Genomic DNA, 136,488 nt, shown 5'->3' on the forward strand with positions numbered 1-136,488 from the left:
GTCCTGCCCCAGATGTAACCCACCCCATGAGCCTGCCCCTCTCTCAGGGACCCTGGAGGTGCGCGTGGTGGGCTGCAGAGACCTTCCAGAGACCATCCCTTGGAACCCTTCACCTTCGGTGGGGGCGCCTGGGACCCCTGACAGCCGCACCCCCTTCCTGAGCCGCCCAGCCCGAGGTCTTTACAGCCGAACTGGAAGTCTCAGTGGCAGGAGCAGCCTCAAAGCTGAAGCCGAGAACACCAGTGAGTGGCACTGATGCCCGGGAGGGATGAGGTGGGGTAGGCTCGGGGTGGTTCCTGATTTCCCACATTGGTAACATTCTGAAAAAGTTGTTCATCACACTCATTAGGATGGATACTGTAAAATAGAACAAGATAAAATAACAGGTGTTAGGGAGGATGTGGAGAAGCTGGAAGGCTTCTACATTGTTGGTGGAAATGTAAAATTGTGTGGCCACCATGGAAAGCAGCATGGCAGGTCCTCACATAATGAAACATAGAACTACCATAGATCTAATATTCCTACTCAAAAGAGTTGGAAGCTGGATCTCAAAGAGATTTTGGTATACACCCATGTTCATAGCAGCATTATTCACAGTGGTCAAAAGGCAGAAGCAACCCAGTGTCTGTTGATGGATGAATGGATAAACAAATTGTGGTCCATCCACACAGTGGATTCCAGAGAAGTCTATTCTATAGAAATGGATTCTATTCTATACAAATGTATATATAACTATGGTAAATTTTATGTTACAAGTTTTACTACAATGTGAAAAGAAGTGAATACACACGTTTAAAAGTATGAGTAAAAGAAGAATAACATTAAAGTAACTGCCTATGTTATCACTACCCAGGTCAAGAAATAGAATTCTCTGGATTTTTCAGCCTTAAAAAAGGACATTCTGAAACATGCCGCAGCATGGATGAACTTGAGTACATCAGTGAAATAAACCAACTGTAAAATGACAAGTGGGCTTCCCTGGTGGCTCAGTGGTAAAGAATCCGCCTGCCAGTGCAGGAGACATGAGTTTGATCCCGGAGTTGGGAAGATTCCCCCGAGAAGAAAATGACAACCCACTCCAGTATCCTTGCCTGGGAAATCCCAATGGACAGAGAAGCCTGGTGGGCTGCAGTCCATGGGGTCACAAAAGAGTTGGATATGACTTAGCAGCTGAGCATGAGGGATACTTCTTGTCTTTTTGTTGTTGTTTAGTCCCTAAGTTGTGTCCGACTCTTTTGTGACCCCATGAACTGTAACCCACCAGACTCCTCTGTCCGTGGGATTTCCCAGGCAAGAAAGCTGGAGCAAGTTGCCATTTCCTTCTCCGAGGGATCTTCCCAACCCAGGGATTGAATCCCTGTGTTCAACCCATGTGCCTGAGCCTCCTGCATTGGCAGGCAGATTCTTTACCGCTGAGCCACCTGGGAAGCCAACACGTAGTGTAGGATTCTTCTTATATGAAGTATCTATGTTGGTTACATTCATAGAGATGGAAAGAATAGTGGTTGCTAGTGGTTGAGGGGGAGGCGAAATGGAGAGTCATTGTTTACCGGGGACAGAGTTTCAGTTGGGAAAGATAAAGAGTTCTGGAGATGACGGTGGTGAGGATTGAACAACAGTATAAACGTACTTGGTACCACTGAGCTGTATACTTGATAATGATGGTAAATTTTATGTGAGTTTTACCACAATGTGAAAAAAAACGAATGCACACATGTAAAAGTATGAATAAAAGAAGAATGACAGTAGAGTAACCGCCTATGTTACCACCACCCAGGTCAAGAAATAGAATTCTCTGGAAGCCCTCTCATGCCCCCTCCTCAATTCCAGCCCCTTCCTCTGTCCTAGAGGTAGCTACTCTCCTCACTCTTACTGCTATCATTTCCTCGCTTTTCTTTGTAGTTTTAGCGCCCATGTACCATCTCAAAGCAATGCAGTTTAATTTGCCTGTGTTTGAACTGCACATATGTGGAATCATACAGAATGTATTCCATGGTAATGGCTTCTTTTATTCAACATTGTGTGGGAGATTTATTCATACTGTTGCATGAAATTATACTTCATTCATTTTTAGCCTGGTTTAATTGTGTTAGACTGAGCCATATCAGTTACTTTTTAGGTAAAAAATAGTTGAATATAAGAGATTTCATGGTTTAGCTAATTACCATGTATATGTTAGTTCATAGGCAGATGTTTCTAGTTTAGAGCTGTTACGTAAGCATTATATTTATGCATCTCCCAATGTATACTTGCTGGCATTTTTTTAGATTGAATACTTAGGAATACATTGCTGGAATTTATATATAGAATAAAAGTGAATTTGGATCCCTGCCTCACACCACACACCAAAATCAACTGGAGATGGATTGAAGGGCTTAATGTGAAAGGCAGGACTGTAGAGCTTGGTCAGATAGCATAGCAGAATATTATAGGGGAAGAGAGGATTTCTTTATTAATAAGATATAAGAGATTACCCTCCTCCCCAGAATCTCCTGACACCCTCCCCCCACCCCTGTTCCAGATGAGGTGAGCACTGTGCTCAAGCTGGATAACACAGTGGTGGGACAGACATCCTGGAAGCCATGTGGCCCCAACGCCTGGGACCAGAGCTTTACCCTGGAGCTGGAGAGGGTGAGTTAGGTGGGCGAGTGAGAGGGCTGGGAGGAGGAGGGGCCTGGGGCCTCAGGCACCCCAAGTGACAGCCCTCTTCTTCTCTGAGGCACGGGAATTGGAGTTGGCTGTGTTCTGGCGGGACCAGCGGGGCCTGTGTGCCCTCAAATTCCTGAAGTTGGAGGATTTCCTGGACAATGAGAGGCATGAGGTGCAGCTGGACATGGAACCTCAGGGCTGCCTGCTGGCTGAGGTACAGCCTGACCCCTGCCCTGAGAAAATGCTTTTTTTTTTTTTTTTGGCTGTGCTGGGTCTTCGTTGCTGCTCAGGCTAGTCTTGAGTTGCGGCGCATGTGGATTTCTAAATGCCTTGGCTTTTCTTGTGGAACACGGGTTCTAGGGTGCATGGCCTTCAGTAATTGCAGCATACGGGTTCAATAGTTGCAGCTCCTGGGCTCCAGAGCGCAGGCTTAACAGTGGTACACGGGCGCAGTTGCTCTGCAGCATGTGGGATCTTCCCGGACCAGGGATTGAACACGTGTCTCCTGCCTTGGCAGGCGGATTCTTTATCGCCAAGCCACCAGAAAAGCCCAGAAAAATGCTTTTTGTGTCTCTTTCTCCTGGTTTTCTAGAAGGGGAAGATGTGTTTTCCCCTTAGTCTCTGAACCTTGATAGGAAAGTACATTTAATTAGTCCCATGATGCATGACTAAAGTTGGGATTGGTTTCATTCTGAAACAAGATATTAAAAAAAGAATAGCAAAATGTTGTCAAGCCAGAAAAGAAAAGCAAAACCAAGCAACGTATGATGGGGATTGCTATGAGAGCCACAGTTGAGCAGAGAGATTCCTTCCCCAGTGCTGTTGGGTTAGGGTCCTCATCAGGGGAGCCTGCCCCTGCCCCTTGGCACTGTGGACATTTGGGCTGGATAAGTCTTGGTTGCAGGACTGCTCTATGTACTGTAGGGTGCTGAGTGCAGAGTCATATCCCCGGTCCCCACCCACGGGATGCCAGTAGCAACCCCGCACAAGTTGTGACAACTAAAAATGCCTCCAGACATGGCCAGCGGCCCCTCATTGAGAGCCCATAGTCTAAATGACATTCCTAGCTGACCCCTTGTCATATGGCCAAGCCCTGTCTTAAGTGCTCTGCTGGCACTAACTTATAAATCCTCACAAGAACCCGTGCAGGAGGGACCATTACTAGTTACGTTTGACAGAGGAGGAAAGTGAGACACAGAGAAATAAAGTCACCGGCCCCCTCATTTAACCAGAATTATTCTAGGAATTCTTTAAATTTGCCCTTAAAATAATAACGTACCCTGTTTTATGCATTGGGCTGAACAGGAAGTTCGTTTGGGTTTTCTCATAAGATCTTATAGAAACTCGAAAAAACTTTTTGGCCAACCCAACACACACACGCACGCATGGACGCATGCACGCACGCGCACACACACACACACACACACACAACACACACACGCACGCATGGACGCATGCACACACAACACACACGCACGCATGCACGCAGGCACGCACGCGCACACACACACGCGCACACACACACACAACACACACGCACGCATGGACGCATGGATACACACACACACACACACAGCTTCCCTGGTAGCTCTGATGACAAAGAATCCGCCTGCAATGCAGGAAAACACACACACACACATTTCACGTGTGTGTGTGTGTATACATATATGTATGTATTTATGTATAGATATATCTCCCCATGTCTTTAACCCAAGGGGAGAATTTTTTTTTTTCTATTTTGCTGCTTGCTTAGATTTTTTTTTTTATTTATTATTTATTTTGGCTTTGCTGGGTCTTCATTGCAGCTCTCGGACTTCTCTAGTTCTGGCGCCTGGGCTCTAGAGTGCTTGGGTTCAGTCTTTGTAACTTGTAGACTTGATTGCCGTCTGTGGGATCTTTGTTTCCTGACCAGGGATCGAACCTGGGCCCCCTGCATTGAGAGTGTGGAGTCTTATCCATTGGACCACCAGGAAAGTCCCCACCACTTGCTTAGTTTTTTAAATACCAGTTTTCTTTGCAAAAAGATCAGATCATGTGAAAAAGATCAGAAATGTGAAAAAGAAACAGAATTCCCAGTGTATGCATGCTAAGTCGCTTCAGTCTTATCCTACTCTTTGTGATGCTATGGACTCAAGCCCACCAGGCTCCTCTGTCCATGGGATTCTCCGGCCGAGAATACTGGAGTGTGTTGCCATGCCTTCCTCCAGAGACTCTTCCTGACCCAGGGATGAAACCTGCATCTCTTATGCCTCTGGCATTGGCAGACGGGTTCTTTACCACTAGCTCAACCTGGGAAACCCTAGTATAAAAAATTCCCAGTGCACAGTATTAAAACAACGGCCGTATAATTAACTCTGTTTTCAGGAATGGGATAAATATCAAGAGAGTCATTGGGTTCAAGTGAGTTTAAAGATTAACCTGAAAGAAGCTTTTCCTTGGCTGTGAAAGTCATTCACTTGTGTCTGACTCTCTGCGACCCCATGGACTATATCGTCCATGGAATTTTCCAGGCCAGAATACTGGAGTGGGTAGCCTATCCCTTCTCCAGTGAATCTTCCCGACCCAGGAGTCAAACCAAGGTCTCCTGCATTGCAGGTGGATTTTTTACCAGCTGAGCTACCAGGGAAGCCTATAGATACCAAAAGTCTACATTACTCTTAAGTTTTCACTAGAAAATGCTTTCAAAATTTTAAAAATTAGTCACTTTTCAGTAATTTCTAACTAATTCACTAATTCCTAAAAATATCCAGAAAAATTCTTGAAATAGTCAAGGGCTATCTTAGTATCTGGGTGAAAATTCTTACATGATCTTGTAATCCAGGACCACAGAAGGAAAGGCGCAGAGAAGAGCTGACTTCACACGGCAGGGCCATGAAATTATTCTTCTGTTAGGAAGACTGTCCAAAACCCAAGTGGATAATAGTGGTGGGTGGCCAGGGGTAAGAGTTCTGAGGCAGTCCTGCTTGTCTTCAAGATTACTTACTATTTTTTTTTTAAGAAAGATTGTTGTTTCTTTTTAAAAAAATGTTACTTATTTTTATTTTTGTCTTGGCTGAGTCTTTGTTGCTGCTCGGGCTCTTCTCTAGTTGTGGCAGGCGGGCTTCTCATCGCCGTGGCTTCTCTAGTGATGGAGCATGGGCTCTGGAGCATGGGCTGTGGAGCACCGGCTCAGTAGTTGTGGCTCACGGGCTTAGCTGCTCGGCGGCAAGTGGGATCTGCCTGGATCAGCAATTGAATCTGTCTCCTGCATTGGCAGGCGGATTCTTTACCACGGGAGAAGCCCCCAAGGTTTACTTATAACATTCTCTTTTGTTCTCCCCAAAGCACCATCCTGTAGAACCTTCTGCAGTTCTGTTGTCTCTGAGCCTACAATAGTTGAGTTCTGTCGTAAATGGAATTGTTCCGTGTCTGTGTCCTCCTATATAGTAGCCGCTAGCCTCTTGAAGTCTGGCTAGTGTGACTGGGCGACTGACGTTTTCAGTCAGCTTACATTTTACTTCATTTCAGTAGCCACACGTGGCTAGAGGTGACCAGATCAGGGACACCCATGAAGTCACACGGTTCTATGACTTCAACATCTTCCAGAAGATGTGATGCAGTTGGGAGAATTCCACGAGACCAGTGGTTTCCCCACATGAGTGGACACCAGCATCATCACCTGGAGGGCTTGCTAGAACACACACTGCTGGGCCTCACCCCCAGGGTTTCTGATTCAGTGGGTCCGGGGTGGGTGGAGGTGCTGAGAGTCTCCCTTTCCAGCAGGTTCCCGGGTGATGCTGGTGGTGCTGGTCTGTGAGCACAGGTGGGGAGGCGGGACGCTAAAGGAAGGGTAGCTCCCATTTGCCAGAGTCGTCCGTAGGTCTTGTTGGATCAGAGCTGCTCCCCACCCCTAGAAGAGGGCCTGCTTGCCTGCCTGCTTCTTGCCTTTCCAGGGTGGCTTTCAAGAGGTGGTCCTGTCAAAGGATGGATTGGCTTTGTGACCCCTTAATATGCTGCATGGTACTCTGTGGTTGGATGCGATGCCACAGTGACTGGAACCCCGGAAACGTACGGGTGTGCACACCTATGACCCTGAGGCTTCCCCCAGCGAGATGCTAGAGGAGGGCCAGGGTCCTCACACCAGCCTCTCCCCTTAGGTCACCTTCCGCAACCCTGTCATTGAGAGGATACCCCGGCTCCGACGACAGAAGAAGATCTTCTCCAAGCAGCAAGGTGAGGGGATGAACCGGGGCAGGGCAGAGACTAGGGGTGCCGTGCGTGTCATGGAGGCTAACATCCACCCCCACGCCGCCCCTCCCCAGGGAAGGCATTTCAGCGTGCTAGGCAGATGAACATCGACGTTGCCACCTGGGTACGGCTGCTCCGCAGGCTCATCCCCAACGCCACGGCCACTGGTACCTTCAGCCCGGGGGCTTCACCAGGACCTGAGGCTCGGTCCACAGGGTAAGCGGGGGGCGGGGCCCTGGGAGGCCCGCTGCCCTGGCTGCTTTCCTGGGTGCCAGGTCTTAGATGCGCCCTCCTTCCTTGTGCCGCAGTGACATATCTGTGGAGAAGCTGAACCTTGGGGTTGAGACAGACAGCCCACCCCAGAAGAGCCCTCTGGGTCCTCCTTCCAGCCCATCCAGTCTGGTGAGCACCCCACCTTGGCCCAGCTCGAGTTCCAGGCTCTCGCCAGGAACTTCCTTGGTCACACAGCTAATCTCTGCCAGAGCTAGGGTCTCATTTTCTATCCCAGACAAACACATGAGCTTGGGAGCCAGGCCACCTGGGCCCCAGTCTTGCTCTGTTGCCTCCTGTCTGTTTGACCCATGTCAAGCCACTTCACCTCTTCGTGCTTAGCGCACCCCTCTGTAAAACGATCAAGTTTAAAACTCATGTCGATGACAGGAGTCAAGTTAGTGGTTTCCTCCAGGCAGTTTATTGACAGGAGAGCGGACTCAGGAGAGCCTGCTAGCATGATGAAAATGTTCTGAAGCTTGATCTAGGTCAGAGGGCAAGTACACTTTTTCTGGGAAGGACCATATCATCAGTATCTTCAGCTTTGTGGGTCAGACGGGTCACAGTGATGACTCGTCAATACTGCTCTCATAGAAAGCAGCAACGTGTGATACAGACACGAAGGGGTGTGGCTGTGCACTGGGAAAACCTTGTGTCACATCCCTTTCAGGAATCATGAGCTATTTTTCTTCTTTTGAGTTTTCTCAACCCTTTAAAAACATAAAAATGATTCTTAGCTTACAGACTGTACAAAACATGGAGTTTACCAACCCCTGGTGTAGCTTACAGGCATCTGGTTAGACACATGTGTAACAGCTGGTCCCATTACCCACCCCAGTGAATGCATTTTATACCTCATTTTCTAAAAAATGGCAGCAATAATAATATATGCTTCATGGCATTAAATGAGATCATTAAATAGATGAATTTGGCAAAAAAAAAAAAAATCCAAAAGTTGAATAACACTGAATGCTGGAGAGGATGCGGGAGAACAGGCAGGCAGGCAGTGGGAGGCATGTGAATCACTACATCTTCTTGGGAGGGCAAGCTGGTTGAGTTAAAAATGGGTATTATCTTGACCTAGATGTTCCACTCCTGGACATCTGTGATGGCCATTCACATACATGCACAAAGAAATGCTTGAATGAGTATGAAATACATCTAGAAAGGTACCCATGGTATCATTAACAGCAGCTGGCTCTGGGGAGAGCAGCTGGGGCAGGAAAAACTGTATTTCCTACTGTATACCTGTTTGCACTGGTTGAACTTTTAAAACTATCTCTATAATGGGGAATGATGGACCAGTAGGCAAATTTTCTCCAATTTCAATTTTTAATTTTGATTCTTCATTATATATTCATATGATGTAAAGAATTAGGTTGTTCCATAAGGCTGTTACCAATAAAGGCAATAAGTTAGAAGTATTGGAGCTTCAGCAACAGTCCTCCCAATGACTGTTCAGGGTTGATTTCCTTTAGGATTGACTGGTTTGATCTCCTTGCTGTCCAGGGGACTCTCAAGAGTCTTTTCTAGCACCACAATTCAAAGGCATTGGTTATTCAGCCCTCAGCCTTCCTTATGGTCCAGCTCTCACATCTGTACATGACTCTTGGAAAACCCATAGCTTTGACTATACAGACGCGAGAGGTCAGATTGGAGACGGGTCATATCCATTGTGGTTATGGGTTACTGTACTCTGACCTCCTCTCCCTGTCACAGAGTTCTCCGATACAGGCAACTGCTGCCCCTCCCGAGCTGCCTTCGGAGAGCCAGGAGACGCCAGGCCCCAGGCCGTGCAGGTGACCCCCTCCCCTGGCCACCACCCACCACCCCTGCCCACTGTCCCTTCCCCACCAGTCCCGTCTTTCCGCAGCCCTCTGAGGAAGTCACCCCTGACCCTCGAGGATTTCCAGTTCCTGGCAGTGCTGGGCCGGGGTCACTTTGGGAAGGTGAGGTATGGGGGGTAGGGAGCTGGGGGGCTGGAGGCCCACCCCCCCCGGGTCCTTAGACTGGCACTAAGGGCACCCTGTGACCACTGTGGTTTCAGGTGCTGCTCTCTGAATTCCGGCCCAGTGGGGAGCTGTTCGCCATCAAGGCTTTGAAGAAAGGGGACATTGTGGCCCGAGACGAGGTGGAGAGGTGGGGAGCCTGCTCATGCCCTCTGAGAACATCAGTCTTCTCTTCCAGGAAGTGGGAGACCAAGCACTCCCTTCCTGGGAGCTGCTGTGAGAATGATTCATAACAGTCATTCCTGCTTACTAAGCTAGTTGTCGCTGAGTTTCTAAGTCGTGTCTGACTCTTTTGTGACCCCGTGTAGCCCACCAGGATCCTCTGTCCATGGGATTTCCCAGGCAGGAATACTGGAGAGGGTTGCCACTTCCTTCTCCAGGGGATCTTCCCGACCCCGGGATCGAACCCGGGTCTCCTGCATTGCAGGTAGTCTCTTGCATTCAGGCATATTCTTTTACTGACTGAGCCACCAGTATTTCATGACTTAGTAAGCACCCATCATGTCCTTCAGATTCCTCTAAGAAGTCGACACTGTTATGGTCCCAGTTCCAATGGCACAGAGAAATTGGGCAGATTGCCCAAGGTCACATAGCCAGTAAGCAGCAGGTCTGGGATTTGAGCTTAGGGACTTGGGTTCTGAAGCCTGTGCTGTTAATGGTGCCATGTACTGACTCTGCTTTGGGGTCAGGACCCTGAGTTCAAATCCTGCCTCTGCTACAGATGTGCATAGAAACCTTAGAGTGTTCACTTTACCCTCTGAACCTCAGCCTCCCCATCTATAAAAGGGGAGTAAGCCTTTCTTTCAGGGTTGCTGGGTGGATTGAATGGGAGGATGCCTCTAAATCATTCTGCAGAGTGCCTTGCGCCCTGTAAATGCCCAGTAGAGGCACTGAGATAGCCCCAGTCCTCTTGACATCCTTTTATTAACCAGGAATCCGACTTAGACAGGCTTAAGCAAATAGAGGAATTTATTGCTCTGGATCAGAAAAGTCCAGGGGTGGACTACCTTCAGGCATGGCTGTATCCAGGTGCTGAGTTGACGTCTCTCACTTCTGCTTTTATCTGTGTGGGCTTTGCTTGTACTCCCCTCATAGGGTCAGAGATACCTCCTACTTTAGCACTTTAAGGCTCATCTGCCAGCTTTGGCCCTTCTCCCTTATTCATTCCAACAGAAATCTTGAGTTTGAATCCATTGGCTTGGCTTGCCCATTCATGAACCAATTCCTGGCCTGGGAGATGGGGTGCTCTGAAGGGAAGTAACAGTTCCCCTGGTGGTTTCCCATAAGGAAGTCAGGGACTGTTACTAGGACAATGGATGGATTCTGGATGCCTCTTGAGCAGGTTCAGACACATTAAGCAACTTGCCCAAGTGTGCACAGCCATTCCAGGCCCTTGAGCAAACATCTGGTGATTGAAGACTAGGGAATGACGGGAGTCAGGGGTAGTGAGCTGTTGCGTTCTCTGACCCCCCTCCCCCTGCCCTGCCCAGCCTGATGTGTGAGAAGCGGATCTTGGCAGCTGTGACCAGCGCGGGACACCCCTTTCTGGTGAACCTGTTTGGCTGTTTCCAGACACCAGAGCACGTATGCTTCGTGATGGAGTACTCGGCTGGCGGGGACCTGATGCTGCACATCCACAGCGATGTGTTCTCGGAGCCCCGTGCTGTGTGAGCCCGGCACCCTGCCTCCCCACACCTCCTGGAGCTACGGGGAACTGCGGGGGGGGGGTCTGAGGATGTGGGAGTCTTCTGTGACCCTCCTACCTTGCCTGGAGACCTGGCTCCCTCATACCAGCCTCTCTCTGCAGCTTTTATTCGGCCTGTGTGGTGCTGGGGCTGCAGTTTCTCCACGAACACAAGATTGTCTACAGGTGTGTGTGCGTGTGTGTGTGTGCGCGTTCACGCCTGTGGGCTCGTGCATACATGCACATACCCGCTCTGCCCACTGGTGGGCCCTCAGGCTTCAGGCAGACCCCACATCCCCACTCATCCCTCCTTACGTTCTTCCACCCCCTCTCACAGGGACCTGAAGCTGGACAATTTGCTCCTGGACACCGAGGGCTATGTCAAGATTGCAGACTTTGGTCTCTGCAAGGAGGGTGAGGAGGGGTTCGGATCTGCGGGCCTGACTTCTGGGGTTCAGACAGAGAGGGGAGGTAATGGAGCCCCCCAGCCCCACCTGGCTTACCCTTGCTGGGTTCTTAGGGCTGGCTGTCTAGACCACCCCATGCTGGGCTGGGCTAGAGCTGTGACCTCCCCCATAACCTTATGTGGCCTTGCTGCTCCCCCAGGGATGGGCTATGGGGACCGGACCAGCACTTTCTGCGGGACCCCAGAGTTCCTGGCGCCTGAGGTGCTGACAGACACATCGTACACTCGGGCTGTGGACTGGTGGGGACTGGGCGTGTTGCTCTATGAGATGCTGGTTGGTGAGGTGAGATCCCAGGCGGCTCCACCCTGCCTGTCCCTGGTAACCTGTGTATGTGCTGGTGAGGTGGGAGGGTTGTTTAATCACTAAGTCATGCCCAACTCTTTGTGACACTGTGGACTGTAGCCTGCCAAGCTCCTCTGCTCATGGGATTTTCCAGGCAAGGACACAGGAGTGGGTTGCCATTTCCTTCTCCAGGGAATCTTCTGACCCAGAGATCAAACCCGAGTCTCCTGCACTGGCAGGCGGGTTCTTTGCCGCTGATCCAGTAGGGGAGCCAGTAGGGGGAGGGTGTCAGATTCACCCTCCACTATGGGCTGTCTGATTGAGGACAGGTAGCTCTGCCTCCTTGGCCTCAGTTTCTGCATCTGTAAATTGGGGTCCTTCCCCTCCCAAGTGAGCCGTGTCAAAGTACAGCTGGAGCCCTGGGTGAATGGAACGAGGTGCGGTATGGTCAGAGGGGCCTAATTCATCCAAACTCTCCTTGTCCCAGTCCCCATTCCCAGGGGACGACGAGGAGGAGGTATTTGACAGCATTGTCAACGATGAGGTTCGCTACCCCCGCTTCCTGTCAGCTGAAGCCATTGGCATCATGCGCAGGGTAAGGACCCCTGCCCAACTCGGGATGAGCCAGGGGAAGTGACCCTGGGGCTGGGAAGGGGAACACTGACACGGAACTCCCTCCACCCAGCTGCTGCGGAGGAATCCAGAGCGGAGGTTGGGATCCAGTGAGAGGGACGCCGAGGATGTGAAAAAACAGCCTTTCTTCAGGGTGAAGTCTCCCACCCCCAGGACCCATTCCCCCATGCCCAAGACCTAGTGGCTTCACTTCCAACGTTGTTAGCTCCCCTCAACACCCACCTGCCTTTGCTTCCTCACATTTACCCCCACTGACCTTCCTACACCCACCCAAGTTAACTGCAGGCTGGCCTGTTGGGGAGTGCTGCTCTGTGTATGAGCCCAGCCGCCCCCCCCTCCCCATACACTCATACTGTAACCCTTCCTGAGCCCCCAGCATGCCCCCCCCCCACCTCTGTTGTGTGACTCTATGTTGATTCTCAAAGAACCAGACTCAGGTCGCAAGGAGCAGACCCTCCTGTGGTCTGCCCCATGCCTCTGGTGACCTCTCCCTCTCCTCGCCCTGCAGACCCTGGGCTGGGATGCCCTGCTGGCCCGGCGCCTGCCACCACCTTTCGTACCCACGCTGGCCGGCCGCACTGATGTCAGCAACTTCGACGAGGAATTCACAGGGGAGGCCCCCACGCTGAGCCCACCCCGTGATGCACGGCCCCTCACGGCCACGGAACAGGCGGCCTTCCGGGACTTCGACTTTGTGGCCGGGAGCTGCTAGTCCCCTCCCCTGCCCCTGCCCTCACCGAGCTGTTAGTTTTTAAAAAGGCCTTTGGGGTTTGCCCCATCCATGCATCCTGTTTCTTTTTGCGCACAGTGATGATGGGGCGGGGAGGAGTGCTTGGAGGTGGGAAGAGTTGGGAAGGGAAGCAATGGGTGACTGGGGTGTAGGGAGATGCCTGGTCAGGGGTCATATGAAGAGGCGCCAAGGGATGGTGGAGACTCAGGCCTGCGACTGGTGGAGAGCCTAGGTGAGCTGCAATGGGAGAGGGTTCAGACTTGTGTAGAGAGGCCCGTGATGGGGTGTGGCTTGTGGGTAGGGACTTGGGGTTGTGTTGGGGGAGCTCAGGGCCACGATGAGCGAATGGTTGTGCGAGTCATTCCTGATGGCGGCAGGGGCGACTAGCGTCCCCAGACCCTCTTGCTCTGCTCCCAGCGGAGCTCCCCAGGACTGCGACCATGGCGTTTTGCGCATGCTCCCGCGACTCCCGCTCTGCGTCTCTGTGCCCCCGCGTGGCAAGTTCAAGAACTGCACACCCCGGAGGCGTACACAGCGCCTCTGCCGCCTCCGTGCGGCCACCAGGGTGCTGCAGCCCGGACAGGACCCACCGCCCTGGGCTTGTCCGCAAAGATTTCATTCCCCGAAGTCTCTGCGCTGCGGACCTGAGGCCGGTCCCGGGTGGTCTGGCTTAGACGCTGGATGTGCCTAAAAGGAACTGAGGCCACTGTGCCGAGAACTGCGCAGCGAGCTGGCCTCCCAAGTGCTCCTGGTTAGGCCCAGCCCTCCATGGCTGCCCTTGGCGCCTGCCCTTGAAGGCAGCAGGCGAAGCAGTTGGCGAAGCACTGCTTGGCGCAGCAAGATGTACACCCAGGGGTCCAGAATCTGGTTCCACGAGGCGAGGCGCACGGCCAAAAACAGCGGCCGCTGCAGGGAGCTGGAACCCCAGCCTGCGACAGCCAGCACCACCACCACCTGCAGGAAAAGGTGGTGTGAGCGGTGGGGCGGTGTAAGAAAAGGGGTCTGGGGAAGGGTAGGGTTGGGATGGGTGGGAGCGTGCCTGGGAAGTAAGGGGGCTGTGAGGAGGGACGCAATGTAAAAGTAAGTGGGAGTCTAATTGGGAAGGAGCTGGGGCGGGGGGCGGGAAGCGGGACATTAGGGGCATGGCAGGAGAGGCATTCATTCATTGGGTGTGCGCTCAGGCGAGAGAGGAGCCCCAGATACCCCAAAGGACAGAGGATGGAAGAAAAGGCTTCCCTGCTGCCTCAGTGGTAAATAATCTGCTTGCCAGTGCAGGAAACGCAGGTTCGATCCTTGGTCTGGAAAGATTTCCCACATGCCAGCTGGGAGGCTGAGCCAGAGCACCACAGCTGCTGTGCCTGTGCTCTCGAGCCTGGAAGCTGCAACTGTTGAGCCCACATGCCCTCTACTACTGAAGACCATGCATCCTAGAGCCTGCACCGGGCAAAAAGACACTGGGCAAAAGAGAAGCCCGCGACCACGACGAGAGAAAAAGCCCGAGAAGCAACTAACACCCAGCACGGCCAAAAATAAAATTATAGGGAAAAAAAAAAAGGAAAGAGGTGGTGATGCTAGAAGGGAGCTAGGGAATGAAGGCACTTAGGAGGGTGGGCTTGGAAGGGGAGGCTTGCCTGGATCCGGTGACCTATACAGACCCCAGGAAGGAGTAAGACAAGGGGCCCGGAAAGAGTGGGATGTCAGAGGGAGAGAGCAAAGGGTGGACTCTGGCAGGTGGGGGCAAGAGGGCAGAGCCCTAGTTGGGTCAGGGAGAAAGGACTTGGGATGGAAAAGGGTAGGAGGGGTCACGGAGGGCGTGGGAAGGAGCAGGGTCGGAGTGGACCTGTGCGCCCCTCACCAGCAAGGGACTCCAGCAGATACACGACACCACCATGATGCCTACGAGCTGGCCCACCATCTCCACGTCGTGTGCGCGGGCTCTGCGCGACGAGCCGCGGCCCGGAGAGCCGCCCGGGGCGGCGGAGGCCGAAGCAACGGATGAGGCGGACGAAGCGGAGGCCGAGCGGGGTCCGCGCCCTCCCCAGTGACGGCGGCTGTCGGGGCCTCCTCCGGCTGGGAACTGCCGTCGAGAGCGGCGGCGCCGCCAACGGGCGCGCAGCAGGGCCAGGCCGCTGAGCGTGTTGCACAGGAGCGCGGCGAGCAACGAAGCCAAGCCAAGGCCGGCGAAGAGGCCGGCGAGCAAGGCCTGGCGCCAGCCTCCTGCCGGGCCCAGCCCGATGAAGCACCACGTGCCGGGGTACTGCAGCTCATAGCGGCCTACGCGCGCCAGCGGCAGCAGAGCCACGGCCAAGGCCACGGCGGCCAGCGCTGCCAGAGCCAGCCTCGCACGGGCCACCGAGACGCGGGCTGCGTGCAACAGCGGCCGCGTGACGCCCACGCAGCGCTCCACGGCCATGCCGCAGCCTAGCAGCAGCGGGCACAGGCCGAAGAAGACCATGCAGCCGCCCAGGAAGTGGCAGGCGCCGCCGGCAGGTGCGCGCCCCGCCGCGTACAGGCGCAGCACCAGCGCTCCGGGGATCACGTGGCCCGCCAGGTCGGTGGCCAGTAGGCTGGCGACAAACAGCAGGAAAGTGGCTGCCGAGCGGCGGCGCCGCAGGCGGCCCGCGGCCTGCGCCAAAAGCCCCAGTGCCAGCACGTTGGACACAGCGCCCAGCGTCATGGAGAAGATGGGCAGCGCGGGCGATGCGCCCGCCAGGCCCAACGGTGGTCCGGCGGACGCGTTGGGGGCCCCGGGTGCCGTGCACGTGGTTGCCTCGCCCGCCAGGCTCAGGTTGAGGGGCCCGCAGGGGCTCATGTCAGGTGCTGGGGGTGGGGCTGGGAAGAGGAGAGGAGGGGAAGGTGAAGTCCCGCAGTTGGCCTGGACTAGCTGGTTTTCCCCTCCCAGATCATCCCGACCCATTTGACTTCCTAAGAGTTCTCTTAGGGACCCTGTACCCTTGGCAACTCTAAATGACTCTGGCTGCCCCAGGCCTCATCCAATTCTCCTCCCCTGCCCCCAGTCGGCCAATCTCTCACTCCCGGCCCCAGTCGGCCCACACTGCACCCCTTCTCTGATCATCAGGGCTCACCTGGCTTCAATTCACCTGTCTCCAACCCCACTTCTGAGCCTTCCCCACCCACCTGACACCAACTTTCCATTTTGACACCACCACAAATTCCTGGGCCCTCAGCCCTCTCTGATAACCATTAACCCATTTCTGATCCCAGGGGCCCACTTGACCTCATTGCCCCATCTCTAACCATCACCCTTTACTCTGGCCCCACCCTACAGCCCACCTCTCCCACCATGGGCACATCGCTTCCCCCCACACTTTCCCCGGGGCCATATCCCTGTCCCTTCAGCCCCCATCTTTGTCCCCATCACTCCATTTCTGTCCTCAAGGCCCCATCTCTGTGCCGACAGACCTGCCCCTTCGGCACCTCTCACCTGTCCTCAGAACCCCAGCCCTGCGCCCCACACTCCCATCTCCAAGCTCCCCTGCTGTCTCCCGCCCAGGCCCTACCTCTGACCACTGCTGCCACCCTCTGGATGCCCAGCTTCCTCCTGCTGGCTCCCCGCCCCCTGCCCCAGAGGCCTCAAGGCTGACCCATCACCATCCATTCCTTGATATCCCCTGGTGAGGGCTGAGAGGGCAAAACTGCTAGGTCTTCTGGAGAAGCTGGACAGAGGATAAGATCAACTGGGACAGACAGACAGGCTGAGAGTCAACACAGGAAGAACAGGCTTGGGGAGCCGCATCTTTCCATGCCTGCCTCCCCCACTGACGGTCTTCGGGCCCAAGCCTTCTTACCCGGTGCTGCCTCGGACGCAGGGTCCCCATGGCCTGCCGTTTGGCCCCTGCTGCCCCGCTGCTCCGCTGCCCAGCTGCACCCCAGCCTGCTGCGCCTGAGCTCTCCGGCAGGCCGCTCCCTCCCCCCTCCCTCCCTCACGGGGCGTCTCCTCCGCTCCCTGCCTCCTCCCGCTGCCCACTCCAGCCTCCAGGGGCCGTTCCACTTGGTGTATGCCTTCGGGGGACCTGGGTTGGCAGGGACCACCCCCCCCCCACACACTCCTGGCAATGGTCAGGGACCACTCCCAGACCTTAGCTCCCCTCCTGAGGAAGTGGGGGCCTCCAGGAAGTTGGCCTGTCCTCCCTGCCCCGTGACCCTCTTCCCCTGGTGGGACGGGAGCAGCCCCCTTCCCCGCCCCACAGGCGTGGGCCTCTTGCCTGCCTCATTAATAAAGCGGATAAAATCTAAACACTGGAAAATGTGAGTGTCGCCCAGGGCAGGCGGGGGCGGCTTAGGGGGGCTGCCGCTACCCCCAGCAGGGCTGTGAGGTGGGAAAGCGAGCCCTGAGTGGGGCCAGCAGCAGCCCCTTGCCCTGCCAGAGCCTTCCTGGATGCTGGGTGGGTGGTGGTGGGCAGAGCCTTGGGTGGACCAGCTTGGATCATGTCCAGCCAGCCTAGGAGATCCGCCCATTATTTACACAGGGGCTTAAAGCCCAGGCGTGCAGCCAGTCATCCCCCAGGAAGGGAGAGGGAGGAGGAGGTTGAAGCGGGGCAGGGGGACCAGGAGGTGTGGTGACTGGTAGGCCGTCTCCTAGATCCTGCTTTAGGACATGGTCCCAAGTCACATACAGCCACACCTGTGGGCACACAGCTTCATCCTCACTTCCTGCCCCAAGAAGTAGAATCATATCCCTCAGGGGCGCATGTGCGCGTGCACGCGCACACAGACGCACACACACACACACACATGGTCTCACACCCAAACATACACAATTGTATCCCTTAACATTCCAAGACCCCGCCACCATCATGGCCTGTTTCCAGCCCAGCAGCAGCCACAGTCCTCAGACCCTTGGCATCACCCCCAACACCAGACACACCCATAGTTACAGACTCCAACAGCCTGAAATACAGGCCCCTGAGAAAGGGACCATCACACCCCCTTGTTCCTGAGTCACTAAGTTGTGTCTGACTCTTTTGCAACCCCATGGACTGTAGCCCGCCAGGCTCCTCTGTCCATGGGATTTCCCAGGCAAGAATACTGGAGTGGGTTGCCATTTCTTTCTCCATGGCATCTTCCGGACTCAGGGATCGAACCCCCCTCTCCTATACTGGGGGTGGATTCTTTACTGAGCCACCTGGGAAGTCCCTCACCCTTTAGTGCCATCAAATAGTCTGACCCAGCACCTTGAGCAGTGAACACAACCGCTAACATTGACAGAGCCCCCCAGCCACACCCCAAATCACCCAGAGATGCCCCCTAACAGTCCAAGACAGGCCCCACCGGTACACACTGCATATGCCTGAGACATAAGGAGTGGTAACCCCCTAGAAAACTCCAAGGTCTAGCCGGTCACAGCCCTAGTAACAGCAACACCCAGAGAAACCTGCTTACGGCACTGGACACCCCAAGACACAGTCACACAGCCACACTCCACACAGAAGCCCCGCCAGTTACAAGCACCCTGGAAGACAGGCAGCTGTCACACCCTATTCCCTCAACACAGTCACAAACCACCACCGAGAGAGACAGTCCTACCCCTCTCAACACCCAGACTCATGGCCTCACCCCTTCACAACCTGAGTGATTAACACAGACACACAAAGTGCACACAGGTGCCCAGGGAATCCTGGAGTAACCCGTCCCTGCGCCCCTCTCCCGGGACCCACTGCCTGCATGTTGGAAATGGGGGGCAGGCATGCTCACACCTTGCCTCTCAGCTTGCCCCCAGACATTCCTGTGGGGACTTCTGGCTGGGTTCCCCTTGCTTCAATCCTTGCTCTTCCCTCCAGGTCTGGGAAGGGTCCCACCCACTCCTGCCCTCGCTCCCTCGCTCCCCTTAATCCTCAAGGATGAAGTGGGTTGTCAAAACAAGCACTCCAGGTTTATTACATCCAGCACAGAAGTATGGTGTGCCCTGGACGCTGGCAGACCCCACATATCCAGAGTCAGCCTGGGCGGAGCAGGGGGCATGGGTGGGTGAGGGTGCATCGTGACTGCTCCCCCACCAACGCCGAGCCTTGGGGTGGGTTCCTCCCCATCAGCACTGACTGGGGCAGGCTGAGACCCCATCTGAAGCCCACTTCATCTTTCTTTCTCCATGCCTTCTGGCCCAGACAGCAAAGAATCTGCCTACAATGCAGAAGACTGGGGTTCGATCCCTGGGTCGGCAACCCACTCCAGTATCCCTGCCTGGGGAATTCCATGGACAGAAGAGCCTGGCAGGCTATAGAGTCCACAGGGTCGCGATGAGTCGGACAGGACTGAGCGAGTAACACTTTCACTTTCTGGCCTGGGGGCTCTCCGGGCCACTGGGTGGGAACAGACAAGGGCCCACTGCCTCTTGCCCACTGTTCACACCAGGCCAGAGGGTGGCGGGAAGCTTTGTTCGAAAGGGAGCAAGAAGATTTGCACCCTGAGTAGGCGAAGAAGCTCCAGCCTTGCCTGGAAGCCTGGTGGCTTGCAGCCAAGAGCCTCATCAGGCAGAACGGGTGGGAGGGGGCGGGTGGCTGGGGCCAGCTCTTAATTCAATTTGGAGCCCGAAGAGGATGGATTTCAGCTGCTACATTCTTTCCCAGCCCTGACCCACCCTCCTCTCCCACCCCGAAGCCAACACACAGATCCAACAGCAGATAGATTCTTTATGTTCCAGACAGCAAATTCAGGTACAAAAGCCCACCACCATCATCCCTCCCTCCTGCCCCTTCGGTCTGGGGCTGAGCTGAGGGAGACACGAGCGGGGGCTGGGGAGGGAGGGAGTTTGGGGGGGTTTCACAGCAGACTAGTGTTTCAAATGCGGAGGTAACAGACTCCACAGTAAGGGGGCTCCTCTGGGGAGATGGGGGGGTGGTGGAAGAGGAGGGCATTATTGCATTTGCTGAGGGAGGGGGACACACCCCCCTCCTGCATTCCCTGCGTCAGGAAACTAGGGAGGTCACGACCCCCAAACAGAACCCGAGGCCCCAGGGAGATAGGAGGGACCAGTTTGGCAGCTGAGGCGGAAAGTATTGGGGGCAGGGAGGTGGGGGTGGCCACCCAATCTGGCTGGTCCCTCTCCACCGCTGTGCCTGACCCTGGCTGAGGTAGGTGGGGAGGAGGGCGGGGGTGGGGGGCTGGGCGCCCCAGCCAGGCTGGGAACTGGCAAGGGGGTGGTACCGATTGGAGGAGGGGCAGAGGCCCAGCCCCACCTCCGCTCCGCATCATCTCCAGGCTACTGAGCTGGGCCAGAGCCAGACACTGGGGTCCAGGCTACGGTGTCTCCGCCCCAGAGGCTCCCACCGGGCCTGGCCCAAGTCATCTCGAGGTCCAGCGGAAGGCCTAGTAGCGGCCAACCTTGGCGTCCCCGATGGCCCCCCAGACGTCAAAGACAAACTCATCCGGGAAGGCGAAGTCACCCAGCCGTTCATCCAGGGCCTCAGCCAGCTCGTCCGGGTTCTTTTTGTCCTTTCCAAGCTCCACCATGGTGGCCGCTGGAGGGGGAAGGACGGGGGAGCAGAATGGAGGCACAGGTGACAGAGGGGCTCAGGGTAGACTTGGCCCCACAGGACCTACAAGCCCCTTTCTCCCACACTCCCACCCATCCCCAGACCCTGATGACCCTCTCCTCACTTACCCAACTCTGTGTCCCTGATGCCCATGTAACTCTCCAACAGGTCATCCACCTTCTCAATGGCCTTCTCCTCAAAGGCTGAAGGCTGGGGGCGGGAAGAGGGAAGACAACATTATAATAATGTGAATATACCTGTAATTATACTGAACGCTGGGTGCAATTTTTTTTTTACACCACTTTTGGTATAGAAACCCATGGTTCTTCCTCATGACAACCCCCAAAGTGGCAGTATTATTAGCCCCATTTCACAGATTAGGAAACTGAGGTCCACTTGCCCAAGGAAGGTCCCAGAGCTGGGAGGTGGCAGAGGTGAATGGATATCCAGTGCCCAGAGGCCCTCAGCTAAGAGTAATGCTGCCACCTAAGAATTTCACAGGAAAGTGGTGCCGGGGGGGGGGGGGCAGCGGGGAGGGACTTAGGCGCTGCTGGTACACTCACCAGATCCTCTACTGTGGCTGGACCCCGGGATCGGAGCCGGAGGGTCCCTCGGCCGGTGCCCAGCTGGGGACCGGAGCCAGGGCGGCCACCCCCTGAACGCATACTGATCATGTCTGTGGGAGATATGGGGAAGGGGTGAGGACTGGAGGAGCCCAGTTCCAGCATGTTCTGGGCAGAAACCCAGACATCCCGGCCTCAGACCACCCTCCACCTTCTCCAAGCTTCTGTAGGCTTTGGGGCCGCTGGGGGCGGAGGTGACCCCAGGAGGGCAGGTCTCCTGACTCTGGCTTGGCGGGGTGTAGGAGGCACAGCCAGGGGCTAGGATTTGAAAAGGGCTAGGAGGCTGGAGGGGACCACTCCTGTCCCCAGGGCCAGAAGGTCAGGAACGGGATGGGTCCTGGGTCTCTAGCTACTTTCCCCAAGGCCAAGGGGGTTTAGCTGCTGGGCAGCAGACCAACCCTATCTGCCTGGGGAAGTGTTTTAGACCAACCCTATCTGCCTGGGGAAGTGTTTTAGAGTCCCCCTCCTCCACGCCAGGGACCTTGAGCCCATTCCGGAGAGTTAATGAAGCTGGACAAAAAAGTAGGGGGCCTGGCACAGGGCAGCCAAGCCTGGCTTCTTGGGGCTAGGGGGTTGGCCAGGTTGGGGGCGCTTGGCTAGGCTAATGGCTCCTGGAAGCTGGGTGTGGGGGCAACTTCCTCCTTGCCTCCATCCTCCACCTGAGTTGGGCAGAGAGCCAACACCCTCTCCCAGCAGAAGGGTGGGGCTGCCCCACCCCCTTTCCCACCCGTTACCACCAGCTGGGCTTGGGCACCACCTGCTGGTGGCCTTTGGTACTGCAGGCAGGAGCTGGGGGCTGGGAGGGTGGTGGCTGCTGGCGCGGGACGGGGATAGGCGGCAGCCCCTCACCAAAGGCTTTTCGAGGCTCTGTGAGCTTCAGTGTGAAGGTGCGGCCTCGGGGTAGCTCCTTGAGCAGCCGGGCCACCTCGTAGTGCCGGCAGCCCAGCAGGCTCTGTCCGTTGATGGCTTCGATCATGTCACCCACACTGATGAGCTGGATGTGGTCGATCACACTGCCCTCCTTAATGCGCTGTGGGGAAAGGAGCTGTCAGCCCGTGCGGCTCCACTCTTGGGTTCTGCCATCATAGGCTAGGCCTTACCCTCCAGACTCTGGGTGGCCCACCCCCAGGTACCTTGATGAAGGCATAGCCAGCCCCATTGTCTGTGATGGTGAGCCCCAACGCCTCCTCCGACTTGAACACCTCTACTTCCTTGCGCTGCCCCTTGACATGGGCAAAGATGAAGTCCTCCAGCCCGATCTGCCCCCCCAGGAGCTTGTCCATGTCCACTTTGTGGGTGTTGAGGGTGCAGAACATCACCTGCAGGAGTGGGAGACATTCAACCCTCACCTCTCTCCCATGCCCTTTGCCAACTGCTACCTGAGGGGGAAGGAAGGAACACTGGGAAGGGCCTGGAGGTATCCCCCCAGTGCTTGACCACCCCAGAGCTCAGTCAAGGTCCTCACTAGGATGTCAGCTCTGCTAGGGCTGGGTTTCTGTCCTAGAAAAAACTCCCTACTGGTTCCAGGGCATAGAGCCTGGCATGCAGGGTGATCAGAAAATGCTTTTGGAATGAATGAAGGGGCACAGATACCCATCCTGCCTACTGAGACCCCTGCATCTATTTCCTGCAAGATCCCACTGTCACCCTCCTCGCTTCCTCCATTCCTTTGACCCCTGAAATCCTTAGGGTTGGACCTCCCAATGAATCACAGCGGGGTGAATCTTGCATCTGACCTCCAGCTCCCACAATCCGCTGGGCTACAAACCCCTCAGTGTAAGATGGGAATATAGCATCCAGCCCTGGCTGTCCATTCCCACAATCCACTGGGGCTGAGGCCTCCCAGTGCTGACGGGAACTCAGCACCCAGTCCTGGTCTCCAGTTACCCACAATACACTGGGCTGCAAGTCTCCTAATGCATGCCTGACTGGAACTCAGTATCCAGCTGTGGCCACCAGCCCCCATAATCCACTGGGGCACAGGCCTCACAATGCCTGATGAAACTCAGCATTCAGCCCTGCGTCCAGTTCCCCATAATTCACTGGGGTAAAGCCTCAGTATTTGCAGCTTCAGCACCTGAGCTATAGCTCACAAACAGGATGCACGCTCCAGCCTCTCTCTAGCTCACCATTAGGGAACCCCGGTGCCCGGTCCCCAGTGGGTACCTCGGCAGCTGGCAGTCGGAAGGCCTCGGCAATCTTGCCATACAGCTCCTTGACGTTGGTGAATCCCTCGATGCGGCCAGTGGGACTGCCATGGGCCAGCTGGGTGTGGAACACGAGGCGGGGCCGCAGGGCGGGGGGAGGGGGGGGCAAGCCCATTTGGGGGCCCCCCGCCCCACCTCCGCCCAGGGGCCCCGGCTCCCCCACGCCCAGCCCACCACGGCCTGGCTCAGCCTCCTCATTTTCCACCAGAGGTGGCGCCTTTTTCCGCCGCCCCAGTCCTAGTGGCATGAGCAGTGAGAAGAGGGGGCGCGTCCAGGAAATCTGCAGGACAGGAAAAGGTGCTCAGGGTCTGCGTTGTAGCCTCAGGCCACCTTGCCCCTACAGGCCCAATGAAATTATTCAGAGAACAGGCCTCAGTTCAAAATCGGGGCCCAGCTCAGAGCCAGGCAATCACCCAGCCAGATGACTGGCCAAAGGGAACCTGGGGAAAATGCCTCATATAAGTGATTCAAACTACCACGAGGGCATGACACTCTCTCTAAGTCCCTCATGTGTGTCTATTCACACTCTTTTTCCTCCTAATAAACACTTTGTTTCACTTAAAAAAAAAAAAAACCTGGTCCTAGCACTTACACACCTGCATGGAAATAATATCAGTTAATATTTACCATAACTGCTAACTGCTCTGTGATCTTACTTTATCCTCACATCATATCATGGGGACCATATTATTGTCCCGATGTGATTACATGATGTACCATAATACGTAATTATGCCCATTTAATAGATGAGAAATTGGAGGCTCACGGCCTACGTTTCTCTATTTTTCTATTGGTTGCAATCATTAGTGCTGTGCACAAAAAATTTCTGACTCTTCCCTTTCCAAGTATGTAAGCAGATGGCATTCCTGGCCTCTTTATGACTGGGTAAGCATATGACCAGTTCTGGACAATGAGTTGTGAGAGGAAGTGACACGTGACATTTCTGGGCTGAAGCATTTAATTACTGGAGCAAGAACCTCCACAGATCTAATTTTCCCGGTAGGGTCACCAGCCACATTTGATGTGGTGGCAGCCCCATCAGGCCAGGCTCTGAGTGACTACAATGAATGAAACCCCCCTGCTAAGCTGCAATGTACACGTAGCAGGAACAAGAAATAAACCATTGTAGGGTATAACTGCTAAGATTCTGGGGGGGGGGTGTTTGTTACTGCAGCAAAACCTATCCTGACTGATACACTTTTTTTCTTTCCTCTCCTTCCACTCTATTTTTCTACCTCTCTCCCTCCCTCCCTCCCTTCAAACAAATACGTTTTGGGCACTAACTATATTCCATGCACCATTGTAGATATTGCCTTCAATAAGATAAGCAAGGTCCCACATTTCCTTACCCAGAATAAATAAGGAGTCTGTGATGAAGGGTTAATGGATGAAGAAAACAATCTTATATGGATAAATTCTAAGAGTTTACAAATACACATACATATGTGTGTGTGTGTGTATATATATATGTATACACACACACACACCATGGGTGTATGTGTTTAAGTGGATACATGCATGTGTGTTTTTAAAAGCTTTAATTAGGGAATTCCCTGGTGGTCCAGTGGTTAAGACCCAGCATGGGTTCAATCCCTGGTTGGGTAACTAAGATCCCACAAGCATGTGGTGCAGTTAAAAAAAAAAGCTTTATTTAATAATTCAAAGCTGTAATTAATAATTTCATAAAAGTTTGCTAAACAGTATACCTGTGAAGGTAAGAGAAAATCTCTGTGAATAACTCAAGCACATTACTGAACCACTGAGCAAAATGTATGCTGCAAATATTAAAATAACTTCAATTATTAAAAAAAAAAAAAAAGACAAGCAGTAAGGTTCCTGACTAGTGCCATCATAAGCAGTTACACAGCTTGTTCATTGTGCAAAGGCACCAGACCCAGGGTTGCATTTTTCAAATTCACTCCTAGTTGCTGCAGAGGTTAGCTAGCTGGGGCTCTGTCCATGCTGTCCAGAAGCATACGGTTCAGAGAAGATGTACAGTGAGCAAGCAATTGTGTAAATATTCAATATAATTTCTAAGACTGCTATAAAGACAATAAGACAAGTTTTACAGACAAGGTCACAGAGGACCTGCCTCTCTGAGGAGGCGAAGCTGAGGCTTGAAAGACAGGAGCAAATATCCACAGGAGGATATGAGGCAAGAACATTTAGGCAGAGAACAGCTAGTGCAAAGGACCTGAGGTGGGGATTTACTTGACATGTCTGAGGATCAGCAAGGAGGCTTGTGTGGTTGGATCCCCAAGTAAGAGGGACAGTGGGAAAAGGTGAGGGCAGAGACGTAAAAAGCAGAGACATTACTTTGCCAACAAAGGTTCTAGTCAAGGCTATGGTTTTTCCAGTGGTCATGTATGGATGCGAGAGTTGGACTATAAAGAAAGCTGAGTGCCGAAGAACTGATGCTTTTGAACTGTGGTGTTGGTGAAGACTCTTGAGAGTCCGTTGGACTGCAAGGAAGATCAGACCAGTCAACCCTAAAGGGAATCAGTCCTGAATAATCACTGGAAGGACTGATGCTGAAGCTGAAACTCCAATACTTTGGCCACCTGATGCAAAGAACTGACTCATTGGAAAAGACCCTGATGCTGAGAAACACTGAAGGCAGGAGGAAAAGGGACGACAGAGGATGAGATGGTTGGATGGCATCACCAACTCGATGGACATGAGTTTCAGTAAGCTAGCTGGTGATGGACAGGGAAGCCTGGCATGCTGCAGTCCATGGGGTTGCAAAGAGTCGGACACAACTGAGCGACTGAACTGAACTGAGAGAGGTAACAGGCAGATTGTGCCAGGGCCCTGTGGGCCAGAGACCAAACTTGGGCTTTTGATATGAGTGAAATGGCAGTCATGGGAGATTCTGAGCAGATTCACAATTAAGCTAGCGACCAGCATGGCTAGAGTGGAGTGAGCAATGGAAGAATACGAAGAGGGCAGGTAAAAGAGGTGATGAAGGGGGACTTCCCTGGTGGTCCAGTGGCTAAGACTTCATGCTCCCAATGCAGGGGGCCCAGGTTTGATCCCCAGTCAGGCAAATAGATCCCACAGGCTGCAACTAAGAGTTTGCATGCCAAAACTAGAGATCCTGAGTGCTGCAACTAAGACCTGGTACAGCCAAACGAATAAATATTAAAAAAAAAAAAAAGAAGTGATGGAGGTCAACTATATAGGCCTTTACAGACTAGGAAAGAGTTCATGTTTAAGTCACATGTCCAAAGTCACAGAAACTGACCCCAACCCTCAGGTCTGACTCCCAAGCCCAAGTTCATCACTGTGATGCTGTCCCCTAGGTGATTCAGTTTCCCTGGGCCTCAGATGCCTGACCTGTAAATGGGGACCTTCCATCCACCTGGCCAGGTTGTGGGAAGGATCAGATTATGCCAAATTATATTTTTCTATGTAAGGGGGACTTCTTGCTCCCTCCTTTCAGATCACCTCTTCCCTAGGACTTTTCTGGATTCAGTAGAGGTCCTGAGCTGTACCCGTTTTCATTCATCCATCTGTTCTCCAACACCTCCTCTAACATCACCTGGTCCAGTCCCATCAACACTCACTCAGAGCTTCTCAGGTGGCTCAGTGGTAAAGAAGTTCCCTGCCAGTGCAGGATACATGGGTTTGATCCCTGGGCTCAGAAGATCCCACATGCCATGGAGCAACTCAGCCCATGCGTCCCAACTACTGAGCCCATATGCCACAACTGCCGAAGCCCACGTGTCCTAGAGCCCATGGTCCACAATAACAGAAAACACTGCAATGAGAAGCCTGTACACCACAGCTAGAGAAGGCCCCAGTGCAGCAATGAGACCCAGAGCGACCATAAGCGAATAAATCTTAAAGACAAAAACAACTCACCTAGACGACTGCAGCTGCCTTCTCTGAGTCTCCCAGCTTCTGCCCTTGCCCCCAGTGGTCTCTCAACACAGCAGCCAGAGTGATCCTGTAAAACATGTCAGGCCACATTTGTCCTCGCTCCGACCCCTCCCAGGGCTCCTACCTCACTTGGAGTAAAAGTCAACGTCCTCCCCTTGCCCATGGGCCCCAAATGACCAGCCCATATCACCCATATGCCTTCACCCCCTACCTCTGTCCCCCCTGCTCATTCCCTGCAGACACAAGGGCCTCCTCCCTGTGTTCTTTCAACACACTGGATGAAGTTCAGCCTCAGGGCCTTTGCACTGGCTGTGCCCTCTGGTAGCCACACAACTCACTCTCTTACCTCTTTCAGGTGGAAGCCATACTTCATTCATTTAGCTTGTTCATTGTCTGTTTTCCAAAAAGGGCAGGGAACTTGGCCTGTCTTACTCATTCCTCTATTAGCTCAGAGAACACAAGGCCTGGCACAGGGCAGCTGCTTACTAAATACTTGTGGAATTAATGAATGGATGGATTAATGAATCTAATAGTCACCAGCCCACCAGCCTCTGTGCCCAGTTCTGGGGAGACAAAGAAGCACAGGCCATGGCATCTGCCCTCGGTAGGATCCTGTCTCCCCAGTAACAGTATAAGACCTACCCCTGGGGTCCCTTATTCCTTGCTTCCCAGAATAATTCTGGACACAAAGTAGGTGCTTCATCTAACCATGAAGACACTGAGATTTTGTTTTTCACTCCCTTTCTAATCAGTGATACTAAACAACCTTTAAAACATTTGAAACCATTTGGATTTGCCCTTTTGTAAACTGTCTACTTAAGTCTTTGCCCATTTTTAAAAACCACATTCTTTTCTTCTTGCCATGCCGCATGGCTCATGGGATCTCAGTTTCCTGACCAGAGCTTGAATCCTGGCCCTCAACAGCGAATGAACAGAGTCCTAATCACTGAACCACCAGTGAATTCTCTGAAACTGTATGGCTTGTTTTTAATTGCAATGCCTAGTCTTTTTTCTTATTGATTTGTGGGAACTCTTTACATATTCTAAATACTAGAAATAAAATACATTCTGAATGAATAAACCGGTACTGCTCTGTCAAGTTATTTCACTATAGTCCCTTAATGATGCTACCAAAAACAACAAAAACCCCCACATCATCACCTCCCCTGGCTCCCCTCCTGCCACTCCTCATACATCTTAGCAGAATGCAAAGAACATAAATATTAAACCTGGATTTGCCACTTATTAGTTGTGCAACCTTGGGCAAATGTCTTAACCTTTCTGAGTTCCAAAGAAATCATACATGTGTTTGGAACAGTTCCTGGCACCCAGTAAAGTGAAAGTGAAGTCGCTCAGTCGTGTCTGACTCTTTGCGACCCCATGGACTGTAGCCCGCCAGGCTCCTCTGTCCATGGGATTCTCCAGGCAAGAATACTGGAGTGGGTTGCCATTTCCTTCTCCGGTAAGAGTTCCACAAATGCTGGTGACAATTACTACTATTTCTATCTGTATCATCTTTAGTCAGCTGCCAAGATTCAAACTCCCTCCTTTTTCTAGGGCCCCTACACCCTGCTCACCAACTCCCAACTTCCTTAGCCTGCCTACACTTGATGCCCTGGTTCAGGCTGGCTTCATGTCTTACCCAGGACAGGGAAATAATGGTGGTAAGGAAAGTGGGTGGTTTATGAATTTGTTTTCCAGGCCAGAAGAGGCAGAGTGGCCTGGGTTCAAATCCCACCCCTGTCACTTACCAGCTGAGTGGCTGTGGGCAAGTCACTTCACTTGATGGCGCTTCAGTTTCCTCATCTGAAAAATGGGCAGAATTACGGTCTCTAAGAGTGCTTATGGGAATCCAAAGAGTTTATGCAAGTAACTCAATTAGCACTTTGCCTGACATTTGATTAAGAAAATTATTACTCTCACTGTTATTACTGCCTCTTCCCTTGCCCTGCCCAGGAAGTCCCCTCTGCCTGTCAAGGCCTACTCCTGGCCACCTCCTCCAAGCAGCCTCCTCGGCTTGTCCCTGCCTGTTACAACCACCCCTGTGGTCTAGACAACTCAGGCCCACGGACTTAATTACATGCTGTTCTGGCAGAACTCTTGTCTTCCAGTCTTAGGCTGTTATTTAACTTCATGTCTCTATTTTAAAACATAAACCAGATCGTGTTGCTCCCCAGCCTCAAATCTTACATCAGTTTCCCACGTGATAGAAGAAAAGCTCTAAACTCCTTAATGTGGCCCACAGATCCCCACAGAATCACATTCTGGGTTCTCTCCTGCCCCAGCCACACCATGCCAAGCTTGGCCCAGCCTCAGAGCCTTTGCCTTGGCTGTGCCCCCTACCTGATCCTTACAAAGCTGGCTTCTTTTTGTCATTCAGATCTTGGCTCCAAAGTTACCTCCTCCGAGATTCCTCTTTCTTACAGATTCTACCATGCCACTCCCTCATATTTTATTCACAGCATTTATCAACCTCTGCGAGTGTTTTCTTTATTTACGTGTTATTAACAACTTGTTTGTTGCCTGTTCCCCCCCCCGCCCCCATTAGAATGGTAGCTGCCCATGAGCAGGGATTTCTGTTGTGGTCACTACTGAATCCTCTATGCCAGGAACAGTACCTGGCCTGTGGTGGTGGTGGTGGTGGTTTAGTTGCTAAGTTGTGTCCAGCTCTTGCGATGGCCACCAGGCTCCTCTGTCCATGGGATTTCCAGGCAAGAATACTGGAGTGGGTTGCCATTTCCTTCTCCAGGGGATCTTCTCGACCCAGGGATCAAACCTGTGTCTCCTGCACTGGCGGGAGGATTCTTTACCACTGAGCCACCAGGGAAGCCCACCTGGCACATAGTAGGTACTTAATAAATATGTACAGAACGAATGAATAATGGGTCTTATGCCCTCATTCTGACTACTCTTCGAGCCCCTCTATCCTCAGAACATGCCTACTGTACAGTTTCAAACTGCCACCTCCCAACCACACTCCCAGTCTCCTCTTAAACTTGAACACAGGTATGGAGAAAACGAGCTTCAGTTCAGCTAGTGGCACTGAGCAGGTTGGCTGGAATCCCACATCCCTACCCTCTCTTCGCTGGGGAGGGCCCGGAACTTAACAAGCCTACAGCCACACAGAGTTGCAATGGGAGGAGCAGGAAATGGGGAAGGGGGTTCCTGAGAGCTCACACAAGCTGGGAAGGGGACACCACGCCCATGCTCCCCTTTTCGGCAGTGCATTGCTTGGAAGAGGAGGGCAGGAGGCCTCTGAATCAGTCTTGAAAAACCGGCTCATGGGTGTTTCTAGGGAGAACGCCTACTGTCCGGGGCCCAGGCCTCCCCAGGGGCCCAGCAGCCACAGGACCCCAATGGTCCCCACCACCCACCTATCTCTCCCACAGATGTCACTCTCTTCTCAGGACCCAGTAGTCTGCCCTTGCTTTTCCAGCTTTGGGGAAAAGGGACATGGGGGCAGCTTCCTGTCTGAGCAGCTGGTGAAAGCGAAGACCAGCAGGTGTGCCCCAGATGGCTGCCTGGTTGGAGGGAATGGAGTGGGAGGAGCTGGTCAGAAACACCTGAGCCCTGAAGCCACTGGATACTTAGTCTAGTGGTGGAGATTCCAGTTGTGGACTCTGAAGCATGGATTTGAGTCCCAGATCTGCCACTTACTCGCTGTGTGACATTAGGCAAGACACTCCACCTCTCTGGGTCTGCTGCTTCACCTCTGAAAGAAGTAACAGCAACTTCCATGAGGGGTGATTCAATGATCCGCATGGTAAATACCTGACACGGAAGTGTTCAATGAATGCTAGCCCGGGTGATTTTTTTCATTATTACAATCGGGACCTCGATCCTCCCAAGGCGCACCCCACCCCCTCCCCAGGCCCTGGACGACTGGGACAAGGCCAGCTTCTGGGACAAGGCCAGCTTCGGGGACTTGTCAGAAATACCGACTCTGCGCCTGTCCCCACCGGGAGGGGAACTCTCCAGAGGTGCAGGGGGCTGGGGTGCGGCTGGAGATGCCATCCCGGCGCCGGGAGGCGTTCACCCCTGACCTTAGAGGGAAGGCAGGCTACCCCCCGGGAAGGGGGCTCGGACGTTTCCCCCCCGTCCCGCCCCTCCACCCCACTCAGCCTAGACCTCCAGCCGCGTCCATGGGGCCGGCCCCACCCCGCAGGATAGGCCGAATCTCCGCGGGTTCGCGATCTCGCGGGTCTGCTCCGGGGTCCCCTCGAGCGGCCGCGATGGACCACCCCCTGCCCCCTGCCTTGCCGGGTATACTCACCTGAGCCTCCTTAGCCGCCGCCCAGCTCGCCCAGCTCGGCCCTCCGCAAACTCTGGCCCTGGCCTCTCCCGCAGCCACCGCCAGGGGGCGGGGCTGGCGCCCGCATCTGGCCAATCAGAAACGGCCGCCCGGCGCTCGCGGCCAATCCACTCCACGCCGCCCCCCTACGGGTGGAACCCGAAGGAAACATTCCAGAGGGATCCCTGCGCTTCACGCGATTCTTCATGACACCTCCCCCGCCGCGGAGCGTTGGACCTTCCCACCCCTCCTAAGCCGCGGCGGGCTGTACCACCGCGAGGAGGCGGAAGGGGGAGTTGAGGCCGAGCCCGAGCCAATCTCTGGGAGGAAGGAGGCCAGCGGCCAATGGGAAGCTGGGGCCCCCGGACCACGTGTTCTTGCCTAAGTGTCCGTGTGGGGTGCTGTGGGTGCTAAGAGGCGGGGGACTAGTCGTGGAAGTCAGGTGACCGATACTGAGTTTGGAGGTGGGGAGGGGCAAAGGATACAAACTTCCAAAGTCCAGAAAAGGGAACCCTTTAGGATACCCGGAGGGAGCCAAGGGCGGTCCCTAATCCAGTCCTCCACTCGGCCTGCCCATGCCTCAACTCGGCCACCCTCAGGGCGGATAAAAAGATGTATTCATTCTGGGCGGGAGGGCGGGGGACTGAGATGAATAGGGAGGGTCCCGCGTGTCCGGCGTCCTGGATGGACAATGGACAACGGCATTCATTCATTCATTTACTCATCAAATATTTAAGGCGCTCCTGCTCCGTGCCAGTCTCTGTCCTATCTCAACAGATACGTCTACGAGTAAGCTGAATGAATATGCTCTTGGTAAAGGGAACAGGGCATGCAAAGGCTTGGAGGACGGACAGAGAGATACAGCACACTTTAGAAGAGTGCAATAGCGAAGGAGCTTGCAAAGCAGCTAGCAAAGCATCTTTAGGTTGCAGTGGTACGAAAGACAAGGGCAAAACGGTCTGTTCGCTGGCTGGTTGACCAGCGGATATTTATTGAGCACATATTATGTGCTAGATTACAAAGGATACCCAGCCAACCCAAGTCTCAGCCCTCAGGGAGCTGACATTCACGAGTCTGTCTCCATCTCTGTTCCCTCTCTGTCCCCCACCCTCCAGTCCTGAGAATGGCACAGAGCAGGGTTTCAGTATACATATGTGGATGAAATAACTAGGTAATCTCACCATCTCCAGGTCTGGCTTGTAACTGGGATTTCTTAGGCAGAAGCAGGTACAAGAAACAAAGACACAAATGCACCCTTCCCAGGCCAGGACAAACCTAGACAGCATATTTTAAAAAAGCAAAGACATCACTTTGTCAACAAAGGTCTGTATAGTCAAAGCTGTGGTTTTTCCAGTTGTCATGTAGAGATGTCAAAGTTGGGCCATAAAGAAGGCTGAGCACCGAATAAGTGATGCTTTCAAACTGTGGTGCTGGAGAAGACTCTTGAGAGTCCATTGAACAGCAAGGAGATCGAACCAGTCAATTCTAAAGGAAATCAACCCTGAATACTCATTGCAAGGACTGATACTGAAGCTCCAGCTTTGGCCACCTGATGCGAACAGCTGATTCACTGGAAAAGACCCTGATGCTGGGGAAGACTGAGGGCAGGAGAAAGGAGCGACAAAACATGAGATGGTTAGATGGCATCACCAACTCAGTGGACATGATTTTGAGCAAATCATGATTTTGATTATCTCACTATTGGGAGAGAGTGAAGGACAAGGAAGCCTGGTGTGCTGCAGTTCATGGGGTTGCAAGGAGTCAGCTACTATTTAGTGACTGAACAACAGGCCAGGAGAGTCTATTCTCAGGACAGATGAGAGTTCCTTGTTCTAGGAACAACCGAGCTACTCAGACAGCTGGGGCTAGATCAGGGATTCACTGTGTGTTCTGGGAGTTGTAGTTCTTGGAGACTTCAGCTGTTCAAGCCTCATGGAATGAGTCTTTGCAGTTCCCTGGGTGAGCAGCTGCACATTCCAGCTGGGCTAGGGCCTGCAGAGCAGTAAAAAGGGGAGAGTGGGCCCTGGGCTGTTGCTGAGGGCTGCCCGGCTAGCCCCACCCAGCTGGCAAATACTGAAACTGCTGTGGCAGCGGGCACAGCTATTGTCCTTCTCTTCCTGTTCTGCTGACCTCTGCCACCCCCACTGAGCTATCCGATTGCCTCTGGCTAGGCCAGTGCCCTCTGTGGAACTGTCTCCACTGTGCTACTTGTGCCTGACATCTGAGCTGCTTCCTTCTACACACCTGGAGAGACGGTATGTGAGACATGGGAACAACAGTGTCCTGAACATAATCCACCTGAAGCCACCTGTTGACTGATGAGGAAGTGCCCAGGGAGGGGTGAGCAGGTTGCCCAAGGGCACAGAGCAACACTGGGTATCTCCTTCCTTCTTGATTTTATAGCCCAAGAGGTTGGGAGGCCCAGCTGGCAAGGAGCTCAGATTTTTTTTTAATATTTATTTTAAATTGGAGGATAATTGCTTTACAATATTGTGTTGGTTTCTGCTGTCCAACAATCAGCCGTAAGTATACATATATCCTCTCCCTCTGAGCCTCCCTCCCACCCCCACCCCCATCCCACCCATCGAGGCCATCACAGAGCACTGAGCTGAGCTCCCTATGCTATACAGCTGCTTCCCACTGGCTGTCTATTTTACACATGATACGTGTCCGTGTTTCTCTCTCAATTCGTCCCCCATGCCCCTGTCAGGAACTCATATTTGAATGCTACCTCTACCCTTGTGTGTGGGGAGTTGGGGCTGGAGGAGTTCTGGAATGCCAACTAATAGATGCAGAAGGAAAGATCAAGTTAGAAAAGCACCATTTTTCATCCACCAGAGGAAGGATTGATTCACACAGTTCTTTGTTAAATGGGGCAGTAGATATTCACTGTCAAAGAATCAGCCCACATATCACTTGTTAATTTCAGTGGAGAAAAAATTACCTTGGAAAAGGTGCAGTGGAGAAAGCTGGCAGTCACCACCTTAACCAAGTGACAAAAAGATATGACTACTGATGGAATAGGCTGTCCTCACTATTACTGCTGTGATGTATTGCTCAGAAAGACACATCACCTTTGAAGAACTTGGTCCTGCCCAAAGTGTTTAACCTGAATCTGATTGTTGTTGTTCAGTCGCTCTGTTGTGTCTGACTCTTTGCAACTCCCTGGACTGCAGCACGCCAGGCTTCCCTGTCCTTCACCTTCTCCCAGAGTTTGCTCAAATTAATTACTAGGAAAAAAACAACACCAAACACAACCTGATGGAGGGAAGGAATGGAAGGCATGGAAGGAATAATAATAAATCAGAGAGATACCTGAATCATTTTGGTCTAGTTGTCCAGGGGAAAAAATGAGAGAAAAGCCCAAGATTACTGAGGAAGCCTCATTCTTTAAAAAACAAATCCCAAATGGTCTGGACTCTTCAAACAGATCCATGTCATGAAAGGCAAAATCAATCCATTAATTAAATGAATAAATGAGTGGTAAATGGCTCGAGAGTAAAGGAGACAAAAGATAGAGGACAACAAAAATCAGCCTTTGATTCTTGATTGGATCCTTGATAAAAATTTCAAAGAATGGTAAAAGAGTTATGATGGATATTCTTGGGATAATCTAGGATATTTGAATGTTGCCTAAATATTAGATAATAATGCCACATCCACGTTAAATTTCCTAACTGTGAGTGTTGTGTTGTGGTTACACAAGAGAATATTCTTATTCTTAGGACATACACACTGATTTGCTTGTGTGCTAAATTGCTTCAGTCGTGTCCAACTCTTGCAACCCCATGAACTGTGGCCCGCTAGGCTGCTCTGTCCATGGGATTCTCCAGGCAAGAATAGTGGAGTGAATTTCCATGCCTTCCTCCAGGAGATCTTCCTAACCCAGGGATTGAAACTGGGTCTCTTACATCTCCTTCATCGGCAGGCAGATTCTGTAGCTAGCACCACCTGGGAAGTCCAAACACTGAATTACTAAGTGTTAAATTCATGACGCCTGCAACTGTCACATGGTTCAGAAAAAATTATAGGTATAAAACACTATGAACATATAGGGAGATAGAGAAAACAAATGTAACAAAATAGTAACAATTGCTGCTGAATCCAGGAGAGTGGGATATGGGTATCACTTTACTATTCCTGTAAGTTTTCTAAGCTTTGAAATTAAAAAAAAAAAATATATATATATATATATATTTTTTTTTTTGGCTGCACTGGGTCTTGTTGCTGTGCACAGGCTTTCTCTAGTTGTGGCAAGTGGGGGCTACTCTATTTGTGATATTCAGGCTTCAGTCCATGGGGTTGCAAAGAGTCAGACACGACTGAGCGAATAAGCACGGCACAGGCTTCTCATTGCAGTGGCCTCTCTTGCTGTGGGCTTCAGTAGTTGTGGCTCGAGGGCTCTAGAGTGCAGGCTTAGTCGCTGTGGTCCACGAGCTTAGTTGCCCGTCAGCATTTGGGATCTTCCTGGATTGGGGTTCAAACTGTCATCCCTTGCATTGCAAGGTGGATTCTTAACCACTAGACCACTGGGAAGCCCTAGCTTTGAAATTTTTAAAATAAATACCTGAAACGAATACTCCTACTCCCCTCCCATCCCCAAAGGCAAACTTCCAATGGGTTTATAAATAAATATTTTAGAAATAAACGACAACTCCTAAAATAGTAGGGCTACTTTCTGGAGGGACAATGGGCAGGTCTCCTTTCAAAATACATCTTCAGGCACTACCCACCACTTCCTTGGCCCCAACCTGGTCCAGCCCCAACCAATTTCTCCCTGATCTCCCAGCTTCATCCTGGATCACCGGCCCCCCATCTATTCCCCCTATGGCAGCCAGAGGGCACCTGTGAGCACCCAAGTCTGAGCGCATTCTTTTGCTGCTGATGACCCCTCACACCAAGAGGCCATTTGCCCTTGAAATACTTCAGTGAAATATTTCATCTGGAGTCTGGCCTAGCCACACTGATGTCCAGCATTATTTTCCCAAGGCAAGTTGGCCCCTAATTGAGACAAACCACCCAGACCTCAACTCCAATTTCTGGGTAAAAGCAGATCATGCCATGTCCCTCCTGACTCAAACTCTTTCAACTGGCTTCTCCTCTGCCTCAGGCATGTGGGCCTGTCTCAGCAGGGCCCTGACTCTGGGCCTGTCTCATTCCTGGGCACACCCCACATTACTCTCTCCTGCTGTCTCTGCTCCGCCCACACCAGGCCTCCAGGCCTCATGTTCTTCAGCTCAGACCTGCTTTATTCATGCCCCTGGTCTTCCTTGGAGCTTTATCCATGGGGCTGCTGCTCCAATGGCCTATCTCTGAGCCCTGACAAGTTCCTGTGCCTTGGATGGTGTGCCCAGGACCTGCCACGCATGCGTCCTCTCTCCAAGCTCTCTGGTGATGGGAAGTACAATACTTTTCCCACGACAGTTGGTTGCATAGTGGATCCTTGGAAGACATGCCCGTGTGCCTGAATCTGTGACTATAACCTTATTTGGCATCAGGGTCTTGCAGAAGTAATTTAAAAAATTGAGGATTTCAAGATGAGATCATACTGGATTTAAATGGGCCCCGAATCCAATGTGTTCTTTTAAAGAGACAGAAAAGAAGATACAGAGGACTCTCCTGGTGGTCCAGTGGTTAGGAGTCTGCCTGCCAATGCAGGGGACACAGGTTCAATCCCTGGTTTGGGAAGATTCCACATGCCGGGGAGCAACTAAGCCTGCATGTCTCAAAGTTTGAGCTCCACAAGAGAAGTCACTGCAATGGAAAGCCCATGCTTGCTGCAACTAGGGAAAGCCCATGAGCAGCAATGAAGACACAGAGCAGCCACAAATAAATAAATAAAATTAAAAAAAAAGAAAACACAGATACAGGAAGGGGAGATGGCTTCTTGTGAAGATAGAGGCAGAGATTGGAGTGATGTAGCCACAAGCTAAGGAAGGCCAAGGATTGTTGGCAGCCCGTGGAAACTGGGAGAGGTGCGTGGAACTCTGAGCCAACCCTACTGAGACCTTAGTTTTGGCTCTGTGGTTGCCTGAACTGCAAGAGAATAAATCCTGTTGTTTTAGGCCTCCCAGTTCGTTGTACTTTGTCACAGCAGCCACAGGAAACTAAAACAGAAGTCTCTGTTTCCTGGAAGACTATGAGCTCCACGAGTTCCCCACCAACTGCTTTGTTTGCCTCTTGCTGGATCCCCCGGGGCTAGTGAGCTGGCCCTTAGGAACTGTGCCCAGTGACTAATGCATGAATCGTGTTGTAGGAATAGGATCCTAGGAAAGAGGGGTTTTCCTGGAGCCAGACAGAATATCCATTTCTTCCAGGTAGGAGTTGGAGGCAGTGGGGTGTGGGGGACCCCTTTCTTGGGGGAACCACCAGCAGACCTCAGGGCTGGGTTCTTCCTTGACACACTCCCTGACATGAGTGGTGACAGGGCAAATGTTGCAGGTCCTCTTGTCTGAATCACTTTGTCACTCAATTACTCTTTCAACAAACATTCAGAGGGGCAGCTCTGGGTCAAGTGCTACCTACCCTGGATACCAGTGATGTGACAATTATTAGGGCATAGTAGGTGACCTTGGACTTTCCAGGTGTCTCAGTGGTAAAGAATCCACCTGTAAATGCGGGAGATATGGGTTCGATCCCTGGGTAGGGATGATGTTCTGGAGAAGGAAATGGCAACCCACTCCAGTATCCTTTCCTGGAAAACCCCTAGAGGAGCCTGGCGGTCACAAAGAGTGACTTCTTTGGGGTCACAAAGAGTCAGACACAGTGACCTCAAGGACTCAGGAGGAGAATCTTCTGAAGTGTTCCTGAGGCTCTCTCCTCTCTTCATGACAAAGACAGAAATCATCTGAGTAATCAAGAGAGTTTCAGAACTCAGAAGAAATCAGACACCACCATGCTCCTCTCCACCACCAAGCATGGAATCAGCAGACTGTGAAAGAATTCTCAGGTTTGTGTCGGGGGAACATGTACTTTAAGGAGTAGATTTTAATAGAAAATAGATGCTTATTGCTTGCGTTATGCTAGTTGGAAATAGGTTGATGCGTGGAAATTTCAAGAGACTGATCATATATATAGCTCAGGTACTTTTAGTTGTTATATAATCAAATGACTCTCTCCCCTTCCCACCCCCACCTCCAGAAGGAATATTAAGACAGAACAAAACCCCAAATCTTTGCAAGCTCCTCCCTCACTTAGGAAAGGTCAAAAGTCTTCAGTGGCCCACGGGCCCTCTACTGTCTGCCTTTGCCTCCCACTCACCCCTCATTTACCCTGTTCCAGCCTCATTGGACTCCTGGCTGTTCCTTTAAAAAAAATAAAAATTATTTGGCTGTGCAGGATCTTAGTCGCAGCATGTGGGATCTTTTGTTGTTGTTGTTGTCGTTGGATGTGGGATCTAATTCCCTCACCAGGGATGGAACCCAGACCCCCTGCATTGGGAGTCCCCTGGCTGTTCCTTAAACTCAGGCTCCTGCTTCAGTGCCTTTGCACAGGCTGTTTCCTCTGCCTGGAAAGTCCTTCCCTCAGTATTCACGTGGCTCTCCTCTTATTTCCTTCAACTCTTTGTTCAAATGTTGCCTTCAGGGTGAGGCATTCACTGACTGTGTCATTTAAAACTGCACCCAGCACCCATGGACAGAGGAGCCTAGTGGGCTGCAGTCCATGGGGTCACAAAGAGTCAGACACAACTGAGCAACTAAGCACACAGCACAGCACTCTCTACCTGCTTGTTCCATGTTTCTCCATCACTCCCTGCTGCTGCTGCTGCTCAGTCGTGTCCAACTCTTCGCGACCCCATGGATGGCCCAGTAGGCTCCTCCATCCATGGGATTACCCAGGCAAGAATACTGGAGTATGTTGCCATTTCCTCCTAGAGGGGATCTTCCTGACCCAGTGATCGAACCCCGGTCTCCCACACTGCACGCAGGTTCTTTACTGTCTGAGCCACCAGGGAAGCCCTCTTTACCACTAGCAACACCATTTATTTTTGGTTTTATTCTTTCTCACCCCACATGACTGTCAGCTCTGCAAAGGCAGTAAGTTTTGCCAGTTTTGTCTAATACTGTCTCCTCAGCATCAGGAGCAGGACTGGACAGGGACTTCCCTAGTGGTCCGGTGGTTGGGGACACACCTCCCATTGTAGGGCTGCAGGTTCAATCCCCAGTTGGGGTAATAAGGTCCCACACGCCTCAGGGTGTGGCCAAAATTAAGAAATAATAAAAAAGAACAGGACTGGACACACTGGAGGCATTCAATAAATGTTTATTGAATGGACAATGCTTATTACGTATCAGGCATTATACTGTGTTTTTCAATAATTAACAGCTAATGAGAATAACCAATATTTAAGGAGACCTGGGGCAAATTCTTCCCAAAGTTCCTTAGTATTTCCTCATGTTAATTCACAATTGTCCTGTGCTGGGCCTGTGTCAAATTCTCAGGGGTTAGCTGTCTGAGTTGCAGCCCTGGGGTTGTGAGAAGGTGGGAGTGGCTATGCTTAGTCTTGTTTCACATAAGAGGAAACGGTGGCTGAAAGGTTTCTCATTTGTCCAGGGGAATGCAGTTAGCAGAACTTGAACTCAGCACGGTCACCGTTCAGAAGCCAAGTTCTTTGTTTAAATATTTATTTGTCTGCACCTGGTCTTGTCACATGTGGGATCTAGTTCCCTGACCAGGGATGGAACCCAGGCCCCCTCAATTGGGAGTTCAGAGTCTTAGCCACTAGACTACCAGGATGTCCCAGGAAACCAAGTTCTTAAGGCCATGTCCTTTTGCCTCCCCAGTGCCCAGTTTTCACAATACCTCTACGAAGCCTGTAACTTCAGTAGCCCTGTTTTCAAAGCTGACCGCTGAGACTCAGGGAAGCGAAGTCACTTGCCCAAGAACACACACAGCAGCTGGCTGACAGAGCTGGGACTCAAACCCAGTCTGCTCAGTCCTAGGGCCTGACGTTCCACTGCTGGTGTCAAGTGAGCAGGTTGTGACCTAACAGCATGGGAGTGAGCCTGCTTTTTCTTTTTGGCTGCATTGCATGGCTTGTGGCATTTTAGTTCCAACCAGGTATTGAACCCAGGTCCTTGGCAGTGCGAGCACAGAGCCCAAACCACTGGACCAGCAGAGAATTCCTGGAGCGAGGCTTCTCAAGTGGGGTGAAGGCCAGGGTGGAGTTGTGGGTCTCAGGGGCCTGCCTGGGGATTTGGTTCCCGGAGCTTAGCCAAGAGTACAGACCCAAAAGACCGTGGGCATGACACACCTGAGAGGTTTCTTTGGAGTGGGCTGAGGAACGTTTTCCCATTAGGGTACAGTAACTGACACACAGCGCTTGTTCTGTGTCAGGCTCTGTTGTGTGCTTCTATGTATCTATACCTGAAAATCCTCACAACCCTAGAAGTACGATTTTTATGCTTATTCTACAGTTGAAAAAACTGAGGCACAGAGAAGTCAAGTCACTTGCTCAGGGTCACACAGCTACAAAGTGGTTGAGATTCAAACCTGGAAGCAGGAGCAATGATAGAGGAGAGATAGGAGCCTCCAAATATGAAGCTAGATCTTCACGCCCACCTGCACGTGTCTGGTAGAATCAACATATGGAAAAACAGGAGAGAAAGAAGCTATTTCCATATGTGAGAGGAAAAAAAAAAAGGCGGGGGTGGGGGGGCACAGAGCGTACAGTATGTACCATTTGTGTAAAAAAAGAAAAATGTCTTCATGCAACATCGCAGAAGGAAAGGCACAGGAGAAAACTGGGAAAATTTTCCTGGCGGTGGACCCAAAAGCAGCATGGGAAGAATTTTTAACTCTATATGCCCTTACAAATTCAGTACTGTGATTACATAGCCAAAAATCAAAACTGAAAATTTAGAAATTATGTTTATGCTTATATAAGCAGATTGACTCTAGGAGGCTGCACAAAAAAATTTTTTTTAAGAGGAAAAAAAAAAATTCTAATGCCATGGCTTGTCTACAGTGGTCCTAAGGAAGGAGGGAACTTGACTACTCACCACAGGCTGAATGTGAATTTTTGTTTTCTACTGTTTGAATCAGGGAAAAATGCAGCACTCCTGGTGTGATGGATAAAGATACTGTGCTTAGTCGCTCAGTTGTGTCCAGCTCTTTGCGACCCCACGAGGTGGGTGCAAAACAGAGGCAGCTCCCCTCACAACTGTTGTGGAAGGAGCAAACTCCGAAATGTGGCCAGATAGGCATCGTGGGAGAATAAATTCTTTAGAGGGAAGCTAAGGGAGCGAGGGGAGAAGGCAGCTTGCAGACAAACCAAACACCTGACACACACGTGCAGCCAGGTCCAGTGTGGGGAAAGGCTGTGCATCCGAGGGACAGGCCTCTGTTTATTAGGGTCCTTGTCCTTCTCCTGAAGAGTGGCACTGTCCCATCCACCACCACAGGAAGGTTATTTCTCCAAGTTACCAGGATTGCGTGTGACACACTGAAGCTTTGTGCACATCTGTGCCCACAGCCCTTGGGTAAGAACCCCATACAGACCAGCTATGTTAATGAGGGAGGCTGGGGCAGGTGGATGGCAGCTCAGGGGGGTCTGTGACCCCAGTTGAGGCCAGGGCCAATTCTGCAATAAGTATCATTCCTCATCCTAGAAGTGGTGATAGGGTCCCTTTTGGCTCTAATACTCCAGGGGTCACCTCCGAACGAGGATGGCCTCTCTGGGCTCGAAGCAGCTACTCCTCTAAGAGACCCATGGCTTAGGTTTGGGTGAAAAGCCCTCTAAGATCCGTGCTGTCCAATAATCACTGCTAGCCACCAGGGGTGGGTGCTGAGCACTTGAAATGTACCTATAGCTACTAAGCAACTTTGTTCTGTGGAATCTTAAAAGACTTTGTTTTAAAAAGAACATTTCTATTGCTGAAGAAGGTTCTCTGGGACAGCACTGCCCTTAGATTGCTTCCAGTGGTTAAACTGTTTCAGTGGGAAGGGAAAGCCCTCCAAGGTTATGTTAAATATGGTTATTTAAGTTTCTACACCCAGATATCTTGTAGCAAAATAGCAATGCGGGTTTTTGGCCTGTGTAATTACTTACCTTATAATAAAACCAGTTCCTTAAAAAAAGTTACAAAGTAAAAGCAGTTTCAGTGGCCTGCAAATAAAGGGAGGGCAGGAAATAGGTCCTAACCAGGGTGGGGTGGCCCTGGGCTGGAATCCTAATCTGGTTTGGCCAGGGCCTGCGTGACACCAGCTTGTTCTAGCAAGAAAGCAGGCGTTGGGGGGCGGGTGGAGATTAAGAGAGTAGGGCACACACTTCTCCTTGGCCCCAGCAACCAGATCTTGCAAGACTGGGAAAGGATCTGTTTAACTTTGGCCCCAACCTTCACCAAAAAACAAGCTCTGAATCCACTGGGCTCTTCCGATGCCCAGATCCAGTCCGGCGGGTTTCTCTTGTTCACCCCACATTTAGCTCAGGAGGGCAACTTCTCTCTCCCTTGCAGAGGACTCCTACCTCCTGCCTGCCCCTCCCTCCCACCCACCCTGGCTGCCTCTGGAGGGCTGCCCCGACCCCACCCCATCCCCCCGTCAGCAGAACCCTTAAACAGAGTCGCAGGACCGCTCCCCTGAGGTTTAGCATCAGTCTTTAATGCTGTCACGCTGCACATTGACAAGTCACACGCTTTGGTCTTGTGTTGGCAGTGGCAACTTACAATAAGTCTAAAAGTCTGAGCACCAGACTGACCTGCAAGGAACAAACACTTGTTCCGACACCCCCCGCCCCCCCGCCCCCCACTTCCACCAGGTTCGTTCTCAGTTCCATCATGGCGCTATACAGAGAGCAGCAGCTGCTGTGGACCGGTTTCATCTGACTGCACACCAACTTTACACAGAATTATAAAAACATATTTACAGACGTTCCACAGTGCTCCTGTAATCAGAAGCAAAGACCCTTTTATCAAAAGGGATTATAGCTAGGGCTGTGCAAAATTCAAAAGGATCAGATCCTTTTGAGAGAGTCCAGAGTCCATTGAACAAAAAAAATGACCTGGGTCACGGGGAAATCCCAGGTGTGCCAATAGATTGCCTCACAGCAAAGGAAGGTGAAGATCTCTGTCTGGGAGCCCGGGGTCAAGACTCCAGTGAAGGTCCCCTACCCTTGAGGGAGAGGCAGTTGCACAAGTTACTCACTCAGTGAAGGCCGGCTCCCTTGGTCCTGCTGGAACAAGGGAGGTATTGCTTGTGGGAGCTGGCCAGGCAGTTCAACAACCAGAGTTGAGATTCTCAATTTGAGATGGTAAAAGAGAAGACGGGGTTTCTTAGGGGAAGGGCAAGATGGGGGAGACAAATACAGAATAAAACACGAACTGATCACACAAAAGAAATTCAGGAGTGTACAGGGTCTGGTAACCATGAAGGCAGGTCCACACCCCAGGACGTCTGCAAGCGGAGGGACTACAACAGGGGGATCCAGGGAGATCAAGTCCAGCTGTGGGTCCGCGGTCTGCCTCTCCCCCTGGGCAGGGCCTGGAGAGGGAGGAGGGGGGTGCTGACCACCCAGGAGGGCTGCAAGGACCCAGTGGGGCAGACTGCACTGCCTTTGCCTGCTGTCCCCACCACCTGCCGCCCTACCGCTCGAAAAACAACTTTAGTCTAGTGCACGACTTTGAAAGATTGTAATATATTCTCTGGAAAACATTCAGCAGTATGAAAGCCCTCCCAACCTCTCGCGGGTCCACAGCTGGTGGAACGGTCCGGAAATCCTTGAGCTCTGGAAAGGTCCCTGGTCAGTCCTTAGGGAACACGGGTTGACTATATCGGAAGAACCTGCTCAAGAACGGTTCTGGACGTCTGGGGAATCCTTTCAGGGAAGATCACTTCAAACTCAATAATGAGGTCCCCGCGTTTCTCGGGCGTTTTGGGGAGAGGGAGGCCTTCTCCGGGAACTTTTCGCCGCATGCCAGGCCTGATGACATCTTTGAACACAACGGGTATGGTTCTGCCGTCCAGAGTGGGGACATTCACTGTACAGCCACACAGAGCCTTGGAAAGCAAAGGGACAGCATTAGAAAGAGTAGCTTAAGAAGCTCACATCTTGCCCAGAGGCTGCTGACTGGAGGGTAAGCACCATCAGACCTCTGCAGCTAAGACCCTGCCTTAAGATCTACCCAGGTCACCAGCACAGAAGCTCCGGAAAAACAGAGCCCTGGACAGTCTTGTCACCATTGCACTGTCCAAGCCTGGCCGCACCAAGTGCCCAGAAACATCTGTCAAGCAAACACTGAACAGCATCACAAAGCAGCTTCTCCCTCCCCAGATGCTGCCCTGCCTAGTGCCTTACCTCCCGAAGGCTGATCCTGGCTGGATAAATGACATCAGAGCCATCTCTCTTAAAGATATTGTGTGGCTTGTCCTTTAAAACAAAGACAATATCGGCCGGAATGTTGTTGGAAGTCTGGTCTCCTTCCTTGGGGAAGGTGATTTTGGTCCCTTCTTTCCACCCCCGCTTCACTTCGATGGTCAAGATTTTGTCTTCATTGCGAATGCTCTTTCCGTCGGGGTTCAGCCGCTTATGAGAGATTTTCATCTTCTTGGTACAGCCGCTGTAGATCTCTTCAAGTGAGACCCTAAGGTCATGGGTGACGGGGGGATCTTGTTTCTTTCGGGTGGGCTCTTGGGCAGGGCGGGAGCGGCCAAAGTTCATGTTGGTGAAGCCACCCATGCCCATGGGGAAGCCAGAGAACGGGTCATCGATGTCCATGCCTTCCTCCCCGTTGCGCTGCCCAAAAAAGTTGTCAAAGGGATTTCGGCCACCGAAGAACTCAGCAAACATGGCATGAGGGTCTCCATGGAATGTGTAACTGAAGGAGGTACCGTTAGTACCACCGCTGCTCCCGCCGCTGGGGCCACTGCCCTTCAGGCCTGAAAAGCCAAAGCAGGAGAAATCAGATGGCGAGCTAGGAACACAACTCTCCAGGAACTTTCCTTCAAGGAAAAAAGCTTAGGAGCCATTGGGGGAGGCATTTTTTTTAGCCTGTCAGGGAAGAACAAGGAAGAACTCCAAGCTTTTATCTCCCACTTGCAGCAGCAAAACAGAACCCCCACCCACTTATGGCAGGTAGTCCACTGTGGCAAGAGAGTGGTGAAGGGTTCAAGCTTTCAGATGGGCATCTCTTGGGGCCACCCAGGTCCTCACATCTGAGTAACTCATTTCCCTCTCACTGTTACAATGAGTACGGAAAACTAAGAGATCCAATGAAAAATGCTTAACCCCGGATCAGTTTTCACTAAATGCTTACTCTTAAATCCCCTACTGCTAGAGACGTGTGGGAGAGTAGTAAAAGGAACGTGAAACTGCAAATGCAGACTTTCAAATTCTCGCACCCTGGCACTAACTGCCCTCATTCTCATGTAATTAGCCACTTCTTCCTGAGGACCAAGCCCAGCAACCTGCCTGAGTCATCAACGGGAGACAGGACAAGAAAGCTTTCTTTTTCCCTGAAGAGGGCTGGCCCCACTGTTCCCTGCACCTTGACGGCCAACTAGGTAAGCACTTTACAAGGATTACCTCACTCCACCCTCGGAGGCGCGGGAGGCCGCTCGGCGCTAATTGGCACCTCATTTGCAGGCTCACTACTCGCAGCCTGTGCCCAGGGCTCAGCCAGAGGTCCTAACCTGAACCCCGAGGTGGCAGAGCCTCCCACCTCGCACAGGTGAGCCCCGGCCCGCAGCGCCAGCAGCCAAGCTAGGTCTCCGAACCCTCTCTTTCTGCACCCGCACCCCCGGACGTGGGTGGCGGTGAGAGCCCAGGGAGGGGCAGCCCCAGACATACTAGAAGCTTCTGAACAAGCAGCGCGGCCAGGGCCCCTCCTCCCATCGGCCGGCCGCCAATCCGAGGGCGGAGGCCCTTGTGGCCAGAGGGCGGGGGCTGCTTCAACCCCTGCGTCCGCAGCAGCCCCCGGAGATGCTGCAGCGAGGCCACCCTGCCTCGGTTTCTCCGCCTGTCAAACGGCGAGGGCGCGCCCCCGGCTGCGCGCGCGCACGCACCTTCCTCCCCGTAGCGGTCGAAGATCTCGCGCTTGCGCGGGTCGCTGAGCACGTCGTAGGCCTCGGCGATCTCCTTGAACTTCTCCTCAGCGCCGGGCTCCTTGTTCTTGTCCGGGTGGTAACGCAGCGCCTGACGGCGATAGGCCCTCTTGATCTCCTCGTCCGACGCACCGCGGGCCAGGCCCAGCGTCTGGTAATAGTCCTTTCCCATTGCCCCCGCCTGCGGCCCGCCACCCAGCTGTCGCCGTCCCCCGGCTCCGCCACCGCCCCGTCCCGGACTCTATATACCGGTCCGGCGGAAGCTTCCAGAGCCCGCCAGCCCCCTCCAGAACCTTCCGCCCCGCCCCCCACGCGGCTTTGGCCAATCCCCGTCGTCCAGGCTGCGACGCGCGACATCCGGGGCGGGGCCGCGCCGCCAACGGCCTCCGGCGCGCGGCCCCGCCCCGTCCCGGGCAACGCTTCTCAGCGGCGCGCGCCCAGGGCGACGGAGGCCCCGCCCACCCTCCGCGGGCACCAATAGCGACCCATGTTTTATTGCTTCCTGCAGCCAGGCCGGCCTTGCGGCCCGCCTCCTGTCTGGGTCAATAGGTTACGACGCGCTACTCCAGGAAGAGGCGGATCTGGGGAAGACCCTCCCCTTCACAGTTCAGTTCAGCCTCTCATTCGTGTCCCACTCTGTGTGACCTCACTGCAGCACGCCAGCCTTCCCTGTCCATCACCAACTCCCGAAGCTTGCTCTAACTCATGTCCCAACGAGTGGTTGATGCCATCCAACCATCTCATTCTCCGTTGTCCCCTTCTCCTCCTGCCTGCAATCTTTCCCAGCATCAGGGTCTTTTCACAGTGGTCAGTTCTTCGCATCAGGTGGCCAAAGTATTGGAGCTTCAGCTTCAGCATGAGTCCTTCCAGTGAATATTCAGGACTGATTTTCTTTAGGATTGACTGGTTTGATCTTCTTGCAGTCCAAGGGAGTCTCGAGTTTTCTCCAACACCACAGTTCAAAAGCATCAGTTCTTCCGTGCTCAACTTTATGGCCCAACTCTCACATCCATACATGACTACTGGAAAAACCATAGTTTTGACTAGATGGACCTTTGTTGGCAAAGTAATGTGTCTGCTTTTTAATGTGCTGTCTAGGTTGGTCATAGCTTTTTTTCCAAGGAGCAAGCGTCTTTTAATTTCATGGCTGCCGTCACCATTTGTAGTGATTTTTAGAGACCAAGAAAATAAAAGTCTCTCACTGTTTCCATTGTTTCCCCATCTATTAGCCCCTTCACTAGCAGATGCAAATATGCCCGCCCCTATCTCACCGGGCCAGGAATGAGTTCCTGCCAGGTGTCTCTGGGCCGTGTGAGTTGCCTAATTTTCCCTAGCCCCAGACACCCGCTTCCTTCTGGAAATAAAAATAGTCACCCGCCCTGTTCTACCAGCTGTGTGTGCATGCTCAGTCATATCCAACTCTTTGTGAGCAGAATGCAGGTGGGAGTTCCAGTGCTATCTGCGTCCTCAGTCATAAAGGACCCTGCAAAGTAAGGTGAGCACCGGGAGCAAAAGTTCACCTCCCTGCAGAGGTCTTCTCAGTCCAGCCCTTCAGGCCTCTCATTTTACCGTTTTTTCAAGGACACCCGCCACTGAAATCCGAAATTGTTCCTTGGTTTTCATGTTAAATGTCTCCCCCGCTCCTAGCCTGGAATCACCGTAAAGTCAGGGACTGGGTCCTGTCAGTGCTGAGTCTCCAGTGCCAGGAAGTGTCTGGAACCAAAGCTTCGTAAATATTCCTGGCTGTTTTTATTTTTATTTATTTTCATATGCATGGTTAGTGTTTTATTCTTTGAAGAATGGTTCTGAAACATCACACTAAGTCAGGTTGAAAGGAAAAGTTTAAAATAGTTTTGTAAGGATATAACATGTACTGACTGTTCACTCTACAAAATCTTGATCGTAGAGCTTATGATACACCTAGTTTGCAGTAGCACCCTGGTTTTCCAGATAGTCATTATTTCTCTCGTTTGCATAGACTTCTTATCATTGGCTGCCTTTTGCTTTTGTTGCATGATCTCAGAGTCCCGCTGCTTCCTCTGAGAGGTAGTCAGGCTATCCTCTTTTCTTTTTCCTTTACTAGTTTCCTGGGATTTCTTCATGTTTTTCTGGCAAGAAGTTCTCGTTGATTTCCACCTGCCCTACCTTTCAGGCCGGGCCAGACTCAATTGCCCCTCTCCCTCCGTGGACTAAAAAGTCCTGGCTGTTTTTAATGCACCTGGTTCTTTACCCCCGCCCCACTACCTTCATGATGTGGGGGAGACATGGGCAGGCAATACACCTCTCAGGGCCTCAGTATCTTCATCTCTGGGCAACATGATCCCTTTTGGCTCCTACAGTCTGGGGTGTCTGTGGTCAAGGACAGGGCTGACGTGGAAAGGAGGCTCAGAAAGAGGCACCACCTGAGAAGGGAAGAGGGGAGTAGGTGGAGGTGGCCTACAGAGGGGAAAGGTTCTTGGAAGAACTGCTTGGGAAGTCTGGGTGGTGTGACACTGGTGCTGGAGCCAGTAGTCACGTTTCATTCTTGGTTCCAGCACTTTCTGGCTGGGTGATCTTGGGCTGGTTACTGAGCCTTCCAGGGCCTTTAGCTTCCTCATCTGTACAATGAGGGTAGTAGCTGTACCAGCCTTATAGGGCTTTGAAGTTGACATTGAGTCAACATTTGTAAAGTGCCTGGGACAGACCTAGCTTAGAGGAAGTTCTGTCAAAGGGGTGACTAACTGGTTGAATGGTGGATCCCCCTTCCTGGCAGGACCACAGCAAAACATTTCTGGTAACCACTGCCCTTGTGCAAGCTGGAACTCTTGAGAAAGACGCCATGGCCTTACAGCCATCCCTGGCCACTCCCTGACCTCAGTGTAACTGTGTCAGTAAGGGATTCCCTGGTAGCTCAGTTGGTAAAGAATCTGCCTGCAGTGCAGGAGAACCGGGTTCAATCCCTGGGTCAGGAAGATCTCCTGGAGAAGGGAATGGCAACCCACTCCAGTACTCTTGCTTGGAAAATCCTATGGACAGAGGATCCTGGTGGGCTATAGTCAATGGGGTCAAAAACAGTCAGAAAGAACTTAGCGACTAAACCACCACCATCAAAGGACTCTGGACTAAGCCACACACACCAGCCAACATGGGAGGATGAGTCTAGGCTGGATATCCAGGGGCACAGCACTGTAGGGGTCCTGAACCAGTCATGGAGGGGAGGGAGTTTGATTTTTTTTTTATAAAGTTACATAAAGAGATAGTGGGAGAGTCATCATGGGGGAAAAAACCCAGAGCTTGTGGATTTCTTCACGCTTATAAATTTAAGGGTTACAGATGTGGGGATTTGGCAGTCCAGTGGTTAGGATTCTGCTTCTAATGCAGGGGGAATGGGTTCAGTACTTGGTAAGGGAACTAAGATCCCACATGCTGTGTGGCCAAAAATTTAAAAAAAAAAGGGAATTACAGATGTGGGGACTTTTCTGGTGGTCCAGTGGTTAAGGCTCCCTGCTTCCACTGCAGGGGGCGTGGGTTTGATCCCTAGTCAGGGAACTAAGATCCCACATGCCACTTATAAACCCACCCTAAAAAAAAAGTTAACAGATGTGGAGGCCTCTAAAGGTTTTCACATAGCTCTGGTAGACCAAAAACATCATGCAAGGGGTGTCTTTGTGTTTGGGGGCAACCTTAGGGCTGGGAAATCTCCCTTCCTTGAGTAAGCCTGGGTCATATTCAGGAAGTTTTAACTGTTTAAGCCCCCCCCCCCCCCCAAAAAAAAAGAGTCCAAACTCAACTGCTGTTATTATGTTCTTTGACCTGGACACATATTCACTGGGCACTGTTTTTTTTTTTTCCCAGCCAGGCTGAGTGGCTTGTGGAATCTTAGTTCCCCAACCAGGGATTGAGCCTGCACCCTGGGCAATGAAAGTGCAGAGTCCTAGCCACTGGACTTCCAGGGAATTCCCTCACCAGGCACGTTGGAATGTTACTGGAAAAGTGACTTTCACAGAAACTTAGCAGAGGTTTGAGCTATCAACTCAGAGAACAGGAGACAATGTGATGGGTAGTTGTATGCATAGACTTGGCTAGGCAATAGTACCCAGTTATTCAATTAAACACTAATCTAAGTGCTGCTGTGAAGGTGTTTTGCAGATGTGGTTAGGTTAACATCTATAATCAGTTGGCTTTAAGTACAGGAGATGACCCTTGATTTTGTGGGTAGACCTCATTCAGTCACTTGAAAGGCTTTCAAGGCAAACACTGAAAGACCTTAAAAGCAAATATGGAGGTCTGCCTGAGAATGAAGCATTAGTTCCTGGCCAAGACCTGCCGGTCTGCCCTACGGATTTCACACTTGCCTTGCCATCCCTCACAATTGTGAGAGCCAATGCCTGAAACAAGTCTCTTAATACACAGACACACAAACACATATATCTTATTGCTTCTGTTTCATTGGTAGAACTAAGAACTAAGACTATAAGAACTAAGCAGGTCAGTCTGGAGTCAGTCAGCCTTAGTTGAGAACCTGGACCTGCTGTTTGCTTATTTATTGCCCATGTGATCTTGCACAACTTATTCTCTGTAATTGCTAAGTATGTCCTCCATAAAATTGGGATAAGAGTAGATCTTGCCTCCCAGGGTTGCTATGTGAATTTGAGAGGGCCCAGGCAATAAACCTTATAATAATAGCTAACACTGACAAGGTCCTACTCTGTGTCAAATCGGTTCCAAACACTCAATGTGTATGAACTCATTTAATCCTGACAATAATCCTGTGAGGGGCTTCCCTGGTAGTCCAGTGGTTAAGAATCTGCTTGCCAGTGCAGGGAATTGGGTTCCATCCCTGGTCCAGGAAGATCTCACGTGCTGTGGGGCAACTAAGCCCTTGTGCCTAAAGCCCGTGCTCTGCAACAAGAGAAGCCACAAAGAGAAGCCAAAGCTCTGCAGCTAGAGACAGCCCGAGTGCAGCAACGAAGACCCAGCACCGCCAAAAAGAACTTCATTAAAAAAAAAGAATCCTAAGAGGTTGGATTACCTCATTACCTCTGTTTTACAGGTAGGGAAACCAAGGCTCTGAGAGGTTACGTGACTTGCCTGAGGTCACCTAGTGAATAAAATGCTGAGGTGTAAACTGTTTAGCATATTGAGTGTTTATGGTGAGCACTCAGCTTGTGTTAAGATGTGATTCAGATGATGATAAAGCCTTAATTTTTTTTTAAAAAAAGCATCACCACTCTTTTCAACTCTTCTTCTCTTCATCAAAAAGAACTTCAAAAGCATTACAGTCATATAAGCTAACAATCTGCCCTGGTGGAATGCCCATGTGAAATAAAAACCTATGTTCACATAAAAACCAGTGAGCAAATACTTATCAAGGCTTTATTTGTCATTACCAACAGCCATTAAAACCTGAATGTCTTTCCGTGGGTGAAATGTAAACAAACTGAATACTATTCAGTCATAAAAAAGGCTTGAGCTATTGACACAGGAAGCAACACAGAGGAACCTCAAATGCATTATGTTAAGAAGCCAGTTTCAAAAGTCTGTGCACTGTGTGATTCCATTTTAAGGAACTTCTGGGAAAGGTAAAAGTATTGATGCAGAAACTGGATCAGTGGTTGCCAGGGGCTGGGATCTTTGACAAAGGGAGACAGGGGAATTTGGGGGGATGATGGAAATGTTCCATATCTTGACTGTGATGGTGGTTACATGACTGTATTTATTTAGAACATTACAGCAGAAAAGGTGATTTTTACTGAATGTAAACTATATCTCAATAAAAAGAAAGAAAATACATCCCACAAATTTAAAAATTCAAAAGGCAGAAAGGTTGGGAAACTTCTCTCTGGGGTTCCTGACAGAGTGGAAAGTTGCAAATCAGCCCTGGCTTGTCTGCTGTAGGCTCTACCTTCCCTCACACAGCTCTGAACCAGTTTGATCACACACCCCAAAACAAGCCAAGCCAGGTTCCTGGAAGAATCAAGATCCTATCTTACTTGCACCTGGGAAATAGAAAAAGAGCTTGTCTCGGTGCTTTGTGATGACCTAGAGGGCTGGGATGGGGGTTGCAGGGGAAGGCTCAAGAGGGAGGAGATATATGTATACTTTTGGCTGATTCACATTGTTGTACAGCGGAAACCAGCACAGCATTGTAAAGCAATTACTCTGGAATTAAAAAAAAGAAAAAGAACTTGTGAGACTGACACAACCAAACACACCAGATCTTCCAGGTCCATGGGTTCGCCTGAATCTGAGACCCAAGGAGGCCCTGCTCACCCTTCAACAGTGCCACAGCGTAAGACCTTTCTGGAATTCCCCCTTTGGAAACTGCTTTAAGGGGCTGGTTACATTTGGCTCAGCAAATACCAAACGTATTTACTTGTCACCATTAGGAATCAGCCAGTGTCCTGGGGAAACTAGCTGTCCCTATCGACAGGTACAGACAGAGCCATGGTACAGTGTCCTGAGTGGCTTGAACAAAGTGGCCAGCCTTTGTTCCGAGGATGAATTCTGTTTGTGCTGGCAGCCTGATTACTGCAAACCAGATGAGGCCAACAAGGGGTCCTCACACTTGTGTGTGTTCAGTAACTCAGTCGTGTCTGACTCTTTATGATGCCATGGACTGTAGCCCACCAGGCTCCTCTGTCCATGGGATTTCCCAGCTAAGAATACTGGAGTGGGTTGCCATTTCCTCCTCTGGGGATCTTCCCGACCCAAGGATTGAACCTGAGTCTCCTATGTCTCCTGCACTGACAGGCAGATTCTTTACCACTAAGCCACCTGGGAAATCCACCTCTCCACCTGTAATACCCATCAAAACCAAAGAGGACTTCCCCTCTGCAGGCTGGATCATGCCTTTCTATCAGTTTCTTGTAGGTGAGGAGATGGGTGGAAGTTATTTGTATGCCCCAGCTGGCACACAGCATATTACGTTCACAAAATTATTTGGTGCCTGTTGAGTGAGTTCAGGGCTCAGGAAAGCAGCCCCCAAAGGGAAATTCCAGAATGTCCCAAGCCTGTAGGAATGTGTGTGGGATCTCCAAAAATGACATCCCTTTGGACACCATATGCCTTACCTAGCTGGAACCCAGCAGTAGGGAAGACACACCTACTTACACCACACTGGAGAACCTGGAAATTGCTGGCAAAACGTGGCTAGATTTTAGGGGTTCAACCCTATACCCCCTTAGCATCTCAGAAGTAGATGCTTCAAGTAACTCAACCTGGTAGGATTTTAACTTGTGGCTTGTTCCGTTTTTAAAAAATATTTATTTATTTGGTTGCACTGGGCCTTAGTTGCAGTGTATAAGATCTAGTTCCCTGACCAGGGATTGGAACCCAGGTCCCCTGCATTGGAAGCATGGAGTCTTAGCCACTGGACCACCAGGGAAGTCGCTAAACTTGTGGCTTCTGAGTGAGTAATCTCCTACCCTTCTCCATGAAGCCAGGAAACAAGCCCTGTTGGTACACAAAGGCTCTCAGGTACACAACAGGCACTATGAGCTCCACAACTGCCAACAGGAAAAGATCTGTGCTTTGGAAAGTACAAGTATAAAACACTTCATGGGACTTCACGCAGTGGATAAGAATCCCCCTGCCAATGCAGGGGACAGGGGGTTTGATCCCTGGTCAGAGAAGATCCCGCATGCTTCAGGGCTCTAAGTCCGTGCACCACAACTACTGAGCCTGTGTGCCACAGCTACTGATGCCCATGCACCTGGAGCCCATGCCCCACAAGAGAAGCCATCACGGTGAGAAGCCTGAGTACCACAACAAAGAGAAGCCCTGACTCACTGCAACTAGAGAGAGCCCGCACAAAGCAACGGAGACCCATGCAGCCAAGACAAAAAAAAAATCCTCTGTTTTGCCCAGATAGGCCTGAGGAAAAAGGTAATTAATTTCTTTGGGGTTTTATTTCAGTAACCAGGGTTTGAACTCTGGGCCCCCTGCAGTGGAAGCAGAGTGTCTTAACCACTGGACCACCAGGGAAGTCCTGAAAAAGGTAATGACTTAGCTTCCTTTATTCTGAGACAGGGGTCCCCAAAAGTTGTAGCTTCAGAAATTTCTAGAGCCTAACCTGGATGAATAAGTGCTGAGCACTGACTCACCTTCTCCCCGCCCTGCTCTCCTGTGAACCAACAATCTGTCTTTGAAGACTTCTCACCACGTCTCTGATGCCAGGCCTCTGAGTTCTGGAGCGCTCAACAGTTGAAGAAGGCTCAGGGGTGGGGTCTGGAACCAGGAGAAAGGAGATAAGGTAAGGGGGGGTGCCAAGTCCTGTTTTAAGTGTCTGCTTGAGTCTGTATGTGTGTGTAGTGGCAACCAACCTCCCCAGCCTGCTCATAATAATCAATGGAACAAAAGCATGACATGACCCCAAACCAGCACTGTCCAGTGTGAGACACACAACTGCCAGGCCAGCCACATCCAAGCTGTGTCTGATTTTAAATGTTCCAATAGGCATATCAAAGAAGTAAAAAAACCCAGGAATTTAATTTTAATAATATATTTGTACCCAATATGTCCAAAATAATATTTCAGCATACCATTAATTACATAACTAATAATATTATTGTTGATAATATCATCAATAATAATAGCACTAATCAACATAAAAGTTGATCAATGAGGTGTGTTTTTTTTACATCTTCCTTTTCATACTAAGTTTCTGAAATCCCCGTGTGTTTCACTTTTACAGCACATCTCAATTTTGATCAGCCACGTTTCAAGGACTCAGTAGCCACATGTGGCCAGCGGTGACCATACCGGCAGTACAGGTAGAGACAAAAGTGGGCGGGGACGTGCATTAGAAAGGACAGTGAAGACACCCCCAGAATAGTGAGAGAGCTCAGGTTACAAGTTGCGGGGTGTGTGCCTGAGAGCTTTTTCCCACCTCTTTCCCCTTTACTTTCCTCCCATTCGTGACAGGGGTTCCCTCGCCGGAGCAGCCGCTCCATCCAGGTGCCCCAGCCCATACCCCCAACCCCTTGCCCTCTCCCGTTGCTCCTCGGTACTCCCCGGGGGCCGCCCACCTCCGAATTCACCCAGTCGAGCTGCCGGGTGGATGTCGCCTTCCCTGTCACTCAACTGCTACCTCCCTCCCCCCGCCTTGCTATAACCGTCGCTTCTCTTGGTTTCCACAGAGACGGCACCAAGGGGCGGGGCAACGGGCTCGCGCGACCGGAGGCCCTCTTTGATTGGTGGATCGCCAAGACCCTTCTGTTTCCTCCATCCTCCTCCCTCTTGCCCGTGCTCCGCCCCCCACGGTGGGTCCCGGAAGCTGATTGGCTAGCTCCCTGGCGAGAGCAGCTAGTTCCTGCGCAGACCGGCTCTGCAGGGCGGGGAAGAAGGTGGGCGCCTTGCGCACTGATTGGCTGGAGGGGCGCGAGCGGCGGGGAGGGGCGGGGCAGATGCAGGTCCGTGGTTAGTCTCGAGCGGCGGTGGTCCCCGGGTGATATACTCTGTGGTGTATCGCGCGCAGGTAGCAGGAGTAGCAGCCGCCGTGCGGGGGAGCCATGAAGCACTATGAGGTAAGAAACGAGAAAGCGGGGATTGAGCGACTGCTGCAGACCTATTTTTCTTTTTCGGGAGACAGTCCCCCTTTTACGTCCTGTGCCCAGAAAAGAGAGCCGGACGGCGCAGGCGCAGTAGGCGCGCGTGGTGCCCAGGTCCACTCGTAAATCTCAGTGCGCATGTGCGGGGGAGGTATTTATAATTCTGCAACCCTGGCTGTTTTTGGGGTGCCTTTTCTTGGGGGTCTCTGCAGGACCTGGGAAGGTTGCAGGTTCCTCGCAGCTCCCCCTGCAGGATGAATTGTAGACTTTGGTAGGGGAGGAACGAGGGTGTGGAACCCTTGTTCTCACTCTTAAGGGTATCTTGCACAAACCTTGCACCAGGCCTCCGCCTCGGGCTTAGAAAGGGGTTTGCAGTCAGCCCTCTCTTGCATGACCTTTGGACCCTTTTCCTCGCCCGGGAGGGCACCCTGCGCGGCTTAGGCGGTGAAGTAGGTGTAGCTGCAGTGCTGGCTCCTGCTGAACAGCAAAGCTGATCTTTGCTTTCTGTTAATCTAAGAGATCATCTCTGTCAAGCCCTGCGTGTCACCGAGGAGAAATCTCACACCCACAGTCACTTTAGAAGTTCAGGGCTTCTGACTCCTACCTGGGGCCTCTTTTACACTTAAAACGAAGTGTTCTGATGAACTTATCAACCTAGCTGATAATATAATATTAATAACTTAATTATTGCTGGCTTATAAGTAGCATTGGGCTTCCCTGGTGGCTCAGAGGTTAAAGCATCTGCCTGCAATAAAGGAGACCCGGGTTCGATCCCTGGCTTGGGAAGATCCCCTGGAGAAGGAAATGGCAACCCACTCCAGTATTCTTGCCTGGAGAATCCCATGGAGGGAGGAGCCTGGTGGGCTACAGTCCATGGGGTCGCAAAGAGTCAGACACGACTGAGCTACTTCACTTCACTATAAGTAGCATTAAATGATTAATTTATTATTAAAGTTCATAATAATAATTTAGAGAGTGTTACTTTTCTGCCAGTGAGAGTCTGTTACCTTGTTTTCTTAGCCTCACAGCCTTGTGAGATAGGAGACTATTATTATTGTTGTTTCTGTATATGAAGAAACAGTCTCAGAGATGTCAAATGACTTGCTCAAAGGTCCCCAGCTCGTTAGTAAAACTCAGGACTCCAGAGTGTCAGTTGTTAACCACTTTGCCATACTGGTCCCCAAATGAAAATTAGCCAGTTGAGAGACTTTTTTTCCCCCCTTTCCGGGTTTAGAAAAGTGTGTTAAAATACAGATAAAATTTACCGTCTTAATAATTTTTAAGGGTGCAGTTCAGTGGCATTAAATAACCACCATAACCATCATCCACATCCACCTCCAGAACTCTGTTCTTTTTAACAGAAACTCTGTACCCATTAAACACTAACCCCCTTCTCTCCTTTGCCCAGCCCCTGGCAACTGTCATTCTACTTTCTGTCTCTTTGAATTTGATCATGTTAGGTGGTTCATATAAGTGTAAGGAGACAGTCTGATTTTTGTTTGCTAGTGAAATACCACTGCTTCTGCCCAGCCCCTTTACTACTGCTGCTATTACTGTTATTACTTTCTGTGGTAATTTACCCAGAATCTTTTGAAACCTTTAACCTAGAAGTCGTTAATGATTTTTGACGTGGCACAAAAATGAGGAGGTAGAATTTAGTAATCTCTTATGCCTCTTTCAACTTTATGACTGTAGAGTGAAATTCTTCTAATACAGTTCTTCTAATACAGTTTTACCTTTCAAAGCCTCTCTGTAACCCTGGAGAAAAAACCCACATTCAGTATGAAAGATGGAGGATGGAGATACATATGGCCTTTGACAAAATGGAGTTAGTTTTGGTAGTTGGCAGGCAGATAAGGTAGGCCCCTGAGGATCCTTGGGGTGGACACTTTTGTTCTGCAAGCTTGTCACAGTCTTAGAGTAATGGCTTGAATCGGGAGGACACTCAAACCCTGTCCCTCCTGAAAGTAGAAGCTTCAAACTCACTGTTCAAAGTGACCTTGGAGGAAAAAAATAAAGTTGTTGTATTTCCATGTTCTGTGTTATATCATTCTCTGCTGACATTTGCCACGTAAGCACTGAGGTGGTAGCTCCAGGCTTTCTGTACAGGAGTGAAATATCTCTCAGCCCAGTTTGCACAGCAGGCTGGTCAACTCTATTACAGGTGTTTGTTGCAGATCAATAAAAATAGCAGAGATTCTTTCCTTCACATTTAACACCTTGAGAAAGACTGTATTTCTATTTGGGACTAAGTCTGTTCTTCCACATCTCTCCACCTGCCCTCCCCTGCCCCCAAAGCAATCCCTAAACCACTGGGTGATTAACACCCACCAGAAAGACCTTTTTGACTGGGAGAGACCTTGGAGATTATGGAATGTAATTTACAAGAGAGAAAGATGATGCTCAGAAAGGTGCGGGGCTCACTCAGTGACACAGTAAAGTGAATGAGGATTGATATCTGATATTTGAGGCAGGTAGGATTCTGGTCAGTGAAAGTGAAGTCGCTCAGTCGTGTCCGACTCTTTGGGGCCCCATGGACTATATCCTACCAGGCTCCTCTGTCCGTGGGATTTTCCAGGCAAGAGTACTGGAGTGGCTTGCCATTTGCTTCTCCAGGGGATCTTCCCGACACAGGGATTGAACCCTGGTCTCCCGCACTGCAGGCAGACGCTTTACCTTCTGAGCCACCAGGGAAGCCAAGGTCATCAAGAGAACTGCTTATCCAAAGCTATACAAATTTTTTTTTTTTTAAATTTTGTTTTGCCATTGCAGATGAGAGGTCCAGGTAATGATCCCAGTAGCAGCTCAGCTCTTATCTTGTAAAGGAATCTCCTGATTCCTGGGAAGATGCGTCCATCTCAGCTTCCTTGAGCCTGGGTCACTGCCCATTTCCCATAGCGGGAGCCCCGGAGGCAAGGCAGCCTCTTCCTCCTGGGGTCCGCAATAGGATCTTCCATTTAGGGTCCCATTTAGGTCCCCATTTAGAATCTTCTGCTCTTCCATGCCTCCCCTCAAAAGGGTAGCTTTGTTGGTACTCATCTTGTTAATAATATAATTCTTGCTTCCGCTTTCTCCACAGGAGTAAGTATGTGAAAGTTCTGGAAGTAGAGTTCTGCTCAGGAGGCAACTGTTTGAGCCAGAGAACTGGATAGGAAGGGGGAAGTAAAGGAGAATGTGGACCCATGTATAATGGTGTCAGAGGTGCTTGAGCCTTATGGGCCTGGCTCTGCCACTCACTAAATAACTAGCCTAGGGCAGGTTACTTAATCTCTCTGAGCTCCTTGGAGCAAAATAATTGTGACAGCAAAGGCCAGTAATAACATTATGAAATTGCTGGAACTACATCATAAGGGGTATTTATAAAAGAGGAGGTGCTGCATGCAGCACTGGTTCATTTATTTTAACTGTTGTGCGTGATTTCTTCATATGAAAAGCAATTTAGTTTGATTTACTTGGTCCTTTAATAAATCTCCAGACATCATGTTGAGTAGAAAAAAGCAAATAGCAAAAGGTTTTTTCAATTAAAAAAAAAAACCAAATGAGACTTATATGTGTTGTTTTGTGGATAGACACCTAATTAAAGGATAAATTGTAATATGAGGTTAGAAATGTATGGGAATTACACAGTAAGAGGAACCATTGCTTGGGGAGGGATGGAACGGGAGGAAAAGGCCTAGTGAGGGCTTCAGCTATGTCTTTTTTTTTTTTTTAAGGAATCTGTTGTAATAAATACAGTAAAATATAAATGTGTTTAACCTGGGAGGTGGGATCTTAAGTGTCTGCTGTCTCATGTAGTTTTTTCCTTCTGAATCCTTGGGTCCCTTTGAAGTAGAAGGTGAGGGATAATTTGAGTTTTTGTAGCCATCAAGCACTGTGTTAACGTGCAGGTTTCTGACTTCTGCACATTAAATTTGGTTTCTGTTTTCGGGAAGGTATTGTGTTTTGATGGAGAAGGCAGTGGCAGCCCACTCCAGTACGGAGGAGCCTGGTGGGCTGCCGTCTATGGGACACGACTGAAGCGACTTAGCAGCAGCAGCAGCATTGTGTTCTGAGATGGGGCCTGCTTGATCTCTTCACTCACACCCTGCTGTGTGCTGCATCCAGCAGGCCTTCTGAAAATGCTTTTGGGATTGATTGTTTATTTACAGACAGGGTGCGAGCCTGGTTATGATCCCCCTCTTTCTGGGTCCTTTTTTTTTCCTTTTTATTTGGCTGTGCTGGGTCTTCATTGCTGCTCACAGACTTTCTCTAGTTGCAGCACACAGGCTTCTCACTGCAGTGGCTTCTCTTGTGGCAGACCAGAGGCTCTGCCTGTGCTTCAGTAGTTGCAGCATACAGGCTCAATGGGGGTTCCAACGCATGTGAAATCTTCCCAGACCAGGGATCAAACTTGTGTCCCCTGCGTTGGCAGGTGGATTCTTTACCACGGAGCCGCCAGGGCTACTTTTTGTGACCAGGGGAAGGTCACATTTCTTGTGTCCTTGCAAAAACCCTGGGAGTTGGATATTCCTCCTTCCTCCGTTTTGTGGATAAAGAACCTGAGGCTTGGAAAGGTGAAGGAGCTTGTCCAAGGTCACATCGTGGTGGAGACAGGATCCAGACCTAGGTCTGTCTGCAGAAGAGCCAGAGCCACAGTCATGTTGGGGATGCTGGCAGTGCTGGTAGTAACAGCCACCGGTGGTTCCTGAGGCCTGTGAGCATCTGACGAGGTGGGCATCAGAGTTACTTCTACTTAACAGGGAAGGAGCCTGAGGCCCAGAGAAGTCAGTTAAGTTGCTCAAGGTCACGGAACCAGCAAGCAGTGGTGCTGGGCCTTGGTCTCTGGTTGGCCTGACTCCAGTTTCTGTCCCTGTAACGATTCCCTGCTGACGCTAGTTGGGTTGGTGGCTGTGCTGTGCTGCTCTGAGCACCCAGCATCCCTGGAGAGAGGGGCACTGTGGGCCTGTGTGGCCTCTGACAGACCGAGCCCCTCTGCCCTCACGTGGGATGGGCTGCCCCTTGGAGTTCCGTAGGTGAACTAGACTGGGATGCGGCAGCCTCAAAGCATGGTGCGCTTTCGGGACCTTTCTTGTGTTGGTGTGTGTCAGACAGGGAGCCTGTGGGGTTGGGGTGGTTTTTAGGCTTTTCTGTGCCCTGCAGGCTCTGAGCAGGTGGCGGCTCACATTGGCGATTCTCCTGGCGAGCCCCTTTCTCTCACCCTTAGAATTGCAGCTCTGCACTTCAGCCAGTCACCCCCTTGCTTCTTGGAATCTCATTGCCTCAGTGACTTCTAGAACTGTCAGATAAGGGGTGCTTCCCCAGAGCCACAGAGTCAGGGCCCCTTTGGGTGGTATCCTCCCTGGAAGACAGAAAAGCTTACCAAGCTTTGGGTCAGAGCTAGGTTCAGATCCATAACTGCCCGGCACAAAGTATGGAGCCCATAGGTTCTGTAACCTCTCGAGCCAATTTTCTCATCTGTAAAGTGGGGATCCTGGTGGGGTTGTGCCCTCAGTGGCTGACTTTGGCTCGTCTTCCCAACCTTGCCTTCAGGGACATCAGGTTGATAAGCCTGAAATCAGCAGAGGGCGTGGGCAAGGGTTGTATTTACACCATGGACTGAGGCAGATGCTACAGGCAGGCCCTCCCTCTTCCCCAATCCCAAGTTACTCATGACCTGCACACCGCCGGGCACAGTGGGCCCTACCTCACAGGTTATCCCTTCAAGGAATTACTGCTCTGGTGAGCATTAGATGGGTGCAGCACAGCAGCTAACATTTGACTAGTTCTGCTGAACTACACCGGAGAAGGCAAGGCATCCCCCTCCAGTATTCTTGCCTGGAAAATCCCATGGATGGAGGAGCCTGGTAGGGTGCAGTCCATGGGGTCGCTAAGAGTCGGACAGGACTGAGCAACTTCAGTTTGACTTTTCACTTTCATGCATTGGAAAAGGAAATGGGGGAGCCTAGTGGGCTGCCATCCATGGGGTTGCACAGAGTTGGACACGACTGAAACTATTTAGAAGCAGCAGCAGCAGCTGCTGATCTACACCGTGATCCTGAGGCTTGAGAGAGGGAGTGGAGGCGGGGCCTGGTGGAGGAGGAGGGGCCTGGGTGGAGGAGGCGGGGCCTGGGTGGAGGAGGCGGGGCCTGGGTGAAGGAGGTGGGGCTGAGGTGAGGAGGTGGGTGGGAAGAACCAAAGTGGTAAGGTTGGCAGTATGGGTGGTGGTGGGTGGGCGGCTGGGCACAGGGTGGGACAGCTGTTGGAGAGACTGGTGAGGGGCTCGAGTGGGGGTGGGGAACCCTGAGCCTGGCAGAGCCTCTTGAGTAACTGGTTCCTGAGCCGTGAGAAAGGTGGAGAGTTGACAGCCTTGAGTGTGGTAACGTTAAAGCAATTGAGTTTGGTTGGGAAACCCTGTACTTTCACTGACAGGCTTGGCCGGATGAGAAAGGCCCGGAGACCTTGGGCTGGTTGCTCAAGTTCAAGCTAGATCTTAACACCCTCCTGCTGATATTGACAGTGGCAGCTGAGAGTGTTTTAATACCTGGCCACAGCCAGAGCATTGTGATGAAAGTCACTACTGATACAGTGCTCACTCTAAGTGCTTTTTATCTATCAACTCCTCAGAATGAACCTGTGAAGCTGGTACTCTTATCCTTACTTGAGAGATGGGGAAACTGGGACCCAGAGTAGGGAAGCAGCGTGAATTCACAGCTGCTGAATGGCAGGGCCCGGATTCTACTAGACTCAAAGTGGGCTCTGCTGTGGGTGGGCCCAAGCGACCACGTGCTGCGGAAGGAATGAAGTGTGGCTCAGTGGCCGTGTCCTTTAAAGGCAGGCCACCAGCTCTACCCTCAGGACAGTTACTTGACTGTCTTGGGACATTTCAGTTGTCTCATCCGTGAAGCCAGGATAAAGACACCTGTCTTAGGACTTCCCTGGTGGTCCAGTGGGTAAGACTCCATGCTTCCAATGCAGGGGGCCCGGGTTCCATCCCTGGTCCGGAACTAGATCCTATCTGCTGTAACCAAAGATCGCATGTGCCGCAACAAAGATCATCAATCCTATGTACTGCAACTAAGACCCAGAATGGCTAAATAAATAAATAATTTTTTTCCCCCCCTAAAAAGACACCTGTCTCATGGAGCCCCTGGGCCATCTGAAGTGCCAGCATACTGTTTGGTCCGGGGTCAAGGTCCAGATCATTAGGTGGTCAAGAACAGAGGTGTATCAGTGAGGCCACCTGGAATACTTTCTGCATGTGTTCTCTCTAGAACATCTCCAGATGTGTTAATGAACAAGACCCGGCCGGCTCCTGGAGATGGAGTTGTGCCAAACAGTATGCCCAGAGATGGAGGAAGAGGCCCAGAAGCCCATGATGGTTCTGATGTCACACACCCTGAAGCCACACTTTGGAATGAGCTGTTATGTCCTTCTCTGTGGGACTGTCAGCGAAGTCACAGCACAGTCAGAACCCACTTTCTAACATCGTGAGAAAGAACCATTCCTGGAAACAGGTGCCCAGAGTGGGCCTGGTCCTCTGATGCCTGTCACAACCGCCTTCCTTACAGGTGCACCACTGTGTCTGTTCTTGGCCCTCACCTAGCAGCAGCCAGAGGGTCTCTGGAGAGGGAGGATCGTAGCACTCCGCACCTCAGAACACCCCCCTCAGAGCTTCTGATCCCCCCTCTGCCCCCTGCTGACCTCACTCATTGCTGGGCTGGTTTCATCTCGAACATCCACCGCCACATTCCTGCCTTGCACATAAGCCCTTCCCACAGCCAAAAAAGCTCTTCCCTCTATTTTTCCTGTGCCTGCTTTCTTCTCATTGAGAGCTTAGCTTCACTTCAACTTAGAGGCCTTCCTTGACTGTCCTGCTGGAGGGGGACCGCCGCAGCCTGTTCCTCTCCTCTGGCCCTCCCTGGGCTGTGGTTGTGTTTTCCTTTGGGAACTTGATGGTCTTCCTGCCTGGACAGAGTGAGCTCCGTGAGGGGAGGGGCTCTTGGTGTCTTGTTCCTGCAGCTTCCCTGGCACCTGGACGGTTGAGGGAGGTTTGTGAATGGGTGGGTGAATGTATCTTCTGCCTGGGGTCAGGCCTACGGGGTGTAGAAGGGTGAGTGCCGTCCTGCTGCAGCGATCTTCTGCCTGGGGCCAGGCCCGGGTGTAGAAGGGTGAGTGGGGTCTCGCTGCGCTGGATGAGTCCAGCGTTGCATGTGTTGGGCTGAGGTGGCCCCATGTGGCCCATCATTAATGGTCCTGACATAGGGAAGTCTGCTTTACAGCTGGTTTTAAGCCCTGGGTCCACCCTGGCCACTGTTCCCTGTTGTCCCCCTCTTCCTGGAACCTGGGCACGACAAGCCCAGGAGCCGCCAAGCCCGCCTGTGGGTCTGCTCCTCGTCTTGGCACAGGTTGCTAGCAGCTCCTGTTGGTCTGGACACTTTTCTGTGGCAGGCTCCAGTTAGCTGTTCTCCAGCCCATCTCCCATTTTTTGTCCCCTTGGCTGTCCTGGGTCTTTGTTGTGGCACTCGGGCTCTTTAGATGCAATGAGTGGGCTTGGTTGCTCCGAGCCATGTGGGATCTTACTTTCTGAACCCAGGTCCCCGGCATTGGAAAGTGGATACTTAACCAGTGGACCACCAGAGAAGTCCTCCATTGCCTGTTTACTAGTTCATTCCTTCTGACTTTTTTTTTTTTTCTTCTTCTTGGTATCTATTGTATGCCAGGAAAGTGGACTGAATGAACCTTCAGCCTCTACCTTCAGGGTCTCTTCGTCTAAGCCGAAGCCTGAAAGAAGTCTTCGGGGAAGGGAAGAGCTCAGCTTGGGCAGAGGTCTGGAGGCCAGGCTGAGTGGTTGTGTGATGAGTGATGGGGCTGATCAGGCCAGGCTTTGCAGCGACATATGTGGACTCACTGGCGATGGAGGTCCTTTTTCCTGTTGATGTTACCCAAAAGCTTAACTTTCAGAGAGCAGTTTATTGAGTCCTGGAGAGTGCTCCCACTGTGGTGTGTGTTATATAAACGCGTGAGAGTAGTTGTTCCTTATTACTGACAACTGTGTTGTGGGTGGTATTCGACACTCCCCGCTCCTGCCCCCAGTCCAGTGGTTAGAGATGGGCCACGAGCCTGTTAGTCCTCTGGGGGATAAAGGGCCCCTCAGTAGCTTGCGGTGACTGGCAGGCCGGCACAGCCCTGCCCCTGTCCCTGTCTCTGCTCGAACCAGTCTCTTATGTAAGCAGAGCTCATGGGCCATTCAGGTAGCCCAGGAGACTGCAGAGTTCTTTCAGTCTCGGGGCCTTCTGAATTCTTGTTTTCCTCTTTAAAAGGACCAGGGAGCAATGGCTGGGGACCATGCCCATTGTGTGAGGGGCCTGAGGGAGCGGTGCCTGTCCTTTGGGTGGGAGTGGGTCTTTCAAGCTGGTGGGGAGAGCAGTGGTAAACAGTCTGCTCGACAATCATGGGAGATGCAGATTCGATCCCTGGATTGGGAACATCTGGAGGAGGAAATGGCAAGCCCCTCTGGTATTCTTGCCTGGAGAATCTCATGGACTGAGGAACCTGGTGGGCTGCAGTCCATGGGGTTGAAAAGAGTCAGACTGAGGACACACAAACAGTTTAACCCTAGCATCTGGGGCTTCATAGAGCAACTGGAAGCAGGTTGAACTTGAGGGGGTCCAAGAGCTGTAGCTTCTGGTCTTCTTGTTAGGAGAAGCTGTCTCCCAGGACACCTCAAGAAGCTAATCTAGAAGAGGGGTGGGTTGGAGGAGTTGCCGAATTGATGCTTTTCAGGAGGTATGGTTGGCAGAGCCTGTCTGGTGGGGTGGTGTGGTGTGAGGGTAACGGCAGAATTCTTGGGAAGACACGTATAGCCTGAAACAGTGTGTTGTTGAGTCCACTCCGGAGGATCAAATCTCCTGCAGTCTCCTGGCTGGAGGTGGGATCCACAGAGGGACAGGCTGGGGTTGAGCCGGGAAATCCCAGGGCTGGCCAGATTCCGGAGAGGCAGCTCTGCTCGCGCCATCCTCATCCCGCCATTCAGGTCTCAGCTTGAATGTCACTTCCTCCGAAAGGCTCCCTCTGGGCCACCCAGGCCACACTTGTCCCCTCCTCAGAGCTCCTGTTTTGGTTCTCCGAGTGGCACTTAGCACCTTCAGAGAGCTGTTAGTGTGAGGCTGTCCTCTGTCACCCCCGCTGTGGATCAAGTGATTGTGTCCCTGTCTGTTGGAGACCCACGAGAACAGGCTGGGCGGGCTCAGGCAGTTAGCTGCATCGTCCATGCCTCCCCCCAAACTGTCCCACACCCAGCGATCAGGAGGACCCTTCAGCTTGCGGGGTGCCTGGCGGTTCCCTGGAACTGGTGGATTTAACTGAGAGCACTTGTAGCTCCGGTGCGTTAGCATGGGCGCCTACTTACCTTTTGGTACTTTGGAACTTGGCCATTTCCGCCCCCCCTGTTTTTGACTCCAAGTTGCTTGAACCCTGAGTGTTCATGTAAAGATGACATGGAAATTCTACAGGAAGCACTAACCTTGACGGGCAGGCCCCAGGAATGTTTCCTGCCAGGCTCCTCCAGGCGCCATCTGAGAAGTGGGCCCTGCGACTGGACGCATTCTGAGCACCGCGTCCTGGCTCCCTGGGGGCCTCGGTGGACGGCAGCATTTCCCGTCTCTCCAGCTGGGCCTGGAAGCCTGCACCATCCGGGGAGAAAGCGTGGGGAGGGGTGTCTGTGTGAAGACTCCAGGGCTCATTTCCTCTCGCTTCATTTCACTCTCTCTGCTGGAGCCGAGCTGGCTGAGCCCTGTGGGGTTGGGGGAGGCTCTGAGGGTCTTGACCTGTGAAGCTGCTCACAGGTGACACTGGACAGGGGGCAGGCAGCCAAGGGCAGCTTCCAGTGCCCCTCGTGCAATAGCTGTAGCTGAGTATTTTCTCCTAAACTACCTTCCCCTTTATGGACATGGCTAGGCCTGTTGAGTATTCCAGAAGCCCTGCCCTCCTCCATCAGAGTCATCTTTCACTTGTTAATTACTCTCCTCTCTTTGTCCCACGATGTACATCTTTCCCCTCAGCATTTTCATGTTCCTGAAGTTGGGATGCATCTTATGATTTGTATCTGTCCACCCATTTATCTAATGTTGGCATATGTGTCCCCTCTCAAAAAAAAAAAAAGACTTGGCAGCTTGTTTTGAATCAGTGACACTTCAGGATCCAGGAATTAGTGCGTCTTTCTCAGTGCTTGCTACCTTCATGCTCTCATCAAAGCTGCCAGGGTCTCTGCCCTGGGTTGTCTGCAAGACTGTCACTGCTTCCACGCTTGTCCCGAGCAGCAAGAGGGTTCCTTCTCAGACCAAACCAGGTTGTGGCACTCTGCAACCGCCCATCCCTGGACTCACACCTGGGACTTGTCTCGGCCTCCGTTCCGAGCCTGCTCCGCAGCTGCGCGCCTTCGAGCACATGGTGCTGCAGCCAGTCTTCGGGTGTTCCTGAGCCCTGCCAACCTGTGTGCTGCCTTGGGGCCTTTGCAGTTTCTTCCGGGAGCCTCGTGCTGGCCATCACTTTGGCTCAAGTCGCATATCCTTAGAGAAGCCTTTCCTGACCGCCTCCTGTGGTCCTCTGGGCTCCCTGCCCAGCTCTTCTCTTCCCAGCAGCTGGTTCATCCTGACCTCGTGTTACGTAATAGATTCTTTGCCGGTGTTCCCCTTGAGCCTGAGCAGACCCAGTGGGCTGGGGCAGGGAGTGGGGGGGGGGGCGCTTGGCCATGGCATCCCAGCATCTGGGCCAGTACCCGGCATGCTGCACACGGGTCTTTCTGTTCATCATCGAGCTCAGCACCCTGCACAGGCTTGGCGCAGCGAGGGGCTCAGCCGATGTTGCCTGAGCAGAGGAAGAACGGGAACTTCTCAGCCAGCAGAAGGGGTTCTTGGGGGTTTGAGATGCCCTCCGTGTGTGGCTGAGCCCTTCGCAGGTCTCTGTGTAGGAACCCCTTCCTGGCTCTGCTTGGGCACTGGACACAGCGCCCAGGGCCCTGTGGGCTCCCTGGCGTGGGCCAGGCGTCTGCAAGGAGCACAGGGAGCGGGATCGCTGTGGGGCAGAGCCCGCTGGCTTAGGTACGGGAAGGTTTGATGGGCTTGCTTGGAGCTCCTCTGGGCCACGTATTGCCTGGGAGCCTGGCAGCCCTTGGGGCTGAGACTGGACTGGGATACAGACTTTCTCTCACACCCTGCCTGGGCAGTGCCTGCCGTACTGCGCGTTCTTTGGGACCTGTGCAGGGCTGAGAAAGTGAGCAGTGCCAGGCCCTGGGGCCAGGTCACGAGTCACTGCTTTCAGAAAAATAGTGGAATGGTGCCTAACAGTAGCTGGAAGACCTTACAGATATTTCTGAGACTAGGGCCAGTAACTCAGAAGGAGTTCACAGAATTGGGGACTTTTTGCTTTAACAAGACCCTGCCTTTACTCATCTGCTTATTTATGTGAATATGGCTTCTTAGTGTTTACTTGAATAAAGAGATGTCAGAATAAAAGCTCTGTCTCATTCTAGCAATAAGAAATAGTCACCTTGGCTATATGAACTGATTGGGAAAATGGTATATCCATGCCATCTAGAGACGCAGTGCTGATAACCTACTGTTTATGGTTAATGTTTAATGATGGTTGTTGATGGTTCATAGTTTATGTTTAGCTGATAATGTAATGATAACTCATCCTGAAGGATTTTCTCTACACTTAGAGCCTTAAAGTGAAAGTGAAAGAAAGTGAAGTCGCTCAGTCGTGCCCGACTCTTGGCTACCCCATGGACAGTAGCCTGCACCAAGCTCCTCCGTCCTTGGGATTTTCAAGGCAAGAGTACTGGAGTGGGTTGCCATTTCCTTCTCCAAGGAATCTTCCCAACCCAGGGTTCGAACCCAGGTCTCTCGCATTGTAGACAGACAATTTACCGTCTAGCCTTAGGTCATAAAAATGTTTTTAAGAAATTTAATTTTGATTTGAGCAGTAGATATGATGCTCAGTAATAACCTTCAATCAGGGACTTCCCTGGTGATCCAGTGGTTAAGAACCAGCCCCAGATTCGATCGCTGGTGTGGGAATACCCCACATGCCTTGGGGGCAGGGACGCGCATGTGCGGCAACTACTGAAGCCCACCCGCTCTAGAGCCCGTGCTCCGCAACACGAGCAGCCGCTGCAGTGAGAAGCCTGAGCACCACCACAAAGCGCAGCCGTTGTGCTCTGCAGCTGGAGCTAACTGGTGAGTCACAACGAAGACTCAGCACAGCCAAAAAGAAAACACCCCACAAACCTGCAGTCATGATCCTGTATTTGAATAAAATTCAATGCAGGAGGGTAGCGAATAGAATTCAACTTCAAGGCAAAAAAGGAGCAAATATTAAGGAGCTTGTTTACAGCCTTTTTTTTTTTTTTAGAGTGGAATGATGGTAGATAGGAAGCTACTTGGGTATTTAGACCCTGGTGAGATTTAACAGAGCCCAATAAATTTCATATAGAATTTGCAATATCTGCAGTAGGATGGAAATGACATCTTTTGCAGCTGTTCAAGCTCAGGTGAAAAAGTATTGTCAACTTAAAAATGTGTTGGGGGATGCATCCAATTAGCAAAATTATTTTAGGGATATGTGTGCGTACTCATTTACTCAGTCATAGTCTGACTCTTTTTCGACCCCATGAACTGTAGCCTGCCAGGCTCCTCTGTCCGTGGGATTTTCCCAGGCAAGAATACTGGAATGGGCTGCCATTTCCTCCTCCAGGGGATCTTCCCCACCCTGCGGTCGAACCCACGTCTTCTGGGACTCCGGCATTGGCAGGCGGGTTCTTTACCGCTGAGCCACCTGGGAAGCCCCATACGTGACCAGAGTTCGTAGAGCGCCCAGTTTGCTCACAGATGCTTCCACGCGATTACAGGAAGGAGGAGTGGTGTTTCTCAGCGAGCCGGGTCTCTTTGGGGTGTTCAGTCAGCATTTCAGACTTAACATGTCCAAAACTGAGCCTGGATTCCCCCCACCCCTCAGCCCAACCTCAGCCTGCATGTTCTGAGTGACTTCCACTTCCCCACACCCACCCCTGCCAGTTAATGGCAGTTCCAGGCTTCTAATCATCAGGCCCCAGGCTGTTTGACTCAGCTCTTTCCCTCATGTCTCATGTCCAGGAGTCGGCAAATCATGTCTCTGCCTTGGGGATACCTGTGGAATATAACTGCTGCTCATCAGCCCTGCTGCCATCATGAGGCCCAGGCCAGGGATTGGCAGACTCTACCTGGGAAGGGCCAGATGGGAAATGCCCTAGGCTTTTCCAGCCATACCGCCTCTTGACGGCTTCTCAGCCCTGCGGCTGTCCCAGAAGCAGCCCTGGATGATCCGTCAACCAGCGAGCTTGGCTGCGTTCCAGTGAACTTTGTGGATACTGAAATTTGAATTTCATATAATTCCCATGTGCCATGAAATAGGCTTCTGAGTTTTTTCTTAACCACTTAAAAGTGTAGAAATCATCTTAGCTTGTACAAAAACGGGTGGTGGGCCAGAATTAATCTGTGGGCCATAGTTTGCTGGCCCCTTGGTTTAAGCCATCTTTTATCTTGATAACTTCTTTCTTATTGGTCTTCCGGGTTCCATCCTTATTCCCCCATATATAGTCCAGAGGGGTCCTTTAAGAACTCGTCAGGTCACATCCCTCCGCTGCCCAGAACCCCCATGGCTTCCACTTCAGTCAGAGTAGAAGCCACAGTCCTCACTGGGCCTGGGAGACCCTGCATGAGCCACCAACTCCCTGTCCTCACCTCCTCTCCTCCCCCCACTACCCCGATCCCCAGCACAGGAGCCCTGGCTCTGTTGCTTAAGCACACTGAGCAGGCGGCACCTCAGGACCTTTGCACAGGGCATTCCTCTGCATGGAGGCTCTCCTCCGATCTCTAAACTGCCCTTTCCTTAACCACCTTCAGGGCTTGGCTCAACATCTTTTCGGGGAGATCTTTCTTGACCACTTTATGTGAAACTGCCAGCTCCCTTCCCCTGCCACTCCCTGTCCCGTTTTATTTATTTTTTGACGTGCTATGCAGCAGGTAGGATCTTAGTTCCCTTACCAGGGATCAAACCCATGTCTCCCGCAGTGTATGCATGGAGTCTAAACCTCTGGAGGCCAAGGAAGTCCCTCTAACTATTTTATGGTCTGTGTTCCCTGCTAAATTGTCAGTTCCACATGGGCAAGGATTCCTGGCTGTCCTTCCAGGGCTGAACCCCCAGAGCCCCTGACAGTGCCTGGCATGTAGGAGGTATTTAGTCACTATTCAGTCACTGCTTTTACAGTGAGTGGGTCTCAGTGTCCTCACCTGGAAGAGGGGAGTAATAGTAAAGGAGATAATCTGTGTCAGGACCTGCCTCCCCGCCTGCACGTTGTGAGTATACAGGAGGTGTTAGCTGTTGCTGCTGCTGTGGGCATTAAGGCCGGGTCTCAGACTGGGCTGTCGCGCAAAACTGACCTGCCTGCTGCACCTGGGGGTGGGCGTGCCGGGTGCGGGTCGGGAGTCAGCCTGGACGGGCGCCCCCTGCTGGTCAGCGTGTTGTCAGCCTGCGTCCACAGGGCTCCAGCGTCTCCTCCTCTTCCAGCTCCCTGGCCCGACCGTGCCTTCCTGCCAGAGATGCAGAGACCAGATGTGGTCACCAACCTTGACCTGGCCAGGGTGTGCAGGGTTGCAGATCTGGGCCGTCCTCCCAGGGTTTGGGGCCAGGGACAGTTCTGGAGGACAAGCATTCAGTTCTAAGGAGCAAAAACAGGTGGGGCCCTGCCCCTGGAGCCTGTGACTCCTGAGCCTCTGCTGCCCTGTCTGTAAAGTGGGGTGACAAGGCCAGCTCGAGCTGGTGGAGGCTGGGTGCTGGAACCCTGCTTGACGGCTGAGGGAGGGGGCAGGGACTGGGTAGGGAGCAACTGGGGGGGTTGGCTGAGAGTTTCGAGGGCATGTCAGTCAGTCAGGCCGTCTGTCTGTTGTGATAAGGGTTTGGGGCATCGTCCAAAGGGCAAGAGCCTGTTTGAGGCAGCCCAGGGTGAGTTGGCCACCTCCATCTGTCGCTGGGAACTTTCGAAGCTGTGGGTGCCTGACTCTCCATCAGAGGTCCCTATGTTCTCATCTGCATTGTCCAGGTCAGGGCTCTTGAGGTGGGCTTCGTAGGTGGGCAGGATTCAGGGTCACTGAGCAGGGCCCTTTGCCACCCCTGCCACGGGGATGCGCTCTGTCAGGCCCTCTTGCGAGCATTCCCGTGTCAGGGCGCAGGCAGGAACGGAGGCTGGTCTGACTGTGGTCTCTGCAGCTTCCCCACCCCCACGGCACTGGTTTTCCAAGCTCATTGGTGGCTTTAGCCTCTGGCAGAAAACTGCAAAACAGCTGCTGACCCTGCCTGTGCCCCTCTGGGTGGTGTTGGGGTGACAGGCCCTTTGCCCTTGGCATGGCCTGGCTCAGCAGGGGCCCGGAGTCGAACAGATCAGCCTCCCAAGGACACTTCCTGGGGAGGTGACTTGGTCTGCAGAATCCAGACCTCTGGAACTTAACATCAGCAAGGAGCAAGGTGCTTTCCAGATAATCAAGTCCAGGCTTTGTTCTCCCTTTCTTTCTTTAGCATTTAGCCTGTTCTCAGAATGCAAATGGTTTCTTTTTCGTGTGTGAGGGTGGGCAGTGGGATTCTTTGGGCCCAAGTTGGCTGGCTCTGACCTAGTTCTGTGCCTCAGGCAAGAGCACCCCCTTTTCCCAGCCCTGGTTTTCTGGGCTGCTTAGCTGGGGTCACAGTCTTCAGTGTACAGGCCCAGGTGATTGCGTGGGTAAAGATCTCAGCACGAGGTAAGCAAGCATCTGATGGACCGGACCAGAGGCGGCCCTGCCAATGAAATGGGCCCTCACAGTGCAGCTCCGTCCAGGACAGCGCCCTCTGGAGGCCCCGGAGGCCTGTAACTGCCCAGGAAGGGGTCTGAGCCGTGGGCACCAGTGGGCTGCTGGGCAAAGAGTGTGGTGGCCCTCTCGGGCCCCAGACCAGAGTCTCGCTGTGTTGCTCCAGCTCCTTCATCTTGGGCCTTCTGTGGTCATAGCAACCAGCCGGGGCACCTGGGCGCCCAGAGAATGCCCTGCAAGGCTGGCTACTGCTGGGCTATGGGGGGCTCCGCCAGCTTCTGGCCTTGGATCCCAGAGCCCAGGGACATTGGCATTCAGACCTTGCCATTAATCGTCTGGCCAGCAGGGGAGGGAGGCAGGAGCTGGCTGCTTGAGGCCCTGGGAGTGGGTGGTCAGTCTCGCTGCCCTTCCTACCCTGGTGATATTCCCCACCTCCCCACTGCAGCACTTCAGGGAGGCTGTGCAGTGCCCCCAGGCACCTCAGAGAAATGGGGTCAAGAGCCGAAGCCACTGGGGAAGGAGGTATTTCTGGCCCAGCAGGTGCGTTGGCAGCTGAGCCCAAGGTCTTAGCTGCCCTGGCAGGAGTAGTGTGACTTCGATATTTCTGGAAAGTGGAAGGGAGAGGGAGCCGAAAGCGCTGAGCCGCCGAGACTAGGTGAACGTGTTCAAGACTCTGCATTAGTGAATGGGGTGAGCTGGTCTGGCCCACGCTGCTCAGGGCCAGGCCTCCATCCATCCTTTGAGTGTGGTCGCCCTTGTGCCCCATGTGGGGCCTGTGGGGGCCGGGAGAGCCCAGGTTAGTGGTTCTGCCCACGGAGCCCTCTGCCCCTTTACCTGGAGTGGAGGCTGCACTGAGCAGGGCTTGCGCCCACTGCAGGCCTCTTGTGCCCCAGCCTTGGGAGCCTCCCCCTACCCCCCCCCAACAGTCCTGCCTGCAGCACTGGCACCGGCTGGGATGTGCCAGCCTGCCCAGTACAAGGCGGCCTGGTCGAAGGGCCAGCAGGCAGCCCCTGTGGGGTCCCCGAGAGCCTGCTCTAGACGGGGCCTGTGCCATTGCTGCCTGGGGGTCTCCCCAGGGCATGTGCCTGCTGGGGGCACAGCTCCAGAAGTCTGTGTGGTGGGCAGTCTGGGGTCAGTTCACTGCTGCATGAGCTGGGACTCCCCCTCGGAACCCGGCTTCCCCATCTGTGAGATGGAGTTAATGGCGCCTGCTTCCTCGGCCGCCCTGGGGACTATAATCGGGGGTGAGGAGAGGTGTCTGGAGAGCAGCTCAGTTCTTACTCACTCCTGTCGGGAGGGTTCCCTTGTGGGACACACGGAGCCGGGAGGTGATGAGGGTGACCTGGAGTCCATGCTCTCTCAGGCCTGGGCCTGGGATGTAGACTGCCTTGGGGTCCCCGGGTCTTGTTTACATCTGGGAGGGGCCAGAGGGACACTGGGCTCAGCTGTGTTAATGAAAACGGGGAAACAAGCTAGAGTGGGGCCTGGCTTCTGGCTCAAGAGCCCTCCTGGGCACTGGCGCCTGGGCCGTGTGCCCCACCCTGGGTGGCAGCTCCCATGGGGTAAAGCAGAAGTTGCAGACTTGTCCAGCCTGGGCTTAGGTGGTGCCTCCCCTTCCTGCCACCCTCCTGCTTGGTGCTTCTCCCTTCTGAGGCCCAGGTCAGAACCTCAGAGTCCCTCCCTTCTCACCCCCACATCCAGACCCTCAGCACATGTGGTCACTGTCTTCGTGGCCTGTCCACTTCTTACTCTCTCCATGGTCACCTCCCTGCTCCTTCCCCCATCGGTGCCTCTGCCCTGGTCTCTCACTTTGCAGGGGGTGCCTCTGAACAAGTGAATCAGGTCACACCCCTCCCCTGCTCAAGAGCCCTCCGTGGCTCCCACCTGCGTCAGTGATAGCCAGAGTCCCTCCTGTGGCCCGCAGTGCCGGCGCCTTTGCTCCCCTCGCTGTGATCAGGCCCCTCACTCCCCATTCGTGCCTTCCTGCTCTCCCTCCCCACTCTGCTTCTGCCACACCGGCTCTGCTGCTTGCATTATACTGGTCAGGGACATATTAATACAGCTTTTGTTGCCGGTTATTGATCAGTGACAGATGAGTATCACTTACATAACAGGTCACCAGCCACAGGCGTTAGTTTCTGCAAAAACCCCTTGGTCAGCAATGAGTGAGACATGCTGGTGTGTCCCCACTTCCACTGGCTGGCCTCCTGACAACTCTGAAGTGGCCATTCTCCCCGCTCCTGACTCCCCCACGCCACCCCGGTTCTCTGTTTTTCTCCACAACTCTTGGTTTAAAACATGGCACTATTGATCATCTGTCTCCCTGTCCCCTGCCCTCGCCAGAACGCATGCAGCTCCTGTGAAGGCAGGGATTCGGTTTTGGTTACGGCAGTGCCCGCGGGAAGTGGGGAGGCAGGAAAGGGTACGCGGACGAAGGAATGAGCGTGAGGTAGTGGCTCCCCGAGGCCGCCTGGCTGGTGAGTGGGAGAACAGTTAGTGCACATTCTCCTGATCTCATCCTGCCGTCGCCGGAGGTACCTGGGTCATTTACCTGGAGTGCCGGCTGCTGTGCTCACCCTTCGGGCCGCGGCCGCAAGGGGGCAGTGGAGAGCGCGGCAGCGTCCGCGCCTGCTGACTCCTGAGCGCTGGTGCTGAGCTAGAGCAGCCACGCTTGCAGCCGCCCCGCCTCCGCCATCCGCACGTGTCTTGCTATTGTTAGGGTTCGGGCTCAACGTCACCAGCTCCTCGCACCACCCCGCTGACCTTGGTTTGGTAGGGCCCCTTCAGGGTCATCGGCAGGTTTTGGAGGAAAGAGGCCTGGCACCCCGTGTTTCTGCCACTTGTATTTTGGTAGTATCGGTCTGATAACATTTACTTTTCTGTGAGAGTTATTCTAGACTGGACGCTTGTGTGCTTTCTCAGGGAGGCCTTCCCTGCCCATTCTGTCTAAAATGGCTGTCCTCCCCACTCCTGATCCCCCGTTCTCTGGTTTCCCCTCATCTCTTGGTATAGAGTTCGCCACTGTTCTCTGTTCCTGCCCCCGCCTCCCCAAGCACATAAACAGGCTAGAATGGTGGTGGTGATTACCTGTAAGCCTTAGAGTAACCCTGTGAGATAGCAGGTGAGGGCAGCCCACTTGGTAGCTGAGAAGATGGAGGCTCAGAGAGGTTGGGTAACTTTCCCAGCGCCACACAGCCTGAAAATAGGTGAGTCTTTTTGACCTCAGCGCCTCCTTGTGAGGGGCTGCTGGGCCTGTGGTGCTGCCTGCAGGCAGGGTGTGTGGAGCCTGTCAGTGGGGAGCCCCTTCTGTGTTGGGGGTGCTGGTGAAGGAAAATAGAGGGTTCCCTTGGAGCCAGAGCAGGCTCACTGCTGACCCTTTCCTTCAGTCAGTGGTGCCCCAGAGCCTGGGAGGAGGGTCTGGCCACCAGAATGCTGGGCCCAGCAGAGTCGCGGGAGCTGGGCGGTGGCCTGCAGGCCTCACAGAGGCCTCCTTGGAATGAGGCTGGGGAAAGCTCCCTGCAGCAGCTCCTGCTCTGGGGTCTGTTGTGGTGGGCAGGCCCCCCTGCCCCAAGTGTGGTGACGGAGGGGTGAGGGAAAGGCCTTGGCTCAGAGGCTGGTGGGGAAGGGGCTTTAAGCCCCAGCTCCGTGGCCTTGGGCAGGGGGCCTCCCACAGGTGATTCCAGAGCACAGCTCTTCCCAGGCTGTGTTCCAGGTGCCGGGGAAGGGCTGAGGACAGGACAGTCCCCGCCCCCTGGAGCTGACCATCCAGTGGGAGGCAGATGGTAAATGTCTGCGTTGCTATTTTAAGTTGATGGTCAGGACGGACCTTGCTGAGGTTGCGAGGGAGAGCCCCGTGGGGTCTGGGGAGAGCTGCGCTGGTACTGAGAGCTGCATGTGCAAAGGCCCCGAGCCTGTCCTGCTCTGAAGCCCGGTTTCCTCGTCTGCCACATGGGGTCACCCCGGGAGCCTTGCTCCCCTGAGGCTCTGGCCCTCAAGCTAGCTTGAAACAGGTGCTCAGGGAGCGGGTACCCCTCTTTCTACAATGGCAGCCTTGATCAGCGGCATCTGCCCATTTCCACGAAGGCGGGGAAAAGGGCGGGCCCCTCTGCCTGGCAGTGTCTCTGGGTACTCCCCTGGGGTAGGGCAAGTCTGCAGCCTCCCCCCGGCCCCCACCCCTCCTACAGGGTGGGCAGCACCCTGCCCCTTGTCCAACAGTCCCCTCTCACCAGCCCTGACCTTGTGCTTCCACTAGTTGCTGTTGGCTGGAACCCAGAGCCTGGGGCCTCTGAGCGAGAGTTCCTCCCAGGATGGGTGACGCCATCGCTGAGCTTGTCCCCTGTGCCCCAGGCCAGACTCCTGCCCTGCCCTTGTCCTCTGCCTGGCCATAGTGCCCGAGGCTTTGGGGCCACACCCCCTGCCTCACCAGTGCCCAGACTTCAGGTCAGTCTGATGGGCTTTGTTTCATTCATCCTTCAAGCTCTCGCCCTGCTCCAAGTACCCCCAGCCCCTTCCCTCCATGGGGACAGGAGGAGATGCCCCCCCTTCAGGAACTTCTGCCACCCACTCCTCCATGCCCCTCACCTGCCTTCTCCCTTGGCGAGGGCGTCCTGAGCCGGCTGCCTTCTCTTCTGTGCTCAGGATCTCTGCTCAGCAGCTGCCTGGGCCACCTCACCCCAGTCCTGGGCCCCCACCCAGGCTGGCTTCATGCCCGGGCACAGGGGTGTGTATGTGACAGGCATGGGGGTGAGCGCATGCTTGGCACAGAGCAGAGGGTGGGGAGGGGTGCAGTGGGGGTAACTCAGGAGCTGAAGATTGGAAGTGCATGGTGGGGTTCCCTGCATTTAGGCCCTCAATCTGGGTGGGGTGGGGTCAGGGGGAGACTTTGCTGCTCCTTGCCTCTTACCTTTTCTTTTTCCGGGTGATTAAAACTGGTTTATATGCCCACCCCCCCAAAAAAAGCTACTTTATTGAGGTGAATTTCGCATAACATGCAATTAACCATTAAAAAATAAGGGGTTCGGCAGCATTCCGTACATTCACAGTGTTGGGCAGCCTCTGTCTCTTTCCACAGCTTTCTTGTCACCCCAGAAGGAGACAGGTCCCCAGTAGCTGACATTCGCCTCCCGCTCCCACCATGCTGTTGTGTGTCTGCTTCCGTTTACCTGTTCTGGACATTTCACAGGAACAGGTGACCCCCTTTGTGTCTGGCTTTTTTCACCTGGCATACGTGTGTGTGTGTGTGTGTGTGTGTGTGTGTGTGTATGTGTATTCTCCTACCTGGCTTTTAAACTTTAAAAATTTACCTTTCTTGAAGTAATTGCAGGGGCATAGACAGTTGCAAAATAGGTAACCCCCCACCCCCCAGCCCGCCCTCCCAGAGCCTTGCAGACCTCTCTGGGGTGGAGGTTTGGGAACAGGACATGAGAAAGGAGGACGCAACCAGCCACAGTGGCCCTGAGCTGGGGCCGCCCCCTCCCCAGCAGGCCGGGGCCCTTGCGTGCTGCCCACCGCCCCCCCCCCCCCCCCCCCGCCCCGGGCGGGCTTACCTCCTCGAGGGCGCTGCTGCTCCTTGCAGCCTGGGTGCGGCCGTGGCGGTGGCAGTGGTGGCGGCAGCTGCAGCGGCGGCCGCTGGGAGGGGTGGCCTCTGTCCCCGCCGCCCCCTCCCGCCACCCCGCTTCCTTTCCCAGCAGCCAGTTGGGGCTCCTAGGGCCCACTGTCTCCTCCCGGGTCCTGGTCTGGTGCCCGGCTTGGGGGAGAGGGTAGGATTTCAGCCCGTCCCCAGCAGCTGGCCGGCCGGGAGAGGGGCTGGTTGTATTTTAAGCTGTTGAGTGGTTCAGCAGGAACTCGGAGGCCTGCTCTCCCAGTAGATGCAGTGCAGCCCTTCTGCAGACCACACGGGTCCCGAAGACATGTGGGTGTTGCCACCGGGGACCTGGCAACTATTAATAAGCCTGCAGCCACGGGGCCGCAGGCCCTCTGCCCGCTCAGGGACCTGCTGTCATTGCCCTTTCTGGCACATTTCGCCTGTGCCCCTCCCCTCTCCTGGGAGTCCCCTGCGTGGGGCTAGTTGCTTGGGGGGCACAACCAGCCCCCTCCCCCTGGCCCTCCTGTCTGACTGTGTCATCTGTGTGGCTCCGAGGCGTTCAGTGACCTGCCCCACGTGATGGCAGGCTCCTGCTCTAGCATGGAAACAACGCCGGCCAGCAGTTCCTGGGCTCTGGCCTCTCCTGCCCTCGGTCCGTGATGAGGGACAGGTGGAGCGTGGATGGACACACAGGCCTACAGCCACCCCGGGTTGGCACGGGGAGCTGGGATCTGAACCCAGGCCCATCCCCTTTCCCTCTTTGCAGGCCCTCGGGGTCTCCTCACATCCTGAGGTTTTGGGGTCTGGTCTGTTAGGCACCACGCCAGCCCCTCAAGGCACACACCTTCCTACCCGCCCCCAGGCTGGGACTGAGAGAGAAGCCTGGGATCGGTCCTGTGTGCCGCCTGCCGAGCCCCTGCCTCTCCTACTGGCAGTAGGGGGTGTCAGAGAGGAACCCTTTCCCTGGGGCGGGGGCGGGGGGGGTCCCTGGGTGGGTGTGTGTGCCCTCAGAGAGCCTTGTTCAGGGCCCTGCCCTGGGTTCCAAGTTCTCCTTTTCTCCATGCTGCCTCCGATGAGGGCCTGCTAGGCGGGAAGGGCCTACTTGGGGTCAGACCCAGTCCTGCCTGGGTGTCTGATAAGATCCGCATCAAGCCCTGCCCTGGGGCCCTCAGACCTTTTATGACAGGCTGGGGCCGCTAGGCCTCACTCCAGCTTCCCCAAGTTAGCACCTTTCACTGCTGGCTGGCATGCCTTCTGTCTGCCTGCTTAGGGTGGGTGGGTCAGACCCCCCTCGGAGCCCTGCCCCTCCCAGCATTGCCCCCGTGCTCCCCTGCCTGGGGCTCAGAGACTGGGGGGTGCCTGGGATGTCTGCTCTGGGCTCTGGGGGCTCAGAGCCTGGACAAAGATGCTGTGCTGGGCTGGTGTGGAAGGACTGCCTGGTGGGGGCCTTGAACAAGGCCTGGGTGGGCCTGATGAGAAGCAGGCCCAGAGGGGCCCGGGAGGTGGGGGCCAGGGTCTCAGGATCGGCTGTGGGTGCTTGGTGGAAGCCTCTCCATTTCCAGACCCTTTCCACACTTAGAGCGAGGCTCTCAGCGCTGGGAACCGCGGAATCTGTCACCTTCCCTGGGAACACGAACGCACGAGGAAACTAATCCAGAGTGTCCCTTGCAGCTCAGAAGGGGAAATAAATGATCTATCTCACGGATTCTCAGAATAGCTGGGATTTCTCCAAGCCCAGGGAGCTCTGAGCGCTGTGCTGGGCCCTGGGCTGCCCGCTGACCTCCCCCTCCTCCTGGTGGACTGGCCCTTGCTCTGCACTGGGCTGGGACCCGCCTCCGTGCCCATCCTGGGCATCTCCCTGCCGTGCTGTTGGGGGTCCACATCCACTGGAAAGCCTTACAGTCGGAACCCCCCAGGCCTGGGGGGCTGCTCCCAGGTCCCCATGCCCCGGGAGGTCTGCGGCGTGGCTCCTGGGGGACTCCGGTGGGGCAGTTTTATATTTAGCTGGGTCGTGGCTGCTGGGCCACTCAGGTTACATCTGCACAGAAGCTGGCAGTGCCAGGGCAGGCACGGGCTTCCTTCCAGCACCGCGGCAGAATTTGATCGCGCCGGCCCGGCCCAGAGCACCTCGCGTGGGGAGGTCTGTGGTGGGGGCTGACGGCCGGCAGCTGGGGACTCTGGCCGCTGCGGGCAGAGCAGGGAGGCATGGACCTGAGCGTGAGCCTGGCGGCCCGGGACAGCAGCCAGGGGCTCGGCCCCGGCTTTGGCCTCAACGGCCTCCCCCGGCCTGCGCCCCCCAAAGCGACCAAGAAACCTAAAAAGGCCGTTCTCTTCTTCGAGGTGGAGATTCTGGACGCCAAGACCCGGGAGAAGCTGTGCTTCCTGGACAAGGTAGGACCGGCCGTGGCGCCAGCTTCGTGGGCCCGAGGGTGCTGGGCCTGGGACCCCTCCTTTCCTGGGCTCTTGGCCCCTGGGGAGATGGATATGCCCCTCCACCTGTGTCCTGACAGCCACCCCCCTGCCCTTCAGGGTGTGCAGGACGGGTGTGTCCCTGCGCCTGCCCCTGCCACTCGGCCCCTTGGGGCAGAGCGCCCTGTTCCCTGGGTGTGGTCCGGAGCTGGCCTCATGGTGCATGAGGAGGCCGCGCAGCTTCAGTGGACCCTGCAGGGCTCTGGGGCCTGGGAGGGAGGTGGGGTCCTGAGACCTGCCCCCTTCTGAGGCCAGTCCAGGGGAGCGGGGTGGTCCCATCCCAGGGAGGTCTGGAAAAGCCTTCACTCGGGGAGGAGCTGTGGGTGGGGTGGAGAGGAGGGGCAAAGCAGGCTTGGCTTCCGTGCTCACACCATCCCCCAGCTGGTCCAGAGGCTCCTGGCTGCCTGGTTAAAATGGCCTTCCGGTCCATGGCTGTGGTGTCGGCTGGATGGGCTGGGGGGCCTGGTCTCCAACCCTCCCCCTCCCATAGTAGTTGCCTAGGATCCCAGTCCATCCCACCTCCGCAAGAGAGTTCCTGGGCCCCTGGCCCTCCAAACTCTCTGCCACAACTGACTTGTCTCCGGCCTGTGCTTCCCCCAGGTGGAGCCCCAAGCCACCATTGCCGAGATCAAGAACCTTTTCACCAAGACTCGTAAGTCCAGGGCCCAGACACACGGCTCCCTGTGACCCCTCTGGGCAGGGGCCTCTAGGTGGGACCCCATCCTGCCTGCCTCTCCCTCAAGGGCCTGCAGAGATGCCCCTGGTGTGGCCCAAGCCTCTCGGGGCTGGCCTTGGGCCGCCGCCCCCGTGTGGCCACCCGCAGGAACGCCCTTGCAGGGCTTCCGGAAGGACAACATCCCGCTCTTCCTGAGTTTCCGGTCCGTGTCCGGGAGCCACACCGGGGCCCAGAGGAGCCCACTTGGCTGTGTGCCATGACACCCTACTCTCCCTACAGACCCACAGTGGTACCCCGCCCGCCAGTCCCTTCGCCTGGACCCCAGTGAGTACAGCTGTCTGCTGGGCTGCCCCCGGGCTCCAGGGTGGCCGTGGGCTTAGGCCCAGCCGCCCCTGAGCCCTGGCCCAACTCTCCTCAGAGGGCAAGTCCCTGAAGGATGAGGATGTCCTGCAGAAGCTGCCCGTAGGCACCACGGCCACACTCTACTTCCGGGACCTGGGGGCCCAGATCAGCTGGGTGACGGTGAGTGCCGAGCCCTCTTCCCCTGCAGTCTCGCCTCCTTGTGCCCCCTGGGTGACTTGCCACCCCTCCCCAGGTCTTCCTGACAGAGTACGCCGGGCCCCTCTTCATCTACCTGCTCTTCTACTTCCGGGTGCCCTTCATCTACGGCCACAAATACGACTTCACGTCCAGTCGGCACACGGTGGTGCAGTGAGTGGGGCCGGCTGGGAGGAGGAGTGGGGTGGGGGGCCCGCCGGACCCGCCCCCGCTGAGCTGGCTCCCCGCCCCCAGCCTCGCCTGCATCTGCCACTCATTCCACTACATCAAGCGGCTGCTGGAGACGCTCTTCGTGCACCGCTTCTCCCACGGCACCATGCCCTTGCGAAACATCTTCAAGGTGAGCCCCCAGCTGCCCAGCGGCCCCGGCCCTTCTGCCCCGCCCTCCCTGGTGCCCCTCACCTGGGTCCCGCCCTCCACGGGGCCTCCATCCCGCCCCACTCTTTCAGAACTGCACCTACTACTGGGGCTTCGCTGCGTGGATGGCCTATTACATCAACCACCCTCTCTACACACCCCCCAGTAAGTGGCCAGGGACCCTGCTCCCCCTGTGAACACCCCCCCCACCCAGGCTCTCCCCTCACGGGCCTCTCCTCTCGGCTTCCTTTTCAGCCTATGGAGCTCAGCAGGTTAAACTGGCGCTCGCCATCTTTGTGGTAAGCAGGCCAGGATGGACAGCGGGGATGGGGGGAGTCCGGGGGGGACGGGGGTGAGCTCCGAGCTGACCCGGCCTCTCTCTCAGATCTGCCAGCTCGGCAACTTCTCCATCCACATGGCTCTGCGGGACCTGCGGCCAGCTGGTGAGTGGCCCGCGCGGGCAGGGGTGGCTGCTGGAGCAGGCCAGCCCGGGGTGCTCACTGCTCCTGTCTTGTCCTCCCAGGCTCTAAGACCAGGAAGATCCCGTACCCCACCAAGAACCCCTTCACCTGGCTCTTCCTGCTGGTGTCCTGCCCCAACTACACCTATGAGGTGAGGGTCTGTGCTGGGCTTGGGGTCCCCTGGGGAGGGCTAGCTTTGGTGGGGGGCACGGTCCCTGGCTCTGTAGCTGCTTTTGCAGGTTGAACTTTAACATTTGGCGAGGGAGATTCTGGGCTTTTGGGGGCCTAGGGTGGGCGGTTGTCAGGCTGGGCAGCTTGACCATGCAGCCCCCACTTCACTCCTGGCTGCTCTAGCACTGGAGGTCAGTTGCCATCCCCTTCCTAGCAAGTGGCCCTGAGGGTGGGTGAGGCCTCAACAGAACACCCCTGTCCACCCTCACCTGGCTGTTCTGCCCACAGGTGGGGTCCTGGATCGGCTTTGCCATCATGACCCAGTGTCTCCCAGGTGAGCCCGTGGCCCCCTCCTTCCCTGGGGCGGGGGGGCCCGCCAGTCCCTGCCGCGTGCAGTCCGCTCTTCCTGACTCTCCGGTTCCACCCCACAGTGGCCCTCTTCTCCCTGGTGGGTTTCACCCAGATGACCATCTGGGCTAAAGGCAAGCACCGCAGCTACCTGAAGGAGTTCCGGGACTACCCGCCCCTGCGCATGCCCATTATCCCCTTCCTGCTCTGAACAGGCTCCCCACACCTGGGCTCAGCCAGGTCCGGCTCCCGTCCCTCCCACCCCCCACTCCTGGAGGAAGAGTGGGGACCACTGCTCTCCAGGGCCTGGAATAAAACCTGCCTGCCTGGCTGGACTCAGACTCGGCCGTGTTTCTTTGGGGGGTTTGTTCAGGGACCAGCACACCACAGGCAGGCGGAACTTGGGCCGAGGGCCTGGAGGCTTTTATTTCTTGACTGGTCCACAGGATGGTGGGTGGGTTCGCTACAGGGCCACCTCGGGGGCCACCTCGCCGGGCGCCAGGCCTTTGGCCATGTCCGCCTCCCTCTGCTCCCGTCTCTTCTTCCGCTGGAGCAGCCGCCGCTCCCGCTCAAACTCCTTCATGCGCTTCACATAGCTGCAGGCAGAGCACAAGGAGGGGTGTCAGGACACAACCGTCCTGTGGCCCGGGGGCTGATGGGCCTGGGGAGGTGGTCTCCCCAAGTAGGGAAGACCTGTGTGCCTGGGTTTAGGTCTGGGGTCTGCCCCCTACCTTGACACCACTGAGCCAAGAGCAAGGACTGGGCTCCCACCTGGAACCGGGCTGGGCCACACCTCCAGGCCCGCCCACCCAACAGCCCCTCGGTGCCTCTATCTACTAAGGGGGGGCCTGGCTAGAATCTTGGTGTGAGCTCACGGCCCTCTGCCTCCGGAGTGGTGGGCCCAGGGCCCCGCCGGGGGGGATGTGGAGTGGGCTGGGGCTCACTCGAGGTGCTCGCAGTAGTCCCAGTCGTGCCGCTCATGCTTGCAGGCCAGGAAGTTGGGGAAGCTGTCGCGCTTGCACTTGAGAAACCGGATGAGGTAGTGGGCGCAGTAGTCCCGTTGCTGGAGCACCAGCTGGGCGTCGTTCATCTCCTGCTGAGTGGCCACCATCTCTGCAGGTGGAGGGGGAACCGGGGAGGCTCAGCCAGCGTGGGAGGATCCTTCTGATTTGTACAAAAGCAACAAGCGCAGAGTCCCTCTCCTGCCATCAGCACCCACACGAGATTCTTGCCGCTCCAGCCCCAGGGTCACTTTGCAGACAGTCCTCCCAGCAGAGCAGGAACTGGGGCTGGTTTGGGGCCCTAAGAGACGGTAGGCGCACACCCCAGCCTGTGCCTGGTGTGCCGGTGATCCTGAGCTCTGCGCCCTCTGGCAGGGGGCACTCAGGACCAGCCTTCCTGCATCAAGGGAACCACTCTCCCAGCTTACACCAGCATCTTTCTTGTCCCAGAAGGTCCTCACAAGCAGCATCACAAAGTGTCTATTGCTGCTGCTGCTGCTGAGTCGCTTCAGTTGTGTCCGACTCTGTGCGACCCCAAAGATGGCAGCCCACCAGGCTCCCCCTTCCCTGGGATTTCCAGGCAAGAACACTGGAGTGGGTTGCCATTTCCTTCTCCAGTGCATAAAAGTGAAAGTGAAGTCACTCAGTTGTGTCCGACTCTTTGCGACCCCATGGACTGCAGCCTACCAGGCTCCTCTGTCTGTGGGATTTTCCAGGCAAGAGTACTGGAGGGGGCTGCCATTGCCTTCTCCACTGCTTACCTGCAATCCACTTCCACTGGCTCCTCTCCTCTCTGCTTCCCAGCTGAGTTTCTGTCTCACTCTGGCCCAGCGTCTGCAACTCACCACTGTCCACACCCCACCCCAGCAATGCCCACATGCTGGTTCTTTCCAGAGCCACTCGGGACCCCAGGGCACCGTGCTTCCTCAGCCTCTTGCTTCTTTCTTGAACATTCTTTTCCCATGGCCCTCATCTCCACCATACTCTCCCCAGGTTTCCTCCCATCTCTATGGCTGTCCATACATTTTCTGCCCAAACCTGAAGCGATGGCTTCTGGTGGTTCCTGCTAAGAGCTCTCTGCTCATTCTAATTTGTGGCTTTGGTCTCCAATCTGTAACCTAGACCCCACCTTGGGCCCTCCACCCTCAACTTGTCTGAGCCCCAGGCCTCGTGTCCCATCTGCAGCCCTGGACGGTCTCCATGTCAGTGTGCTGTCACTCATACCAGATGCTTCAGCATAATCGGCCAGCAGCCAGAATTTCTGGAGCACCCACTGGGTGCTAGGTGCTGGGGACCCACAGGGGAACATGCTATGCAAGAATGGGTCCCTGCTTTGGGAGGGACACACTGAACAAACAGGTAGAGCGAAATGTTGTAAGATGCTTGGCAGTGCTCAGTATTGCACGCGTGCAGGCATGCTCAGTTGTGTCTGATTGTGACCACAAGGACTCCTCTGTCCATGGGATTCTCCATGCAAGAATACGGGAGTCGGCTGCCATGCCCTCTTCCAGGGGTCTTCCCAGGGATTGGTAGTAACCCATTTCTCTCATGTCTCCTGCGTTGGCAGGCAGGTTCTTTACCACCAGTGCCATCTAGGTTGCCTGGACATAGGTACGCTTATGGCTGATTCACGTTATACAGCAGAAACCAACACTGTAAAGCAGTTATCCTCCAATTAAAAACAAAGCAAAAACTCCAGCCCTGGCTCACAAAAGCCCTTTGAAACCAGGGGATGAACAGAGACCCCCAGGGTGGGGTGAGAGTGAGTGGAGACAAAAGGCAGTTTGGATTGACGGCATTTACAAGGCAGGGAGTTGGGAGGGAGTTGTTGGATCTTGGAACCATGTGAAGAGGAGCCCCCAGGAAGGGCTGTGTCTGCTGCCGCTGTAATGGAGTTAAAACTAAGAATCTGACAATGGGGTTTTGCAACACAGCAGAGTGGGGGTAGGGAGGAAGCCTGACCAGAGCCCTGTCAGTGAAGTGGGGGGAGACAGCTGGATGGGGAGGCGGAGCAGGAGAATATTTTAAAAACAGCAGAAATACCAGTGTATTTGCATGCTGATGGTAAAACCAATGTCCAATGAGGAGAGACTGGTTGGGACAGTGCTTGGGTGGGTGAGAGGATGGGATGAAGGGCATCAGAGAGTTCAGCTGGAGCAAAGGTTGAGCTGAAGCTGGGGCAGATTGAGTAACGGGAGAGAAGGTGGAGTCTAGCAGGAAGCAGAGATGAAGGGAGCCCAAGAGTTTTGGCTGCATCTGGTTTCTTAAGACTTTTTGGCTGTGCCTTGAGGCATGTGGGACCTTAGTCCCCAACCAGGGACTGAACCTTCGTCCCCTGCATTAGAAGTGCAGAGTCTTAACTGCTGGCATATCAGAGCAGTCCCTGCGTCTGTTTTCTTAAGAGGATGTCAAGTGACAAGCTGAAAGGAGATGCTGGAGTCTGAGAGAGATGGCCTGACATTGTCGGCGAGGGGGGAGCAAGAGAGAGCAAAGGCCAGGGAGTGTGACAAGAAAACCAGCAGCATGAGGGGACGAGTGGGGGAGCAATCAGGAGACCAGTCAGGAGAATGAGTGTTTTTCTCCCATGATGTTCAGCTGCGCAGGGACAGGAGCCAAGGAGGAGAGCTGGCCTTATCCAGGGCTCTTGTTAAGCCAGCGAGAGGGGGCAGGGTGGGGGTGGCTCTGGGTGTCTGCAAAACACTAAGGGAAAGAAGGGTGTATGGAGCAGTGGGAAAGACTGACATGGAGTTGGGCGTACTGATGGACTACAGGTTCCGGTGGGCCTGAAGGGACTACCAGGAATCGAGACACTAGAGGATTGTACCCTTCAACGTTGCCCTAAATCCAAACCTCTCTGCACCACCCCCGTTCCCTTAGGGGTCTCCCTGTCTCCCAAGTCATCGCCCACCAGGCAGCCAACAACGTGACCTTTTGACAAAGCAAATCTGGTCGCGTGGCTCCTCAACTTAGAAGCACTAAGGGGAGAGCCCCTCTCCTTAGTCTCGGTGTGGTCAGCTCTTTTGCAATCCCCTCACGTCTCGCTTCCAGTTATAACCCCGTGGAAGCCCGCCTTGATACTCCCAGGCAACATCATGAAGACCCGCCAGGTTCCACGGTCTCCCCTACACGACAGTGAGTTCTCTTTAGTCAGTGCCTGCTGTATCCTCGGTGCCCAAACTGGCTTGGTCCAGGATTGGCGCTCAGTATGTCTGTGATATTAACTCATTAAAAAAGGTAAAGTGCAGGAGAGCTTGTGCGGCGTGAGTCCCCCCTGCCCTCCGCTTGTGTTTTCCCGGGCGTACCTAAAAAGAACAGTGACATGTACCCAGAGGTACAGTCAGCACATCTCTTCCGTGATAAACTCTCCCATGGCTCCCCACTCAATCCGGGACTAAGCCCAGGTTCGATCGCCTCACTGCTCTCTTGCCCCCTACGCTTTTTGTTCAAACAAAAAGACCCTCTGCCTGCAATGCCTCCACACTCCGGCAAGGTCACGAACGTCCTCTGAATTCCTCCGGGCCGAGGTCAGGGCTGAACCCAGACAGAGCGCACGATGCTCGAGCCCAGCAGTGGAGACTCCGAGGTTCAGGGGTTCCCGCACCCGTGCCCCGCTCCCGCCCGCCGCTCCTGCACACTGGGCCTCACCGCGTTCCTTGCGCTCGGGGAAGCCGTAGTCGGGCGGGAAAGTGGGCATCCGCAGGGGATCCGGCTCCACCGAGGCATCGCCCAGGTATCTCCGGGCCAGGTGAGCCCCCATGGCTGCTGTCACCGCAGGTTCCAGCGGTAGCCGGGGTCACCTAATTCCTACCCGGAAGCATTCCCCCTAGGCCAGCTACGGCTTCCGGGTTGCTTGCGCCGCCGCAGGGATCGTAGAGATGAATGACTCCAGAGGAGCTCAGGTAACTCTGGGGCCTCCTAGCGGCCGGGAGGGGACAGCAAGGCGCTCACCCCCCGCCTACTCTGGCTACCGCCAGAGGGAGCCTCCCTGCCTCGGAAAATATATCTGGGCTGGGGAAGGGTGGACGACAGGAACCTGGGGTCTCCTCTCACCCTCCCTGGGCTCCACTGGTCTACTGCAGCTACAGTACAAAGGAAAAATATATTTTATATCATAATTTTAAAAAGTTTTATTCCAAAACATTCAAAGTTTTCATCAGCACTTGCACAGTTGCTGATGATATAATTAGTGAATATAAAAGGTTTAAATAAAATTACTTAAATATTTTAATTTAAATAAGCAAATCAAAGTTATTTATCAATACACTATAAACTGAGTTTTTTTAAAAAATACTTTTATTTATTTGGCTGTGCCAGGTCCTAGTTGCAGCATGCGGGATCTAGTTCCCTGACCATGGAACAGACCCAGGGCCTCTGCATTGGGAACACAGAATCTTAGCCACTGGACCATCAGGGAAGTTCCTATTAAACTGAGCTTTTAAATAAATCCTACTGAATACTTTGTAAAAATGAAGCAAGTTGTGATTCTAGTATTCCTCTACTTGCCACTGTAAAGAATTGGTATTACATTTCACATCTGTTAGGTTAGCGCTTCTATAGATTTTTTGTATATATATTATATATATATATATATATACACACACACATATACATATTGCTTAATAGTTCTTGGCCAAATACTGCCTCCATGTGCAGCTGTAACAAATGCAAATTATGTGTTAATTTGTTACTATCTCTGGAATCTCAGCACAGGATTGGAACACAAAGGGAAAAATTTTCACTGGATGCTTGTCAGTGTTGGGAAATGATACTTGGCTGTGCAAGATTACATTTCATTTGACAAGGTGCTGTGGGTTGAACTATCTTCCACCCTCTGATCCTCCACCTCCCGCCAAATATATGTTGAAGTATTAACCACCGGGAAGCTGCGGATGTGATCTTACTTGAAAACAGGGTTTTGCAGATGTAATCAAGTTACGATGTGGTCATGACAGACTCCGGTGGGTCCTAATCTAATGACTGATGCCCTTCTAATAAAAGGGAAATGTTTTCAGTTGTAAGTTTATGTATTTATTTCTGGCTGTGCAGGGTCTTCCTTGCTGTGGGCTTTTTCTCTAGTTGGAGCAGTCGTGGCGCACCGACTTCTCACTGCAGTGGCTTCTCTCATTTCAGAGCACAGGCTGTAGGGGGCACGGGCTTCAGCAGTTGCAGCTCTAAGCCTCTGGAGCACAGGTTCAGTAGTTGTGGCATATGGGCTTCGTTGTTCCTCAGCATGTGGGATCTTCCTGGACCAGGGATCGAACCCACGTCTCCTGCTTGACAGGGGGATTCTTTACTACTGAGCCACCAGGGAAGCCCTAAGCGTGACATGTGGAAGCAGACCCACACGCGGAACATCATGTGATGCTGGAGGCAGAGGCTGGAGTGATGCACCGACAAGCCGATGCACACCAGGGATCCCACGCCAGGAAGGCTCTTCCCCCAGAGCCTTGGGAGTGAGCACGGCCCTGCTCACACCTTGTGTTGGACTTTCAGCCTCCAGAACTGTGCGACTATACTTTTTTCTTGTTTTAAGTCACCTGCTTTGTGGTACCTTGTTATGGCAGCCTTAGGACATGGAGACACACAATCGTTTGTCTTTTCTCTTACCTAAACTTGATTTGTTGGTTTAGTTGCTAAGTCATATCTGACTCTTGCAACCCCATGGACTGTAGCCCACCAGGCGCCTCTGGTCCTGGGATTCTCCAGGCAAGAATACTAGAGTGGGTTGCCATTTCCTTCGCCAGGGGATCTTCCTAGAACCCCACGGCTCTTGCATTGCAGGCAGATTCTCTACCAACTGAGCCATCAGGGAAACTTAACACCTAAACTTGTCTAGTGCCTAAATCCTCTTCACATTCCTAAGCAGCCTGTTTCCAGCGTTGGCAGATGTACACCCACACTCACACCCAAGAGGCCCTCCTGGGGCCTGAGTGACATTGAGACCAAGACACGTCATGTGTTTTTTTGTTTGTTTGCTTTGTTTTGTGGCCACACCGAGGCATGCAGGGTCTTAGTTCCCTGACCAGGGATCGAACCTGTGTCCCATGCAGTGGAAGCACAGAGTCTTAACTACTGGACCATCAGGGAATTCCCATAGATGTCATGTTTAGAGTTTTGGTTTTTCTATGCAGGTTCCTTTGCAAGGTCTCAGGTGACAGCAGCATCATGCATCCTTCAGTAAATTTACTTTGTGTTTGTAATATGTGTGGTTCTCTAACGCAAGCCAGATCCCTCCACTTGGGCCAAGGGGTTTCCTCTATTTGAAAGAACAAGTGTCCTGGATTGGAATGCTAGTTGTGTGGCCTGGGTGAGTTTATTTAGCCTTTTTGTAAGATGAAGTCTCAATTTTTATGTTGCAACATTAAATGTATTAATTATGTGAAGTACTTACAGCAGTTCTTGGCATGCTGTTTAGTTGCTCAGTTGTGTCCGACTCCTTTGCAATCCCGTGGACTGTAGCCCGCCAGGCTCCTCTGTCCATGGGATTTCCCAGGCAAGAATACTGGAGTAGGTTGCCTTTCCTTCTCCAGGGGATCTTCCCCTTGCAGGGATCAAACCTGCGTCTCCTGCTTTGGCAGGCAGATTCTTTACCTTTGAGCCACGAGGGAAGCCCAGTTCTTGGCAAAGCATTAGATAAGTGTTACTTATTACTACTACATCTTTCTTTTATGAACAGCTGCATCAGACCTTGAGGACACAGAGGTGAACAGGAAGATCAGAGTGGGGCTGGGTGGCGTCTGTCTCCATGCACACTCAGTCCCATGTGGGGCTTTAAATACGACCTTCAGCAGATTGATCACGGTCCCCCCAAAGGTATGTCCATACCCTAATCTTGGAAACCTGTGAATGTGATCTTATTTGGAAAACATTCCTTTGCAAATGTAATTACGGATCTTGAGATGAGATTGTCTTGGATTAATTTAATTTAATTCTTTGGCTCCAGGGACTTCCCTGGTGGTCCAGTGGCTAAGAGTCTGTGCTCCCAATGCAGGGGGCCTGGCTTCTATCTCTGGTCAAGCAACTAGATCCCACATGCCACAAGTAAGGGTTCACATGGCCTCAACTAAGACCAAGTGCAACCAGATAAATAAATAAATATGAAAAAAAATCTCAGATCACTTTTCTCTTGCTCCCCAAGCCTCAGCTGTTTCTTATAAATATTCTGAACCCCTCACCTTCAGGGAGGTGGGTTTGAGATTTGCTCCCCCTTCTTCTTGCTTGGCTGCCTTGTGAGTAAACCCTTTCTCTGCTATAAATCTTGGTGTTTCAGGCTTAGCTTCCTGTGAATCAGGCAAACAAACTTAGTACAGTAACACAAGCTAGAGAGGACAGTCTAGTGGGTGACTGAGGCTTCCTTTCCAGGGCTACCTGTGACCTGTCTCCAGAACATGGCATAGATTTGTGATTCTGTGCACTTCCTGACTCCAGGGGGCAGCCTTCACACTCTGGTCTTCGTGAATGGCATTCCTGGAGTTGTTCAGGGCACAGCCTCCACAGCTGTACCAGGCCGTCCTGTTCTGTGTGTCTCCTCTGACTCCTTTTCTCTGTGTGTCAGCTGCTCATTCAGAGGCCAGAGCAGGAAGGAGACCCAGACAGGCAAATCACGTGCCCAGCTCACTCTCCCTGTGTGACCTTGGGAAGTGACTTCCCTTTCAAAGATGCAGTTTACTCACCTGAGAAATGGATCCCTACTAAACAGCTCCTCCCCACTTCATGATTATTTTCCTTGTGAGCACTTAACACCCTCTACCCTGAGATCCATTTCTGCTTTATTGACTATGCCAAAGCCTTTGACTGTGTGGATCACAATAAACTGTGGAAAATTCTGAAAGAGATGGGAATACCAGACCACCTGATCTGCCTCTTGAGAAACTTATATGCAGGTGAGGAAGCAACAGTTATAACTGGACATGGAACAACAGACTGGTTCCAAATAGGAAAAGGAGTACCTCAAGGCTGTATATTGTCACCCTGCTTATTTAACTGCTATGCAGAGTACATCATGAGAAACACTGGGCTGGAAGAAGCACAAGCTGGAATCAAGATTGCCAGGAGAAATATCAATAACCTCAGATATGCAGCTGACACCACCCTTATGGCAGAAAGTGAAGAGGAACTAAAAAGCCTCTTGATGAAAGTGAAAGTGGAGAGTAAAAAGTTGGCTTAAAGCTCAACATTCAGAAAACGAAGATCATGGCATCTGATCCGATCGCTTCATGGGAAATGGATGAGGAAACAGTGGAAACAGTGTCAGACTTTATTTTTTTTGGGCTCCAAAATGACTGCAGATGACAGCCATGAAATTAAAAGACACTTACTCCTTGGAAGAAAAGTTATGACCAACCTAGATAGCATACTGAGAAGCAGAGACATTACTTTGCCAACAAAGGTCCATCTAGTCAAGGCTATGGTTTTTCCAGTAGTCATGTATGGATGTGAGAGTTGGACTGTGAAGAAAGCTGAGTGCCAAAGAATTGATGCTTTTGAACTGTGGTATTGGAGAAGACTCTTGAGAGTCCCTTGGACTGCAAGGAGATCCAACCAGTCCATTCTGAAGGAGATCAGCCCTGGGATTTCTTTGGAAGGAATGATGCTGAAGCTGAAACTCCAGTACTTTGGCCACCTCATGTGAAGAGTTGACTCACTGGAAAAGACTTTGATGCTGGGAGGGATTGGGGGCAGGAGGAAAAGGGGATGACAGAGGATGAGATGGCTGGATGGCATCACTGACTCGATGGATGTGAGTCTGAGTGAACTCCGGGAGTTGGTGAGGGACAGGGAGGCCTGGCGTGCTGCAATTCATGGGGTGGCAAAGAGTCAGACACGACTGAGTGACTGAACTGAACTGAACCTGAGATCCATTTGACTTATTTATCTTGTTTCCTGTTGGTTTCTTCTCTTGAATATCGGCTCTGAGGAGCAGGGAATTTTATCTGACTTGTTCACTGCTATATTCCTGGAATACAGGAATGGAACTAACACACAGTACGTGCTTAGTAAGTAGTTGTCAAAACCAACACAGGAATAAATGAACAGGGTGGTATGGAGGAGTCAGTTTGATGGCTGTGTGAAAAGTTTCCTGTCAGGCACCTAGGATGTGGCCCAAACACGCTAACTATTATTATCTATCAAAGTGTTTATTAACTGTTTCTATTTAAAACATTTTTTTTTTTTTTTGGTCTAAGCGCACTCCCCCCCTCCCCGCGTTGGAAGTGCGGAGTCTTCACCACTGGACCTCCAGGGAAGTTCCATCACTGTTATTATTTTCATTTGGCGCCACTCTCTAACTAAAAGGCCCCCCCAGAGGGGGCTCCCACGATCAGTCGTCTCACTAGAGAATGAAGAGGTCCAAGTGAGGCGGTGGGAAAGGTGGGGGGGTGGGGGGCGGTGACTCTGGACCATGCTTCCCTGCAGGCCCAGGACTCAAATCTTTCAGCCTGGTCTGTCTATACGCAGAGTTGGAGACCTGGGGGGATCATATTAGACTGACTGCGGTATTAAGGGGTGAGGGAGGGGCCGGGCCTCAGTCACCCGTGCCCCACAGCCTTCCTGTTATTTTTTCTCTACCAGCCATCTGACGAGGAGCGTTCCGGTGTTCCTCGCCCGCGTTCCCTGCATCGCAGCGCACAGCTTCCCCGCCCCTCCTGCCTCCTTCCCCAGCTGCGCCAGCCGCCCCGCCCCCTCGGCCCCAGGCAGGGCTGTATTAGAATTGCGGGCAGGTCGGCCTCAGAGGCCCCGAGTGGGGCCAAAGATGGGGAGAAAATCCCGGGTGGAGTCTCAGCCTCGCCTCGGTCCGCTGGATGGGAGATCGGAAGCTCCGGGTAATTCAGTTCCGGAGGAGGAGGCGAAACAAGTCAGCGTGTCCTAGACAGTCCCTGGGGAAGACCTCGCCTCAGTTTGAAGGGTGCGTGAAAAGCGCTTCCTGCCAGGCACCGAGAACACGCCCAAGACCGACCAGATGAGAGCCTGTAATTGTAGCCAAATAAGGGCAGAGCATCCGGTCCCATCGCTCCCCATCACTTCATGGCAAATAGACGGGGGAAAAGTGGAAACAGTGACAGATTTTACTTTCTTGGGCTCCAAAATCACTGTGGATGGTGACTGCAACCACAAAATTAAAAGACACTTGCTCCTTGGAAGAAAAGCTATGACAAACCTAGAAAGCGTATTTAATGCAGAGACATCACTTTGTTGACAAAAATCTGTGTAGTCAAAGCTATTGTTTTTCCAGTAGTCATGTATGGATGTGAGAATTGGACAATAAAGAAGGCTGAACGCTGAAAAATTGATGCTTTCGAACTGTGGTGCTGGAGAAGACTCTTGAGGGTGCCTTGGACAGCAAGGAAACCAAACCAGTCAGTCCTAAAGGAAATCAACACTGAATATTCATTGGAAGGACTGATGCTGAAGCTGAAACTCCAATACTTTGGCCACCTGATTAGAAGTGCCAACTCAGTGGAAAAGACTCTGATGCTGGGGAAGATTGAGGGAAGGAGGAGAAGAGGGCGATGGAGGATGAGGTGGGTGGATGACATCACTGACTCAATGAGCATGGGTTTGAGCAAACTCCGGGAGACAGTGGAGGACAGAGGAGCCTGGCGTGCTACAGTCCCTGGGGTTGCAAAGAGTCAGACATGACTTAGGGACTGAACATAGACAACAGTTGTAGCATGAGCTGCCCTGGGACTCTGTTGCCTACGTGGAGGCTGGCTGGTAGTGGAGGAGTCAGTGAGCCTGGAGGGGCCTGACTTTAGTCAGGGCTTGGTAGGCTGCACGGTCACTCATTCATTCAACAGTCATCTTATTGGACACCTAATGTGTGACAAGATGATGATAACTGTTGAGGAAAACATAATGAATGGAGTGTATGGAAAAGGGCAGTCTTGGAACTTGAGTTTTATAAAGTCTCACTGAGAAGGAGACATTGGATCTCATATTTCCAGTTTCTGCGAGACATCAGAAGCTTGCTGTCCTCAGGGCCTTTGCACAGATTAGAATGCTTTTTCTCCAAATATTTACAGGGCCTTCCCCCCACCTCCTTCTGTGGATTTCAATTGTCAGGTGTTTCCTGATCACCCCTTCTCTTCCCCTCCTCCTCACCACTTCCTCCTCCTCTTTCTCCTCCCCCTCCCCCTTCTTCTTTATAAATTGAGATATAATTGACATGGGCTTCCCAGGTGGTGAAGTGGTGAAGAATCTGCCTGCCATTGCTGGAGACACAGGAGACAGGGATTCGATCCCTCACTTGGGAAGCTCACCTAGAGAAGGAAATGGCAACCCCCTCCAGTATCTTGCCTGGGATAATCCCATGGACAGAGGAGCCTGGTGGGCCATAGTCTGTGGGGTCTTAAAGAGTCCAACACGACTGAGTGATTGAGCATGCACATGTAATTGACATATGATGGTATTAGTTTTTTGTATAAACATAATGATGTGATATTTGTATATACTGAGAAATGATCATGGCATAACGTCTAATTAACATCCATCCATAACAGCACATAGCTACACTTCTTATTTTCTTGTAATGAGAACTTTTAAGAAGTGCTTACTCAATGAAAGTGATATTATTTCAAAGCGTGGATGTGCTATAATGTAATACACATAGGAGGTGTTTATAGACACATAAAAAATGTGGTTCTAAGAGTGCTAATTGTTCAGCAAGATTAGAAGGGCGTTATATCAGTAAGTGATGTGCTGACTATTTTTTATTGCACGGAGAAAGAAAGTGAAAGAAAATGTTAGTCACTTGTCATGCCTGACTCTTTGAGACCCCATGGACTGTAGCTCACCAGGCTCCTCTGTCCATGGAATTTTCCAGGCAAGAACACTGGAGTGGGTAGCCATTTCCTTCTCCAGTGGATCTTCCTGTCACAGAGACCAAACCCATGTCTCCTGCGTTGCAGATGGATTCTTTATCTTCCGAGCTACCAGAAGTGGCTTGTAGAAGTATATTTAAAAACTCATGTATAAAAATGTATTTGGGGGGACTTTCCTGGTGGACCAGTGGTTAAGACTGCAAACTTCCAATGCAGGAGGCACAAGTTCGATTCCCGGTGGGGGAACTAAGATCCCACATGCCACATGGTGTGTCTAAAAACAAAGAATCAAAAACCATGTTTTTTGAGTGTTCCTTGCTCATCCAGTTGTGAATAGTTTTACTTTAGTGAATGGATATGTAGATATATCTGTAATGCATGTAGAGAAATGTCTAGAAACGCAGGTGAAAAAAGATGTTCCTATGAGTGTTACTTGAGGAAAAAAAGAAAAGAAAAAACATCTACTCTCTTACCAACTTTCAGATATACCCAATCACCACCTTCTACTTCTTTCTTCTTCTCCTTCTTTCTGTGCCATGCACCCTGTGGGATCTTTATTCCCTGACTAGGGATTGAACTTTGGCCATGGCAGTTGGAGTCCTAACCAACCACTGGACTGCCAGGGAATGCCCCCGATTAAGAAGGAACACCTTCTTAAATATGTGTTTAATTCCCTACCTTTCCGTTAGCACTGCTTTAGTTACACCCCACATACTTTTGTATGGTATGTTTTCACTTTTATTTAATTAAAGATATTTTCAAGTTTTGACTTTTTTCTTTGACTCTGTGGGTGAGATTTAATTTCCAACTACTTGTGGATTTTCCAGTTCTTGTTCTGTGATTTCTAGTGTAGTTTGGTTCTGGTCCAAGACCATGTTTTGTGTGATCTATATTCTGTGATCTTGACTATTGCCATGCGCCCCACCGCTATGCACACTCGATTCCTCTTGCCTGCTTTATTTTTCTTCTTTTTTCTGCTTATGTCTATCTAACAACATTTCTAAGATATAATTTTTATTGAAGTATAGTTGGTTCCCAGTATTATACTAGTTTCACGGGTACAACATAGTGACTCAACGTTTTTATAGATTATACTCCATTTAAAGTTATAGCAGAACTTCCCTGGTGGTCCAGTGGCTAAGAATTCGCCTACCAATGCCGGGGACATAGGTTCGATCCCTGGTCTGGTAAGATCCCACATGCCTCGGGGCCACTAAGCCTGTGTGCCACAACTACTGAGCCTGAGCTCTAGAGCCCTTGAGCTGCCGCTTCTGAGTTCAGGCGCTGCAACTACTGAAGTCCGTGCGCCTACAGCCTATGCATCACAAGAGAAGTCACCACAATGAGAAGCCTGGGAACCACAAGGAAGAGTAGCCCCTGCTCGCTGTCATTAAAGAGTTCAAGCAACAACAAAGATTCAGTGCAGCCAAAAAAAAAAAATTACAAAATACTGGCTGTATTTCCTGATGCTGTACAATATATACTTGTTGCTTATTTATTTTATTCATAGTAGTTTATTTCTCTTAATCGCCTACCCCTATCTTGACCTTCTTCTCTTCCCTCTCCCTGCTGGTGACCATTAGTGTGTTCTCGATACAAGATATCTTATTAATTTATTTTATTCATTATCTCTGCTCCCAAGACTCTTTCCCTCAGACTGCAAGGAGATCAAACCAATCGGTCCCCAAAGAAATCAACCCTGAATATTCATTGGAAAGACTGGTGCTGAAGCTGAAACTCCAATACTTTGGCCACATGATTTGAAGGGCTGACTCATTAATTTATGACTCCCAGCATAAGTCAGTGAGCTGACTCACTGACATGCTGGGAAAGGTTGAAGGCAGGAAGAGAAGGGGGTGGCAGAGGATGAGATGGTTGGATGGCATCACTGAATGAAAGTTAAAAGGCTTGAAATAGCCTGGAGCTGAAACTTCCCTCCAGGTCCTCCCCACCATTCTAAGCAAAACAAAGAACTCTCTCACCTGAAGGGAAAAAAAAAAAAAAAGGACATTAAGGTTGATTAAGCCCAGCTCCCAGCCAGTCCAGCCTCTGGCCGATGTCCAGAATTCCTTGCCCCAGCCCTTTAAAAGATAACTACTCTGAACAACCTTGGAGAAGAACAGGCTCCCTTAAGACAGTAGCTTTCCACATATATGCCTATATATACTTACTCTTTTCTTGGGTTAGTGCGGCAGCTCACTAATCGGAATGCTGCCCCATCTCGCCTCATTAAAGGTGATCTGTTCCCGTAAAGTGCCAATCTCATTCTTTTTCTGAACCTCGCCTTCTCTAACTCCCCCTACCCTACATTTACCAACTCAATGGACATGAGTTTGAGCAAACTCTGGGAGATAGAGAAGGACAGGGAAGCCTGGCATCCTACAGTCCATGGGGTCGCAAAGAGACACAACTTAGCGACTGAACAACTCCTCCCAAGGGTAGGGATTTTTGTTGTTATTGTTGTTCACCAATGTCTCCCTAGTTCCTAGAACAGAGCCTAACATGTAGTAGGTGGTCAGTACACAACTGTTGAATGGATAAATGAATGGATAAATGTTCCCAGTTTCCACTGGACATATCAGGAGACCTTTACTCAGAGATGTTGTTCTACTCCCCTGAAGTCACACAGCAAGAGGGACAGAGCTGTCAGCCTGAGCCCATGGCTTTACATTATACCCAGTTGATGGGACTGGATTTCACTACCAGTTCCTGCATACCTGCTGTGTGTCAACTCTCAAGGCAGGACCTTGGCTGTGTGGACATCACCCTCGCATAGTGAGACCATCCGGCCTTCACCTTATCTACCTTCCCCAGGCTCACACACCTTAAAGGATGCTCTTGATGGCCAGAGATTCTCTCCATCCTCTTGGCTGGTGCCTCCAGCCCATCCCTTCCTTACCCCTCCACCCTGACCCCCCATATCCATCTGGAATCTGATTCTCATTGCTCAGTGGGTATTTGCTGCGCAGACAGGGTCTTCCTTCTCAGGTGGACCTCCATTTCCCCATCTGTAGAATGGGAACAGCCCACCTTTACCTCAGGTAGATGGGAGAGGTTCTGTGTGTGACATCATGGCAACCGGGGAAAGTCCAGCCCTGGGGTGAGCTTTCTTTGGAGAGGGGGGCTGGTCGGCTGCTGCCCTCCCACCTCAAGTAGGGCTGGGGCCATCCCCCCATGCATGTGCTGGTGAAGAGTTTCCGCTGGCGGAGACTATGAATTGCTTATTCTGAGATTGTGAGGTGAGAAGTAAATTCCACCTCATTTAAGTCACTCTTGTTCTGAATCTCTGTTACGACCACCCAGCCCAATATTCTAACATGTACAAGGATGTGACCGACGGGGTTTCCTTATTGTTTAAGCCAATCTGAGTTGCATTTCCTTTAACTTTTAATGGAAAGCCCCTCAAAAGAGGAATTGGGGTCTTGCCCTCTGGGGTATGCAATATGCTATGCCTACTGAAACAAATCATCACAAATGTGGTGGTTTAAAACAATGAAAATGAATTCTTTTATAGTTCTGGAAGTCAGAAGTTCAAATTGTTTCACTGGCTGAGACCAAGGGGTCAGCAGGACCGCTGTCTGTCTGAGGCTTCAGTGGGGACATCTTTTTCTTTCTTCTTTAAAAAAAAAAAATTATTTATTTTAGGCTGTGTTGGGTCTTCATTGCTGTGCTGGGCTTTCTCTAGTTGTGGCAAATGGGGGGTATCCTAGTTGCTGTTCAAGGGTTTCTCTTGTTGCGGAGCATGGACTCTAGGACATGCAGGCTCAGTAGGTGTGGTACACGGGCTTAGTTGCTCCACATCACGTAGGATCTTCTCGGACCAGGGATTGAACCTCTGTCTCCTGCATTGGCAGGTGGCTTCCACTGAGTCACCAGGGAAGCCCAGTCATGAAGTTTAGGGAGTTATGTCTTATGTACCGATAGGGAGCCTAGAACTTCACTGTGGAATGTGGGAGTACTTAGCACTGATCACTTCAACATCTTGTTGCAAATGTCACTGCTTCCAGGAGGCCTTCCCTGATCACTTCTCTACGTTAGCCCCCATCCTATCCCTTTACCCTGTTTTATCTTATTTAAAAATAATACTTTGTTACTACTGGAAATAAAATGGAAAACCAGACTGTATCGCTTATTTCTGTATTTCTTTACAGGTGCATTGTCTTTCCTGTCTCAACTGATGGCTCCATGAAGAAAGGAGCTTCTCCATCTTTTTCACCCAGGGCTTGGTGCTCTGTGGGAACTCAAATGTAGGGGCTGCTGTCTTTGTCACTTCTATGCATGAATTCAAACTGGGGGGAAATACAAGTGTGTGTGTGTGTGTGTGTGTGTGTGTGTGTGTGTGTGTAGTCTGGGGTGTTTCCCTCCAGATGGATTTGCATGTTCTTGACTATTAAAGAAAAAGAAAAAAGGAACTGAGAAAAGCCCCAGACACCTGAGCTGGGGACACAAGGAGCAGAAGCTGTCGGGCTCTGCCTGCTCCGTCTAGCCTCCTGGCGCCAGCTGCAGCCATGTGCGCCCTGTATACCAACGCCGGGTACCGGGACCTGCCGGGTAGGGCCCTGGCCAGGCGTGGAGTGGGGGCCGGGGGTGGGCAGGACCCAGGTTGCAGTGTCCCCACCTTGGGACTGGAGACTAGGGTGTGAGGGACAGAGGAGAGGGTGGGCTGGGCTCTCACTTGCCGTTCCTCTAGAAGGGTCCAGGGAAGAGGATGATGACGACGACTACGAGAACATGACGCCACCCTACAAGGACCTTCCTCCCAAGCCAGGTAAGAGGACCTCTCTGAGGCTGAGTGAAGAGATGTGCAGCCTGAGGGAGGAAGGCGGGGAGCAGACTCCCCAGGGGGAGTTAGCTGGGCATAGCAGACACACACGGTCAGCCTGCTCACGCTGGGCACCGTAATGGTGGGAGCATCCATGCCTCCATCTTGTGGGTCTCTCAGTCTGACGGGGGGAGCAGTTCTGTGCACAGGGGCCTCCCTGGTGGCTCAGATGGTAAAGAATCTGCCTGCAATGCGGGAGACCTGGTTCTAGTCCTGGGCGAGGAAGATCCCCTGAAGAAGGGAATGGCAACCGACTCTGGTATTCTTGCCTGGAGAATTCCATGGACAGAGGAGGCTAGTGGGCTACAGTCCATGGGGTCGCCGAGAGTCAGACACGACTGAGCAACTAACACACACACACTCATTTCTGTGTACAGTCTTGGGTGAGCAAGTCAGAGAGGGGAGGGAGTAGGAAATTGGGGAAATCCTGAGGGTAATTGAGGGCTCTGCCTGCATTACTGGGAGGATTGGGGGTCAGACAAGGGTCACTGGAGTGAGACTTGAGGAGTGAATAGGAGTTTGTTAAGGAAAGAAGCTCCCAAATGAACTGGTGGATGCAAAGCCCTGAGACATGCGTGCCAGGCTTTTAGAAGCTGTGCAGGGACCAGTGTTTCTCCAATCTCTTTGCATTCGCACCCAGGACCCAAATTAGACTTGAGTGATCCACACCCGGCTGGGGATTCAACAAGAGTCTGATCAGTTCAGTTCAGTTCAGTTGCTCAGTCGTGTCCGACTCTTTGCGACCCCATGAATCACAGCACGCCAGGCCTTCCTGTCCATCACCAACTCCTGGAGTTCACTCAGACTCAGGTCCATCGAGTCAGTGATGCCATCGAGTCAGTGATGCCATCCAGCCATCTCATCCTCTGTCGTCCCCTTCTTCTCCTGCCTCCAATCCCTCCCAGCATCAAAGTCTTTTCCAATGAGTTAACTTTTCCCATGAGGTGGCCAAAGTACTGGAGTTTCAGCTTCAGCATCAGTCCTTCCAAAGAAATCCCAGGGCTGATCTCCTTCAGAATGGAGTTTTGGATCTCCTTGCAGTCCAAGGGACTCTCAAGAGTCTTCTCCAACACCACAGTTCAAACGCATCAATTCTTCGGTGCTCAGCTTTCTTCACAGTCCAGCTCTCACATCCATACATAAGTGGAGGCTTTAGGAGTTCCCTGGTGATCTGGTGGTTAGGGCTTGGTGTCTTGGTCTGGGTTCAATTCCTGGTTGGGGAACTAAGATCCTGAAAGCTATGCATATGTGTGCTCAGCCATGCCTGACTGTGCAGTCGCACAGGCTGTAGCCTGCCAGGCTCCTCTGTCCATGTATTTTCCCAGGCAAGACTGCTGAGGAGGTTGTCGTTTCCTTCTCTAAGGTCTCTTCCCAGCTCAGGGGTTGGACCGGCATCTCCTGCGTTGGCAGATGAACTCTCTACCAGTGAGCCACGGGGAAGCCCTGAAGGCTGTGTGGTGCAGCCAGAAAAAAAAAAAAAAGTGGAGGCTTCGAAGTTTCCCTGAACCAGCTCCCACCAGGGCTCCTAAATGTCCTTGGATGGGGTTGGGGGGAGCTGGCATTCCAGGTGGATCCACGTCCCCCACTTGTGAGTCCAGAGGGGAGTCAGCTTGGGAGGTCCCAGAGCACCATGGGTTCAGTAGGAGTTGGGAGGTGCCCTGGGCTTGGCTCTTTACTGTCCGCCTTCAACTCCAGCCTGGTCCCAAGATGATCCCCAAGCCCAACTCCATGCCCCCCACCCCATACCTGTCTTTTTTTAAATTAAAAAATGCATTTATTTGTTTTGGGGGTCTTAGTTCCCTGACCAGGGATTGAACCCTCACCCTCTGCAGTGGAAGTGCAGAATCTCAGTCAATGGACTGCCAGGGAAGTCCCCCATCCTTGTCTTCAAGGTCACCTCTTCCCCAAATTTAGACCCCACCATCTCCAAATTCAGGCCTGGCTCTGTCCCATCTCTATGTCCAGATTCAGAGTCGTCACCAAGCCCCACACAACTACAAACCAGCCGCAGCTTCTCCCCCATCCCCAAATGCAGCTACAACCGCATTCTTCCCCCCAACCACATCCTGAATCATCACCCTACTCCCATGAGCCTTCTTTCAGCCCCATCCTCATTTCAATCCAAACCCTCATCTCAATCCTAACCTTTTTTTTAAAAAATTTAATTTATTTGGCCAAGTTGGGTCTTAGCTGAGGCATGCGGGTCTCTTCCTTGTGGTGCTCAGGCTCTAGAGTTTGTGGGCTTAGCTGCCCCACGTGGGATCTCAGTTCCCCGACCAGGGATCTAACCTGTATCCCCTGCATTGGGAGGCGGATTCTCAACCACTGGACCTCCAGGGAAGTCCCCTAACCTTCAAAAAAAAATATCTATTTGGCTGCAGCAGGTCTTAGTTGCAGCACACGGGATCTTTAGTTCTGGCATGTGAACATTTAGCTGTGGCATGCAGGATCTAGTTCCCAGACCAGGGATTGAACCTTGGCCCCCTGTACTGGGAGCATGGAGTCTTAGCTGTTAGACCACCAAAGAAGACCCCCAACCTTAACCTTACTCTATTCCCATATTCAACCTCACCTGTGTCTTTAACTTAGAGTAATCAACTGTCCCAGTTTATCCAGGGATGAAAGATTTCCTGGAATCTGGGACTTCCAGCTCTAAAATTAGGAACGTCCTAGTAATTCAAGATGGCTGGTCATTGTATCTTTTTCTTTTTTTTCTTTTTTGGCTCCACCAGGTCTTAATTGTGGCACAGGGAATCTTTCTTTAGTTTCAGCAAGCCGAGTCTTTGTGGGTTCCCCTGGTGCCTCAGACAGTAAAGAATTCGCCTTCAATGTAGGAGACTTGAGTTCAATCCCTTGGTCAGGAAGTTCCCCTCGAGAAGGGGATGGCTACCCACTCCAGTATTCTTGCCTGGAGAATTCCATGGACAGAGGAGCCTGGCGGGCTACAGTCCATGGGGTCTCAGAGTCGGACACGACTGACTGACTAACATTTTCACCTTTTTCTTTCTTTTATGGGATCTAGTTCCCTGACCAGGAATTGAACCTGGGCCCCCTGCATTGGCAGGACCACCAGGGAAGTCCCTGGTCACTGCATCTTAACCCTGTCCCCATCGCTAAGCCCAGTTCCATCCTCGTGCACAGCCCCATCCCTAACCCTCCACTGCAATCTCACCCCTGTTTGCATCACTGGCTTCCACCCCATTCCCGTCCTTGGACCAGCCCTGACTCTGAGCTTCTCTTCTCCAGGTTGGATGGCTCCACCAAGACCTCCCAGGGCAGGTGAGCTGGGGCTGGGGGTATCACAGACCCAGTGCTGGCTTGGTCCTGCTCTGAGCCTGAACAACTGTTCCTCCCTCCTCAGGAAAGAAATCGGAGAGACCCCCACTTCCCTGTAAGCTCCCCAAAAACACGGGTGAGGATCCAGGGCCGGGAGCATCCTGTTCCCTTGGCTGAGGTCCTGCTATGCCTGACTGCTGTCTTTCTGATCCCTTCCAGGCCTGAACGTCACCCCTGTCACCAGCTTGACTCCTCAGCTGGGTGAGCCATAGGAATACCCATTACGACGTCCTAGAGGGGCACTTGGAAGTCCTTACTCCAGTCCCCAATTCTGACCAGAGAACAGATCAGAGGGCTTGGGGGGAGGCTGTTGATCTTGGAAGACAGAGTCTTTCAGCTGGGTCTTCTTTGCTGCCAGGCTTTTTTCTAGTTGTGACGAGCAGATGCTGCTCTCTAGTTGAGATGGGTGGGCTTCTCTTGTTGCGGAGCATGGGCTCCAGGGTGCGTGGGCTTCAGGAGCTGGCACACTCGGACTCAATAGTTGTGGCTCCTGGGCTATAGAGCATGGGCTCAGTAGTTGCAGTGCACGGGCTGAGTTGCTCCGAGGCATGTGGGATCTTCCCAGACCAGGGATAGAACCCACGTCCCCTGCATTGGCAGCCGGATTCTCAACCACTGTGCCACCAGGGAAGTCCCCTCCATTCCCCAATTCTAACCAGAGAGCAAATCAGAGGGCTTGGGGGAGGTTGTTAATCTTGGGAGACAAAGCCTTTCAGTGACTTCTGAATAGACGTCTCTTGCCTCTCTCCCAGGCACTGATCTGACGCATCCTGCATCCCAGCCGCCTGTAGCCAGTAAGTCCTTTGGGTGTGCCTTTGTCTCCCTTCCCACGGTGGCCAGTTTGTGTGAGCTGTGGAGTGAGATCTTGGGAGAGAAACATTTCCTCTTTGAAGCTCCGCCTTTTTGAGTCTAGACCAGACCCCTAGGGAACCAGGATGGCTACCAGTTACTCCTCAAGCCCTACCTCCTGTTTGCATGTAAGTTAGGGGATGTAAGTGTCCACAGTTTGCACCCCTGGGGAGCAACTTAGGTGAGGGGCTGCTGGAGCATAAAAGACGATACATCCTAAATGTTAAAGAGAAGAGCTGGGTACTATTTACAATAGCCAGGACATGGAAGCAACCTAAATGTCCAGCAACAGATGAATGGACAATGCGGGTGCGGTACATATATATCCTGGAATATTACTCAGCCATAAAAAGGAATGAAACGGGGTCATCTGTAGTGATGTGGATGGAGCTAGGGTCTGTCATACAGAGTGAAGTAAGTCAGGAAGAACAAATACTGCATATGAGCACATATACATGGAATCTAGAAAAATGGTACAGATATATGCAGGGCAGGAATAAGGACGCCGGTGTAGAAGATGGACATGTGGGCACAGTGGAGGAAGGGGAGGGTGGGACAATAGAGAGACTAGCATTGCCGTGTATACGCTACGCTGTGTAAAACAGGTAGCTAGGGGGAAGCTGCTGAGTAGCACAGGGAGCTCGGCCTGGTGCTCCGTGATGACCTAGAGGGGTGGGAATGGGTGGTGAGGGGAGGCTCAAGAGAGTGGCGATTTATATACTGTACATATACTGATATGTGTGTATAGCTGATTCACTTCACTGTACAGCAGAGACTAACACAACATTGTAAACCAGTTATACCTCAATTAAAAAAAAGGATAAAAAAAGAGAAGAACTGGGTCCAGGTTATGCACAACCTCTCTAAGCCTTCAGTTTACTTATTTGCAAAATGGGAACAGTTAAACCTATGTCATAAGGGTGAGGATTCAAGAAGATAATGAGGGTGAGACAGAATGCTGGGCCCATAGGCTGTATTCCACAAACGTTCCGGGCTTCTTCAGGGTTTGCTCTGTTTGACATTCTTTTGCTGACCCCACCGGATGATATAGTCACGACCTTAATCCTTTGCCCCGCTCCACCCCATCCCCACTCTTGGAGAAAAGCTCACTGTCTGAAGCACCAGCGTCAGTGTCTCTGTCCCTGTCTCCACCCCCTAGCAACTCCAGTGCCCTGGATCAGTCAGAAGTTCGGAGGTCTTAGGCGTGACCAGGAGAGACTGATGGTGTGCCTACTCCTGCTGGTGGTGGTGTCACTGCTCATGGGCTGCACTGGTCTGGTTGTGACCCTGATCAAGTGTGAGTAAGGCAAGAAAGGGGCTTGCAGAGAAACTGGGAAAGGGGTATGGGAGGACTTGGGGGCCACAGCCCGTGGGGTCCCAAAAGAGTCGGAGACGACTTAGTGACTAACCAAGAACAACAACAACAAATGGGAGGATATAGAGTCCAACTTGGGCTCAAGTTGGACTCCTTCTCATAGACCAGGAGGTGGTGGAGGAACTGAGGATGTTGACCTTTCAGCAGATGGTATGGCGAGCGAATGGTGAGTGGTGTCAATCATCCCGTCAAGCCAAGTTGAGCACCAACATGATTGTCAAATCCAGCTTCATCACCAACCGCAACCCCGTGTTTGCCAGGCGCTGTGCTAGGTCCCAGGGTGGGGGATGAGTGCTTAGGAGAGTGAATGCAACAGAGTGCCTGTCCCTGTGGAGTGTGTGTGTGTGTGTGTGCGCGTACATGCATGTATCTAGACCTCCACTGTTTTCCAATATGGTGGCCAAGAGTCACTGTGGTTGTCGAGCGCTGGAAATGTGGTCATTTTTCTGGGGGGTGGTTGCAAAGAAACATGGATTTTATTTCCTCCCAGCGTTGTCACTTATTGTCCCAGCAAATCTACAAGGAAGGAATTCAGAACAGCTCAGCATGGTACATCCACTCTTTGTGGGCTGAGCTGGGGTCATTGGGTAGTTGGGCTGGGCTGGAAGGTCCCAGAAAGCTTCACTCACATGGCTGGTGCCTGGGTGTGCCTCTATCCACATGTAACTTGAGCTTCCTCATAGCACAGTGGTGTTAGGGCTCAGCTTCAGAAATTACACAGCCACAGGTGCACTGCACTCTGTTGGTCAGAACTAGTCACCGGACCAGCCTAGATTCAGAAGGAGGGTAGGTAATCCTGCTACTCCCTGGGGGAAGGGCAAAGAATTTGCAGCCCTCTTTAACTTACCATAGCGAGGGCAGCCTTTCCATGCCTCCAGTTGAGGCTCAGACCCTGTTATGGTCTCTCCTTGCCTCTTGAATTTCTGTTTCATGACATTTATCATAAGTTAGTTATGTGATGAACTGTCTGCTTCATCAGGAACCTTATGGCCAGTGAGGGCAGGGAATGCAGTGAATCTGTTAGACTCAGGAAATGTGGAATTAACTAGGTAAGGAGTTGAGAATCTCAGGCATGTGCAGAGGCCCTGTGGTAGGAGGCAACATTTAAGTACAAGGAAGGAGGATGGGTAGTTGAGAGAGAATGGTTGCTTAGCTGAGGGTTGTGGTTGTGGGGTTGAAGAGAAGTAGGTAGAGTAGAAAGGTTTAGGAGGTAAAATTGACTGACCCTGGGGATGGGTGAGTGGGAATGGTAGTGGGTGAGAGGAAAGAGTGTCAAGGATAACATATATGTTATCTGTCTGTCTGTCTGTCTGTCTACTATTATCTATCTGTCAATCATCTATCTATTATCTATTTATCAATCGTCTATCATCTTCCTATCTAGTTTTCTACCTTCAATTAACTATTTCTTCATCAATCATTTATCTATTACCTATTTATCAATCATCTATATATCATCTATCTACCTACCTATCTATTGAGTTATCTTTCTAATATTTCTATTTTGTCTAATTGAAGTGTCATCTGTTGATGACCCTGGGGAGTATTGGCGGAGGGCCAATGTGTGTGAGAGTAGCGGGAACACATTAGTTGTAGAAGAAGCCTTCACTGTGATTGGTGATATCTGAAAATTGCCCCATTCCATACTGCCTCACCCCACACTTCAGACCAAGCCACTCTTGCACTCAAAAACCATCAGCTTCTCACCACCCAGAGTCCAATGCAAAACTTTTGGCTTGGCATTCAAGGACCCACATGCTAGACCTCATCCCACTTGGAGCTCAAGCTCCTGTGAGATTCTCCTTGACTTTTACTGCACGAGCCTTTCCCAACATGCTTGCCTCTGGATCTTTGCTTCCAAGGTGACAAGGTGACCCCTGACTATTGAGCCTCCTCACTAATACAGAACCACCATTTCCCTTTAAAACCCACCTGCTCCAGGAAGTCCACCATCTCTACTCTCCCTCAAGCCTCAAGGATTAATCTCTCCTCCGAGTAACTCTAGGACTCCTCTTGGGCACTGATCATGTTGTTTTTGAGTTTCAGTATCACCCATTAGAACATGGGTATGGTGGGGAGCACAACTCTCGCCTCTGTCTGGTGTGTCTGCAGTCAGTGATTGGTAGGTGGGTAGATGGGCGTTTGGGTCTCTAATTGTTCAGCCCGTTCCTGCTAACAGTGACTGGCATGATGGGGTTAGCTGGCCTGAAGAAGGACATTGAGCGTATAAGAGCTGACACCAACCAGTCCCTGCTGGAACTTCGGGGCTTGTTAGGTAAGTGGGACTTGGGGAACTTCCCTGAGTTGGGGGGGGCATGGTGGAGCCGGTACAGAGCACAAATCCTTGGGAGTGATTCTCAGTGCAATCTATGTGAATGGTTCCCTCCCAGCCCCCACTAGAGTTGAGCAGTGCCCAGCCTGAACACCTGTACATGGTATACCATGTACATTACTCTGGTTCTGGGGCCACTCTGACAGACTCCTATCCTGTCCCCAGACTGTACCAGGGTCACCTGCCCTGAAGGCTGGCTCCCTTTTCAGGGTAAGTGTTACTACTTCTCTCCAAGCACCAAGTCATGGGATGAAGCCCGGAAGTTCTGCCAGGAGAATTACTCTCACTTGGTCATCATCAGTAACTCTGATGAACAGGTGAGCTGTCCCTTCCACACCCTTGTGAACCAGCAGGGCCAGCCTGCCTCTCTCCTAGGATTTACACATCCTTCCCTGGCCTGAATGTAAACGAACTGGAATTGCTTTTGAGTCACTCAGTTCAGTTCAGTTCAGTTCAGTCACTCAGTCGTGTCTGACTCTGCGACCCCATGAATCGCAGCATGCCAGGCCTCCCTGTCCATCACCAACTCCCGGAGTTCACTCAGACTCACGTCCATCGAGGCAGTGATGCCATCCACCCATCTCATCCTCTGTCGTCCCCTTCTCCTCCTGCCCCCAATCCCTCCCAGCATCAGAGTCTTTTCCAATCAGTCAACTCTTCACATGAGGTGGCCAATATTGAGGTTACTGCTTGAGTTCAAATCCCGATTGTGCTGACTTATCCAATCGGAGCCTCAGTTTCCTCTCTAACATGAAGGTATAATAATGGCTATCTCTTTGGTAGCACTTTCTATTCTCTAGGCTGTATTCCAGATATTTTACACACATTAACATAATTCTAACCACAGACCTATAAATTAGGTGAGAGTCAGGAGAGGTTATGTTATACTAAAACGACAGCCAGTCCCTATAGCTCAATGGTGGAAGTGTATGAGGCAAAATTTCTGCCTACATGAACTCACAAAGAAAGTCTCATGGGCACTCTTATGTTTTAAGGTGATAGAAAGAGACAGTTTCATCTGTGTGTGTGTATGAGGAGAATTGAAATAAGTGTAGATAACTTTAATGACTTAATACTACCAAAGCTAGGTGGTAAGACCATTTGCACACAGTGCATGTCATTGCTTATCAGCACTTCACAGAGGACAAAGCTGAGGCTTATTTTACTCAAGCAGCTTGCTTGTTTCAACTAGTAAATGTCAGAGCTGGGGTTGGAGCCCGAGAAGCTAGTTTTGTTCTTGACCATAAAACTCACAGCACTATTTGATTATTAGTGTTTGCCGGGTTTATTTTTCTCCATCCTTTTAATTTTAATCTATGTCATTATTTTAAGATTTCTTGTTGACAGCATATAATGGGGTCTTCTTCTTTTTTTCAATCTTTGAATCTCTGGCTTTTAATTGGTATTATAAGATCATTTACAGTTTAAAAAATTTTGTTAATTAGAAGATAATTGCTTTACAATGTTGTGTTGGTTCTGTAGGGATCGAACCCAGGTCTCCCGCATTGCAGGCATATTCTTTACCAACTGAGCTATCAGTCATAACTGTATGAATATATCCCTCCCTCTTGGGCCTCGCTCCCCCTTCCCATCCTACCCTTCTTGGTTGTCACAGAGCTCTAGGTTGGGCTCCCTGTGTTAAACAGCAGCTTCTCACTAACTGTCTTACATGCGATCGTGTATGTATGTGAATGCTACCTTCTCCGTTTGTCCTACCCTCTGCTTCCCCAACTGTGTCCACAGTCCATTCTCTACATTTATGTCTCCATTCCCTCCTTGCAAATAGGTTCATCAGTACCATTTTTCTAGAGTCCATATATATGCATTAATATATGATATTTGTTTTTCTCTTTCTGACTTATTTCACTCTTTGTTCATCCACTTCACTGCTACTGACTCAAATTCATTCTTTTTATGGCTGAGTAATATTCCATTGTACATCTATACCACATTGTCTTTATCCATTTATCTACAATGTTGATGTGAGTGTAAACTGATACAATCACTATGGAGAATAGTATGGTAATTCCCAGGTGGCTCAGTGGTAAAAAAAAAAAAAAAAAAATCCACCTGCCAGTGCAGGAGGCATAGGAGACGAGGGTTTGATCCCTTGGTCGGGAAGATCCCCTGGAGGAGAAGATTGCAACCTGCTCCAATATTCTTGCCTGGGAAGTCCCATGGACAGAGGAGCCTGGCAGGCTACAGTCCATGGGGTTGCAAAGAGTTGGACACGCCTAAGCATTCACACACGTGTGGCAATTCCTTAAAAAACTAGAAATAAAACTACCATATGGGAACTATTCTTGGGTTTCCCTGGTGGCTCAGCTGGTAAAGAATCTCACTGCAAAAAGGGAGACCTGGGTTTGATCCCCGGGTTGGGAAGATCCCCTGGAGAAGGGAAAGGCTACCTGCTCCAGTATTCTGGCCTGGAGAATTCCACGAACTGTACAGTCCATGGGGTCGCAGAGTCAGACTTGACTGAGCGACTTCCACTTTCCTGGTGGTACAGTGGCTAAGCCTCCATGCTATCAATGCAATGGGCCTGGGTTCCAGCCCTGGTCCAGGAATTGAATCCTGCATGCTGCAACTGGAGATTCCCACATGCCACAGTTGCGATCTGCCACAGCCAAATAAATAAATAAAAATATTAAATATTAAAAAAAAGAGAAAAAAGGAAAAACTGCCACATGACCCAGCAAAAGATCATTTACATTTAATGTAATTATTGATTTGGTTGGATTTAGGCTACCATCTTATTTTTTCTCTGTATCTTCTCTGTTTTAAAAAAGTCCTTCTGTTTCATAGCAACATTTGTATTGAGTAGTTAATACAGGGTTTTTTTTTGAAGATTAGATTAGATGATGTGAATGGGGCAGGTGTAAGTCATATTCCAACTAAACAACAACTAAACTCAGGTAGTTAAGAAATATAACTTTGCTTTAAATAACTCACTTCCGTCCTCTTTGAGCTCCTATTATACCAAGGTGGTGGATATTTCATCTCAATCAGTTGGGATTATCTGTTTTTCTTCTGAGTAGGGATGGCTTATATGCGGTCAAGGTGGAGGGGAGTGCATATCTGGTCCTCAATATCTTTGTTCCAAGCTGGTATCCACTGGGACATCCACTGGGTGAATGATCCTGGACAAATTACTTAACTGCTCCGTGCCTCAATTTTCCCATCTGTAAAATGGGGTTAACAATCCTTGCTTCAGTGGGGTTACCATGAAGATCAAATGAGATAACCTGTGCAAAGTGTGTAGCTCGCTTTTTTAGTCATTAAGTCATGTCCAACTCTTTTGTGACCCCATGGATTGTAGCCCACCAGGTTCTTTTGTCTAGGGGATTTTCCAGGCAAGAATACTGGAGAGACTTGCCATTTCCTTTTCCAGAGGATCTTCTTGACTTAGGGATTGAATCTGTGTTTCCTGCATTTGCAGGGGGATTCTTCACTGCTGAGCCACCTGGGAAGCCTGTGTAGCTCACTTATTAACTTGTTATTTCAATCAACATTTCTTGAACACCTCCTATGTGCTAGTTGTTGTTATCTTGTCACTAAGTCATGTCTGACTCTTTGTGACCTCATGGACTGCAGCACGCCAAGGCTCCTCTGTCCTCCACTACCTCCCGGAGTTTACTCAAACTCATGTCCATTGAGTCAGTGATGCCATCGAACCATCTCATCCTCTGCTGCCCCCTTCTCCCTCTGCCCTCAATCCTTCCCAGCATCAGGGTCTTTTTCAACGAGCTGGCTCTTCACATCAGGTGGCCAAAGTATCCGAGTTTCAGCTTCAGGGCACTATGATGATTTGATGGGCTGAGCAGCACTTTGCTCTTTCTGATTTCCTGACACTTCTCTGGGTTTTACCCAAGAAACGAGGTCCAGAATCCCTCTACTTTTTAGAGGTTTCATATCCATCTGGGGTTTGGCCATCACCTCGGGCTCCACCAGAGTATGAAATGCAGAGCCCTCTTCCCGGCACCCACCCCGTCTACATCTCCATAGCTTCTTTCCCATTGCCATATTTTGTCTTTACCCTTTAGGAAATCCTGGCCTTGAATAAGATTGAGTGAGTGAGATATGATTTGCATAGAGTAAAATGCACAGATCTTAAGTGCACATCCACTGAGTTTTGGCATATGTAGGCATCTGTGTAACTGTCAACCCAGTCAAGATTTAGAATGTTTCCACAGCCCAGGGAGTTCTCTCATGCCATCTTCCAGTCACCCCTGCCCACCCCGGGAAACTACACATCTGGTGTCCTTACAATAGATCAGTTTGCCTGGAGAGGAGTTGCTTTATTTTTCAATTTTTATTTATTTATTTTTGGCTATGTTGGTTCTCTTCAAAAAATTTCTTGATTTATTTCAAACTTTTTATTTTATTTTACAAATTGATGTTTAATTTTATTTTTTTATTTTTATTTTTTATTTTACTTTACAATTCTGTATTGGTTTTGCCATACATTGAGATGAATCCACCATGGGTGTACATGCGTATATTTTATTTTGTATTGGGGTATAACCGATTAGCAATGGCATGGTAGTTTCAGGTGCAAGGAACAGTGAAAGGACTCAGCCACAAATATACATGTGTCCATTCTCCCCCAAACCCCTCTTCCATCCAGGCTGGCACATGACATTGAGTAGAGGTCCCTGTGCTCTACAGTAGATCCTTGTTGATTATCCATTTTAAATATAGCAGGGTGTACATCACCTTCCCAAACTCCTGAGCCGTCACTTCGCTTTGGCAACCATAAGTTCCTTTTCTAAGTCTGTGAGTCTCTTGTTTTGTAAGTTTGTTTGTATCATTTCTTTCTGGATTCCACGATTAAGCGATGTCATACGATCTTTCTCCTCTTCTGTCTGACTTCACTCGGTGTGACACTCTCCAGGTCCATCCATGCTGCTGCAAGTGGCAGCATGTGGGGTTTCTCCAGTTTCAGCGAGCAGGGGCCACCCTTGGCTGTGACGTTCGGGCTTCTCATTGCGGTAGCTTCTCTTGTTGTGGAGCACGGTTTCTGTAGTTGCAGCATGCAGGCTCAATAGTTGTGGCAAATGCGCTTTAGCTGCTCTGTGGCAGGTGGGGTCTTCCTGGACCAGGGATTGAACTGTGTCCCTTATGTTGGCTGGCGGGTTCTTATCCACTGTACCATCAGGGAACTCCAAGAGTTGCTTTAAATCATGATATTTTCTTCTCATCTTTGATCCAAGTCCTTTCTTTCCTCCCAAAGGCTTGGGCTTTGGAAATGCAAAAGCTGGGAATCTCCTATTTCTCCCCTCCCCCCACATTCTTTTTCTGAAGCAATGAATTCCTTTTCTGCTTGGATGTCACTTAGGACTGCAGAGGTTGGGAGTGTGAAAGTACCAGGAAATCCAAGATATCAGTTATTAGAATCGTTCCTTAAATTATACGTTAAATGTTAAGATGTTGCAGTACTATATGGAATACAGAAAAATAGTAGTGACAAACCTATTTGCAGGGCAAGACTAGAGATGCAGACATAGAGAGCGGACGTGTGGTCATGGGTGGGGAGGAGAGGGTGCAATGAACTGAGAGAGTAGCATTGGCACATATGCACCCCCGTGTGTAAAATAGATAGCTAGTGGGAAGCTGCTGGGAGCCCAGGGAGCTCAGCTCATGGCTCTGCGAAGGGTGGGAGGGAGGCTCAAGAGGGAAGGGATATACGTATATACATAGGTGATTCACTTTGTTGTACAGGAGAAACTAACACAACGTTGAAAATCTACTATACTCCCATAAAATAAGATGTCACAGTACTTGCAGCATGTCAGACACTGTTTGCATTCTTTATGCATATTAATCTCAATAACTCTATGAGGAGGTAGCTACTATTATACCATTTTACAGAGGTGGAAACTGAGGCACAGAGCGGCTCATAGGTTTTTTTGAGAAAGCAGCATGACTATTCCCACTGCAGGTGCTCAAGTGGGAGGAAGGTTTTGATCTTGTTCTGTATGCCATGGGGATTTGGGATGGGTACTGGGGTGGCATTCACAAGCCCTGAATATATGTGAGACAGGCAGGGTGTGTGTAGAAGAACTGATGGCTGAATGGAGTTTGTACTTGCAGGACTTTGTGGCCAAGGCCCATGGTTCTCCACGGGTGTACTGGCTGGGGCTGAATGACAGAGATGTCGAAGGGGACTGGAGGTGGCTGGATGGGTCCCCCGTCACTTTGAGGCAAGTATCCAGGGCTTATTGGGTCTCTCCTCCTTGTAGGTCTTTGTGAAGTCCAAACCAGCAGATTCTTTAGAGTCCCAGGTTGAATAAAAAGGAATGAAATTGGGTCATTTGTAGAGATGTGGATGGACCTAGAGACTGTCATACAGAGTGAAGTAAGTCAGAAAGAGAAAAACAAATTCATATGTTAACGCATTTATGTGGAATCTGAAAAACTTAATATAGATGATCTTATTTACAGAGCAGAAGTAGAGACACAAATGTAGAGAACAAATGTACGGATACCAAGGGGGAAAGCGGTCGGTCGTGGGATGAACTGGGAGGTTGGAATTGATATTATGTATAACATCGATAACTAATCAGAATACTGCATAGTACAGGGAACTCAGTGCTCTGTGGTGACCTCAATGGGAAGGAAATCCAAAAAAGGGGGGGGTATATGTATATGTATAGCTGATTTACTTTGCTGTACAGCAGAAACTAACACAACATTGTAAAGCAACTACACTCAATACAAATTGTGGTACATATACACAGTGGAATATTACTCAGCCATAAAAAACACATCTGAGTCAGTCCTAATGAGGTGGACAAACCTAGAGTCTGTTATACCAAGTGAAGGAAGTCAGAAAGAGAAAACCAAATTTCATGTATCAATGCATATATATGGAATCTAGAGAGACGGAATTGATGAACCTATTTGCAGGGCAGCAATGGAGATGCAGACTCAGGGAACAAACTTGAGGACGCAGTCGGGGATGGAGAGGGCGGGATGAATTGAGAGAGCAGCATGGAAACATATACATTACCGTATGTAACATAGCTAGCCAGTGGGAATTTGCTGTGTGACCCAGGGAACTCAGACCTGGTGCCCTGTGACAACCTAGGGGAGTGGGATGGGGTGGGAGGGAGAGGACATACGTACGCCTGGGGCTTATTCAGGCTGATGTATGGCAGAGACCAACACAATATTGTAAAGCAGTTATTCTCCAATTAAAAATAAATTTAAAAATTAAAACAATAAACAAAAGCATATCAACCAATCACCCACACACCCACCCACCCACACACACACACACACACACACCCACACCCACCCACCCACACACACACAAATCCCAGGCAGAGCTGGACAAGGGGAGCACAAGGGTGCTTTTTTTCTGATAGGGTTTCTAGTGCCTGCACTTTTTTTTCCCTCCTTACAACATCTCAGCCTTTTAGCACAACTGCTCAAACATATCAAGTCCTCAGACCAATGGTTGAGGGGAAAAAAAGAGAGAAAAGATGCCATGGCTATAGGGCAAGAGGAAGAGGAAGATTTTTTTTTTTTTAAAGATGCATGCTTTTTAATTTTATTTTAAAGATCTTTTATTTATTTATTTTTGGCTGTGCCACATGGCATTTGGAGTCTTAGTTCCCTGGCCAGGGACCAAACCCGTGCTCCGGGCAGTGGAAGCTTGGAGTCTTGACCACTGGAGAAGTCCCAAGAGGAAGATTTTTGATTTGCCGAAAGAGTAAGCAGGATCTCATTTGGGGAGGCATTCTTTATATCAACTCATTTATTTAATTTTCTTAGTAATTCTGTAAGGGAAGTACGGTTATCCTCTCCATTGAAAGACGTGGAAACAGAGGCACAGACAGGTTACGCGATCGTCCCCAGGTCAGACACCTGGCAGGTGGTAGTGCCACACATCCGGGCTTCAAAGTCCATGCTGTTAGCCATCATGCTTTATCTTCTTAAGGAGAATATGTATTTGTACTGAATTTTATTTATTAAAATAATTTAATCAATTAACACATTTGTTTTGGCTGTGCTGGGTCTTTGCTGCTGCCTGCGGGGTTTCTCGAGTTGTGGCAAGCGGGGCTATTTTCTAGTTGCAGTCCGCCGGCAAAGAACTGTGCTGGCTTCTTTGGTTTCGGAGCACAGGCTCTGGCGGTGAGGGCTTCAGTAGCTGCGGCTCCTGGGCTCTAGAACACAGACTCAGCAGGCTGGTGCCCGGGCTTAGCTGCTCCCCAGCACGTGGGATCTTCTAGACCAGGGACCGAACCCATGTCTCCTTCACTGGCAAGCAGATTCTTTACCACTGAGCCACCAGGGGAAATTTGTATTTATTTATACTGTATGTATTAAACTTGTATTTATTTAAAATATAAATACAGCCATGTCTGTATTTGTATTTTAAGTAAATGTTAAGAAATTGTCCCCCGTATGATTATACCAATTTATTCTCTCACCAGCTTGACTTACATTTTTTTTCTTTTTGCCCACACGCTCATCAAACTTTTGGAATTTTGTTGTTTTAATTGTAGGTGAAAAATGGAATACTAACATAGTATTTTTTAAAATTAATTTTTATTGGAGTATAGTTGATTTACAGTATTGTGTTAGTTTCTGCTGTACAGCAAAGTGAATCAGTTATACGTTTACATATATTCACTCTTTTTAAGATTCTTTCCCCGTATTGGTCATTACAGGGTACAGAGAGGCCAATGTATACTACATTTGCAAATTAATGCAAATTAATACTTAATTTGCATGTCTGTTATGCTTGAGGTTGAGTGTCTTTTCATATGTTTGATAGCCATATGTATTTTCTGTGAATTATCTATTCATATCTTTTGTGTATTTTAAAGAAATATTTATTTATTGGTCTGTGTTGAGTCTCAGTTGTGGCACATGGGATCTTTCCTTGCAGCACATGGAAAGATTTTCGTGTGTTTTTTATATTGGAGTTTTGGTCTTTTTCTTATTGATTTCTAGGAACTCTTTATATATTAGAGATATCAGTGTTTTGTCTGGGGATTTTATTTTTTTTATTAAAGATTCCTGGAGGGAGGTAGAATTCTGTAAATAGAGATGGCATGGGATGGTGTGTCACTGCAGGTCCTCAGCTCAGATCCCTTTTGGGGGCTGGTGCAGGCACCCCCCAGCAGGGGGCATTGGCTGCTAAAGGCTCACGGTTATGCTTTCTCCTGAGAGGTGACCTCAGCTGAATGGAAGCCTGTTCAGCTAGGAGGTTACTCCACTCCCACTGAAGTCATGCCACAGACAATGACAGGCTAAGAGCTGCCTGGACCCCTTGTTTCAAGTTGGAAAAACTCTGTTGTGCTATTCAAATTCCAGAGCTCCCTGTGGGTTCAGGCTGAGTCTAGACCAGGCTAAACCCATATTCTTGCTTACGTCTATCCCCTGCCTCATCCTTCTTCTCTCAGTCCCCCTCTCCTGAGAACACCCTTTAATAAATCCCATGCACCTGAATTGCCAAATTTGGCTCTGTGGACACAGTGGTGGGTGGTTGAGGGGAAGGGGAGGGTGGAACAAATTATGAGATGAAAGCAGAACAAAACAAATAAACCAAACAAATGACATGTATTCACTACCACGTGTAAAACAGATAGCTAGTGGGACCTTGCTATAAAGCACAGGAAGCTCTGCTGTGTGCTCTCTGATGACCTGAACGAGTGGGACGGGGGACAGGGTGGGAAGAAGGTCCAGGAGGGCGGGGATATGTGTATACACATGACTGATTGACTTCACTGTACAGCAGAAACAACACAACACTGTAAAGCAGTTACACTCCAATTAAAAAAAAAAAAAAGGAACATCACCTAAAACACTACATTACTTGGAAGGTTGAGAGGGATGTGGTTTAACAAAAATGTTCTTTGGAAGAGAACAGAAACTGACCAGATGCAGGAAACTGATTCAGGAACCTGGAGAATTCCTGGTGAGCAGGGAGATGGGGCTGAGTTAGCACAGACAAGCTGCCGGGGTGATGGGAATGGTGCAATATTTTCATGTAATTCTGAAAGGCTGAAGGAATGATTCGGGTGGAAGAAAGAGCCCTGAGCCATGAAGGCTTTTCTTGTTCTTTTTTCTGGTATTCTTTTCTTTTTTTTTTTTAATTAATAGACTTTATTTTTCCTTTTATCATTATTTTTAAGTTGAAGTATAGTTGATAAACAGTATTATATGTCACAGGTGTACAACATAGTGATTTGCAATTATTAAAGTTATACTCCATTTAAAGTTATAAAATATTGGATATATTCCCTATGTTGTACAATATATCCTTATAGCTTATTTTTAAATTTTATTATTTTAAAAATTGTTTACTTTTAAAAAAGTAATTTTTATTTAATTTAAAAGATTTTTTTGGTGTGGGTCATTTTTAAAGTCTTTATTGAACTTGTTACAATATTGCTTCTGGTTTGTGTTTTGGCCACTGAGGCATGTGGGGTCTTAGCTTCCTGACCACGGATGGAACCCACACTCCCTGAATTGGAAGGTGACATCTTAACCACTGGACTGCCAGGGAAGTCCCCAATAACTTTTATTTTATATTGGAGTATAGTTGCTTTACATTTGCTTTCCAGGTGTATCACAAAGTGGTTCAGTTATACATATATGTATACCTATTCTTTTTTAAATTCTTTTCTCATTTAGATTATTACAGAGTACGGAGAAGAGGTCCCTGTGCTACCAACAAGGACCTTGTACCTAATTTTATACCTAACGCTTTGCACCACTTTCTCCCCTAATCCTGTATCGCCCCTCTCTCCTTTCCTCTCCCCACTGGTAACAGCTAGTTTGTTCTCTACATCTGTGAGTCTTCTTCTTTGTTGCTGTAGTCACTATTTTTTTGTATTTTTCAGATTCCACATGTAAGTGATATCGTATAGTGTTTGTCTTTCTCTGACTTACTTCACTTAGCATAATATCCTCCAAGTCCACCCGTGTGGTTGCAAATGGCAAGATTTCATTCTTTGTATGGCTGAGTAGTGCGTTATTTTTTAGGAAAATTGAGCAGAAGGTGCAGAGCGCTGTTCCCCACATCCCTTTTCTCCTGCACACATTTTTCCCCATCATTAACATCTTGCATTAGCTTAGTGCATTTGTTACAACTGATGAGCCCATATAGACACATTATTATGAACTAAGTCCATAGGTCAGATTAAGGGTCACTCAGTGCTGTGAAATTCTATGCTTGCTTAGTAGCGTCCGACTCTTTGGAACCCTTTGGACTCTAGCCCACCAGTCTCCTCTGCCCATGGCATTTTCCAGGCAAGAATACTGGAGTGGGTTGCCCATACCTCCTCCAAGGGATCTTCCTGACCCAGGGATCGAACCCACGTCCCCTGCAGCTCCTGCACTGCAGGTGGACTCTTTACCTGCTGAGCCTTTGGATCTTCCCAAAATTCTATGGGTTTTGACAAACTCATGATGTCATGTATCTACCATCACGGTATTGTATAGAATTGCAGTTTCACTGCCTTGAAAAACCCACTGTGCTCTGTTTATTCACCTCACCCTACATCCACTTTCTCCTTTATCCAGCTTTTGGGACCCACAGGAACCCAACAACCTCTATAATAATGAGAACTGTGCCAGCATGAACAAAGGTGGCACCTGGAATGACCTCTCCTGCGACAAAACTACATACTGGATTTGTGAGCGGAAATGTTCCTGTTGAACCCCAGAGTTGAGGCTGGGTGGAGGCCCATCCGTACTCCATGCCCCTCGGCTCTTGGAGGTGAGAACCTCCTGCCCTTCTGGATCTGACGTGAACAGTGGGAACTGCCAGCACCCAAGGTGGAACCAGCAGCCCGGACGTAGCAAGTTCTCTGGGGTGCGAGTCAGACCATTTCTGGGGTGAGGACTTGGGGGCTTGTTCAGTTGCATTGTGTTAGTCTGTTCAGGCTGCTGTTACAAAATATTGTACACTGGATGGCTTATACATAACAGACATTTTTTTTTTTTCTCAAAGTTTTGGAAGCTGACAAGCCCAGGATCAAGGCTCAGGGAGATATAGTGTTTAGTGATGACCTGCTTCCTGGTTCACGGATGTCATCTCACTGTGTCCTCACATGCTGGGAGGGGTGAGAACTCTCTGGGGTCCATTTTTATTTTTTAAAGACTTTTAATTTTGTATTGGGGTATAGCCGATTAACAATGTGATAGTTTCAGGTGAACAGCGAAGGGACTCAGCCATACATATACTTGTATCCATTCTCCCCCAAACCCCCCTCCCATCCAGGCTGCCACATAACATTGAGCAGAGTCCCCTGTGCTCTACAGTAGGTCCTTGTTGGTTATCCATTTAAAATAGAGCAGAGTGTACATGTCCATCCCTAACTCCCTGACTATCCCTTCCCTGCGTCCTTCCCCTGGGCAGCCTTAAGTTCATTCTCTAAGTCTGTGTGTCTCTTCCTGTTCTGTAAGTTCATTTGCATCATTTCTTCTTAGATTCCGCATACAAGGGCTGTCATATCATATTGGGGTCCCTTTTATAAAGACACTAATCCCTTTCATGAAGGCTCCACCCCAAGACCTAATCACTCCTAAGGCCCTACCTCCTAATAGCATCACACTGGGGTTTGGGATTTAACATGGAAATTTTTCTGCAGGGGGCGGGGTTGGTGGGACACAACTCAGTCCAGAGTAGATGAGCAGGAGGGACACCAGGTCTTAGTAATGGTCTCCCAGTTCTGGGGTCTGGAGGGTACTCACCAGGTCCCCAGTCATGGCTCTTAGGAAACCATATGGACTTCAGGAGCTCCAGGTCTGACATTAGTTGAGCTGGGACTGAAAGCACTATGGCTGCTTTGGACCATGATCGTAACGTGATGGGACTCGGACCCTTTGCAGCCTACCTGATGTGAACCAACTTCTGGGAAGCCGTGCCATGCTCAATGCTCAGTCGTGTCTGACTCTGCGACCCCATGGACTGTAGCCCACCAGAATCCCCTGTCCATGGGATTCTCCAGGCAAGAGTACTGGACTCGTTTACCATTTCCCTCTGGGAAGCAGGTGGGGCAATAATTCCTGACATGCAGCTGTTTCCTTGTCCTGGGTGAGGTTTGCCCAACCTAGTTGGTGGAATCAGACCTCTGGCAAGACTTGAACTGTGGAACTTCTAGAAAGGCAGACCAGCTGAAAGTCAAAATTCCTCACCCAGGCCAGGCCATGACTTGGTGAGATCCTCAGGACGATAATGGAGACATCTTCCTACCTGCTTGTGCCTTTAGGTGGTTTGTGAAGCTCTTTGATGAAGTAATTCATTTTACTATGGATGGATCTTCTTGGACTATTGTCTCTTTTTAAAACAAAATTATTTATTTTTAATTGAAGGATAATTGCTTTACAATATTGTGTTGGTTTCTGCCATGTATCAACATGAATCAGCCATAGGCATATATAAGTCCCCTCCCTCTTGGCCCTCCCTCCCACCTCCTACCTCATCACACCCCTCTGTTGTCACAGAGCACCAGGTTTGAGTTTCCTGCATCATACAGCAAATTCCCACTGGCATATTTTACATATGTTTCCATGCTACTGTCTCCATTAACTCTTGCAATGTTGTTGTTTAGTTGCTAAGTCATCTCTGACTCTTTGTGACCCTATGGATTGTAGCCCGCCAGGCTCCTCTGTTCATGGGATTTCCCAGGCAAGAATACTGGAGTGGGTTGCCACTTCCTTCTCCAGGGGATCTTCCCAATCCGGGGATTGAACCTGAATCTTCTGCATTGGCAGGTGGATTCTTTCCCACTGAGTCACCAGGGAAGCTCTCTTGCAGTGTTAGATCTTTTCAAAATATCATTTCATTGTGCGGTCCTTGGCTACTGTGTCAGTTTGCTGGGACTGTCCTAATAAAGTGTCATAAACTGACTTAAACAACAGAAATGTATTTTTTTTTAAATCCATAGGATTCTTCAGGCAAGAATACTGGAGTGGCTTGCCATTTCCTTCTCCAGGGGATCTTCCCGACCCAGGGATCGAACCTGGGTCTCCCACATTGGAGGCAGACCAGAAATGTATTTTTATTTTTCAAACTCTTTGGCTGCACTGGGTCTTAGTTGCTGAACGTGGGCATCTCCCTTGTTGCAATGTACCACCTCTAGAGTGTGCGGGCTCAGTAGCTGCAGTCAGACTTAGTAGCCCAGAGGCATGTGGGACCTTAGTTCCCTGACCAGCGATTGAACTCGAGTCTCCTGCATTGGAAGGTGGATTCTTAACCACTGGACCACTAGGGAAGTTCCACAGTTGTGGAGGCTGGAAGTCTGAGATCAAGGTGTTGGCATGGTTGATTTCTGGTGAGCCCTCTCTCCATGGCTGGTCTGTGACTGTCTTCTCTGTCTTCAGGAGGTCTTCCCTTTATAAATTCTGTGTCATAACCTTTTCTTCCTTTAAGGACCCCAGTCATACTGGATTAGAACACACCCTGATGACTTCTTTTAATTTGATTATCTCTTTGAACACTATCTCCAATGTCTTAACATTCTGAGATGTTGGGGGTTGGGACTTTAACAGGTGAATTTGGGGTGACCCAATTCAGCCGGTGACACCCATTAAATTCCAGAGGTGCCCCTCCTAGTCACTGTGGCAATCAATCCCCCTCCTCCAGGGAGCTGGTACTACCCCCAGCTGAGCACAGCTCAATACATCAGTCTCTTCAGATAGTTCCTGCATCAGGGTGGGATTAAACCAATCAATGTATTGATCGACAAGTGCCCTGAGTTATTAGCACAATCATTCCTCTTATGACTCAGAGCAAGTGATTAAGGCAAGTAGATTCTGAGCAGGGGAGGTAGTGGGTAGGGGATTGGCATTCACTTCACTTCCTGTTCCCTCTGTACTTGTCTTCTCCCATTTCCACACCTGCCCCTAGCTCATCAGTATTGAAATTAACTCTCTATACAGCCCTTAGAGTTGGACCATTAAAAAGGCTGAGTGCCAAAGGATTGATACTTTTGAACTGTAGTACTGGAGAAGACTCTTGAGAGTCTTGGACTGCAAGGAGATCAAACCAGTCAATCCTAAAGGAAATTAACCCTGAATATTCATTGGAAGGACTGTTGCTGAAGCTGAAGCTCCAATACTTTGGCCATCTGATACGAAAAGTGACTTACTGGAAAAGACTCCAATGTGGAGAAAGACTGAAGACAAAAGGAGAAGAGGGCGGCAGAGGATGAGATGGTTAGATAGCATCACCAACTCAGTGGACATGAACTTGAACTCCAAGAGACAGTGGAGGACAGGGAAGCCTGGCGTGCGGCAGTCCACGGGGTTGTAAAGAGTCAGACACACCTTAGCAACTGAACAGCAACAACAGCCCATACACTTCAGAGTGGGTGGGCATCCTGTTCTAAGCTCTCCACCCAGGGGACCATTGGCCCAAGCAACTGTTTACCTGGGGTCAGGGGAAGTTCGCCCATCTCAGAAGAGGAAGCTCCAGTTTCTTCCAATACGTGTGTTGAGAAATGGGGAAGCAAGGGGGCTGTGGTCACTTTTCTGAGTCACACTATGGGGGAGTGGTCCACAGTGGAACTATCTCCCTTCTGCATCTCTCACCATTGTCTAATTTCAGGTAGAGAGGAAAACATGAAGGAGGTCTTCTTTAACACTTTGGGCCCAGGGGACCAAAGGTTGGGCATTCTTGGTGGTTAAAAAAAAGCCACAATTAAAAAAAAATTATTTATTTTAAAATTGAAGGATAATTGCTTTACAGACTTTTGTTGTTTTCTGTCAAACATCAACATGAATAAGCCATAGGTTTTAACTGGAGGCAAATTGCTTCATAGTATTGTGTTGGTTTCTGCCACACAAAAATGCAAACCAGCCATAAAAAAGCCATGATTTATCAAGCATATTTTGTGCACTAGATAGATGGAGTAGCTTTCATTTAATCTTCATGATGGTTCTTTGAGTTTGGAATAATCACCAACCCTATTTTATAGCTGGGAAAACTGAGGCTCAGAGGGGGCTCATGGCTTGTCAATCACCATTTAGTGGATAAGGGGCAGAGCTGGTATTTGGGCTCTGTGGTTCTTGTCATTGTTCAGTTACTCAGTCACGTCCAACTCTTTACAACCCCGTATACTGCAGCATGCCAGGCTTTCTGTCCTTCAACTATCTCCCAGAGTTTGATCAAATTCATGTTCATTGAGTGTGTGATGCCATCTAACCATCTCATCCTCTGTGTCCCCTTCTCCTCCTGCCTTCAATCTTTCCCAGCATCAGGGTCTTTTCCAATGAGCCAGATCTTCGAATCAGGTGGCCAAAGTTTTGGCACTTCAGCTTCAGCATCAGTCCTTCCAATGAATGAATATCCAGGGTTGATTCCCTTTAGGATTGACTGATTTGATCTCCGTGTAGTCGAGGAGACTCTCAAGAGTCTTCTCTAGCACCATAGTTCAAAAGCATCAATTTTTCAGTGCTTAGCTTTCTTTGTGGTCCAACTCTCACATCCATACATGACCACTGGAAAAACCATAGCTTTGACTAGACAGACCTTTGGCAAAGCGATGTGCCTTGCATGGTTGATTTTTTTTCTATAGCACCTGCTGCCTTTCAAAGGGCTATCTACAAACCTGAATTATCCCTGAAAACTCTAACCTTATAGCTGTTGCTTCAGACTGCAGTTCTCAGAAAGGAACAATGTGATGTGGTAGAACAGAAATCCTGCATTGGGGTAGGAGAAAAGGAACTGGGCTCCGGCTCTGCTGATGGTCCTCTGTGGCTCTCCTGGGGCTGTTACAATAATGCAGGTGAGGGGTGATGAGGACCCGGGAGCTAATGGCAAAGGCAGGAAGAATTCTACATCTGAAGATACAGCTAGTGGGATTGGCTGATGAACTGTATGCTCGGTGTGAGAGAAAGAGCGGGCTGAAGAATGACTCCAAGGATTTCCTCTGAAATCATGGAAAAGAAGTAGTTATTGTTACTAGAGATGGGGAAGAAAAAATGCTCATGCAAGCAACACATTTACACTTAGGTGGTTCGTGAACTCCTGCCAGATTCTAAGAACTTCTCTTGGGTCAAGGGTAGAATCTTAAAATTTTTTTTTATTTAGATATTTATTTATTTGGCTGTGCTGGATCTTTGTTGCTGTGAGGGCTCTTCTCTAGTTGCAGAGAGCGGGGGTCACTCTCTAACTGTCGTGTGCTTTTCTCGTGGTGGAGCATGGATTTTAGGGGGCTCAGGCTTCAGTAGTTGTGGCACATGGGCGCAGTAGTTTCAGCTCCCTGGATCTAGAGCCCAGGCTTAGCTGCTCCAGGGCTTGTGGGATCTTCGAGGACCAGGGATAGAGTCTGCATCTCCTGCGTCAGTGAGGGGATTCTCTACCACTGAGCCACCAGGGAAACCCCAAGGATAGAATCCTGTGTGTAGCAGATGTGGTCACGCCCAGCTTACATCCTTGGTCCTCACATTTTCAGTGACTTCCGATGGCCAGCAGCTGCCACTGCAGTCCTCCTTATTTGGCAGATGGCAGGTGAGAAGTATCAGGGGGAAAAATGCTTCCATGCTTCCTGGAACAACCCTCAACCAAAACCTTGAACTTGGTGTATGCATGTCCCAGCTCCCTCACCTCTCAGGTGAGATGACTCTGAGATGCTTGTCCCAGTTATTGCCCAGCGGTCCCTGCTGGGATTAAGCTCCCACATTGTACCTGCCGTCTTTTCCCCACTGATCCACTTCTTTGCACCCTTGCTGGCATTTCCCAGGATCACCTCCAAAATAAACTGCTTGCACTAAAATCCTTGTCTCAGAGTTTTCTCTTGGGGGAGCCCAAACTAAGACGCCATGGAAAAAGAGAAAGATGAGTTTGCAACATGATTCTGGTTTTCCTGGAATTGAGGGCTTCGTGGGATACAGGATTTTCTGTGCCAGAGGTGGCAAAGTCCTGGGCAAGCTGGGATAGGTTGACCACTGTTATAGGAAGATAGTGTCGTGTTCGGGAAGCCAAGAGAAGAGAGTGCTTCCAGAAGGAAAAGGGGGACTTTCCTAGTGGTCCAGTGGTCAGAAATCTGCCTGCCAATGCAGGGGACATGGGTTTGATCCCTGGTCTGGGAACTAGGATCCCACATGCTGTGGGGTAACTAAATCGGTGTGTCACAACTACTGAGACCAAGCTCTAGAGCTCAAGTTCAGTTCCGTTCAGATCAGTTGCTCAGTCGTGTCCAACTCTTTGCAACCCCATGAATTGCAGCACGCCAGGCCTCCCTGTCCAACACCAACTCCCAGAGTTCACTCAGACTCACATCCATCGAGTCCGTGATGCCATCCAGCCATCTCATCCTCTGTTGTCCCCTTCTTCTCCTGCCCCCAATCCCTCCCAGCATCAGAGTCTTTTCCAATGAGTCAACTCTTCACATGAGGTGGCCAAAGTACTGGAGTTTCAGCTTTAGCATCAGTCCTTCCAAAGAACCAGGGCTGATCTCCTTCAGAATGGACTGGTTGGATCTCTTTGCAGTCCAAGAGACTCTCAAGAGTCTTCTCCAACACCATAGTTCAAAAGCATCAATTCTTCAGTGCTCAGCCTTCTTCACAGTCCAACTCTCACATCCATACATGACCACTGGAAAAACCATCGCCTTGACTAGATAGACCTTAGTCGGCAAAGTAATGTCTCTGCTTTTGAATATACTATCTAGGTTGGTCATAACTTTTCTTCCAAGGAGTAAGCGTCTTTTAATTTCATGGCTGCAATCACCATCTGCATTGATTTTGGAGCCCCCAAAAATAAAAGTCTGACACTGTTTCCACTGTTTCCCCATCTATTTCCCATGAAGGGATGGGACCAGATGCCGTGCTCTTCGTTTTCTGAATGTTGAGCTTTAAGCCAACTTTTTCACTCTCCACTTTCACTTTCATCAAGAGGCTTTTTAGTTCCTCTTCACTCTCTGCCATAAGGGTGGTGTCATCTGCATATCTGAGGTGATTGATATTTCTCCCGGCAATCTTGATTCCAGCTTGTGTTTCTTCCATCCCAGCGTTTCTCATGATGTACTCTGCATAGAAGTTAAATAAGCAGGGTGACAATATACAGCGTTGACGTACTCCTTTTCCTATTTGGAACCAGTCTGTTGTTCCATGTCTTGTTCTAACTGTTGCTTCCTGGCCTGCATACAGATTTCTCAAGAGGCAGGTCAGGTGGTCTGGTATTCCCATCTCTTTCAGAATTTTCCACAGCTTATTGTGATCCACACAGTCAAAGGCTTTGGCATAGTCAATAAAGCAGAAATAGATGTTTTTCTGGAACTCTCTTGCTTTTTCCATGATCCAGCAGATGCTGGCAATCTGATCTCTGGTTCCTCTGCCTTTTCTAAAACAAGCTTGAACATCTGGAAGTTCATGGTTCATGTATTGCTGAAGCCTGGCTTGGAGAATTTTGAGCATTACTTTACTAGCGTGTGAGATGAGTGCAATTGTGCGGTAGTTTGAGCATTCTTTGGCATTGCCTTTTTTAGGGATTGGAATGAAAACTGACCTTTTCCAGTCCTGTGGCCACTGCTGAGTTTTCCCAATTTGCTGGCATATTGAGGCAGCACTTTCACAGCATCAATTTTCAGGATTTGAAATAACTTTACTGGGAATTTCATCACCTCCACTAGCTTTTTTCGTAGTGATGCTTTCTAAGGCCCAGTTGACTTCACATTCCAGGATGTCTGGCTCTAGATGAGTGATCACACCATCGTGATTATCTGGGTCGTGAAGATATTTTTTGTACAGTTCTTCTGTGTATTCTTGCCATCTCTTCTTAATATCTTCTGCTTCTGTTAGGTCCATACTATTTCTGTCCTTTATCGAGCCCATCTTTGCATGAAATGTTCCTTTGATGTCTCTAATTTTCTTGAAGAGATCTCTAGTCTTTCTTATTCTCTTGTTTTCCTCTATTTCTTTGCAATGATCGCTGAAGAAGGCTTTCTTATCTCTTCTTGCTATTCTTTGGAACTCTGCATTCAGATGCTTATATCTTTCCTTTTCTCCTTGGCTTTTCGCTTCTCTTCTTTTTACAGCTATTTGTAAGGCTTCCCCAGACAGCCATTTTGCTGTTTTGCATTTCTTTTCCATGGAGATGGTCTTGATCCCTGTCTCCTGTACAATGTCACGAACCTCATTCCATAGTTCATCAGGCACTCTATCTATCAGATCTAGGCCCTTAAATCTATTTCTCATTTCCACTGTATAATCATAAGAGATTTGATTTAGGTCATACCTGAATGGTCTAGCGGTTTTCCCTGCTTTCTTCAATTTCAGTCTGAATTTGGTAATAAGGAATTCATGATCTGAGCCACAGTCAGCTCCTGGTCTTGTTTTTGTTGACTGTATGGAGCTTCTCCATCTTTTGCTGCAGAGAATATAATCAGTCTGATTTCGGTGTTGACCATATGGTGATGTCCATGTGTAGAGTCTTCTCTTGTGTTGTTGGAAGAGGGTGTTTGCTATGACTGGTGCATTTTCTTGCCAAAACTCTATTAGTCTTTGTCCTGCTTCATTCTGCATTCCAAGGCCAAATTTGCCTGTTACTCCAGGTGTTTCTGTACTTCCTACTTTTGCATTCCAGTCCCCTATAATGAAAAGGACATCTTTTTTGGGTGTTAGTTCTAAAAGGTCTTGTAGGTCTTCATAGAACTCTTCAACTTCAGCTTCTTCAGCATTACTGGTTGGGGCATAGACTTGGATTACTGTGATATTGAATGGTTTGCCTTGGAGACGAACAGAGATCATTCTGTCGTTTTTGAGATTGCATCCAAGTACTGCATTTCGGACTCTTTTGTTGACCATGATAGCTACTCCATTTCTTCTGAGGGATTCCTGCCCATAGTAGTAGATATAATGGTCATCTGAGTTAAATTCACCCATTCCAGTCCATTTTAATTCGCTGATTCCTAGAATGTCGACGTTCACTCTTGCCATCTCTTGTTTGACCATTTCCAATTTGCCTTGATTCATGGACCTGACATTCCAGGTTCCTATGCAATATTGCTCTTTACAGCACTGGATCTTGCTTCTATCACCAGTCACATCCACAACTGGGTATTGTTTTTGCTTTGGCTCCATTCCTTCATTCTTTCTGGAGTTATTTCTCCACTGACCTCCAGTAGCATATTGGGCACCTACTGACCTGGGGAGTTCCTCTTTCAGTATCCTACCATTTTGCCTTTTCATACTGTTCATGGGGTTCTCAAGGCAAGAATACTGAAGTGGTTTGCCATTTCCTTCTCCAGTGGACCATATTCTGTCAGACCTCTCCACCATGACCCGCCCGTCTTGGGTTGCCCAGCGGCAGTGGGCTGGCGCACTAAGCATGCCCAAGAGCTACCCTGTGTCCGAGGCCAGGGACCATGGCCGAGAGGAGCTACCCCGCATCTGAGGCCAGGGCGGTGACCAGGAAGAGCAACCCCATGCCCAAGGAGTGGTGGCTGTGCAGGCGCAGGAGGGCCTAGAGGAGCCATCTCACGTTGAAGGTCAGGAAGGGCGGTGGGAGGAGATACCCCTCGTCCAAGGTAAGGAGCAGCGGCTGTGCTTTGCTGGAGCAGCCGTGAAGAGATACCCCACGCCCAAGGTAAGAGAAACCCAAGTAAGATGGTAGGTGTTGCAAGAGAGCATCAGAGGGCAGACAAACTGAAACCATACTCACAGAGCCCAAGAGGCACAACTAATTAGTGAAGCCCATGCACCTAGAGCCTGTGCTCTGCACCAAGAGAAGCCACTGAGATGAGAAGCCCATGCACCACAACAAGAGAGTAGCCCACACTCGTCATAGCTAGAGAAAGCCTGTGGGCAGCACCAACGATCCGGCACAGCCACAAACAAAAGCAAAATCAAAAAAAAAAAAAAAAAAGAAGGAAAGGGGATAATGCATATATAGATAAATCATCATATTGTACATCTTAAATATATACAAATTTTATTTGTTAATTAAATCTCAATAAAGCTGGAAAAAACCCCTAAAATTTTGGTTGTCAAAAAAAAAGTAGAAATGAGGGTGAACAGAATGAAATGTGACCCAAAGGTCAAGTTAGAAAAATTGAGAAGCAGTCAGTGGACTTGGTACTGAGGGAGCATTTGGGACACTGAGCCATTCTTGAATGTGTCGGAAACAGAAGTCCGACTACAGTGGGCTGAGCAGTGAGGGGGTAGGAGGAAGTGGGGACAGAAGTGTGTAAACAGTTTTTCTAGAATTTTGGCCACAAAGAGAACTAGAATGTTATTGTAGCAGGGGGAACTTCTGCTGTAGAAGAGACCTGAACATGGGTGCCCCATACTCTTCCAACTCCTTCTCCCAATTATTCCCATAGCAGATCTCCTGGGTCTTCAAGGCTGAATTTTTTTCCCTTCATGGTTTTCATCTTTTGCATTTTGTTCTGTTTTTTTTTTTTTTCTTGAGATGCTTCTTCTACATGGTCTTTTAACTCATTAATTTGTTTCTTAACAATGATCATCTTCTTTGATTCATCCAGTAAAATTACTCTTTTTATTTATTCTATTTATTTCCATAGAACATTTGGCGCTGAACTTGAATCTCTTTGCATTCTTCTTTTTTATCATTCTTTTTTTAAAAAAATAATTTGAATCAGTTATATATTTTATTTTTTGCCTGTGCTGGGTCTTTGGTGCTACTCAGACTTTTCTCTAGTTGTGGTGCATGGGCTTCCATTGCAGAGGCTTCTCCTGCTGTGGAGTGTGGGCCTAGGCTCCAGGGCACAGGCTCAGGAGTTGTGCTGCTCGGGCTTAGTTGCTCTGCGGCATGTGGGCCTCCTGGGTCAGGGATCAAACCTGTGTCTCCCTAATTGGCAGGCGGATTTTTTTTACCACTGAACTACTAGAGAAGCCCTATTATTATTTTTTAAAGTTGTTGTCTGTCTACTCCAGCAGCTCAATTTTGCTGGGTGACAATTATGTTGACCATACTCTTTCCACCTCTTGAGTCTTTTCAAGGGCTGTCATTTTTCTTAGGGACTCAGATTTGGGAATTGAGAACTCTGAGTGGTGACAGTTTCCCAAGTGATGAAAGAAGATGGATTCTTCACCCAAGGGGGTCATGTGTGTATTAGGCAGGTGTGCAGAGGCGCCTCCATGCTCCCCAGTCTCCTTGCTTTCTTCAAGATTCAGGAGCAGAGCTCCTCTTGAAGTTCTTGGGATCCAGATGGATCAGAGATACACACACATGGAATGATAAGACACACACACACACACACACGAATGATGCTGACCTTATCCAGGAGGTTCATGGCCCTTGAGGAGTCAAACTCTTCATAGGATGAACTAAGTCTAATTTTCACCCAGAGTTCTCTTCAGTTTATCTTGAAACTTTCCACCTGGTGCATGGGGGGAGACATTTCAAACCCAGATTTCCCTTTGGGGCTTCCCCCCGAGATATCTCTCTCATGCCCACCCATCTGCTATGGGTCCCAGCAGATTTTGGGTTCAAAGAGGCAGATGTATTAAGGTAGAGCGTGAAGGGGAACTGAGACAAGTGCAGGTGGCCATTTTCCTACAATCTGCCATTTTTCTCTCTTTATCATGGGGTCCAGCAAGCTATAGCCTGAGAAAGTATGAAAGTGAAAACATTAATCACTCAGTCATGTCTGATTCTCTGTGACCTCGTGGACTGTAGCCTCTGTCCATGGGATTTTCCAGGCAAGAGTACTGGAGTGGGGTGGCATTGCCTTCTCCGCTGGAGAAGGGAATGGCAACCAATTTCAGTACTCATGCCTGGAGAATGCCATGGACCGAGGAGCCTGGTGGGCTGCAGTCCATGGGGTCACTAAGAGTTGGGCATGACTGAATGACTTCACTTTCACTTTTTACTTTCATGGATTGGAGAAGGCAATGGCACCCCACTCCAGTACTCTTGCCTGGAAAATCCCATGGACGGAGGAACTTGGTAGGTTGCAGTCCATGGGGTCGCTAAGAGCTGGGCACGACTAAAACGACTTAGTTGCAGCCGCCCTTCTCCAGGGATCTTTCTGACTCAGGGATTGAACCCAGGTCTCCTGCATTTCAGGCAGATTCTTTACCATCTGAGCCACGAGGGAAGCCCATAGCTTGGGATGGGGCTGTCAAATCCTTCCCGCAACCTGTTTTTATATGGCCGGTGAGCTAGAGAAAGTCTTTGCATTTCTAAAGAGATGTACACATATAACCCTTTATACAAACATCGCACAAATGGATCCGTGTCTGTCTATGCTATCATCTGGACTCCCCCGGTGGCTCAGTGGTAAAGAACCCGCCTGCAGTGCAGGAGACGTAAGAGCCACGGGTCTCTTCCCTGGGTTGAGAAGATCCCCCGGAGGAGGGCATAGCAACCCACTCCAGTATTCTTGCCTAGAAAATCCCATGGACAGAGGAGCCTGGCGGGCTACAGTCCATAGGGTTGCAAAGAGTCAGACATGACTGAAGTGACTTAGCACAAGCACGATTCTATCATCTATCTATCCCTGGATCTAGCCTGAAAAATCTAGAAAAAGTTTGCGCATCTATCTTTAGCATGAGCAAAGAGCATCTTTCCTCACCCAAGGAAGGTGAGGATGTGAGAAAGGTGAAAGACTCAGGAGAGAGGGGAGATAATCGGTGGAGAAAGTTTCCCAAAGAGGCATGAGGGGAACAAGGTCCAAAGCACAGAGGGGGAGGTTAGTTTTAAACAAGAGGAGGGACCCCTCTGCCATTGTGGAAGAAGAGAGGAGACGATGAACATCAATGGGGGAAGGAATCAAAGATGAGTATGGATGTAGGTATATCTGTAAGAGATGTCAGAAGGCTGAGGGTGTTTCCATCAGCTGGTGTTTATTTTCTCTGAGAAGTAGGAAACGAGGTCTTCTACCATATATAGAGAAAGGGGATGCAGATTGAAGAAAGAACTGAGAAACTGGAACTCCCCACATGGGGAAGTTGGCCAGGGATAGGAAGAGTGAGTTCCAGGTAGCCTGGGAGGTCTTGTTTAGATCAGAAAGCACACATTTGTAATGGCTCCTAGATGAATGATTCTGGGATCTCACTGCTTTGACGGAGAGTGGAAAAGAAACATGGTTGGTTCATAAGGAAAAATGCTTTAGGCTACAAGTAACAGATTACTTGACCCAAAGTGACTTAACAAAAGGAGTTCATTTGTCTTACATATGGAAAAGTTCAAGGGTTGTCTACAGTCATAACCTAACAACTTCATAAAGCCCAGCTTAATTCTGATTTTTCACTCTTTCATCCTTAGTATTTCCATGCTATCTCTTTTGTAAGCATCGTATTATTATATGATAGCAGCTAAAACTAGGGAGTAATTGGCAAGCTCTCCTTGAATTTGTCTTTGTTTTTTATCAAGGAGAAAAAGTATGTTCCAGTAGGTGTCTCTTACATTTCAGTGGCTGGAACTAGTCCAGATATCTATCCTAAACCAATTTCTAGCAAATGGGAAGGAGATCACTATGGCTAGTTTATACCAGGGTTTCTCAACCTCATCACTACTCATATTTAGGTATGGATGACTCTGCTGTGTATGTGAAAGCTGTCTAGCAGGTGTTTAGCAGCATCCCTGACATCTATTGCTTAGATGCCAGTAGCATCCCCCCTTGCCCAAATTACTGCAATCAAAAATGTCTCCAGACATTGCCATATGTCGCTAATGGTGGGGATAAATCATCTCCAGTTGAGAATCACTGGGCTGAGATCAGTCTGTACTGACCCTTGGGACCAGGTATGTTGCTGCACTAAATATTAAAATAATCAAGGTTCTATTAAAAAGGAACATGTAATGGTGACAATGACCGCTGAGTAGATAATCCACAGTGCCTCCTATGATTGGATCAGTCCTGGATGCAGATGACACCATCCTTATGGTAGAAAGTGAAGAGAAAATAGTCTCTTGATGAGGGTGAAAGAGGAGAGTGAAAAAGCTGACTTGAAACTCAGCATTGAAAAAACTAAGATCATAGCATCTGGTCCCATTACTTCATGGCAAATAGAAGGGGAAAAAGTGGCAGTAGTGACAGATTTTATTTTCTTGGACTCCCACATCACTGCAGATGGTGACTGCACCCATGAAATTAAAAAAATGTTTGCTCCTTGAAAGGAAAGCTATGACAAAACTAGTTGTTGTTTAGTTGCCAAGTCGTATCCAACTCTTTGTGACCCCATGGACTGCAGCACACCAGGCCTCCCTGTCCCTCACTATCTCCCAGAGTGTGTCCAAGTTCATCTCCACTGAATCGGTGATACCATCCAACCATCTCATCCTCTGTTGCTCTCTTCTCCTTCTGCCTTCAATCTTTCCCAGCATCAGGGTCTTTTACAATGAGTTGGCTGTTCGCATCAGGTGGCCAAAGTATTAGAGTTTCAGCTTCAGCAACAGTCCTTCCAACAAGTATTCAGGGTTGATTTCCTTTTAGATCGACAGGTTTGATCTTGCTGTCCAAGGAGCTCTCAATAGTTTTCTCCAGCACCACAGTTTGAAAACATCAATTCTTTAGTACTCTGTCTTCTTTATGGTCCAACTCTCACATCCGTACATGACTACTGGAAAGACCATAGCCTTGACTATGTGGACCTTTGTCGGGAAAGTGAAGTGTTTGCTTTTTAGCACTGTCTAGGTTTGTCATAGCTTTCCTTCCAAGAAGCAACTGTCTTCTAATTTCAAGGCTGCAGTCACTATCTGCAGTGATTTTAGAGCCCCCAAAGAGGAAATCTGTCACTGCTTCCACATTTTCCCCTTCTATTTGCCATGAAGTGATGGGACAGGATGCCATGATCTAAGTTTTTAATATTGGGTTTTAAGTCAGCTTTCTCACTGTCATTTTTCATCCTCATCAAGAGGCTCTTTACTTCCTCTTTGCTTTCTGCCGTTAGTGTGGTATCATCTGCATATCTAAGGTTATTGATATTTCTCCTGGCAATCTTGATTCCAGCTCGTAGCTCATCTAGCCTAGCATTTTGCATGATGTGTTCCTTGTATAAGTTTAAATAAACAAGATGACAGTGTACAGCCTTGTCATACTCCTTTCTAAATTTTGAACCAGTCAGTTGTCCCATATAAGATTCTAACTGTTGCTTCTTGACCAGCATACAGATTTCTCAGGAGACAGGTAAGATGGTATGGTATTCCCATCTCTTTAACAGTTTCCACAGTTTGTTATGATCTGCACAGTTAAAGGCTTTTGTGTAGTCAATGACAGAGAGGTAGATGCTTTTCTGGAATTCCCTTGCTTTCTCTATGATCCAGTGAATGTTGGTAATTTGGTTACTCTGCCTTTTCTAAACCCAGCTTGTATATCTGAAAGTTCTTGGTTCATCTACTGCTGAAACCCAGCTTGAAGGATTTTGACCATAACTTTACTATCATGGGAAGTGAGTACAATTGTCTGGTAGTTTGAACATTCTTTAGACAGTGTGTTAAAAAGCAGAGACTTCACTTTACTGACAAAGGTACATATAGTCAAAGCTATGGTTTTTCCAGTAGTCATGTATGGATATGAGAGTTGGAC

At 50.7% G+C, this 136,488-nt stretch overlaps 7 protein-coding genes across 21 annotated transcripts in view; 3 read left to right on the forward strand and 4 right to left on the reverse strand.

Annotated features, from left to right (window-relative positions):
* Window positions 1-13,005, forward strand: part of PKN1 (protein kinase N1) — a 28,689-nt gene extending 15,684 nt beyond the window's left edge. For both annotated transcript variants that reach the window (XM_040240924.1, XM_040240923.1), the window contains exons 7-22: window positions 48-242; window positions 2,522-2,631; window positions 2,720-2,863; window positions 6,786-6,861; window positions 6,951-7,092; window positions 7,185-7,278; window positions 8,866-8,945; window positions 9,020-9,095; window positions 9,194-9,285; window positions 10,646-10,822; window positions 10,963-11,025; window positions 11,177-11,253; window positions 11,446-11,588; window positions 12,076-12,183; window positions 12,274-12,354; window positions 12,730-13,005. In XM_040240924.1, coding sequence (XP_040096858.1) covers window positions 48-242; window positions 2,522-2,631; window positions 2,720-2,863; window positions 6,786-6,861; window positions 6,951-7,092; window positions 7,185-7,278; window positions 8,866-8,945; window positions 9,020-9,095; window positions 9,194-9,285; window positions 10,646-10,822; window positions 10,963-11,025; window positions 11,177-11,253; window positions 11,446-11,588; window positions 12,076-12,183; window positions 12,274-12,354; window positions 12,730-12,933 — 1,862 coding nt within the window. In that variant the 3' untranslated portion in view covers window positions 12,934-13,005. The remainder of the gene's footprint in view (window positions 1-47; window positions 243-2,521; window positions 2,632-2,719; window positions 2,864-6,785; window positions 6,862-6,950; window positions 7,093-7,184; window positions 7,279-8,865; window positions 8,946-9,019; window positions 9,096-9,193; window positions 9,286-10,645; window positions 10,823-10,962; window positions 11,026-11,176; window positions 11,254-11,445; window positions 11,589-12,075; window positions 12,184-12,273; window positions 12,355-12,729) is intronic.
* Window positions 12,991-17,011, reverse strand: PTGER1 (prostaglandin E receptor 1). Of its 2 annotated transcripts, XM_040240934.1 has the most exons (3): window positions 16,761-17,011; window positions 14,807-15,783; window positions 12,991-13,905 (listed from the first exon to the last, which is right to left on the reverse strand). In XM_040240934.1, the coding sequence occupies exons 2-3, from the start codon at window positions 15,761-15,763 to the stop codon at window positions 13,639-13,641; spliced, it is 1,224 nt and encodes a 407-aa protein (XP_040096868.1). In that variant the 5' UTR covers window positions 15,764-15,783; window positions 16,761-17,011; the 3' UTR covers window positions 12,991-13,638. The 2 variants fall into 2 exon arrangements, with proteins under 2 accessions (XP_040096868.1, XP_040096866.1); XM_040240932.1 differs by having other exon boundaries at window positions 14,807-17,011.
* A 2,570-nt stretch (window positions 17,012-19,581) lies between these two features.
* GIPC1 (GIPC PDZ domain containing family member 1) lies at window positions 19,582-31,660 on the reverse strand. Of its 8 annotated transcripts, none has more exons than XM_040240940.1 (10): window positions 31,430-31,512; window positions 30,814-30,868; window positions 28,908-28,962; window positions 27,139-27,223; window positions 23,234-23,554; window positions 22,201-22,386; window positions 21,917-22,097; window positions 21,008-21,120; window positions 20,573-20,654; window positions 19,582-20,429 (listed from the first exon to the last, which is right to left on the reverse strand). In XM_040240940.1, the coding sequence occupies exons 5-10, from the start codon at window positions 23,519-23,521 to the stop codon at window positions 20,278-20,280; spliced, it is 1,002 nt and encodes a 333-aa protein (XP_040096874.1). In that variant the 5' UTR covers window positions 23,522-23,554; window positions 27,139-27,223; window positions 28,908-28,962; window positions 30,814-30,868; window positions 31,430-31,512; the 3' UTR covers window positions 19,582-20,277. The 8 variants fall into 8 exon arrangements, with proteins under 8 accessions (XP_040096874.1, XP_040096873.1, XP_040096879.1 ...); XM_040240939.1 differs by having other exon boundaries at window positions 30,744-30,868; XM_040240945.1 differs by having other exon boundaries at window positions 30,814-30,927; window positions 31,430-31,488.
* An 11,367-nt stretch (window positions 31,661-43,027) lies between these two features.
* On the reverse strand, window positions 43,028-72,279 carry DNAJB1 (DnaJ heat shock protein family (Hsp40) member B1). 3 transcript variants are annotated; one of them, XM_040240953.1, is made up of 4 exons: window positions 71,472-72,279; window positions 54,571-54,694; window positions 44,742-45,322; window positions 43,028-44,443 (listed from the first exon to the last, which is right to left on the reverse strand). In XM_040240953.1, exons 3-4 carry the CDS (start codon window positions 45,231-45,233, stop codon window positions 44,213-44,215), a joined length of 723 nt encoding a protein of 240 aa, XP_040096887.1. In that variant the 5' UTR covers window positions 45,234-45,322; window positions 54,571-54,694; window positions 71,472-72,279; the 3' UTR covers window positions 43,028-44,212. The 3 variants fall into 3 exon arrangements, with proteins under 3 accessions (XP_040096887.1, XP_040096886.1, XP_040096885.1); XM_040240952.1 differs by lacking the exon at window positions 71,472-72,279 and having other exon boundaries at window positions 54,571-54,959; XM_040240951.1 differs by lacking the exons at window positions 54,571-54,694; window positions 71,472-72,279 and adding an exon at window positions 46,448-46,754.
* TECR (trans-2,3-enoyl-CoA reductase) lies at window positions 55,804-83,834 on the forward strand. 4 transcript variants are annotated; one of them, XM_040240949.1, is made up of 14 exons: window positions 55,831-55,992; window positions 63,267-63,509; window positions 80,794-80,844; window positions 81,523-81,574; window positions 81,878-81,922; window positions 82,017-82,120; window positions 82,194-82,309; window positions 82,391-82,496; window positions 82,606-82,678; window positions 82,769-82,812; window positions 82,899-82,956; window positions 83,037-83,125; window positions 83,434-83,479; window positions 83,577-83,834. In XM_040240949.1, exons 2-14 carry the CDS (start codon window positions 63,420-63,422, stop codon window positions 83,702-83,704), a joined length of 1,002 nt encoding a protein of 333 aa, XP_040096883.1. In that variant the 5' UTR covers window positions 55,831-55,992; window positions 63,267-63,419; the 3' UTR covers window positions 83,705-83,834. The 4 variants fall into 4 exon arrangements, with proteins under 4 accessions (XP_040096884.1, XP_040096883.1, XP_040096881.1 ...); XM_040240950.1 differs by lacking the exon at window positions 63,267-63,509 and having other exon boundaries at window positions 55,804-55,992; XM_040240947.1 differs by lacking the exons at window positions 55,831-55,992; window positions 63,267-63,509 and adding an exon at window positions 78,696-80,593.
* A 55-nt stretch (window positions 83,835-83,889) lies between these two features.
* NDUFB7 (NADH:ubiquinone oxidoreductase subunit B7) lies at window positions 83,890-88,332 on the reverse strand. Its single transcript, XM_040240954.1, has 3 exons — window positions 88,140-88,332; window positions 84,438-84,606; window positions 83,890-84,089 (listed from the first exon to the last, which is right to left on the reverse strand). The coding sequence occupies exons 1-3, from the start codon at window positions 88,249-88,251 to the stop codon at window positions 83,957-83,959; spliced, it is 414 nt and encodes a 137-aa protein (XP_040096888.1). The 5' UTR covers window positions 88,252-88,332; the 3' UTR covers window positions 83,890-83,956.
* Window positions 88,333-95,002: 6,670 nt separating this feature from the next.
* Window positions 95,003-121,172, forward strand: CLEC17A (C-type lectin domain containing 17A). The gene is made up of 12 exons (XM_040241646.1): window positions 95,003-95,014; window positions 100,742-101,081; window positions 104,382-104,414; window positions 104,497-104,547; window positions 104,631-104,672; window positions 105,224-105,265; window positions 106,480-106,617; window positions 106,799-106,861; window positions 108,875-108,970; window positions 109,193-109,344; window positions 115,121-115,230; window positions 120,569-121,172. The coding sequence occupies exons 1-12, from the start codon at window positions 95,003-95,005 to the stop codon at window positions 120,702-120,704; spliced, it is 1,215 nt and encodes a 404-aa protein (XP_040097580.1). The 3' UTR covers window positions 120,705-121,172.
* The last annotated feature ends 15,316 nt before the right edge of the window (window positions 121,173-136,488 follow it).

Source organism: Oryx dammah, unplaced genomic scaffold, assembly GCF_014754425.2.
Source record: "Oryx dammah isolate SB20612 unplaced genomic scaffold, SCBI_Odam_1.1 HiC_scaffold_5, whole genome shotgun sequence".
NCBI lineage: Eukaryota > Metazoa > Chordata > Mammalia > Artiodactyla > Bovidae > Oryx > Oryx dammah.

What these genes read in the sequence shown, in the direction of transcription:
- PTGER1 (XM_040240932.1), bottom strand. Translation starts at nt 15,868, where the DNA reads ATGGGTCGGGATGATCTGGGAGGGGAAAACCAGCTAGTCCAGGCCAAC. An exon ending in TCTGCTGGAGTCCCTTGCTG is followed by an intron (nt 13,906 to 14,806) that starts GTGAGGGGCGCA and finishes CTTTTCCTGCAG; the next exon opens with GTGGTGGTGGTGCTGGCTGT.
- GIPC1 (XM_040240938.1), bottom strand. Translation starts at nt 30,918, where the DNA reads ATGCGGATCATTGAATCACCCCTCATGGAAGTTGCTGTTACTTCTTTC. An exon ending in TGCCTAATGTCACACAGCGA is followed by an intron (nt 23,555 to 30,813) that starts GTAAGTGGCAGA and finishes CCTGTCCTGCAG; the next exon opens with ATTTCCTGGACGCGCCCCCT. An exon ending in CTGGCTATGCCTTCATCAAG is followed by an intron (nt 22,098 to 22,200) that starts GTACCTGGGGGT and finishes CTTTCCCCACAG; the next exon opens with CGCATTAAGGAGGGCAGTGT.
- DNAJB1 (XM_040240951.1), bottom strand. Translation starts at nt 46,658, where the DNA reads ATGGGAAAGGACTATTACCAGACGCTGGGCCTGGCCCGCGGTGCGTCG. An exon ending in CGACCGCTACGGGGAGGAAG is followed by an intron (nt 45,323 to 46,447) that starts GTGCGTGCGCGC and finishes TTGGCTTTTCAG; the next exon opens with GCCTGAAGGGCAGTGGCCCC. An exon ending in CCAGGATCAGCCTTCGGGAG is followed by an intron (nt 44,444 to 44,741) that starts GTAAGGCACTAG and finishes TTGCTTTCCAAG; the next exon opens with GCTCTGTGTGGCTGTACAGT.
- TECR (XM_040240947.1), top strand. Translation starts at nt 80,396, where the DNA reads ATGCCCCGGGAGGTCTGCGGCGTGGCTCCTGGGGGACTCCGGTGGGGC. An exon ending in CCTTGCGAAACATCTTCAAG is followed by an intron (nt 82,497 to 82,605) that starts GTGAGCCCCCAG and finishes CCACTCTTTCAG; the next exon opens with AACTGCACCTACTACTGGGG. An exon ending in CATGACCCAGTGTCTCCCAG is followed by an intron (nt 83,480 to 83,576) that starts GTGAGCCCGTGG and finishes TCCACCCCACAG; the next exon opens with TGGCCCTCTTCTCCCTGGTG.
- NDUFB7 (XM_040240954.1), bottom strand. Translation starts at nt 88,251, where the DNA reads ATGGGGGCTCACCTGGCCCGGAGATACCTGGGCGATGCCTCGGTGGAG. An exon ending in CCCCGAGCGCAAGGAACGCG is followed by an intron (nt 84,607 to 88,139) that starts GTGAGGCCCAGT and finishes CTCCACCTGCAG; the next exon opens with AGATGGTGGCCACTCAGCAG. An exon ending in GACTACTGCGAGCACCTCGA is followed by an intron (nt 84,090 to 84,437) that starts GTGAGCCCCAGC and finishes CTCTGCCTGCAG; the next exon opens with CTATGTGAAGCGCATGAAGG.
- CLEC17A (XM_040241646.1), top strand. An exon ending in ACCAAGACCTCCCAGGGCAG is followed by an intron (nt 104,415 to 104,496) that starts GTGAGCTGGGGC and finishes CTCCCTCCTCAG; the next exon opens with GAAAGAAATCGGAGAGACCC. An exon ending in GGGTCCCCCGTCACTTTGAG is followed by an intron (nt 115,231 to 120,568) that starts GCAAGTATCCAG and finishes TCCTTTATCCAG; the next exon opens with CTTTTGGGACCCACAGGAAC.